The sequence below is a fragment of the Aotus nancymaae genome, unplaced genomic scaffold (genome assembly GCF_030222135.1).
Source record: "Aotus nancymaae isolate 86718 unplaced genomic scaffold, 86718_ANA_hifiasm-v0.15.2.pri h1tg000007l, whole genome shotgun sequence".
In the NCBI taxonomy this organism is placed as follows: domain Eukaryota; kingdom Metazoa; phylum Chordata; class Mammalia; order Primates; family Aotidae; genus Aotus; species Aotus nancymaae.
Window position 1 is genome coordinate 46315740 of NW_026988418.1, and position 144179 is coordinate 46459918.

Below are 144179 nucleotides of genomic sequence, written 5' to 3' on the forward strand. Positions count from 1 at the left end.
ACAGTGGAATCTAGAAGTTCCTGTGATGACACTCGGGCCTGGTTTCTGTCTTTCCTTCTCACAGCTTTGCTCTCTTTCACACAGCTGCATTCTCTGACATCATTCATCTTGCCATGAAAAAAAAATGGGCTTCAGTACCTTAGCATATGTCTCTCCATATTCAATACTAGTGAAAAAAGAAGTCACTGTTTCCTGGAAGCAATTCTCCAAGTCTGAAGAGTTTTTGTGTTTTTGTTTGTTTGGTTTACTTCACAGTTCAGGAAATGTTCCCATTCCTAAACCAATTCCTTTGGTGAAGGTAACATGAAGTGTTAAGTGTCCAGACTTGGATCACACATGCTGACCCCTCAGTGTGGGTATGGAGCTCCCTCTAAGGCAGAAAGATTGAGAGTGGAAAAAGAAATGATTCTCCAAAAGAAAATCAGCATTTTGTTAACAAAAGGTGGGAAAATAGAGACATGGCAGTCAACACTTAGCAAAATCCCACAGCAACAGCAATGCATAAGCTTAAATCTTCTACCCTCCCTTGATAGTGGTGGTGAGGCAGCAACCGGGTAGTGAAAACTCATTAACTATCATGGCAAAGAACATTTTCAACAAAGGTCTTACCTCGTATCCTGGAAATTATACCACATAGAAGTCAGCCTTGTTTAACTCCCCCTGATTTGTCCCACTTATAAGAACAAATTCACTCAACTTTCTGGTGCCCCAATTTTCTCAATGTCTCTCTAAAAGCCAGAGTCAGGATTAGGGCTGGAATTCAAGTTATTGAGAATGTCTAGTAAAAGGAAAAAGCAATTTGAAAATGGAAAGCCACATTCAAATTCTTATTAATAATTGTGTCTCTGCTGAGCACATGTAGAGACAGATAATTAGAATCACATAAAGAGTGATCTCTAATTGGATCCAGATGTGAAGGAGTTGGCAGACATCCACTAAAGGGAAACTGTACAAAATAACAAAGAAACAAATGGAATTGCAATGCGGAAGTTTATGAAGAATGATGGGCTGAATGAGCATAAAGCCTTTCAGGCACCTTTTAGTCACACACTTGAAGAAATTTATTGTTTCATTGAGCATTATTACAGATCAGCATTGTCAAGAACCAATGGTGTTCCCTGAAGAAAGAATACAACATGGGACACAGAACTCTCAGAAAGTTCATTTTAAAGGTTTTAACTAGGCTGGGCGCAGTGGCTCATGCCTGTAATCCCAGCACTTTTTGGAAGGCTGAGGCTGGGGGATCATGAGGTCAAGAGATCGAAACCATCCTGGCCAACATGGTGAAACCCCATCTCTACTAAAAATACAGAAATTAGCTGGGTGTGGTGGCACTTGCCTGTAGTCCTAGCTACTCAGGAGGTTGAGGTAGGAGAATCACTTGAACCCAGGAGATGGAGGTTGCAGTGAGCCAAGATCATGCTATTGCACTCCAACCTGGTGACAGAGTGAGACTCCATGTAGTTTCCCTTTAGTGGATGTCTGCCGACTCCTTCATATCTTGAACCTTGGAGGCAGAAGTCGTGGTGAGCCAAGATTGCACCATTGTACTTGAGTCTGGGTGACAAGAGTGAAACTCTGTCTCAGAAAAAAAAAGAAAAGATTTTAACTGTTCTGGAGATTCCCCCTTTTATTTACCAGCTGTGTTTAATATGAATTCCACGGCATTAAAAACTGAATCCCATCATTTTTGATCTCCAGTTTATGCCTGAATTAAGTGGGGAGATTCTGTAAACACTGCTGAAAGCTTACCTTGTCTCCATTTAATAGAAAAGATCTAACTCAATGTTTGTCTAATATAGTCCCAAACGAGTGCCTTCCATCCATATGTAACCATGGGCATGTTTTAGAAGGAGACAGCAGTCACATCAAACTACCTACATATGGCATTAGAATCAATATATGCAAATACATATACTACTTGAGGCAAAAAGGAATTATATAGATCCTGTGGAGCATTTTAAATCTCAAATCTATCTTTTTCATGGCCATTCAATAGCCATTTTGTGAGTAGGAAAAAGAACATTCTAAGTTGAGGAAAGAGTATATATATGTCAAGTTCCCGGTAAAGACTGAGTTTGAGGAACTAGAAAAACCTAAGATGGTTGGATCGTAAAGACAAAGGAGGGGAGTAAGAGACTGGGAATCAGACAAAAGCATAATTATGGAATTATAAGTTACTTATAGATTTCTGGCTTGAATAAGGGAACTATAGTATAATTTTTTAAGGTAGAGTGAATGGGAGAGAGAGATGGCACAGATTTTAGGAGAGAAAAGGATTCTGTTTTAGACATGCCAGGTGTGAGATATCTGAAAATGTCAAGTAGAGTACGGCGGTCTGGAGATCAGGAAAGAAGTCTCAGCTAAAAACATAGATTTATAAGTCGTCGGTATAATGATGGTCTTAACCTGCGGGGAAGGGGATGAAGTCATCTACTGAGAGAGTGCATAGATAGAACAAGAGACGAGGGGCAATTACAAAGGAGGCTGGAAGGAAGCAGCCTTTGGGGCAGAAAAATGGTGACAGAAGCCAAAAGAGAAGAAACAAAAAAGGAAGTTGAAAAAATGCTATTCCCACGATGACAAAGATGAGGACAAAGAATTGTCCAATGGATTTAGCAATATGTCAATCACTGACTAGAGCAATTATGATGAAAAATAAACCCTACTTCAGTGAGTCAATGAGTAAATTGGATGTGAAGAACAGAGAATAGTGATATTCTAAAATGCAGGCTCCGTAGTAAGAGGGATTGTATGCTTGGTGCTTCTTTTGACTCTCCAGTGTCTATAATGTTACCTGACAAATAAAGTAGGTGCCGAATGAATCACTGTTGATTGCTGAAAAAGAATGTTATTAATGTCAACTAAAATATTCAGTTCAGTTGTGAGAATTTTCCAGCCGAATTAAGCTTCTCATATGTTGGCATTGCGGTAGTTAATGAAAGAGTTCATCTCGTGTTGGATTTTGCCAGGAGAATGACAGAGAAAGAGAAAGGCAAGTGTATGCAAGATATTTTCAATCAGCGACGATAGCAATAGTCTATGAAAACTGGGCAGATCAAAAGGAGAAAGAAAATGGTAGGGGACAATAGATTACAAGTTTCAATGCTGTTGAAGAATCCTGGAATTGAGGGAAGTTATATAAGGGGTATGGAGAATGAAAGGTTTTATTAGAGAGTAGAGTTTGTTTAAAGTCAACATTTCAAAAGTGGTATATTTTTTTCAGGTGTGGTCCTGGGTAGCTGAGGTGAGATCACAAGTGATCAGATCAAAGAATAGAAGATGTGAGGCAGTTTATCTAGATGGATGTTAAAGTAACCCATAATAATCATAGGATCTGGGGAAGAGAAAAATTTTGGGAGTTAAATAAAGTCTTTGATAAATGAAATCAACAAGGGGTCAATAGATGAAAGCACTGGGCCAAGGAAGAGGATGACATAACTAAATGCCATGCATCTCAATGGTGTAATGTGTATGTGTGTGTGTGTGTGTGTTTGTGTGTGTGTGTGTGTGTATGAGAGAGAAAGAGAGAGAGAGAGCATGCAACGGCGATGGAGAGTTCACAACTCACATATCCCAGAGATGTGTGAGTAATAAGAGATAAAATTAGACTAGCCCTGAGGAGGCTACAGAGTCGTGACCTCCAGAGAAATCCAGGCTTCAGTTACAGCAAAGTGATACAGAAAGGATGGTTTCAAGAAAAGGTAGAGGATAGAGAAGAGTTGAGCAAAGAGCAGAGGGCAGAGGTAGAAGGGTTCAGGAAAGAGGGACAAGCCAGGTGGCTGAGGCAGAATGGGATAGGAGTATGATTCTGCTGATGATGGGGGACCAGGGAGAACAGACACCTAGCAGTAACTGGGAGAATCAGGATGCATGGCAATATCAGAATCATCTGTGAAGGGAAGTATGAGCTGTGGTCCCAGTTATTTTCTTTCTAACTATAATATGGCTAAAATGTTGTGTAGGGGCTGGCGGGGTCTTCTGAGAAAGTTATGTGCAGTGACATGATATTTCAGGACAATAAAGTTTTTAAGTGTCTCTTTGATGTAATGTTTTGGCAACACTTTCTGAAGTTTGCTGCACCATCTCTGTAGGTAGAGAATCCAACGTGGTTCTGGATCAGGGCTTCTTCTGAGAATGCAGTCAAGGTGCAGGTCAGGGCTGTATTCTTCTGAAGACCAGATGGGAGGAGGAGCCACTTCGGAGATCTTGCACCTGGTTATTGGCAGGTATCAGTTCCTTGCAGACTGTTGGCCAGCTGCTTCAGTTCCTCACCATGTGGGCCTCTCCACAGGCCACCTGACTGTCCCAATCATGGCAGATGATATCTCTCAGAGAGATCCAAGAAACAGAGACCAAGACAAAAGGCATCATCATTTTATAACCTAATCTCGGAAGTGACATGCCATTACTTCTATCATATTCTTTTGGTCATACAGACCAACCCCAGTACAATGTGGGAGGAGACTACACAAGGGCATGTGTGCCAGGATGCAGAAATTATTGGGGACCTTTCTGGAGGCCGGCTACCCTAGTATATCCTCTCTCTGGTCCTTAAGGATTAACATTTTTCCCATGTGCAAAATATACTCACCAATTTCTAAACCCCCCAAAAGCTCATCTCATTATAATATCAGGTCAATGTCTGGAATTTTTTCATCTAAATCAGATATAGGAAATAATGAGACTTTACAGATTCAGTTCCCTCAAGTTTTCCCCATGTCTATAGATTTTAAACTGAAAAAATTGGAGGTGGGGCATTTCTGCCCCCCCCCAAACACCTATTACATAACAGGAAGACAGGAATAAGATAACTATGGTAGGCCATTCCCATTCAAAAAGGGGGAAAATGAGAGACACACTGAAGTCACAAATCCAGACTTTCTGAAATCAGACAGGCACGTGTTGGAAGTTCCTTCATTAGGATTCAGTACTACCCACCCAGGAATCATTCTCCATGGCTTTTGGTTCTGCTTTCAGGGTGTTTATTTAGCCAGACAATTTCCTGCTGTTTCCCAGGTACAATGAAGCTCACAGCCTAGAACATTAGAGACTGAAGAAAAAAAATCCTCCTGATGAGTTTTCCTCTACTCCTCAGCCACCTCTCTTTCTTTAGTTCCCTTCCCTTCTCCCCTACTATATGTTATTGTAGGACTTAGGTTGTTTGGAGAAAAAAACTAAAATTGATGGAAGGAGCTTTGGAGTATTGTTTTAATATTTTAGCTCCTTAATTTTTGTGAAATCTTGTCTTGGAGTAAGATTTAGTCTAAGACATTGCCTAACTCCCATTGTATAGAAAATACCATAAAGGCAAGAACATCTTCATCTTCTAAGAGTCTAACAACCAATGCTTTCCATCCTAACTTAGAACAATGCAAGAGCTACCACTACACAGTGGGATAATGGGTCCATTTGTCAGCTATAAAAAGAAAAAAAATCCTCATTGGACAGCCTGATTTGAAGCAGTCAAATGACAATACATGAATACACCTCCATGGACTTCCATGGGCTTTCTTAAGATAGTGCTTACCCTACACTACATTTTCACAGTCCCAGGACACATAATCTATTGTAAAAATAAACAAAAGTAACAAACAAAAACAATGTAACAAAAGAGAAAAAAACGGAAGAGATTGTTATATCACCCAAAAGCAGTTGCTACTATCAGGGCCTCAGGCAAAAATCACAGGGTCAATCTTCATTAGATACATCAGAGATCTTTGATACTCAAATAACTGTGATCTTTTCGCCTAAGCCTGGGCTCTTCTCCCCTGCTCATGAACGTAAGTTTTTTTCTTTCCTAGCTCTGGGTGTCCAAAGTCTCCCTCCCCTACGTCATTGCTTCAACCCATCCACTGATCTTTCTTAATTTGTGCCATATTTGTCACCTTCAATAGATTTCTTATAATATTTGTTTAATGTTAATAAACTTTTTTATCTAGTGAACACGATTTTGAACCACATCTTTCTTAAGCATTTAAACAACTATTACAAACTTAGTAAATAATTTATCTTGATTTTAACTGCTGTTATACATGTGGCATGGTTGATTCTTTTCAATATTGCAAATGTCTAAAATAACAAAGCATATACAAATATAACAGTTATAAATTTAATTATTTTAACTGTCAATATCATGGGTCTAACTCATTTCTTTGTGATTTCTTTACTTTTATTATTATACCTTTCTAGAGTAACTATTAATTTTCATTTATTTCCAGGGTTACAGGCCCCAAAATAAAAAGATTATCATCTTTGACCAGTCAAGTTGAGGTACTTTAATTATAGATGAATTTATCATTGGCCAGGACTGGATTTAGATGCTGTTTCCAAAGCAAATCAAACCCAGCAACTGGTCATCCAATTTAGTTTGCTTTTATTAATAAGTCATATTTACTATACATATACTTCACATAGGTTTTAGTTTATTGCAACTTTGACACTACCTAAAATGGTACATTTATAAGCCTTGCCTGGTGAACATTATATAACCTATTTTTTTCTGTTTTAATGAAATATTCATTAAGTTATATCATTATGAAGTAGTGACTTGATCTGTTAGAATAATTCTAAATTTATGTTTACTTTATAATATTTCTTGAAATTAGCATGGCCACATTGAAATTTCATCTCCAAGAAATAAGGGATTGAATCTTTAAGGTAAGATCTTTCCTTGAAAGTATTTGACTAACATATTATCCGGTAACATACTGTTGACCTTCTTCCCTTTCTTTCTCTCTCTCTATATGCTTTTCTTCTGTTTAAATCAATTTTTTAAATTTACAAAGAATATGATTTACTCTTTTCCCTTCTTAGACTTCCAATACCCCCAAATTACTTCATATTGCCCCTTTGTAGCCCAACCTCTTCTCTGACTCCCAAGTCCCAGGAAATTGCTGCTCTATTTTCTGATCCGGTATGCCACATAAACGGACTCACGCAGTATTTAGCTTTTGAATTCTGGCTTTTCCTCACACAGCACAATGCACTAGGGCTCCATGCATGGCACTGCATCTGTCAGCAATGTATTCCTTTTTATCACTCAGCAGCATACAGTCTATGAAAGTACCGTAGCTTGTTTATCCATTCACCAAGTGAAAGACATTTGAGTAGTTTCCAGCTTGGGTGATTTTGAATAAAACCACTATAATTGTTTTCATATGTTTTGTGTAAAATTAAATGTTCATTTTTCTTGGGTAAATACCTGACATTGGTCTTGATGCATTATACGTCAATTGTATGTTTAACTTTAGAAGAAACGGCTAAGCTATTTTCCAAAGTGGCTATACTATCTGCATTCTCACCAGCAATTAATTTATAAGAGCTCCAGTTGCCTCAGAACTTTAGATGAGTAATGGCATACCTTTCTCATATAACTTGCTTTTCCTGATGACTAATCACATTTAGTATCTCTTCATGTGAACCTTCTTTTAAGCTCCATTAAGACAAGTCATCCATGTTAATGCTAAACACTGAATCTTCAGCACTTAGTACCTGGCACTATTAGTGATTTTCAATAAATACTTGTTGAATGCAGGAATGGGAGAAACATTACATTCAAGAAGAAGTTATGGAACCAGTCTTTAGTTCAGGTCTTTCTAGTGAAGACCTCACAAAAATTGCAGAAATAAAAAATATAGGAAACGAAAAGAATGCCTAAATGACAGAAGTTCCTTGCTTCAAGGTAGGTAGAGTAAGGGGGAAAAAGCAGAAACGAAGCCAGGACATGGTCACTGCAACCACAGCAGAAGACTGGGACGGAGATGAGCAATAGTACTCAGCAGTCAAGCAGCCAAAACAAGGAGGTGCACGGTGGCAACCAATCTTGCTTCAGCAATATAAATACAAACTCTTCAAAAGCTAGTCTAGTGCAAGTCTCCCTCCACCTCCTCTTTCATTTCCACCTTCTTGTCTTTTTCACTATCATCCCAAACATTTATTGAACAATATCATTATTGTTCAATGATATACCAGCACTGCCATATAAATACTTTACATAGAGTAAGTCACAGAGTCTTCACAATTCTGAAAGGTATGTGCTATTATTTTAATTGTGCAAATAAGTAATTAAGGCTTACACCATGCTAAATGTCATCTGCTCTGTCAAACACTGAAGGCCATGGTACTCTATATAGCCACCTGCTCAGTGAGCCCTCTCTGCTAGTCTCCATAATCATCTTTCATTCTAAGGTAAATCACTTCTGGTTTTCCCATTTCCTTGCACACAGGGTCCAAGGCCAGCCTACTGCACAGATCAATTAGGTAATGTTATTTCAAGGAGACTGGAAGACCCAGATGTCCTAAATTCTCCGTGATACACACTTCATTCTTTTCACTTAAGATCTGGATCTATGTTTAATTGCAAGGTTGCTAGAAAAAGGTAATATCTTAGGTGCTTATAAAGTTATTATAGGTGAAAAAGTCTGAGAGTAGGTTTTGATTACAGTAAGGCCAAAAGAAACATGAGAGCAGTGAGTACTTGAGAGAAAAAGGATGTAGGAGAAAAGATGCCAAATAGGAAGACTAGTTTCACCAACAACACAGTATCTGATATGCATTTAGTAAATAAATGAATACATAAAAGATAACCTTGATGCACGTCTCAAATTAGGTCACTGGGAAATCTGGCTTTTCTTGTGCTCACACTCTTTCTGGCAAAGTGACAGGCTAAGGAGCCTACCTGCCATCAGTAATCCCCTGCCCTGTAATCAATTAGGGAACACTGACAAATGGTGACTCTCATCCAGTATAAAAGCTAAAAAAGTAATTGCCAGGTGATCCACTATTAATATCATCTTTGATTCCACTGAGTTGAACATAGTGCTGTTCAAAGAGATCATCAAATGATTTTGAGTAGTTTGAGATTCAATGAAGTAATTTTTCCTCCAGCACTTTCCTCTTAGCTTTTGTGATCAAATATGCCAAAGTAAAACTAATTAGTGGAGTTTGTTAAAACAGAGCATCAAAAACACAGAACAACTAGCTGGATCAAGTCCTTCACCTATAACATTCCCAAGCATTTAAGGATCAAATTTAGCTCTTGGGAGGGACAGATACAGTCTATACTGTTGTGGAGACTGTGATGATAGTGGGTCATGGCTGTGGGACCAGAAACTGGACAGCTTGGGAGTGAGCTGGAGCCAAACCAGGCACACCCACATCTCTTACAACTTCTAATTCCTTCAACACTAGAATTTAGAAATCACTCATTCAGACCCTTTTCACAATATTATCCTTTCTGTATAATATTGACAGGAACAAATAGAATAACCAGGGAATAGCAATGCAAGTCAACCAAAAGCAGGAACTAGAGGGTGAAGTTTGAAGAAGAAAATGAGTTTTGCACATGTTTAATATGAATTTTTGGTTGAGTAGTCACATGAAGATGTCTAGTAGAGAAATTGGTGCAGAGATTTTCTTTAAGTGATTGGGCCTTAACACTTAGGAGTTATCAGCATATAAGTTGTAATTAAAACCACTCTAGACCAGTTCTCTTTTACCCAGGAATGAATTACCCCTGCTGAATTCTCCAAACAGTAGACACGCTTATACTCCAGTCCTTGCACTGGATCCTTGATCCATTTATGGTACCTCGGCTCCTCTATTGGTCCCTCATTATCTTATGTATTTGAAGACTGGGTACCTTCTTTTGCTCTTTCTGGTCCCTTCCTAATTTCTGCTAACTCTGCCCTATGTGGGATGAAGACTAGTCTTTATACTTGTTCCTTGTATAGTTGATCATCAGTACAGTGTGGGCGTTGTTTAGTCCTTGCTGCTACAGAAATTTTATTGATTGCCACGCCTCATGTAAGGGTCACGTTGCCCATCTGGGCATCCTTACTAGAGCTTCTTTTGAAGTCATCTCTAGGGCCTATAACTGTCTGATCTCCAATTCTATGTTCACCAAGCTATGACACCAGAAATATATTGGTTATCATATAAATACCTAACTGATAATATCTCAACCAGCTATGATCATCATATAACAAAATACTAAGTTTTTTTGTTTACACAGGCTCAGCCTTTCTCAGTTCATCCAGGCTGCTTTTTTCTCTTTGTGACACTCAGTGTCTTACTCTCTTTGTGACACTCAGTACTTCGTGACACTCAGTACTCTCTTTGTGACACTCAGTGCTTACTCAAATTCCCCTTCTCATTTCTTTTTATCTGACTCTGTCTCCCACTTCTCCTGTAACGGTAAAGCTGCTTCTCCTCCTTGTAGCATCTGATAAGCCCCCTTAGCTCTGTGATAGCCATCTACAACTTTAGGTTGAGATTACCAGGAAAAAACCTCCCAGATGGAGACTTGCATGCTGGGGGTTTATTGGGAGCACTCTGTGGAACAACACTTGTAAGGAGGTAAAGGAAGTAAGACTGGCTGGGCTACTCCAGAGGAAGAAATTGAACTGTGAAGCTCTTATAACAAGGACCTCAGCCAATCATACAGGAGCTCTGAAGTTGGAATGACACTTCCGAGTTATCCCAAACTGGGGCAAAGGGCAAGGCCTGTGAGATGCACATCAACCAGTCTTTGGATATAGGCTACTTCCAGAAAGAGGAAAACACTTTGGCCACAGGAGCTCCTTTCAGCTAACAGCCATTGCAGGGAGAAGAACTCATCCGTGAGCACTGGCAGCTGGGGAATCAATCAGTGCTCACTATTGGAAAGGAATTTGGTGCAACACTGCCTTCACCACATCTGCAGTAACATGATGAACACAGCCTAAGTGCTCCTTTGTTTTGAATAAATTCAGATTCACTTCATATAAAAGCCTTCCATGACCCTCCTTCCTCCTCAAGTACTGCCCTACTCAAATATATATGTGTGTATATTGCAGCCATAATGATCATTGTATGCAGGAATAGGACCTACCAAGTGAAATCAATAAGATTATCACTTATTGATTATCACTTATTATCAATATAGAAATCAATAAGCCATTTAACTGTTATAGCTGTTTCATTCTGAGCCTTTCTAGTCTACTAGGAAAACCCAGCTCCTATTAACAGACTACAACAGATACATCAAATCTATTACAGATAATTTTAGTACACAGTTAATATGCTTTAAGAAAGAAACCTTCATGGACCCCAAAAGTCCACCTAATAAACATGTTGATGCTCATATATTAAAAATTTTAACTAACTTTTTCAACATAAAAATGTTTATGTTCTCTATAAAATGTCCACTTATCCCACTTTTTGAGTGAGAAATAATCTTCCTCAAATTGACATTCTGGTTACCATAAGAAAAAAGTACTAGGATTACTGTCAGGAAACCTAGGTTTGAGACCAAGCTAAACATACTTATTAACTGTGTGATCTCACACAAGTTAAAACCTATTTTGAACCTAAATTTTTTTCATATGTAAAATGGTAATGATAATGAAATCTACTTCATGAAATTAACCAGAAAATTGAGCATCATTAATAACAACAAAAAGTTATATTGATTAATTACAGCTTTCTATTTATTCTGCAAATTGCATTACAAATATTTTCTCATTTTAAGCCTTATAAGGGCCTAAATAGCCATGTACTGTTATTATCTCTACTTTGAAGAAAAAGCAAAATGCAAAGATTAACTAGCTTCCCCAAGACCACAGAGCTAGTAATCATCACTTCTGTGAAACTCCAAAGATCGTAACTTAATTCTCTTCTGCATTCCTTTTGTAAATATACCTGAAAGTGTTTTAAAGCCATGACGCTCCATTTTAAATGTCACTTCATTTTGTCATTTGTTGTTGTTGAACCTTTTATCACTGGTCCTGTCTCTGAATTGAGAAGGTTGTTAGTGCAGATTGTATCTGGTCAATCAAACTATTTGTTTAACTCATCCCTGGAGCTATGTTCTGGTAAGCGGGAGGAGGTAGAGACAGAATTCTCCAGGACCTGAAAAGAGACTATGTAAGTCTAGTTACATTTGCTGGCACTACATGACAGCAAAGTCATTCCGAAAGTTCAATGAATCAACTGCAAACAGAAGTTTTAGCACCTTAGTAATTCTTCTAAGATCGAGGGCACATCATGTGTTTTAAATACTTCTCCCTGATATATTTGTAGATGAGTGAACGTCCAATGATATTAACATCTTAGTACTTTTTGTAAATTTAGACAGGCTCCACTCTCTAAAGATATGTTGTTATTCCAGTGATGTAACAGGGTAGGCTCAGCCTAGTTCCTTTCTTAATTACTCTATTTCACTGTGCCAAAAGAAAAAAAAAATCTGTTTCAAAATATATCAGAACTCAATCCAAAATATAAGCTATTCACCTGTAAAAATAGGGTTGAAAGGATTTTGGAGAAATGTAATTGCATTTTTTAAGACACAAAAAAACTTTAATTGCTCACTTTATTTTTCCAAGGTCTCTGAGAACTCAAAAGAGGGCCTAAACATATTCTGGACTTTATAAAAGAAATTAACTTCCCAGATTAATATATTGTTTGCCAAGTTTCAGTTTAGAGTGAATTTTTACAACCAAGTTATAAAACTCCTGAAAATACCATAGGGACCTAGAATGGAAAAGCTCAGAGAACTCCAATATATCTGATGATAACCTAAGAGCCAAAAACACATGGTGAGATTGCTATCCCAAATGGTGAAAAGGGGACAGAGTCAGTTCATATGGTAAAATAAATGATATATTTTATGGTGTTCATATATTTTGAAAGGCATGCCATAGGGTATTCTGTAAAACTTTATTTGGATCTGTGGGAGACTGAATGACTCATTGCTGTTAATGGGATACAGAGCTCTCTGCTTCAGGGCCACCAATACAAATCTTCCCTGGGAAGAAAGTGATATAAAATTGTTACGATGGATCAACTTTTGTTTAATCCCCCTCTCCGTCTACCCTGCACTCCGCACTCTCCATGACTTCCACAGGCCTTCAGTTTTAGGAATAAAAGATGCATTGATAATTGAAGATAGAGATATTTTTAATTAAGTAAAAAATAATGCTTCTCATTTATTTTCTCTCTAAATCAGTTAATAAATAATTTGGAAACTTTAACAAAGACCTTAAGAAACCAATGTCATATATCACAACCAATTAGCAAATATTCAATGGACCTCCTTAGAGCTTAAAAAAATCAGCATAAAATACAAGGACAGTGTCCATCTAATAAAACCTTATATAAAGAATGAGGTGGAATGTTTGTACATTTGTTTGTGTCTTCTCTGATTTCTTTGAGCAGTGGTTTGTAGTTCTCCTTGAAGAGGTCCTTCACTTCCCTTATTAGCTGTATTTCTAGGTATTTTATTCTTTTTGTAGCAATTGTGAATGGGAATTCATTCATGAATTGGTTCTCTGCTTGCCTGTTGTTGGTATATAGGAATGCTAGTGATTTCTGCACATTGATTTTCTATCCTGAGACTTGGTTGAAGTTGCTTATCAGCTTAAGAAGCTTTTGGCTGAGACAGTGGGTTTTCTAGATATAGGATTGTGTCATCTACAAAAGAAGATAATTTGACTTCCTCTCTTCCTATTTGAATAACCTTTATTTCTTTCTCTTGCCTGAGTTCTCTGGCCAGAACTTCCAATATTATGTTGAATAAGAGTGATAAGAGAGGGCATCCTTGTCTTGTGCCAGTTTTCAAGGGGAATGCTTCCAGCTTTTGCCTATTCTGTGTGATATTGGCTGTGAGTTTTTCATATATGGCTTTTATTATTTTGAGGTATGTTCCTTCAATATCTAGTTACTGAGTTTTTAACATGAAGGGATATTGAATTTTATCTAAGGCATTTTCTGCATCTATTGAAATAATCATGGGTTTTGTCTTTAATTTTGTTTATGTGATAAATTGCATTTATTGATTTGTGTATGTTGAACCAACCTTGCATCCCAAGGATAAAACCAACTTGATCGTAGTAGATAAGTTTTTTGATGGCTGCTGAATTTGGTTTGCCAGTATTTTATTGAGGATTTTTGCATTAATGTTCATCAGGAATATTGGTCTGAAGTTTTCATTTTTGTTGTATCTCTACCAGTATAATACCTGGTATTGGTACTATACTGGCCTCATAAAATGAATTAGGAAGGAGTCCCTCTTTTTCAGTTTTTGAAATGGTTTCAGTAGAAATAGTACCCACTCTTCCACAACCTACAGAATAAGAGAAAAATTTTGCAATCTATTCATTCGACAAAGGTCTAATATCCAGTCTGCAAGAAACTTGAACAAATCTACAAGAAAAAACAACCCCATTAAAACATGGGCAAAGGACATGAACAGACACTTTTCAGAAGAAGACATCCATGTGGCCAATAAACATATGAAAAAAAGCTCAACATCACTGATCATTAGAGAAATGCAAATCAAAACCACAATGAGATACCATCCCACACCAATCAGTATGGCGATTATTTAAAAGTCCAGAAACAACAGATGCTGGCAAGACCGCGGAGATAAAAGAACGCTTTTACACTGTTTGAGAGAGTGGAAATTAGTTCTACCATTGTGGAAAACAGTGTGGTGATTTCTCAAAGACCTAGAAGCAGAAATACCATTTGACTCAGTAATCTCATTGCTGGGTATATACCCAGAAGAATCTAAATCATTCTATTATAAAGATACGTGAACACGTATGTTCATTGCAACACTATTCACAATAGCAAAGACATGGAATCAACCCAAATGCCTATCAATGATAGACTGGATAAAGAAAATGTGATACATATACACCATGGAATACTATGCAGTGATAAAAAGGAACAAAATCATGTCTTTTACAGGGACATGGATGGAGCTGGAAGCCATTTTCCTCAGGAAAATAACACAAGAATGGAAAACCAGGCACTGCATGTTTTCACTTATAACTGGGAGCTGAACAATGAGAACACATGGACACAGTGAGGGAAATACACATACTGGGGCCTGTCAAGGGTAAGGGGGAGCATCAGGAAGAACAGCAAATGGATGCTGGGCTTAATACCCAGGTGATGGGTTGCTCTGCCCAGCGACCATCATGGCACACATTAACCTATGTAACAAACCTGCACATCCTGCACATGTACCCTAGAACTTAAAATAAAAGTTACAGAAAATAAAAAGAACGAGGTAATAACTAAACTGAATTTGTAAAAGTGGTAGGAACAAAGAAAACACATTCATTGGGCAGATTCTATGGATTGAGTACTCCCACTTTCATAACTTTGAATTCTCACCACAACCCTCTGAGATATAGGTATTTTGTTTACATGTTGGGAGATGGGGAAACTGGAACTTAAAGAGGTTAGGTTGCTCAGACTGCACAGATTGTAAGAGATAGGGCTAAGAATCCAACACAGATCTGTATTATTCTCCATCTTGTCTCTATTTTCACCTTCAGCCCTTGAGGGTGTGCTGAAGACATAAAATAATTGCAATATCTTCCCAGCAAACTAAAATAATTATTCTGCCAATGAATGCCCACTGCTAGTTTTTCAAATACAAGTATTCTACCCTTACAGGTCATCTCTCTGCCAAGAATTTGAAGTGCTTTAGAAACTTGATTCTGTAAGTTCAATGGGAGCATACCCCCCTAATGATGAAACCATGCATCCTATTCTAGTAATGGAAATGATATAGCAACAAATATAGCACAAGTGACACCTGAAGAAGATCATTTTTGACACTCCCTCCTCTATATGATCAAATTTTCCTATTGAAAATCAAAAATATATACATCCAGTAACTAATAAGTAAAGTTTAATGAAATGGAAATGTCTGCAAAGTACAATTTAGGTAAGTACTAATTTTTACCACTGATGCATGTTTTATGTTTTTATTTGTTCTTTAGTTTTAAAACAATTGATAGTTTATAATTAAATTTTATAGATAATATTTGATCAGTATTTTTTATTATTTTATCTCAGTATTTTAGTTTGTATATCTCACATTTCATATATGAACTAAAATTTGTACTCACTAACCAAACACTTTGTATTTAATGTTTCAAATTTTAAACTCACAGATTTAAAACTCAAAGTGGTCACATAATATGATAGAATTGAAGTAACTTAGATTCCAATTCTCTGTTACTACATTTTCTCACTGTTTATTTCAAATCTATTGCTTAAAACACAGGAATATGTAGTACCATAGGAATTGGAAACACATATAATGCCTGAAGAAAATTCAACATTCTAATCGCTAACAAACTTCATCTCAAAACATATATAGTTAAGACCATATGTGTTATGGAGCTAGCTGTATAAACTGGGAGTTCTCCTAATTAACTTCCATGTAAAAAACAATGCTCATTAAAGGATAATAAAAATGTGTTAATTTGAAGCTTACATACATATTATTAAAATTTACCATTATGATTGTTTAGAACTTAGACAAACAGAAAGTTTTTGAGGAAGAATTATTCTGTTACTGACTTTGTTTAGAATTGCCAGCACATGGTTATAATGAAAACCACCCTACTTTTAGTAAACTTTATTATTCTTTCCAAGTTCTTTCCAGGCCCCGCACCCAGGACAGATGGTGCTCACTGCCCCCGCCTTTAGTGTGCCACTAGCTCAATCACTTTCAATATCGACCTACCAAAAATACCTGGAATGGGATGACATCTCTTCTAAGGCAGAGGATAATTAACTCATCCCCACAAAGTATGAATAAACTCTTTGTTGAAATCTTTCTTCACAAAATAAAAATGTCTTTCTGACACTATCTGACATTCCAATCCAGTGTGCACTTGAAACTGTATGCTCTTGTTTTTGTTTATGTTGTTGTTGTTGAGACAGTCTCACTCTGTTTTCTGGGCAGGAGTGCAGTGGCGCAATCTCGGCTCACTGCAACCTCTGCCTCTCTGGTTCAAGTGATTCTCACCCCTCAGCCTCCCAAGCCAGCTGGGACTACAGACATAGGCCACCAAGCCCAGCTAATTTTGTGTGTATGTGTGTGTATTTTTTGGTAGAGATGGAGTTTTACCACATTAGCTAGGCTGGTCTCAAACTGCTGACCTCGAGTGATCCACCTGCCTTGGGCTTCCCAAAGTGCTGGGATTATAGCCGGAAACTACATTCTCTTAATCACCACTCCCAAGAACAAATGATGGAAACACATGGCTGCTTTGGGGTTTCTGTCATCTTAGTGACATGCCCAAATTGCAACAGAGACAACATGTCTACATAACAGCATGAGTAGAATAATAAATAGCAGATGACATGCCAGCCATGGAATATAAGGACAGTTCAAGCAATTGTCCATCCAGAAAGGTCTGAGGAAAGTCCAAGCCTTTATGATTATATTAATATTTCACTTTAAGTAAAACTTATGCCTCAGTGTGAACATATTTGCTAGCTATTTTGCTGGAAATCATGCCCAGTACAATAAAAATGTAAGGGATAACATGCAAGGTATGTTATATAACCAGCAAATGAACAAAGATTCTACTACCTGTAAAACATAGCCATGTATCTATCACCAGGGTCAATACAGACCATGACTAGAAGTTATAAAAAGACAAGATGGTATAGAAAACTATAATACCAAATGAAAACCTATGATTAGAAACAGATAGGAAATTAACAATAGTTATTCAGAAAGGAAGATAACCTACATTCGTCCAACACTGACTTTCTCGCAGTTAGCTTTTATACCCCACACGTGAATTGACTCCTGTTCTACAGCACATGAAAAGCACACCTTTGTATCTAACCTTGTCTAAAAAAAGTATCTTACATAGCATACTACCTGCAACACACACACACACACACACACACACACACACACACAAGCAGCAACGAAAACAACAGGACTTAAAAAGTAGCTAGAGTCAGTTTAAAAAAATTATTCTCTATAGTAAATATCTCTGTAGGTGATATTGTGACAATAACTCTTAAATTAAGCAAATAGGCAGGATTTTCTAACTGCTCTTAGCTAAATGACTTAAAAGTTCTTTATTCTGGACGTGGTTTTTTATTTGGTTTCCATATCTTACTGTGTTATCTGAATAGATTCCACTTAATCATTTCTTTGACTGTTACCTTCATATTCACTTTCTTGCGTTAACTGAAATCAGCCACCACCTGAGGATATTATTGCCTCGGCAGTGCATGCAAGAGGTATCTATTTTTTCTACTTCATGCCCCTTACCATTAAGTCTGTTTAAAAGGATCACATATACTTCTTGCTCTTAATTGCTTTTTCCAATGAACTATATTAATTTTTATTTTAAGTTCAGGGACATATGTGCAGGTTTGTTACAGAGGTAAACTTGTGTCATGGGGGTTATACAGCTTATTTCATCACCCAGGTATTAAGCCTAGTATCTATTAGTTATTTTTCCTAATCCCTTCCCTCCTCTCACCCTCTAATAGGCCCCAGTATCTATTATTCCCCTCTATGTGTCCATGTGTTCTCATTATTTAGCTTTCAGTTATAAGTGAGAACATGTAGTATTTGGTTTTCCATTCCTGTGTTAGTTTGCTAAGGATAATGGCCTCCAGCTTCATCCATGTCCCTGCAAAGGACATGATCTCATTATTTTTTAATGGTTGCATAGTATTCCATAGTATACATATACCACATTTTCTTTATCCATTCTATCACTGATGAGCCTTTAGGTTGATTCCATATCTTTGCTATGTGAGTAGTGTTGCAATGAGCATATGTATGCATGTGTCTTTATAATAGAATGATTTCTATTTCTTTGGGGCCAATAAAACATTTTCTATTGCTTTTTCCATTGTTTTTCATCGTTTTCCAGTGAGATTTTTGTCCATTGCTTTTTCTTTTGTTCTTCCACATCCCTAAAAATGCCCTGTTCCATTGAAACATTTGCCATTGGACTCTACTCCCCTGCCATGTTGCAGTCATTTATCATCCTTCCTTAGCTAGTCTCGTTGTGATCTTCTGCTGATTTTCTTGGCACTCTTTCTCCTTCCATGAATACTGGAGCATCTGGCCTACTGAAATCCTCTCCAGTGCCCCTCTTGTCATCTTTGTCCAATAACCACAAACTCAGTGGAAATTCAATTCCTAGAAATTCCTTTACCTCTTCATCTTCAATGACCTTGTCTTCTTCATCTATCAGGCCCAACACTCTGTGTTCATTCCAGTAATAACTACATCTCTTCAAACATGTCAATACTTCATTTATATAATTATTTGACCCCATCACACCTTAAAAATATTGACCAAATCACCAAGAATCTGTATATTATCCTGTCATATTCTCACTTACTTCTTTACCCACTTGTATTCTATTCCACGGACCATCATTATATCTATTCTCTTACATATACCTGAGTTCCTCCATCTGTCTTTTATTCTGTTGTAATTACTTACCAAATTTATATTCCTGGTTAAATAGGACTCTTCATCTACCCTCTGCTTTCATCCAGGTATCTGAAATTGCAGAATGATATCATCATATATTTATGTTCACAAACTCAAAGCTTCAGCAATACTTAGCAATCCAACTGTATTGCTCTAATTAATTTACTCTCCTACTTCTGAAATAACTCCATACCTTCACTTTCATTGTCAAAATGCTAGCATCCTCTATCCCCCTTATCACTCTCAGCTGTTTATCTTGATTCTTAATTCAAGCAGCAACCAGAAAAATGAACCAATTCCTTAAAAGACACAATCTGCCAAAACTCAAGAAGAAATAATCCAAATAGGTCTATATCTATTTTTAAAATTTAATCAATATTTAATAATCTTTTAAAACGGAAAGTACTATTAACTGGTGAGGTTTAAGGAAGGTTTTTTTCATTTTTTATCTTTTGAGATGGAGTCTTGGCTCACTGCAACCTCCACCTCCTAGGTTCAAGCCACTCTCCTATCTCAGCCTCCCGAGTAGCTGTAACTACAGGCACGTGCCACCACACCCGGCTAATTTTTGTATTTTTAGTTTCACCATGTTGGTCAGGCTGGTCTTGAACTCCTGACCTCAGGCGATCCACCCGCCTCAGCCTCCCAAAGTGCTAGGATTACAGGTATGAGCCACGACACCTGGCCTAAGGAAGAAATTATACCAATTTTCTGCAATCTCTTTCAGAAGGCAGAGGAAATACTCCCTAACTCATTCTGTGAGACTAACAATACCCTAATTCCAAAACAATGCAAAAACATTACAAGAAAACTACAGACCAATATCTCTTATGAACAGAAAGGCAAAATTCTCAGTAAAATATTCACAAATTGAATACAACAATATACAAAAGTAATTATTCAGCATGAACAAGTGGGATTTATCCCATGTATGCAAGCCTGGTTCAACATTTAAAAATCAATTAATTTAATCCAACATATCAAGAGGCTAAAGAAGAAATACCATGATTGTATTAATAGATGCAGAAGATAATTTGACAGAATCCAATGCCCACTCTAGATGATTCAACTCTCACTAAACAGGAATAGAAAGGAAATTTCTTAACTGAATAAAGAATATCTACAAAACAAACCTTACTGCTAATATTATACATAATAGTGAGAAATCAAAGCTCTCCCACAAAGATAAGGAACAAGGCAATGGTGTACTGTCTCATCACAGCTTTTCAACATTGAACTGTAAGTCCTAGCTAATAAGACAAGAAAAGGAAATAAAATGCATATAGATTTAAAAAGAAGTAAAAAGTAAGAAAACTTTCTTTGTTCACAGATGATATACTCATTTATGTAGAAATTCCAGAAAAATTACCAAAAAAACTGGAACTAATAAGTGGGACTAATAACTGGAACTATATCAAGATGGCTGGATACAAGATTAATATACAGAGTGAATTGCTTTCCTACAAACCAGCTATAAACAAATGGAATTTGAATTTAAAATCACAATACCATTTAAATTATCACTGGAAAATAAATAGGTAGAAATCTAACAAGTACATATAAGATTTGTAAGAGGAAAACTACAAAACTCTGATGAAAGAGATCAAAGAAAAACTAAATAAATAGAAAAAAATCTGTTTATGGATAGGAAGACTAAATATTGTCAAGATGTCCATTCTTTTCAATTTGATCTACAAATTCAATGCAATGCTAATTAAAGTCTCAGAAAGTTTTTTTGGGGGGGTATCAACAAACTGATTCTAAATTGTATATAGAGAGGCAAAAGACCTGAAATAGCCAACATAATATTGAAGAAGAATAAAGTTGTACTTGACTTCAAGACTTAATATAAATCTACAATAATTGAGACAGTGTGGTATGGCAAAAGAATAAACAAATAGATTAATGGAATGGAATAGAGGGCCCAGAAATAGACCAACAAAACTGTAGTCAATTGATCATTGATGAAGGAACGAAGGCAATAAAAAGAAGAAAAGATAGTCTTTTTAACAAATGGTGCTAGAACAACTGAACATCTATATTCAAAAAAATAAAAAGAATCTAGACACTGTCCTTCACAAAAACTAACTCAAAATGGATTACAAACCTAAGTGTAAAATGCAAGACTACAAAACTCCTAGAAGATAAAATAGGAAAAAACTCTAGCTCACCTTAGGCTTGGTGATGACTTTTTAGAGACAGCAGCAAAGGCGTGATCCATGAACAAAGGAATTGTTAGGCTGGACCTCATTAAAATAAAAAATTTCTGTCCCGTAAAAGACACTATCAAGAGAATGAAAACCCATAGTCTGGGAGAAAATATTTGTAAAATACATATCTGATTAAGAATTATTACACCAAACACACAAAGAACTCTTAAAATTCAGCAATAAGAAAACAATCCAATTTTTACAATAGGCTTTAGCAGACCTTAATAGACACCTCACCGAAGAAGATATGCAGATGACAAATAAGCATATGAAAAGTCGCTCCACATCGTGTGGCACAGAAAAATGCAAATTAAAGCAATGAGATACCACTGACACCTATTAGAGTTGATAAAACCCAAAACACTGACAACACCAAATGTCAATGAGAATGTGGAATAACAGGAACTCTCATTCATTGCTGTGAAAATGCAAAATGGTACCACCACTTTGGAAGACAATTGGCAGTCTCTTACAAAACTACTCCTACCATAAGACCCTGCAATTTCTTTCTGTGGTATTCACCCAAATGAGTTGAAAACTTATGTCCACACAAAAACCTGCACATGAATATTTATAATAGCTTTATTCATTATTGCCAAAAATGGAAAGCAATCAAGATTCCCTTCAGTAGGTAAATGGAAAAATAAACATCCAGACAATGTAGCCACTATTGTAATACTGGAAGCCTTACGATTAGATAAGATTATCTATGAGATGAGCGTAGATATAGAAGAAAAGGGGACAGAAGACTGAGTCTCAGGACACTCTAATATGTAGAAGTCATGAAGGGGAAGAGGCCCCTATATCTCTAGTCTAGATGCTCCCCTGAACATTAAAGTTGCATATTCAACTCAGTGCTAAAAAAAAAAATGAGCTATCAGCCATGAAGAGACACGGAGAAAACTTAAATGCACAGTACTAAGGAAAGAAGCCACTCTGAAAAGGCTACACACTGTGTAACTTCAACTATATGACATTTCAGAAAAGGTATAACTATATAGATGGTAAAAAAAATCAGTAGTTGCCAGGGGTAAGGAGGGAGGAAAGATGAACAGGTGAAGCACAGAGGATTTTCAACCCAGTGGAACTATCCCACGTAATACTATAATGGGTTGGGCACGGGGCTCACACCTGTAATCTCAGCATTTTGGGAAGCCTAGAAGGGTGGATCACTTGAGGTCAGAAGTTCCAGACCAGCCTGGCCAACATGGTGAAACCCCATCTCTACTAAAAATACAAATATTAGCCGAGCATGGTGGCGTGTCCCTGTGATCCCAGCTACTCAGAAGGCTGAGGCACGAAAATCTCTTGAACCCTTAGGCAGAGGTTGCAGTGAGCCAAGACTGTGCCACTGCACTCCAGCCTAGGTGACAAAGCGAGACTCAGTCTCAAAAAAAAAAAAATACTGTAATGATACCTATCCTTATACATTTGTCCTGTCCAAGCCCATAGAATGCACAACACCAACAGTGATTCCTAAAGTAAACTATGAATTCTGGGTGATAATCATGTGTCAATGTAGGTTTATCAGTTGTAACAAATGTACCACTCCGGTGGGGGATGTTGCTAATGGGGAAGCCTGTGCAGGTTTGGGGGACAGGGATATATAGGAAATCTCTGTATCTTCTGCTCAATATTGTTGTGGACCTAAAACTGCTTTTTAAAAATGGTCTATTTTAAAGGCTGGGTAAGGTGGCTCACGCCTGTAATCCCAGCACTTTGGGAGGCCGAGGCAGCAGATTATGAGGTCAGGAGCTTGAGACCAGCCTGACTGACATGGTGAAACCCCTCTGTAGTAAAAAAAAAAAAAAAAAAAATCCAAAAAATTAGCCAGGCATGGTGGTACATGCCTGTAATCCCAGCTACTCAGGAGGCTGAGGCAGGAGAATCGCTTGAACCTGGGAGGCAGACGTCGCAGTGAGCCGAGATTGTGCCATTGCACTACAGCCTGGGCAATAAGAGCGAAACTCCATCTCAAAAAAAAATAGTCTATTTTAAAAAAAGCAACCAGAAAAATACTTCCGTCTCCCACCACTAAATCTATTGGCCTACTTGCATCTTCATTCCTGCACTTTTCTTTCCATCATGGATGAAAGGCAAACCCCTAAGTGATAATACCACATTTTATCCCCACTTGCCTATTCAAGGACTTTGTTCCTAGAATCTTTATTAATTTGTTCTTTATCATTAATTTCCCCCTTTTCCAAATTATTTCTATACTGATAAGATTATGCATATCTGCCAACAGAAAATATAAGACATTCTTTTAATAGAGCATCTCATTCAGCTATTGCTCCATTCACCTGATTCTCTTTAAAGAAAGCCTGTTAAAAATTTAGCGATACGTAACATAGATGATGGGTTGATGGGTTTAGCAACCCACCATAGCACGTGTATACCTATAAAACAAACCTGCACATTCTGCACATGTATCCTGGAAGTTAAAGTATAAAAATAATTTAAAATTTTTTTTTTTTAATCTTAAACTGTTTTCTCAAAGAAGCACCAAGCAGGCTTTTGTCTACACTCGTATATTCCCTTATATTGGTTGCTGATGACTCCATATTGCTAAATCAATGGTGAGAGCACTACCAAAAACTTACCCGACCCCTCAGAAGATTGCGGCACAGGTGACCACATTTTTTTTTCCTGAAACTCTGTCTTTACTAGGCCTTTCCATACCCTACTCTTGGAGTTTTCTCCTACCTCCTTTAACCTTCCTTTCATTCTCCATTGCCTCTTCCTTTTCACGACTTCTAAATGTTAAGAGTACCCTGGAACACGGTCTTCTGTCTCCTTTTCTTCTGTATCTATACTCATCTCATAGATAATCCTATCTAATCACAAGGCTTCCAGTATCACAATAGTGGCTACATTTATATCTCTAGCCTAGACTCTCCCCTGAACATTCAACTTGCATACCTAACTAACTGCGTATATGACCTCTTCAACTGAATATTAAATTAGATCTCAAATGAAACTTACTGTTCCCCTATAGAACCTGCGGGGGAGGGTGCTGGAGGTAGGTCCATACTTTGCTTTCTCAATAGATTTCTTCATTTCAGTAATTGGCACATCTTTCAAGTAGCTGTCTGGTAGATTTTGGAGTCTCACCACTAAACCATCAGCAAGGTCAGTCAACAACTTCTCAACATTTGCATCACAACCACTTTATTACAAAGCATCCTTTTTCTTCAGTATGTCCACTAAAGTAACATTCTCGTTGGTCTCCACACAGAAGTCAGTCATCCTTTAAAAATTTAAGTCACAGCACATTACTTCCTTGCTCAACAATCTCCAATGGCTTTCCAAACACTCATAAGTAAATCCAAAATTCTTACCACCATCTACAATGTGACCTATCTCTACTATCTTGTTAATATAGTCTCCTATCATTTATTCCTCATTCACTCCACTTCCTCTCCATAGCATCTGTGTACTTTCTCAAATAGGCTGAGGCCATGCCCACATTTGGCCTTTGCATTTGCTATTCCATCTGCCTGGAATGCTCTTCCACTTCATCTTTGCAACAGCGTTATTTGTGCCTCATTTAAGTCTCTGCTTACACGTAATCTCATCAATCTCGCCGTTAGTAAGCGTTCTATTTGAAATAACAATCCTGTTATTCTCCACACCCTTATCCCGGTTTGCTTTTTTAAAAAAACATCAGTAGTTTTAAAATACCAACTGATATTATATATCACCAACTGATATATTCAAGTAAGACATTTGAATTTAGAGCTCATCAGAGAGCTTATCTAATTATCTTTATGCAATTACCTATGACCAAATAAGACAATTAGGGGCCAGGAACTAGCATTAAACTAAAAACCCTGGAATTGTAAGGGGAATGTGAAGGGGTGTGGACCTAGTGGGTAATGCTAAAGAATGTAGCATTGCAGCAATAATGGTGCATTAAGGCAAACAGTACTGGGGTGGCCAAAGAAGTTACCAAGCATTGCAAATAACCCAAACACCGAGATGTAACAAAAGTTGTTCTGTACCTCCAACAATAGTCTAAGTTGTTACCCTAATTTTTTTTAATTGTGTCAGGTCCACTTAACATTTGTTTCACTTTCTACTTACAGCACTATTCCTGCTTTTTCATCAGGACTTATATTTGTCTTCACTTACCCAAATCCGGAAGTGGACCTAAGTTAACAGATAAAGTTTCTGTGAACCAGCAAATACAACTAAGTTAAGGAATGATGAGTTTTTCATTATCTGTACAGTTGTCTCTATCATCAGGCTGGCATGCCCTTAAAAATACCTTTCACAGACTCATTTCTTCAGTGATTTTATAGTAAGTTGTTTATATTTTCATCTGCTCCATTAACTTATAACCTCATCATTAGTAATCTCCCAAAGCCTACCACAATGCCTGGCTTGTTTATATCACATTTTTAAAATTTATTATTGTATATGACTTTAGATATTCTGAATATGTGTTTCTCAGGGCTTACAGGGGATTCAGGATTTAAAAACAAATGTACATGGGATTAATGTTAGAGTTTTGCCAACTATATCTACTAAAATTCAGTCAGATTTCACCATACCAATCATTTTAACAGAGAGAATTTAATATAAAGATTGTTAATTCGGCATTGAGGAAGTGAAAGGCAAACAGGATCACTGAGGTATCTCAGAGATAGGAAATGCAGGAAACAACTCTCACTCCCAGGAAAGAAAAGGAAGAGGTTGGAATGATTAAAACGTAGAAGCTTAGAGGAGAAAGCAAACAGAGTGAGGACTCAGTCCTCTAAGAAGAGGCACTGGTACCAGGAGGAGATGAGACTTTTTCTGTGAGTATTGGAAACGCTGCAAATTGGCGTCATCTGTGGCTACTGGAATGAACTGCTACTGCCACTGTCAAGAAGCTTGGTTCATAGTGATAGGACCAGGAACCAGCAGAAAGAAGTAAATCCCTCCGGTCTCCATCTAGAAATTTATTATAATCATAGAATAACTTGTTTACTATGTGTTGTCTTCATAAGTCTTTGAGTTCCATTACTGGTTGGTCCACATTAAATGCCTAAAGTCTGTCACAAAGTAAGGATGAATTCGCAAACAAATGAATGAGACCTATTGAATTAACCAATCTACTTGAAAATGGAAACCGTCAGAAGGCATGTAAAGGCTCCACCCTGAGAAGGTAAGAGATGTAGGATAAATAATCATTGTCTGTTGGTCCATTGATAATTAATAATTGTGTGTGGTAAATTTAGTAATAATTTTGTTATAGTAAATTTACAGATTTCCTTTTTGTTGTTGTTCTGTTTGAAACAGAATTTCACTCTTCATACCCAGAGTGGAGTACAGTGGGCGATCTTGGCTCACTGCAACCTCTGCCTCCCGGGTTTAAGTGATTCTCCTGCCTCAGCTTCCCCAGTAGCTGGGATTACAGGCACCCACCACACGCCCGGCTAATTTTTGTATTTTTAGTAGAGACAGGGTTTCAACATATTGGCCAGGCTGGTCTCGAACTCCTGACCTCTGGTGATCCACCCATGTCAGCCTCCCAAAGTGCTGGATTACAGGTGTGAGCCACCATGCCCAGGCCAGATTTCTTTTCAACCTAGCAGCAAGTGTGTTTCCTTATTTTCTCAATTTTGTTTGATGTCTTCCTGTGAGCAGACAACTGAATTTTTAAACAGGAAAATTCTATGAGCTCCAAAGCACGTTGTTTTGTGCACAACATATTTTGAGTACTTTCCTTCTAAGATTTATACATTTCATGAATGAATTTGTTTTTAGAGGAATCCTTCCCTGTTGTGATGGTCCAAGGGAATGCAAGTTGGACTTCTGGCTTATTTATAACACTCCATCCTAAAATATCATTAAAGCCTTCTAACTGCCTCTCACAAAAATGTCTTATTTTTAGCCTCTTTATCTGACCTTTGCATCTGTATCTTAATCACAACATTCTGAAATCAGATGAGATCCAAAGAGAATAACATTTTTCCCCTATTTGATTGAACGTTATTTCATGCAGAAGGATATGTTGGCATAGATATGAATATAGCACCACGGGCAGATGCCAATTCATGAATCATTCATTTCTACAGGAAAAAGGGGCCCAGCATATACACACATTGTGTCTTATTCTATATCACCTTCTCCTATTGAGTCTAATTACACAAAAGAAACAGGAAATGTTTGAGGCCAAATAACACAATACAATTGGAAAAAGTTGTCTTATTCAAAGTCTATCTAAATATATAATACAGGAAGGCACTGGTGAAATTCATAATAATGAAAGGAAAGGATGATTTAAAAGTAAATGACGCACATTTTTCAGCATATTTGGTCATATTTCCAAATGACCCATTCTCCTGTTTTTTTCCAAATGCTAGCTTCCTTGAATAAATCAATTCCATGTGATAAGCTTTAAAAAAGAGACCTGTGATATGTACGAAAGCATTAAACATAATTTGAAATTTAAATTGTGTTCCAAAGAAATTGTAGTGCATTAGATTGTGTTCAACATTTATTGCTGTTATTTAGTCCATTTACATAGAGCAATAAAAGACAGCTAAACCATTAAATTACATGACTTTCTCAAAATTGTTCTTCAATTATGATAAAATTAAGCTTTTGTGTCCTATTTATAAACATGGATAAATAACCAATACATTGCAGATACAATTTTACTATAACCCAGTTTAATTTTAGTTTTCAATAGTTTCCACAGGGCTTTGATCATTTACTGATATTAGCTAATAAATTGTGTGTGTGTGTGTGTGTATGTGTGCACACAATGTGTCTGTAAGCTTTGTTAAATGAACCCTAAGGAAGAAGGAAACCATATAATTCTTTGAAAATGCAAGTTATAGAATAGGACTTAACAATTGTCTTAAAGACAAATTGGTTTTGAGAAAATGAAAGTTTAAAATTAACTGCAAGGAAAATATAGGATAAAGGAATTATCAGGGAAGAGTACTGATTTTCTCAACTTGAAGGGTGGTTTTTGGAGTATTAATGAATTTGTGATTCATTAAAAATTTCCATTCTCAGTGATTTTCCAAGAAATTTTCAGCCATCTTTAAATCTTGAAAAGCCTAGCGTCCTTGCTCCAGGCGGATGCTATGTGATGAGAAAAGAGAGTTTTGTGCAATTGCCCCCAGATGCCTTCTTGGCTGGTACTCTTGCCTCTTTATGCTATCTGAATCCACTAGACAAACAATGAGGTCTCCACTCCAATTAAGCTACAGTCACATTTGGAGTAATCCCTCTTAACTAAATTTCTTTCTCACTTAAAAACTCAAAAAGTAAATAAGAATTGATAAAAAATAAAATTGAATTATAATCTGTAAAATTTACCAGGATGAGTCCAAGTCCAACAGAAATCCAATAATGCTAATCATGAAAAAATTGTAAATTACTTCTTTCCTTCTCTTGATTTAGCTATTTTCCTTCTACATCTACACAGCACACATCAGAGTAGAGGGCTGGCAACATTCTGGTGAAATTGCAGCTTATATAGCCAAGTGGGAGGTCTCAAGCCAAAAAGATTGCCTCGTGTTTAGCGAGGAATCCTGAGGTAATCCTGGCTAAAGCAAGTTTATGGCTTAGTGTATACAAATAAATGATGTAATGGGGTCTGTGATTATTACCAGTGAGACAAAAGTGCATTTTAATTTATGATTCTCATCTCTGTGATAATTCTCGGCAAGCCTGTGATTTGAATCAAGAGCTCTGGCCCGTGAGGAGATGTGCATCTGCTGCATCCAACACAGGCCTGTTCATTACTCCATGCAAAGGCTGGCAAAGGGAAGAGAAGAACCTCAATTGAAGATTTGGACACCATCATCAACACCTGTTTCCAGTTGAAACCTGCTGAACCAATTTCTGTTTTCAAAACAAATTGAGAAAGTTATGAAGTTTTGCTGCAGATGAAAAAACACAAAATGCCTCTCCTGCCAGAGGAGAAGTTGGGTAATGTACCTCACAAAAATGCCATTTAAAGAGAAAAACGGCCATCTGCCAACATGGCAGCCAAAGATTGCAGCCAAAATTCCAACAGTGCTCCAACTTCCACTCTGTTCCTTGACCAGAAGAAGGATACTACTCATGCTAACAAGATTGGCATCCCTGGAGAAGCTGTCCAATATGGTACAAGAAAGCCAGGATATGGCAAAGAGGAAATACAGGTTCTCAGGAACAGTGCCAGCCTCAGAGGAGGAGCAGAGCTGCTTCTGACTAAGGCTGAAGACACGTAAAGGCACACAGACTTAACAACAGTGTGACAAGATGGCCAGACAGGCAGTTTGATCACAGATCTCATCTGGCAGCTCTCCATTCTCTTCTGGCTTAGATACCAGATAAAGATCTTTGTTTCTCCTTCCTTCTTGTTTGATTTTGGGAAAGGTTTCCCCACTGCTGCCCCTCCATTATTTTGACTGACAATCCAAATTGTGTCTACAGGCACAATCAATGTTACTGTAGTCTCTGGATTAACTAACGACTGCCCTTTTAACCAGCCAATGACAGTTGCTATACTAACTAAGACAAAAACCACCAACTTAGAGTCAAAGGTAATTTGTATTGTATTTTTACACAAATCGAGTTCTAATTCTTGCTACTATGTACAATAAATCACTAAATTTATCTTGTAGTTTAAGAGGCAGTACACTGAATGCAGTGGTTCTCAAACTTGGCTACACTTGGAAACATGGGGGAACTTTAAAAAGTATTGATGCCTCACTCCAAATTCAAACATGCTGATTTAATTGATCTAGGGCATAATCTGGACATTGAGATTTGTAAAAACTCACCAAGTGATTTTATTGTGCAGGTAGGTGTGGGAACCACTGTCATAATGACTAAGCAAATGAGTTCTACAGCCTCCTTAGTTTAAAACTCAGCTTTGCCATTTTCTAAGTATATGACTTTGGAAAGACTAATTCACCAACTAACAGTAATGATTTCAAACAGTTACTGTGAGGATTTAACACAAGAGCATAGAAAAGTGCCTAGTACATAGTAAGTGCTCAATCAATGTGAGTTTTAAAATGAATCATTTATTAAAAACATATATAAGTACCAACCCAAACAGAAGAAGACTATTTAGATGATTTTCTTATTGATTCTGTAAATGAATTCCATTCATTCCATATATATTTACTAAATAATATGCTTTAGTTTTCTATGGTGGCCATACAAATGGCCGAACAATTAATGGTTTAAGAAAACACAAAATGTGTTATCTTTGTTTCATAGTTCAGAAGTCTAATGCAGTCTCACCTGGCTAAAGTCAAGGTACTGTCAGCACTGTGTTCCTTTCCGGAGGCTCCAGGGTAGAATCTGTTTCTGTGCCTTTTTCATCCTCCCACATTCCTTGGCTTGTGATCCCCTTCCCCCTGGCTTTCCTCCGTCTTCACAGCCAGCAGCATTGCATCTCTTGCTGACCAACCCCAGCTAGAAAAGGTTCTCCAACTTTAAAGACCCATGTGATTATATTGGGCCCATCTGGATAACAAAGGCTAGTCTCCCCGCCTCAAGGCCAGTTGTGTCAATCACAGCGGTTAAGTTCCTTGTGCCCTGTACACTAACATTCATAAGTTCCAGGGATTCGGGGTGTGGACATCTTCAGGGAGCCATCATTCTCCTTTTCACAGAATTACTGTGGCCTTCTATCATATTTTAAAAATTTTTCTGTTGGATGAATAAAACTCTTCCACTCCTTAAAACTTTATTATAAACTTCTCGTTTTGCAAAATAACTTTAAGTATTATGGAAATTATAAAATTTGAACAAATCATGTCTATTCATGGCACCCAGTAATTGATAATGTAGTTAGCGATTAACCATATCACTCCCAGCTAGAGAAAATAGCAATTCTGGGTTAAATTTTTTAACTTTTCTATTATTTCTTATGATTTAGATACAAACCTTATTACCCAACTTCCCTTAGAACTTTAGTAGGTTTTTAAAAGTTGCCAGATTCCCTTCCCACTGTAATGGCATTTTACTCCTGAAGATTATAAACACCACCCCAAATTCCCACCAAAAAGCTACTTTAGCAAAAATAAGTAATGAGATCCCACCCGTGTCTATCTTGTTTCCTGACACTATTCATACCTCTCTGGATAATCCATCATTTCTCTACAGTACCAATTGACCCTGAAAACTCTGGGCAAGTTCCCAGAAACCTGTGAGTTAGCCCACACATTATGTAAGAGGGTTTGGGTATTACATCCTGGAAAGGCTTGCTGAGCAAATACCCTCCTTCCAGCCAATGCCTCATCTTGACAATGCGTAGTTGGACATTTCTCCTGGGCATCAACATCTGCCCACAATGCTCAGACAGGCTCTCTTGACCATACCATTGAGTTCAGGCTAGCCGCACAACTACAGCCTCTGCCCTTCTTTATCAAACACAGTTATGGTTCACAACTGTGAACCACAGTGGCTCAGATTCTCCTTCCTCCTCCCTGAATTTCTATCCTCTTCTGCCTGCAAAGCAATTTGTAACAGCCCATCTTCCCCCACTTGTGGAATGGAAGAGATGGGAAGTCGGGGCCCATGTCTTATTGTGGTGGAGGGATAACAGGAAGATAAGACTAGATAGGTACAGCAGGGCCAGATGATGGATGGCTCTGGATGTTGGGCTGAGGCATGATTCGTTAATGATAGGACACCACCATAGGCTCCTGGGTAGAGGAATGACAAGAAGATAGTGGTATTTTCAAAAAGACTATCTGACAGTGCCATGTGTGATGACTTGGAAACAGGGAGAAAACAGAAAATCCAGTTAGGAGACTATCACAAGAACCCAAGTCCAAGGTGATAAGAACCTGTAAGGATGTGACAATGTACATGAAGCAGGAGCAAGGATAAATCCAAGAGACTTCAGGAAGGGAAAACCTATAGAGCTTAGTGACTAATTTTATATGGGTGATAAATTTAAGAGAGACTTCAAAGATGACTCTAAAATGTAAACCTAAGACAGCAGGAAGATGGTGGTACCTTTGGCACAGTAAGGAGACTGGAAAGGTAATTTGATTGGAAAGTTTGAATCAGATGAACAGTAATTAATGGTGCTTGTGTTATTCCCTGATTAAAATCCATCAATAGCTTCTCCTCGCAAGTATTATGACTTCCAAATGCTTAACATCACCCATAAGATTCTGCCTTAAATAACCCCAACATGTCTATGATCTTATCCCTCATAATTTTTCTAATAGTAAATATTTTTCAGTACATTGCATGAGCCAAACAATTGTCTGCCTGTATGATTGGACCCATGTCCAGCCAAATGCAGAGCTCCATACTGTAATTATCCCAAGGAATGTGGGATGTCATACATGGATGCTGATTTTAAAAGAAATAGTGAGAAAGCCCCTCTCTTTTTCTCTGGGACAGGAGCTATAGGATTACATAGGCTTGTGATTGCTAGTGGCCAACCTGATGCCAAATAGAAGAAGTCTCTGAGAATGAGGCCAAGCGAAGGCAAATAGAACCAAGAGATGGACACAGAGACAGAAACCTGAGGCCTCATATACCTCCTGAATCCAGCCAAACCTTACTGTCTCCACCTCTTAGATGTCCCACTTATGTGGACTAAGCAGTTCTCTTTTTCAGCTTAGGATTGGACTCTGTCACTTTCAGCCAACAGCCCTGATTCTTCTATTATCAAGCCTGCTCATCTGCAGGGAATGTTTTCCTTTATGCTCTTTGCCTGACTGACTCTCACTTATCTTTAGGGCTTACTTAAATAATACTTACTGGAAAAGCCATATCACGAAGACCAAAGAGGAACAAATTAGGTCCCTCTTTGCTGTTCTCTCAAATTATCCTACTGTTTTCCTTTATAGGTTATTCCTATAATTTGGAGTGATATGCTTATATGCATTTATTTATTTAAGATCTGTCTTCCTTAATGTTATAATACACATTACCCTTTGTACCCTCCTGAAGTCCCACTAGAATGATAATAATGAGACTTTTTGAAGACATAAATCCAAATTAAAGAACGCATGACAAAACATTAAAAGCAAGGAAGCAGATGGATGAGTAGCAACTGACCTGGTGCACCCAAGCAGACTGAATCCTAAGGCAGAAGGAGGAAAAGATGAGAAGCAGCTTGATCTATACCATGGGAGTCCCCAGAGACTCAGGAATCCTTGGCACCAATTGCATCTGAATGAAGAAAGTAGAGCTAAAACCAATTCGGATTAAGAGTAGCTAGTACTCTAAAGCTATACAAATAAAAATATAAATTATGACTATGATTGTTATTGTTGTTAATCCCAGGAAAAATTAAAAGTTGCACAGGGAAAGATAATAATAAAAGCAAAAATTTCTAACACTTATTTAGTGCTTACTGGAAGATATGCATTGTTCTAATTCTTTATATTTATTAATTTTATATGCATTCAGTTATTAACTATTAATTATCACAACTCATTGTTGTAGATACTATGAGTACCTCATTCTACAGTTGAAGAAACTGAAACAGAGCTAGCTCCAAATAGTAAGTACTGTCTTTGGGATCTGAATCCAAGTAATTAGACTCTAGAAGCTGTTCTCTTAACTATTACTCCATGTTACCTTTTAAAGTAATCATAGGATACTGTCTATCTTTTGCTGTAAGTAATATTTTTATAGTCAAACATAAACGCTGATTATTCATTTAATTCAAATTTTAAAATGATTCTTTAAAAGAATAGGGAGAAGAGAAAATATGTATAGGTATAATGTGGTATATGTAAAAGGAAGCTAAATCTTCTTCAACTACCTTAGAATATACAAAAATAGAAAGAAAGAAATAACAATGTAAGTATCATTTTTAGAGATTTTAAAATAATGCCAAAAATACCAGTTAAAAGAATTGAATGTGGTTCCACACATAGAATACGATAGGATATGAGATTTCCTTCAGGGAATGAATTTTACCAAGACTTAGAAATATTTCCCTCTGTAAACCATGTGCTTAGATAATTTTAATGTTTTAAGCCACTGCTGAAGGTTTCGGGGTCTCTAAGTTGGCATTTAAATGCGTGGGTATGGGTTAACTCTCAGAGTGAGTAGAGAGGAAAGGTCCCTAGGACAGAGTTCTTTGGAGCCCTACATGGCCCACAGATTGGAAGCCAAAGGAACAAGAGGAAGCAAAGAAGAAACAGGAAAAAACCAAAGAGAAAAATCAAAGGCCTCAAAGAAGTTCAATGACCTAGAAAGCAAAGATCAGGAGAGAGCATTGGGAAGGAGGGACCCATCAACAGGAACCAAAAGAAGGGAACAACAATGAGCACAGCAACTGAGCCAAAATCACTCAAAGTTACAAGTGGAAGACCAGAGCATTTCAGCAGTGGGTGGGGAGCAAAGGCCACATCGTGGGGAATTACGGAAGGAGCTGTTGGTAAGACATCAGATGGAGTGAGGACAAGTTACAGCTGTCAGTGTAGCAATGAATCCTAAAGAGGTCGTTCCTCTGGCATAGAACTCTCCACCTCAAGAGATGCCCAGCTGATGTGATTATTTCCTGAAGTATGCTGCCAATGGAGAAGCTGCCCCTTTTAAAATAGGGAAGGAATGACAGGAAATCATTGGTAAGAACTTGTTGACAGGAGGAAAATGACATGGTTAGTTTCTGATGGTGGCAGGGTGCCATCATCAGCCATGCCAAAGCAAAGAAATCGTTATATCTAGAAAATATTTCCATGCCCACTGCATAAATTGTAGCCAGATGTTGCCCTGAGGAACGTGAGCTCCTTTGGCTTTGATGACGAGTACAGAGGAGCGAAGATCTCCTTTTCACTATTGATGATCCCCGGTTGTGGGTTGCATGAATCAGGAGACAAGCTTTGGGTAGGATCACAGCCAGCCTGGTGTTAGACCTGAAGGTGAGTAAGAGGTCACTGTTTAATTTCAAGAAGAGCACCAAGCACATGCTGAAAAGGAGAGAAGCTACCTGGTAGCATTAAAGTAGAGCCTCTGGAATGCAATTGTGTTCTGGGGACTGACTGATGAGACTATGCTCAGTGCTCCAACCAACAAAGTAGGTGTGTGATGTGGGGAGCAGCAGATAAAAGTACCCCCACCCCAGGAGTCAGTTATCTGTAGGGGGTATCTGCAGATTATGCCCCTTTGAAATGTTATAGACACGTGTCAGAGTGCTGGCTTCTTGAAGTAGAGGAAGTCAGAAGACTGTAAGTTGGCTTCCAGTTGTACCTTGGTATGTAAGTTTCAATTATTTATTAAAGCTGCTGTTTCCTTCCTTTCACTGAGCTACAGTTTGAGAGAACAATCGTTTTTTAAATATATATAGGATTTATGTAAAATTAGCCTAATTTCTGAGAGCTGCACAGCAAGTGAAAGAGCATTTTGGATGGGTCATGCTTCCCCTCTTCCTATATATTCAGAGCACTCAGAGACAAAGCCAAAATATGCAAGCACATGCATGTGCGCGCACACACACACAACATTTATATGGGATTGAGACTAGAATTAAATTCACAAACTCAGTTGTAGTCTCTCCCCACTATATTCTCACTACCTCAAGGGGGATAGTAGATAAGTGGAAGGAAGGAGGAGTGATCTGGGGAAACAGTTGAACTCCCCATGATATCCTGGAGAAAAGATCAAGGAGCACTTGCCCGCTCACCTCTCACACCCTTGTCCTCCTTCCATATTGCACCAGAAGTAGAGAAAATCAGGGCACATCTATCTATTCCAATGCATCCTAGATCGCAGATGACTTCAAGGAAACAACACTGCAGCAATGCAGAAAGAGATGCCAGGCTATGGGGTGGATGCTCTGGGGCCTGTCTCCGTCAACGTCCCACTCACCTGTACTTCTGACAAATAAAAGCTACTAGTAGACAAAAAAATATCTATCTTTTGGAAAGTGATGTCTGAGTGATACCAACTCTGGGCTTGAGTTCACTCTAGATGAGACAGAAAGACTCTGCTTTTAGGATTAGAAGAAGCACAGCGCAGGAATGAAGCGCTTTGGCAGTGGAGCCAGGGTGCTTAAATTAAATTGCAAGTGTGCATTTACTAGCTGTGTGGCTTTAGGCAAGTTATTTAACCTCTCTGTGCCTCTGTTTCTTCAACTTGGAAAGGACGTGAATGATCTTATTTACCTCATAGGGTGCTTTTGTCAAAATTAAATGAGCTAATTAATTTAACACAAGCTCCATAAATGTTAGCTATTATTATGTATGCTAATAAAATTTCTGGACTTTATTATGCTCCTTTGAGGCAGCATTGTTTACAGCATGGTCAGAAGAATATTGAAGCAAAATTATTCAGGAACTCTTAAAAATCCAGGGAAAATACATTTCAGACAAGAATCTATCAGGGATGATGCTTCCATTCATTACGTTGTGAGAACCAGGATCCCCTTTGGGGTCACAGATAAGGCTTCAGGCAGAGGAACTAGGAAAATCAGAGGAAGTGATAAAAGCAATGGATGTGCAACAATACATTCTTGAAATTTCAAATTTGAAACTTACTTTAAGTAAATTAGAATACTAATCAACCACTAAAAATAACATTATAAAGTATATTTTTAATATGGTATGTTTATGCAAGAAAAAAATGCATACATTGTAAAAGTATATAGGTACATACCTACACACACACACACACACACACACACACAATCTCATTTTATAAAAAAGTAAACTTTTGTATATATGTATGGAGAAAATTCCTTGAAGAATAAACCTCATAATGTTAGTGGTAGTTATCACTAGGCAGTGAGAATTTGTGTAATTTGAAGGGCCAGGATTCTGATTTTCCTAAATGAACACATATTTTATGTGTAATTTTTAAAAAGCACCACAACTTCCTTTTCTTTAAGGCAAATAGCCAAAACCGAACTGGAATTCTAATTCAGTGACCTGAAGCCCTGAGAACAGAAGGGTTTGACCCCAGGGCAGGAGGTGATGACACAGCCCAGAGCTCTTTGCAGGGTGCCAGACCTCGGTCTGGGTGAACATCTAATGGTGAGGCCACCAGGGGAGAGCAGGAACTGAGGCTAAGTCTTCCCTAGCCCAGGCATCATTCGGCTAGGAAATCACAGACCCAGCTGTGAGAACCTGGAAGCACAGAGAAGAGGAAATGAAGCTGAAGCAGGCAGCTCTCACAAGAGGTCTGGCCAGGGTGAGATCCAGAGGCTGCCCTTTAACTGTCAGAGTCCTGGTCAGATGCCACTCTCCTCTCCTCAGGGCTTGGAAGATTCGAGAAAGCAGAGGTTAGATCAGGGCCCCCACAATTCAAGTGGAGACCCAGGGTCCCGTGTTATAGAAAAGATTCCTAAAGCATGTATTAACTACCCTAAAGAGAGCCCAAATCATTCCCAAACCTGAGATCCTTCCATTTTTCATATTCTATTTGTGAAATAATGACATGCTGTCTCACAACTGTGAGATTTTTTTTCCCACTTTGTGCTTCTAAAGTTGATATAATTGAAGGAGTTGTCTCAGACCCAGTGTTTGGAATGTGTGTTCCATATTCTATTCCCCAGACTACACTATCATCCTGTGCCATGCAGTTGTTTGGTAAATGTCATTATGAATAAATAATGATATATGGGATGCTACTCTTTTACATAAAATTATATGTATAATGCAGCTGATATGGGGGATGGAAAAAGTTTTCTCTGGTCCTATATCATAGTCTGTAAACCATGAGCATTGAATTAACCCAATAAAAGTGACAATTCTGACCCTGAGCTATACCCATTACTCTAAGGTTACAGCTTGCAAGCCAACTCAAATTGTTCTCAATGTAGTACTTTACTGAAATACTTATCATCTGGAAACCGTATGTAGTGCATATTCTTAATAAATAATAACACATTTTATTTTGGTTTACTGAAAATTAACAGGGCATTTGGGAAATTGCTGTTATTGTGGGAGCCTGTTTCACATTTGCCTTGGCAGTATAATAGCTATCTAAGTGGAAAACAGGAGAGCCAATGGCTGTTGAGTGTGGATATTTTTTCCTCCGCTGTTGATATTCAGAGAAAGTCATGCAGCTGGTAACGTTAATGACGCCCCATATACTCAGAAGAGATGAAAGAAGTAAACCAAAGTTGTAATGGGCATAACCATATGAAATCGTCATTCTGAGTTGATTAGTTTTGCATTCAGACACAGTAAATCTACTTCTTTGCACCTATATTCCAATCTGTAGTCCAAATGGTCTGCAAAGTTTTGAGGCTTTTTAATAAATGCCTAAGACAGATTTGTGAACAGGCTGATCTAGAAGGCAAACAGCAGAGAGCTTTGAGGGACCATTCTTATGGCAAGAGCCACTCTTGAGTTATAATTGTGTACTTTTCTCTGATAATCCTGATTTCTCACCACCCCACGTTTTAGAAAAATTCACTGTAAAGTTCTCCCACCTCCTAATGTAACACTTAAGAGATCAGCATCAAATGGACTAGTTTTAACTGGAGAAAAATACGGTGGTACAATTGGAGAAAGAAGGATAATGATGGGATCCAGGGAAGAAGAGAGGGCTGAAACAGAAGACAGACAATTGCGGACATTTTTAGTGGTTTTGTTTAGTGCTTTTTCTTCTCTTCCATGTGATTCCTGCAGTGTCATCAGTGGGAGGTAACGAGGGCCATATTCCAAGCGAGCAATGCTTTCACTCGCTGTCAGGCCTGCTTCAGCTCTGCCAACCTTCTTGTCCCTTGCCCACCCCGTTTGCCAGCCCTCCTTTCTATGCTGAAATGCTACAAATGGTTTCATTTTCAGAGTAAGCGAAAAATATTCCAAACAAGTTTCCCTGTGTTTTTTTGACCTGTGTTTTTTGTTTTAGTTTTAAATATGCATTCTCATTCATTCCTTCCTATCAACTCTGTGGGTGTTTCGAGGTTCAAACTGATAAACTGAGAAGCCATAGAATTATTCTTATCTAATGATGCATTTTATATTTCCTGGATTTAGGAGAATTTGTTTTTCTTATTTAACTCCTCTTTTACCACATGGCTGATTCCTGAACATTAATGGTTCTACCATCTACTCAAGCACACAACCTGGAAACCAAAGTGACCTTTACTTTCTCTCATCTTCCTCACCTCCCTGCCACCCCACTATCATGCCTTCAAACTGACCCTCAAAGTTATCACCCACCGTGACTGCCCTGGTCCTTATCATTTTCTTCCTGGACCATTATTTCCTCCTAACCAATCTCTCTGCCTTTAGTCTCCCTGCTCCAACCCACCCGACCTTGCCACCAAAATAATCTTTCTAAAGTTCAAGAGAAAATCATATCCAAAGCCTGCCTATGATCAATGAGTATATTTCCATTTTCTGCAGGGTTAGATTCATGCTTGTAAAGCAGGCAAGCAGGGCAGCTAAAGCAAGGGCTCCAGAGCCAACCTGAGTGCAAATCCCAGCTGTGCCAATTATAAGCAGAGTTACTAGGAGCTGCACCTTAGTTTCTCCATCTGCAAAACAGGTTACTTACATTGCAGGCTTATTATGAGGATTAAGTGAGTTAATACTGGTAAATGCCATAGAACAGTGACTTATACATAGCACTACATGCCTTTTCCTGTGTAAATGAAATAACTCCCCCATGTATGGCATTGAGCCCCCTCCCTGCCTACTCTTCTACTCTTCTGCCTCAACTTCCATCCCTTCTGACCGAACTTCTCACTCCCTTCACCACATCTGGCCATCCGCCACGTATTTTTGTACATGCTGTTTCTTCCACCCCAAATATCCTTGTTGTTTCTCCACCTTGGAATATGCTACTCAACCAGTTGTTTATCACACATATCTTTACAATAATATATATCTCATTATTACATAATTTATTGTCTGCACTAAGCTTAAGAACTTTGAGTTTCAAGAACTCCCTTGTGCTCATATCTGCTAACTCTATCTAGACTAGTGCACAAGCATTTATTAAGTATTCAAGAAATGATTAGTGTTGGAAAGAAAGAAGGGAGGGAGGGAGGCACAGAAATAAAATAAGAGTTGCTAACAATTTTCTCTGTCCCAGACAAGGTACTAAATAATTTACATGGCTTAATTCATTTCTAACCACAGCCCTATGAAGTTGATAGCATTATTATCCCCATTTTACAGATTAAAAAATGCTGAGGCACAGAGTTCACATTGGTGACTCTTCAAATATCAACCTGACCCTAGCATCTGTGCATACAGACATCTCACAAAGCTGTCTCCCACTGGTCCCAAACACAGCACTCCATCTCCTTCTCCCCAACCAGCAGCCAACACAGACTCAAGGAGAGCCAGGGAGGCAGAGTGGAAAGAGCACAAACTGCCACGCATGAGTTTGAATCCCAACTCTAAGTCCCAATAACAGATTTCCCTTGAGCAAATTATTTAATATCTCTGATGCTGTCTTCCTTAACTGTGAAATATGCAAATGGTGCTCACCTCCCACCTTCTAGAATTATCATGAGGACACAGGTACATAAATGATGTAAAGCAAGTTGCAGGACCATGTAAAATGGAGAAGTTATGATTTAGACTCGCTAGCCCTCCTAGTTTCTTGGCTTGGGAAAGTAAGCTAATTCATTATAATTTCCATTCCTGGTGGTTTTAAAGCACAGCCTCAATACTCTTTTGTAATACACCACTTTGGTTTGGCTAAGTAAGACACTTCAAAGAATATGTTTTACACATGTTTGAAACAAAAGCATTAAAGAATTTTGCGGGGAGATAGGAATCTCCTAAAGTGTAAGGAGCAAAGAAAGTCTAATTAATTCACCATTAAAGAAAGCGCAGAACACTTCCATTCATATTGCACAAATAAAATAAAACTCCTTCCAGAATCAAGGCATCAATGACATAGTGATCCTAATTTCGGCTTAGGATTTGAGATCAGGTGACTTGAACAAGCTGAACAATTCTTTGACATGCATAGGTATAGAAAACCTAAAGGAAACCTTGAAATCCAGAGGAAGAGTTGGAAGAGGTTCCTGTCAATCTTAATTTAATCTAAGAAAACCAATCACGTTTGTAACTGAAGAAGCCACGAACACACAAAATATGAAATTTTCTAAAATGGAACCTTTGTTTGACAGGCTTTAACCTTGTCTATTTTTCTTGTGGTCTTCTGACATTTTTGCAGTACATGATCAAAGACCAGCCCAAAACTTTTATCCCCCAAATTTAGAAACAATTATAAGAAGCAACTTAATTTATGGCTGCAAAGACCAAGTACATTTTTCCTATGGCATAATTAAAACTAGGTTAATGGGAGAAAAGAATGAGAGGCAGAGAGATTGTCTAAATATTATTGTGAAAAATGACAATCTACCTTGAACCAATTCTTCTACCATTTCTTTATTTAACCATGTCCTCCATGTTTGCATTTAAAGAATATTCAGTGTCCAAGATACCAGGTTTTTCAGCCATCTCCTAGGTTAGCGTGCCAATGCTACAGACGGAGATAAGTAGATCTGTGGTAATTTACTATTCTCTACAGTCAAAGGGCAAACGTATCTCCTGCCTTTACTGTAGGACTCTGGAGCCTGCTCTGCACTTATTCTCTGGGCAGAGTTCCCACTGATAACCAGGGAGGCCTCACTGGTAGGATGCATGTGCAGAAAACTCCAGGCTACAGATTAGCAAGGAGAATTCAGTCCAGGCCCAGATGGGCATTCCAAACTGGGGGGTGGGGTGAGCAAAAACAATATCAACAATTGGGAGAAATGCCCTGATTCTGCAAGTTCAGGGTTTTCAAATCTTCCAGGAATTACATACTTATCTCTGATGTGTTCTGTGGTAGATGAGGCAAAGTAGCAACTAAGGGAATAGGGGCCACAAGAAAAAGAAAAATAACTGAAGGAAATCATAGAAACGTCTGATTCTGTTCCAGAAAGTCACTCTTGTGAAGCTCATGGGGCATTAAGAAGAATGGTTTGTGTGCTTAGCTTGAGTTGGCTCAGCTGCATGGGGGAAAGAGGAACTAATTGCATAAACTCTACCAAGTGTCTGGTAGCCTGACATGTTTTTCCCCTTGTCCTTCCCACACTCACCCCTTCCTACAGCCACAGTTTCAAACCCCACCTCCTCTAATCTCCTTTTAGCTCCTTCCTGGAGTGGAGAGTGACATTCATGCTGAGTGTGTGACTACTTGGCAACTACATCGAAGCTGCCCCATAATTGATCGTCTTCCAGTCAACACTTTGAGCCTTGGGCAAAGCTTGCCTGAGATGTGGCCCTGAACCCTGTCAGAGCAGTGTAACTGCTAACACCTCGGACAGACACACCCCCAGCACACCGAATTCTCCAGCAGGCCATTTATCAGTTCCAACCGTTTCTATAGCCGACAAGCAAAGAAAGACATTTCTAAGTAAATGATTCAGTTATGCACGTCTTTCAACACTTTCTGTTTTGAATGGTGTTTTGGTAGGGTTTGTGGCATTTGATGGCCTTAAAACCACAAATGCCTGAAGTACTTTTCTTTGAAATAATTTAGGCATTTTTTTTCCTAGCAAGCTGCAGAAAGTGCAATTACAAAACATGTCTAAGGGATAGATCCTTCTAGGCATATAAAAATAACAATTTCTCCACAAAAAAAATCATCTTTCCCACACACTCCATCCAACTTTGGGAACAGTGCTTCAGGCTGTTGTGATCATGAGGGTCTGAGGGGCCTTATTCTTCCCAACTTGCTTATCCACCCTGAGAGTCCCCCCCATAATACCTCAATTTGCTTCCTTCCCCCCATTTAGAATCCTTCCTGAGCTCTTAGGATGAAGTACACATTTCTGATGCGGCCTCAGGAATCCGTGTGATGTACCCTAGGCCCGTCTCTCTCCATTGCCAGTAAGCTCTCCATGTAGCATTATCCCGGGGTCTTAAACTAGCCATGGCCTCTCCTGCCACGGAACCTTCTCACAGGTTGTCACCACTGCCTGGGCTGAACTTCCCTCCTCCCAACCGCTCCCATCGTTGAACTTACCTTGGAGATCAAATAATCACTTTTAGCAGGCCTTTCCTGTCTCCTAAAATAAAGCAGACTCCTCCCTGAATTCTCCACTGGTAACCCTCTTTCTGCTCCAGTAGCTTTCATCACACTTTACCTTCTTCCTCCAGAAAGGAACCCCTGGAGTACACAAACTGTGTCTGTTGTGTTCAGTGCTGTACTTAGCATTTAGCTCAGTACATGGCACCAAATAGGCCCTGTATTAGTCTCCTACAGCTTCCATAACAAAATACCATAGGCTGGTGGCTTCAACAACAAGAACATATTTTCTCACAGTTCTGGAGGTGGGAAGTCCAAGATCAAGATGCCATCAGGGTTGGTTTCTGGCGAGGCCTCTCTTCCTGCCTTGTGAATAGCCTTCTTCCTGAGTCCTCCTGTGACCTTACCTCTCAGCATGCATGCGGGCGGAAGCAAGAGAGAGAGAGAGCTCTGCTGTCTCTTCTTCTTAAGTGCTCAACCCTATCAGAATAGGACCCCACTCTTATGATCTCTTTTAACCTTGATTACCTCCCAAAAGGCTCTACCGCAAAATATACTCACATCGGGGTTAGAGCTTTAACATACGAATTTGGGCAGGGAGTGGGGAAAGACACAATTCAGTCCATAACAGGCCTGGGAGACATAACCGCTGAGTAAATGGCTAAATGAATGAATGGTTTCTCATTCTGAGTTTTTTTCATACTAAGGAGATTGTTGGCTTGTGAAGGCAGAAACCCTGTCTTTCTTCCCCCCAGCATCCTCACAGAACCTGTTACATAGTACATATTTAATACATATTTGCTGCATTGAGTGTGGGTTCAAACATCAAGGCAAAGGTGCCCTGTGAGAATGCAAATATGTGCGAGTCTGTGTGTATATTTGTATTTGTGGGTATTTCCATTACAAATAAAATATAACTTAATGATTTCCTTATGATCATACAGGAAACTAATTCTAAACTTCTAGGACAGCAAGTAAGCTCCAGCTTAAAGATCAGTTAAAGAACAGAAGCAAATGAGCTGCTTGCAAATTCTGTGCTGCTTAATTCCTTTCCCCCTTATAGTGACAGTGCTTTCTCTGTGAAGTAATTCTCTTTTGATAAAAGGAGATCAGGTTCCCTGACCCCAGAAAGAAATGAATTAGTGATTTCTCTGCCTGAGAGTTGACAAACAGCCCTTACATCTCTCTTCCCTGGTCTCCAGCAGTGAAACAAATAGACTCTAAAAATAATCTTCTTTTTTTTTTTTTTTTTTCAAAGAGGTTGGGGAACGAGAGAATTCCTGTAGAGTCAGACTTCTGGAAAAGTCTTCATTTTGTTTTTCTTCATGAGGACATCAGTGCCCTGTTGTCCACACATACCTCATATGCAGAACCTCCAATGTGATTTCCCCAGCCAGCAGTGCTAGACTGGCAGCAAAGTGAGTGCCTCGTCTCCAGAGGCCCACACACCGGGCACCTCTCCGCCATCACCTACAGTTGTCATCCACACTCAGGGCTCTCCAGGCCTCTGAGAGCTCTGCTCAAATTTGCTGCTTCCAACTCTAATCTGGCAGGTAGCTAGGCATGGTGAGAGGATATTTCCCTTTACCTAATCTGAATGTGCTTCTTTCTACCTTTATAGAAGAAGAGAGCAAGTGAAGGGTGAACCCACAGGCTTCTAGTAAACCAGCTGAATCCAAAGACGCTGTTAGGTTCTGCCTTCCCTCTACCTCATCCCCTTCTTCAATGGGCCCTCTTCATAAGATCAGGTTTCATGGATGGCATTAATCCAGACTTCTATGTGGTTCCTGCCAGTCTCAGAACTTTTAGATTCTTTCCGGCGGGTGCCTGTGTAGATTGACCCTTGCTTTGTTTGTAACTGATTTTTCTCAAGAAAAAGTGCATTAAAGAATAGGAATTAGCATACATTTGTAGAATATCTGGCTGAATCAATTAAAAATATAAATTGTAATAATAACAATAAGAAATAAATAAAAGGTCACAGATGTGATCATTTTAATACAGTAGCTCCTAAGACTGTTTATGAAAAGCACTGGGATCTACACAGATTTGCAAAAGTTTCATTCCACACACCACAAACTCCTGAAATATGACCCTTGACAAAAAACCTGGAGCACAAATCAGAAGCTTATTAGGTCACACTTCACGTCTCCCAGTCTTACCTCCGATTCCCACTGTAGCTGCGGCAGTTTGTGAGAATTCCTGAGATAAGGCGTCATATCAAGTCCCTGCTGAGTGCCTGTAGCTTTCTGCCATGGAATTTTCCATCTCTAAGAATGTTCCAGTGTCATTGTATAGAACACTGGTATTGTTCAGGCGTCTACTTGCCACATATCCATCTGCCACCCGAAAGAATAAGGCACTTAACATCCCCATCAGGTGACCCTCAACAGGGAATTGAGACCAGTGAAGAAATTATTTCCCCTATCAGTTCTTAGGTGGACAATTCTAAGAGGCATTCTATTTGCTCCTCCAAAGGATCTACCAGAATCAAACCCGTGGTGCCCATGGACATAACCAACTGATACTATTCCCTCATATTGGCTTTCCTCTTTCCCTCTTTCCCACTCCCCTGTACCTCACTCCTATTCCTGAACCAGGTTCTACTACTTATTAGGCAGGCATGTGACTTTGGTCAAACTACTTAACTTCTGTGTCCCTCAGTTGCATGAAAAGTAAATAAGGATAATACCAGCACCTACTACATTGGATTTAATGAGTTGATGGCTGCAAAGCATTTGTAAGTGTCAAGTACAATAATAAGAGCTCAACAAATATCAGCTAAAATAAGAGGACATTCAAGCGAAAACAAGGAACTATGAAGAAATACAGCAGGTAGGAACCTGTCAGTTACTTCCTGTGGATAGAACCTAGGGCCTTGGTGGAAAATGGGGGACATGTGACTGGCAATACAGCCCGGAGTTCATCAGGAACAGATCACAGAGGCTCTTGTAGGGTCTTATGCTAAGACCCTTTCTCCTGAAGGCAATATAAAAGTGAAACTCACCCTTTCTCCTGAAGGCAATATAAAAGTGTTGACAATTTTGAGCAGGAAAATGGTGTGATCAGATTTCTGGTTTCAAAAGATCATTCTGGAGGGTGTAAGGTGATGACTGGGAAGAAGTGAAATATATCATGATGGATAAAATCGAGCCAAATTATACCCCCACACTAGATGATGGAGCAGGGCTGTAAGGGTCAGTTCATTTTCACCAGCTCTATTCTCCCAGTTGGTAGATTACCTCTAAAGGAAAAGCTGATGAAATTTGTTTTTTTTCACCCCAGTGCCATTTTCAGATGATGAAATAATGGCCTTGAGATATGTATTAGTATCCTCTCAGTACTGTGACTAATTACTACAAAGTCAGTGGCTTAAAACCACACCATTTATTATTGTCTTGCAGTTGTGAAAGTCTGAAATGGGTTTCGCAGAGCTAAATCAAGGTGTTGGCAAGGCTTGCTCCTCCTGGAGACTCCACAGGAGATTCCACTCTTTGCCTTTTCCACCTTCTGTAGGCCACGTCCACTCCATGGCTTGTGGCTCCTTCCTGCACCTACCAAGCCAATAGCCTGACATCTTCAGATCTCTCTTTAACTTCTACTCTGACACCCACTCTCCTGCCTCCCTCTTCACTTCTGAGGACCTTTGTGGGTGCACCTGGATAACCCAGGATAATCTCCTCATCTCAAGAGTCTTGACTTACTCACATCTGCAATGTCCCTTTAGCCATGGAAGGTAACCATATTTACAGATTCCAGGAATGAGGATGTAGACATTTGGGGAGGGCGATGTTGTTCTGCCTACCACAGGATGTGAACAATAGGTAAATGTTTCTGCTACTTTTCTTTCAAGTGCCCCTGACGTTCACATTTACCATCAGCTAATCCCACCCAAACAGACCCCACTGCGTGTAAGGCTTGTAGAAGGGAAAGCAGGAGCCCCAGAGTCAGTTCAAGGGAGTATATAAAGACAGACCACTGGTCAGGGTGGGAGATAGAGTGTGGAGAGAGACATTACCTAGCCTGATTGCTCCCAAAGCCTCTCTTCTAAGACTTTTACTGTTTAGGCATTTCCCATAAGATACTGACAACAACCCTTTCCATTTTGCAGATGGTAAAACTAATGCTGAGGGAATCCAAAGAACTTACCCATGGTCGCAGCAATTCCCTGGCTAAGCGGGTCCATCAGCGGCCCCACTGGTAACATCTCTAAAGCACATTTGCTCCTGTCAGGGCTTAGTTCTTAAGTGTTTGAATTTATTCAGACCCTATAATGATGCATTTAGAATACAGTCCCATATCAAAAAAAAAATACAATTTTTACTTTAATTTAAGATGAGCTTAAAGTAACCACTGTAATTTTCTCCCTGGTATTTATGAGTCATTTAATAAAAACTTGTTAGACTCTCAATGGTCCTATGCCTCGCTCCAGGCCCCTCGCTCCCCTAGTCCATCATTTCATGGCTGGCAAAGATCTCAAAACAGATCATTATAGCTAAAATATCTGGGGAGTTTAAAAAACACTTTTGCATATCTGTATTGTTGCCAGAATATATTAATATACAAAATATGCAAGTTTTCTGAGACCTTAGACGGAGGCAGCTTGTCTCCTCACTTTATTTCCTTTAGCCATTTTCTTCCCCTTGCTCTCATCTCTAGCATAGAACATGAAGCTTTCTCAGCTATTATAAGCTAAGAGAGCTACTGAATTTACGTTCCCCTTATTGTGACATTCACAAATCCATTTTAATAAAACTGGACACACCCCTGCCCCTGTTGCTGCTTCTTTGATATCTGAGTAGGAGTTTTGCTGTGAAGCAAAATGTCTCAGTGTGAATCACCCCCTGAGGTGAAGCCAGTATTTGGAAGAATGACAGGGGCCATGGCAGAGGCCGTTCTGTACATTTTGAGAGAAATCATATCACTGCCACATCAATTAGGCTCTTGTTTCCATCATGCGGAAAACCAGGAGGTAGAGCAAATCAGCCAGCTTTCCAGAGTACGTTGTTCTTCTGAGAAGCTGTTCAAAGTTATACTTCTTTGCTTTTTAGTTTGTTATAATGTTTGTCCAACTAGAAGGTAAGCTATAAGAACTCAGCTGAGTTGGAACAAATAAAATGTCCTTTGTGGTCCTCTCCTGGCTCTCTGTGGGGAGCTGGGACAGCAACGAGTTGATCAAATGTACTCAGTGCCAGAGAAAGGACATGCTTAAGACTGAAAGGCATCTGTTGACAAAAGAGAAAAACCACGTCAACCAATTTTTCTTTATAAAAAGAAGAGATAATTGATCTTTTTCCCACAACCCTTAGGGACCATAGAGAAATAGGACAAAAATCGTCATATCAGGAATGGAAAAAAAAGACTACTTGCATTTGCCAGAAGTCAGGGTCTGAGCATTATTCTTCCAGGAACTCTGGGTGCCTCAGAGGTTGCCAATGATCCATAAATGTTGGTTTAATAGGATTGAATTAAATTGTATTGAATTACAGATATTGAAAAAAGAGCCAGTTCTACATGACAATGGCATTACTGAGATATAATCTGTTTGAGGATAATCTTGCATGGCTGTTCCATATTGCATTCAAATGTTCAATTCTACCAGTGTTGAACTCTAAGAGAATATAGATTCTGAGAACCAGAAACCACACCCAGAGAACAAGAAAGCAACCGCTTACTCCAATTTAAAAAAAACTGACCAGGAGCACCACCACCACCACAATATGCCTTCTACCTCTCCTGCCTGCACCGTGGGGATTTATCTCCCACCAGCCTTCAGGGGTCTTTCAACCAAATATTTTTTAAATGCTTTAAGCCAGTGAACAAATCAGAGAGATAGAGAACAATACAAACACAGACATACACACACCGGCACCACTGTACCATGCAAAGGTGAAAGGGCCAAATTTAAATTTTGTTTTTCTCCCATGATCCAAGTTTTATGATGCGCCAGTTTGACGGCATGACATTTTTCAGACAGAACTCATCCTTGGGCCAAATATACTTGGGCCAATAAAATCAAATGGACCAACCACTTTTGATGTCACCTATTTTTAAGTCAGAACATCAGGCAATAGCAAATTCATCAAGAAGATGACCTTAGTCTACTGAGTGCTTACTGTGTAGAAGTGTTATTCTCTGCACTGTGGAAAAGTTATCAAAGAACTAGAGGAGAAATTCTCTCCCCTGTAGTATCACGGGGTAAATGGAGCCCTGGAATTGGAGCAAGAACACGTGGGTCACCCTCCCTCATTATCAGATAGATCATCTTAATCTATTTTATTTAACATTAATTCTACTCAACTAAAATTTCACTTAAAAGTCTGATAAAGATCAAATTACACAAGAAATAAAGTTTGAAAGCACGCTGAAAACTGTAGCATACACGTGAATGACAGTGTTTTAATATTTTTAAAACCCAGGTTGGGAGACAATCCAAATGTCCCACACTGTGAACATCTGGAGGGCTGAGACTGTGTCATATTCCCTGATGTGTCCCCAGTGCATAACACAGTTTCTGTAACTTATAACTATTTGATCGAAAAAATGGATGAGTATTTAATTAATAAGTGGTGTGACAATAGTTACAAATAAAGTATTACACGTACAATGGCACAAATAGTACAAATAAGTTGTGAGGCCACGATCTTGAAGATAGTTCCTGAAGGGGACAATGAAAACGGAAAGGAAGAATGTGATGGGGTGAAGGAAGAAAGGGATGTGCAGACGGGAAAATGGAGCTGAGTGGATTTTAGAATGAATACAACGTGTGTGGAGGTGGAAGAGGGACAGGCTTGCCTGGAGCAGAAAGGCTGACTTAAGGGTAATGAAAGATGAAGTTTTCAAAATCATAGAAATGGGAAAGAGGATAGTGTAGGGTTAGGTGATGGAGAGCCATAAATCCCCAAGTGAAGCATTCTCTGTTGTTGGTTGGATTAGGCACATAGAGAAATCAACAGTGTATAATAAATATTTAATGAACCTCACAATCTAGCAGTGCAATTGTTCAAATAACTTACTAGTGATGAGGAGCTGGATACAAGCCCTAAGGAGGCAATTGAAACTAACTTAGTGTCATCCTCTCAAGAAGGAGGTGGTTGGCCAGGTGCGGTGGCTCACGCCTGTAATCCCAGCACTTTGGGAGGCCAAGGCGGGCGGATCACCTGAGGTCAGGAGTTCAAGAAGGAGGTGGCTCCTGAGCCGTGTTTGAGCCTTAATGCCACAGATTGAAGTTGGCACAGGGAGTGTGGATAGTATGAAGTCAGGGAAATCATGACGAGTTTGGTTTTAAAAAGAAATATGGCTCTTGAGTGGGACAATTGTCCAACTTCTCCTTCATTCATCAAGCTCCTACAAATTCAGTCCACGTTAAATTCTTCCTCTGGGCTCCTACGTCATATGGTAATACACTCACTTAGATGCTCCTTCCCTCTTTCACTGCTTGCTTAAATGTGTTTTAGTCTTATCTTCTGTAAGCAGAAAATAAATGTTTAAGAGCCCTTTCCTTGCACTCTAAAGCCATGTCTGCCAAAAACCTGTGCTTTTAAGTCAGCAAGAAGAACTCACACATAACTCTCCAGCATCCCAGACAGTGGGTCTCTCACTCCCATCTCTTTGCAGCAATGTCCCTAAACGCTCTGCTGTCATTCTGAACCTGCTGCCACTTAGAGCCATCCCCTTCTGGCCCTATCTCTTATCTCCGACACACCTCCCCATCCTTTTCTTGTCCTTTGGAGATCACACTTAGATGTGGACTCTTAGCTGCTGACATTTGGCTTCTGGCCCAGGACTCTTATTATAATCCCCCTCCCCCCAAATACCCTGACTCTGGCTATCCTGGGTGATTATCCACTCCCATCCACCAGCCTCACATGGCCCATCTTCTAGCCCTGATCTCCCAACGATCTAATTCCAGAGGGAAAGCATATTAGCTAGGACCTAACATAGCACTAGGACATAGAGTGGATTCTTAGTAAGTATTTTACATAATTTAATGAATTAATTTAAAAAGATGTTTGGCAATATTTTTTTCTTCTGGCAGCTGTGTAGGTTTCTATAGATTGAGGATATAATGCATGCCCACCACCATTCTTGGGCATTGACAATGCCCCCCTTTAGTGAGACCCACCCTCCAAATTCAAAGAACATTTTGTTTGACCTCTGCAAAGACAGCTTACTTTGAGGGCCCATGTACCACAGGCAGAACTATAGACACATGAACTGCATCTTAAGCACAGCACATGGTGAGAACTCTGTGTAACTTCCCTGTAAGTTAGACAAGTACTTATAATGAAAGGTTTGTGAGTTCAGAAAGCCCCGGGGTATTCGAAAAGACAGTTCAGCTTCCTGTGTGTGAAGAAAATGACAGTTCTCCTCACTGGGATTAAGCTTCAGATATTCAAGTGCAAAAAGAGAAAACTTCTGAGTAATGTATTGGACCCACGCAGGAAATTTGGTGCCTCGTGAGCATTACCCTGCGGAATCAGATGCCTAATGTATTGACAGTGCACAGAGGTGTTAAGTATCATTTCAGGAAAGGACGGGGACTTTCTCGCTCCAGGCATCACCACAGAGGCTGTACCTACACCCGCTCATACAGAGATGACAGCACAGCCAATCCACTCACCCTCCACAGACAAGTGTTTTTCCTAAAGATTTTCCAAGCCGCTCCCTTTCTTTCCAGTTCTACCTTCACCTGAGTCTCAGTCACCCTTACACTTTCACTGGATGGTAGCAGCCACTTTCAAACTGGTTTCCCTACCCCAGAATTCACTCCCTTCAAACATGTTCTCCTTGTACCCCAGAAAGTGATCTAAAACTCAAATGTACTTGGTGCTCTGCTAAGAATCTTTCAGTGGTTCCCTGTTGCCTGTAGAATAAAAACCAGGCTCCTTATCACGACATGAAGACTTTTCTCGTTGCTGGCTTCTGCGTACTTCCGGAGCCCTGTCTCCCCACCCACACCCTACCCCAATTTCTGCCTTCTCCTTTTCATTTTAATGATAATGACCTATGTGTAATTCCAAACACACCACGGTATTTAGAACCACCAAACTTGTGCTTACATTATTTCCTCTGCCTGCAACACTTTTCTACTCCTTTTTCACTTGAGTAACTCCACTTTTTCCTTCAAGATTTAGCTCAGGTCCTCCAGAAAAAGCCCACTGACCCTGATCAGGCTTGGCTAGATGTCCTATTTCTCTGTGCCCGCTTCTGCCCTGCAGTCCCTAGCATCTGAGCACTCCCCTGTTTCCATGCTTGTTTTCCCCCATTTCACAAGTAATTTCTATGCCATACCCTGCTTTGAATCTCAGGAAGAACATTTAAATCAGAGCATAGCCTCATGAGTATAGGCAACTCCAAATAAGTGACATGATTTCCAAGCTATTTGGCACCATAGTGGCCCCTCAATAAACATTTCTTGAATAAATGAATGTGAGTTCATTTGCCAAGCATTTGCAGGTGACAAATAAAAAGACCCGAAGCCTGGACAGAGAAAGTGGAGTTAATAACTAATACAAACAGGTGAATAAGGACAACTAGGTTTCTAAAATAAAAGGAACCAGGAGAAAAACTAGGGCAATATTTTGTAAGGGAGGATTTAGTGTTTTCAAATGAGAAAGAACTACAAATCAAAACTCTTGAAAATAACAGTATAATCTTTAGGTTTTTGAAGAATAACTTCAGTGTCTTCTGCAGACTTCCAAAGTATCAATTTATTGTATTATTGACTGCTGAAGCAAGAACTGGCCTGGGGAATCATTTAATGATAGTCTCCAAGGAGTCACAGAAGTGTCACTTGTTCAGGAAAATGGGAATTTGAAAAAGAAGAAGCTGTAGATATAAATTATGTAGTATTTTGGTGCTTTTAATACTATGCTTCACAAAAGACTAAGGTAAAGTAAGAAGAGAACAGAGAAGGTTTTGATTAAATAACAAAGCTGGATTAAAATTTAAGGGACTCTGTATTTATGAGTGTGGGCATCTAAAAGGGAGAAAGAGGACTAGAAAAATTTAAGGCTCAGCATTAACAAGGGTTTAGTTTATTTTGTTCTGTTAAGGTCGGAGGTAAGAAAGACATGCAAGATAGCCTCTCCTTCCCCGACAATGAAGCCACTCCTGAGTTCTAAATTGTCACTTCCGAGATCTGCATTAATTATCACAATAGACTTCCTGCCTCAGTCTGTTTTGTTGTAACGAAATTCCTAAGATTGGATAACTTATAAAGAATAGAAATTTATTTCTCGCAGTTCTAGAGTCCGGAAGTCTAAGATCAAGGCATCAGTGGCTTTGGTGTCTGATGAAAGCCCCTGGCTTCCAAGATGGTGACTTGTTGCTGCTCCTCCACAGTGCGGGGAATGCTGTGTCTTTACGTGGCAGAAGGGCAGGAGGTAAAAGGAATGAACTCCCTCTGTCAAGCTTTTTTATAAGGGCACCAATTCTCATTCATGAGGGTGGAGCTCTCATAACTCAATCACCTCCTACAGGCCACACCTCTTAATGCTGTCACACTGGGGATTAAGTTTCAAGATGAATTTTGGTGAGCACAAAAACATTTACACCATGACAACCACTTGTTTAGAATCACCCTTTACTAGGATGAATTGTAACACCAGGCACTGAAAGGGATATAAATAAATATGTAATTTACAGATTGGAAGATGCTTTGTCACCAGAAGAAGCCCATTTCATGAAACAGATATAATAGTCCAGAAACATTCAGGACCATGGCACTCGCTCTTCATCTATGCTACACAGCTCCTGATAATCCCAGCAAAGCACAGACAATAGTAGAAGCCAATTTGAGCAAAAAGTCACTTTCCAGTATACTTTTTTTACTTCAAATCCATTCTTGGTCTAATAGAAGAAATCTCCCAGGTACTGGCCACTTTGCCAGCTCAGAAGCATTTATGAAAGGTCAAAGGTTACTCCATGATGACACAGCTGGCTTTGTTCCATGGTAAAATTCACAATGTAAAGAGGTTAAATCATATGTAAGGTAAAACTATTACCCTCTTCAGTAGTAGGTTCATTACCTCTAGTGTTGTTCAAAGTTGCTATGAAGAACTTAAAACTTGAGCTTATCCGTGCTTTTAATTCAGATTTACTTTTCAACTCAGTAACTTGGAACAGAGTTACACATCCTGGAGCCATGACTGAACTTTAGCATCCAGGTTAGTTTCATCTAAGATGTAACAGTAAAGAAGACATGGAAGAGACCGTGGGCCATGGGGCCCATCAGCACACCTCTAGAATTTAGAGTAAGTCTGTAGACCACTAAGGTAAACTAAAGGTGTATCTTTATTTAAAACCTCAGATTTTTCATCAGTAAAAGCATTGCTGAGATTGCTGTGACGTTGTTCCTCTCCACACTGAAATCCTATCAATATATAGAAACTGCCCCAGAAAGAAAGTGAAAAGTAGAAAAATGAATCAAAATATTTATTAAACTTTAAGATACAAACAGACTGAACATACCATCAGTATGGAATCGAATAGTAGGCAGTAAATAAAATCTGGGTGTTGTTATACAAGTTTCACACTGGGCCCTCTGCAATCTCTCACTTTTTATCAATTTGCAAACCCTGGAAGTTATATAGGAACTGGGAGTCCCAAACTCGAATGTCCTCAGCAGACAAGCATGTAGCTTAAATGAATGAAGCATAGATTCCAGACAATATGGAGAAGGGGGAGCTTTGCAGGAGTAGAGAGCAAATGACCTATCTAATATTAATTTTCAACTTTAATTTTAAAGAAAAATACTGACTATGTGAAACCAAATACATCTGGAATCCAAATCATCTTGCAAAACACTAGTATATGACCTCCGTAACAGATAATTCCTAAAGTTTCTTCCAACATCACGTCTCTCTTCACAGATTTATACCAATATTATAGAATGGTAACATCTAAAATGCTTCCAGGGTATAGGACCTAGGCTGACTGCAGATATCACTTATATCTGCTCGATCAATCCCACCAAAGGAAAAAAAGAGAGAGAGGTGACATTTTGTGCTCAACAATAAATGCAAGACAAATTCAACAACAAAAACATCCCTAAAGTGGAAAATCTGGTAACAGTATTCAGTACTTGCTATGGTGACACTCAGTCAGTCAAGAGAAATACTTTGGGTACACCTCCTAGTCTTCACTTGGAACTACCAGAAAACAGAAAGGTTTTAGAGACTGAACACCTTCTTGGAAAAAAAATGCATCAGAAAAACCCCAAAGCCAAAGCAGCATGACTGAAAATATGAACTCTTATATTCGTTTAATAAGCACGTCAATCACCTATTTGGTACTATATATAAGGTGTTCTGAGATCATAGACAAAGAACAAATAATTGTGAGAAAGTCTAGGGAAGCTTCACAGTGGAAATAATCTTCAAAATGATGCTTAAAGGATGAATGGATGTTTGATGGTCAGATAAGCAAGGCAAAATATCCCAAGTAGAGTGAACAACATCATACTAATGCAAAGAAGTAAAGAAACACAAGATATGTTTGGGAAACATAAATATGAATGGACAGAGGCAGTAGTTTAACTGGAGGAAAAAAACATGTGATGTGAATCAAATATGAGCGGTCTGACCTTGGGCAATTCATTTCTTCTCTCTGAAAAATACGTTTCAAGAAAAATTATAATGGGATATCTATTTTACAAGATTGTTGTGAGGCTTTTTAATTTTTTAAATATTTTATCATTTTATTAGTAATAAAAATAATTCTAAATGGGTTATGAAGAACATTTATTCATTGAATTTGATGAGATCTCTAAAAACTCTTAATGAAGATATGTTCATGCAATAAACAATAAGACATCAGCAGAACTATCACATACTGAGCAAAAAATCAGGCTGATACAAAAAGTAACATGCAACATTAAAAAGACACAATATAGAGGAAAACAATCTGCTGAGTGTTAAAAACCATCTGAATATGAACTCTGTGCAGTCAGCACAGAACTATCAAATCCAAACCACACCAAGATAAATTTGACTGATGTAGTCCAGGAGTCAATATGGAGGAAAAATAAGTTCCGAAGTGGAAGAGAGCTGAATAGTGTTTCGGAGCATTTCCCTGGCTGATACAAGCAGTATTAGAATATCTTTTCGGCAAGGGTGAGAAATAAATACAAATGAAATGTAACATTTTTAAGTTAGCAGACTGTCTCAAAAATGATAATGGTATCAATAAAGTAGCAAAGGAATAACTTTAAAACATTATTTGCTGTGGGTTCAAAAGACATTCAAGATGGATTCAGTTAAAGGTTTCACAATAGCTATGTCCAGGCATTTAGGCTTATATAAAGAAAGCAAAAAGAGGACACTTTTTTCCCAAGGAGAATTTCTTTATAACCAAGCATATTGCTAAACAGCAACATTACACTTGAGGAACAATAATTAGCCAAAAAAAAATAAGCTTAATGTTCTGCCCAAACCAGCCCTAGATGTTATTTAATAACCAAGATACAAACTAATTTTGTTGTAACAAGCCTAGACCAATTCTATCAAACATGTTCTTAGTTAGATATCTAGTTTCATTTAATATTTTGAAAGTTTGAAAGCTCATTTGACAGCCAGTCAAGCCCCACTGTGAGGATTTTTTTTAAAAACCTATAGTGTAGGATAGTGGACAGAGTATAGTAGTTTATAAATTAATAAATCCTGATAAATTTATTTTTGTTATCGGTATAAATAGTTGATGAATTTCAAAACAAAATAAAACTTTACAGTTGTCACTATCAACTATATCCTAATCTTGTCCTATGTTATTAATCATTTAGAGCAGTGATATCCAAACTTTTTGGCACCTAGAGACCAGTTTCATGGCAGACAGTTTTTCCACGGAATGGTATTGGCTTTGGGGTACGAAACTGTTCTACCTCAGATTATAAAGCATTAGATTCTCATAAGGGGCATGCAACTTAAATCCCTCTCAAGAGGAGTTCAACAATAGGGTTCACACTCATGAAAATCTAATGACCCACTGATCTGACAGGAGGCAATAATGCTCACTTGGCAGTCACTCACTCCCTGCTGTGCAGCCTCGTTCCTAACAGGCCACAGACCAGTATGAGTTGATGGCCTGGGAGTTGGGCATCCCTGATGTAGAGGATGTGGCAGTGTGTGACCGAGATGTCCCCTTCAGGACTGAGGCACTTTTTCCCTCAGCTGCCAAGTACACTGCCTGTTGAGGGCTGTCTTCTGCACCCCAATCCAAGAGTTGCCCTCTGCCAAAGGAAGCCCCTTCTACAAGGTTACACTCTCTCTCCAAAGACAGGCTGCGTCCAGTAACTGGCTGATGGGAAGGTACAAAGCCCCAGACATCTTGCCTCAATTTGGAATAACTCTGTAGGACACCCCAGATCCACAGCTCCCTGTGAGATGGACTGAGTTCTTTGTTACAACGGTACCAGAGTTCAACTACTCTCTCCACCCATTTCTGCTTCCTCACTTCCCTACAGGTGCAGTTCCTGAGAGTGCTCCCCATTAAAGTTCTTGTATGCAAATCTCCACCTTAGCGTGTGGTTCTAAGTGTAAATGTATGCCCTGGCCCACAGACAAGATGGACTCCCCATGGCTTATTGAGATCTCAGGCTACCATGGCTGGATGAGGGGGCTGTGGCATACTCTGTTCTCATAAAGATGTTGGAAAAGCACCACTGGACCTCCTTTTCTGCAATCAAGCCAAACCAGTTCCTGTTGTCAGTGCCAAGATAGACTACAGCTGGAAATTCCTCAAATGACCAACAGACCACCCTGGTGCCAACTGACCACCAGGAAGAGAGACTGGTGACTCTGGGCTTAAAAGTCATCTAATCCACACTGTTTCTCACTCCCCTGACTACCCTCCTCTGCCCTGAGGTTTTTGCCTTTATAATCTCCTATCCACTGAGCCCTCCTAGGATCATGATTTCTTTTTACACCAGGGGCTGCATCTCCCCAGTCTGCAGATTGTTTCCTATGGAAAATGAAGCTTTCTCTTTTTCTTCCACAGATCTCATGCTCTTTTGTTACAAAGAACCTGTCTCAAGGCAATCATGCTCTGTTAATTCACTACAATACTAAGAACCTCAATGGAATTCAGGGCTATGAGAATGATTCATTCATAATATCTATCACCTTAAAACTTATTGACTAGGGCCTAAGGCACAACTGCCTTGCCCTGGGCTGAATTCTACCCTAGAGTAGAGCTTTCTGTGGCCTCAATGTACTCTTACTAGTATTTCTACTAAAAAGCCAATATAGAGGGCATAGACTCCAAGCCTTAGAGACTCAAACACGAAACAACATTTGACCATTCCATGCCCTCCAAATCTATTAAATGCCACCAAACAAAAGCCAAAAGAAAGGCTTTATAACACAGAAAACAATATATTCTCTACCCTTTCAGCATTGTGAGGGAAGTTGTTTGGTCCTGAATCATTTCTCAGTATAATGCACACCCCAAAACAGGTTAACACTGTGGTAAGCCTAGATGAAAGCACTCATGTCAATTACATGGAACTGTTCTTTCACCAGGACTGAAAGCCACATTTGGGACATTCAGTCCTCTAAACAAAATGTATTCGAAATGGAAACTGAGAAAGCAAAGAGAAGCACTTGTTCCCTTCCAGGTGAGAGGCAAGAGAAAGTCTTGAGCAAGATAGCTGCTAGAAATTCAGGCTGGTCTCTTCAGAGCCCTTGTTCTCAGATTTGCTAGGGTCTTTCTTTGGTGGAAAGAGCTGATTGCACTTCTAAGCGCAGCTTGACCTTGGCCCCGTCCCATCAGCTGAGTGAAACCAATAAAGACTGTTTGAATGCTTACACCACCAAGCGGATTTGTCTTTATAAAGTAGCCAAAGCTGTACTTGGCAATGTTTCTTGATTTCACAAACAGAGAGAGACAAATTCACAGGAGTGAGAATAACTCTCTCACATACTTTACCATACTTTACACTTTGTTGGGAAGTCAGCAGAGAACTTTGCACTTCATTGAAAATCCATTAAAACAATTACCAGGTCATTAGCACAGACTTTCAAGTACTAGCTTTCAAATTCCCTTACTAAAGAAAGCTCTTTGCTAGACCTTCAGCTGCCTTTGCAAGCATAGTCCTAAGGAGTTTCAACAGATAACCGCAACAAAGACAAATTTTTTTTAAAAAAATGTACTCAGTGAAAAATAAAACAAAGTGTTATGCATGGATCATTTAATCAGTTACATAACAGCGTATGTTATGTAATACTGTATATGTATCACCATCTCTTACTTGTATCTGGATAAGTACAGTAGATGATCAGTAAATGTTGGTTGATTCAGGAATGGGTTTCCCTAGGCAATCACAAATAGCCACTGAGTGACTACCAAGGCTTTAAATACTGTTTATGTGCTAACGACTCCCACTTTTATCACTAGCCCAGATCTCTTGCTTGAACTCCAAACTAGCATTGTCTACTGTTGACTTGGTATCTCATTTGGATGTCTACTAAAACTCTCGAATATTATATGCTCAAAACTGAACTCGATCATTACCCAAATCTGCTCTCCACCTCAGGTACTGGAAATTCCATTCTTCCAATAGCTAAAATCAATGTTATTTTTTTCTTTTGATCTTTATTGAAGTATAAAAGACAGACAATAAACTGCACAAATCTAAAATATACAATTTGATGAGTTTTGATATATGTGCAGACACACGTGAAACTATTTTCGCAGTCAAGATAGTAAACATATCCATTATCTGCAAACATGTCCTGAGTCCCTTTGTAATCTCTCCTTCCTCTACCTCAACACTTTCTCCCACTCCTCTTACCAGGCAACCACTGATCTCCTTTTTCTCACTATAGGTTAGTTTGCATTTTCTTGAGTTTTATATAAATACAGTATGTACCTTTTCTTCTCTGGCTTCTTTCAATCAGTATTAATTTGAGATTTGTGTATTTGCATTTATCATGTTCATAATTTTTCACAGTTAGTTAATATTCCATTCTATGGATATGCACAGATTTATCTATTCATTCACTATTAATGGACATTTAAGTTGCTTTCTGGTTTTAGCCATAAAATAACTTCTATAAGTTTCTAAGAGGCTAGTAATCAGGTGTGTGTTTAAATTTCCAGGAGACAGCCAAACTGCTTACCAAATGGATTGTGCCTTTTATATTACCACTAAGAATATTTGAGAGTTCTAGTTTCTCCACAACCTCGCAAACACTTGGTGTTGTCAATTTTTTTAATTTTGGCTATGCTAGTAAGTGTGCAGTGGTATTCGTTGTGGATTCAATTTGCATTTCCCTAATGAACAATGGTGTTGAGCACCTTTTCATATGCTTGCTTGTAATTTTTATATCCTTTGTGTGATGTTTAAATCTTTTGCCCATTTTGTAATTTTGTTGTTTGATTTTTTTATTATTAAGCTTTGAGACTTTTTATATATATTAGGGATTCGAGTCTTTATCAGATATGTGAGTTGGAAATATTTTCTTCCAGTATGTGGCTTGCTTTCTTCTTTTCTTCATATTGTTTTTTAAGAGCAGAATTTTTTCACGTTGATGAAGTTCAACTTATCAATTTATTCTTTCATAAATCAAGCCTTTGGTGCTGTATCTAAGAACTCTACCTATTCCAAGGTCACAGAGGCTTCAGAGATTTTTCTCCTAAGTTTCAAGTTTTACATTTAGGTCCAGAATCTATTTTGAGTTAATATTTACATTTGGTACAAAGTATGCAAGGTATGAATCAAAGTCATTTTTTTTCTTTTTCATTCTTTATTTGGCATATGGCTAGCCAATTTTTCTATACATTATTTGTTGAAAATACTTTTCTCCACTGAAATGCTCTTGTGCCTTCATCAAAAATCACTTGTTCATATATTTGTGAGTCTATTTCTGAGCTCTCTATTCTGATCTGTTTTCCTATATTTATGCAATATAATACTGTCTTGATTACTACAGTTTTATAATAATTTGAAACCAAGCAGTGTTAGTTCATCATCTTCATTCTTGTTTTCAACTTTGGTTTTGTTTTGGCTCTTCTGGGTCCTTTGCATTTCCATATGAATTTTAAAGTCAGGTGGTCAGTTTTTAACAAAATAATCTACTGGAATTTTTACTTGAATTCCACTGAATTTTGGACAACTGACATCTTAGAAATATTAAGTCTTCCAACACATGAACAAGACATGTATTTCTACTTATTTAAGTCTTTTTACATTTCTCTCAGGAATGGTTTGTAGGGTGGGGGAAAAGAAACAGCTTTTCCTCACCCATCACTAGGTTCATGGCTGAGGACCTTAAGATAAAAGACACATTAAGAAGGTAAAAGCATACAAATTTACTTAATACAAATTTTTATATGACATAGGCGCTTTCAGAAATGAAGAATCAAAGAAATAGGATTTTATGATAAGTTTGATGAAGAAATGGGTAGCAGAGGAGAAATATGATTGGACAAAGCGTGTATGATCTAATAGTAATAAACTCGGGGAACTTAGAAAGGCGTATTTGTTCGGTCTTCTCTGTGCCTCCGTGTCTTCACAGTAAGGATATTTCTTTCTTCTAAGTAAAGTGATGGCACATCTTGAATGAAGACCTTATGACTTGCTTCAGGGCAGAAGAGCTAGAGAAGGTCAGAGAGTCATCCTCCTAGGTTTTATTATTTTCTGAAGTGACAAGATGCAATATTTGGGGGTAGCATTTCCTGGACCCCATTAGTAGTTTTCATTGTACAGATTTTGCATAGTTTTGTCAGGTTTATTACCCAAGGTTTCATATTTTTATCCTATTATAAACTGGACCTTTTTGTTTTAGTCTCTGTTTCTACTACACAGAAGCAAAATTAATTTTGTATACTGAGATTGTATCTTGTAAACTAGCCAACAGGTTCTTAGTTATAGTAGTGTTTTTATAAATTCATCTGATTTTCTAGATAAATAATTATGTTGCCTTTGAAGTAAGTCAGTTTTACTTCTTCTCTTTCAATATAGCTGCCTTTTATTCCTCTCTCTTACCTTAAATCACTGGCCAGAACCTCTAGCACAATGCTGAATAGAAGTAGTAACTGCAGTCATCCTTGCCTTCTTCCTGATTTTAAGGGAAAACATTCAGTCTTAAACTATTATGTATGATGCAACTGTAAATTTTGGGTAACTGTCCTTTAATCGGGTTGTGGAATTTCTCTCCTATTCCTAGTTTGCTAAGAGTCTTTTAAAATCAAGAATTGAAATTGGAATTTGTCAATGCTTTTTCTACATCTACAGAGATGATTATGATTTCCTTTTTAGTTTGTTAATATAAGGAATTGCATTGATTAATTTTCTAATGTTAAATCAATGCTGCATGCCTCAAAACAAACTCCACTTAGTAATGATGTGTTATCCTTTACATATTGTTAAACTGAATTTGCTAAAATCTGCTCAGAATTTTTGTACTTATATTCATCAAGAATATTAGTTTGCAATTTTTCTTTCTGAAATGTCTTTATCTGGTTTTGGTATCAAGATAATACTGGCCTCATAAAATAAATTGAAAAGCTATCTCTCCTTTTCAATTTTCTGAAAGAGTTTGAGTAAAATTGATACTATTTCTTTTTTTAAATGGTTTGTAGCATTCAGTAGTGAAGCATATGTCCTTGAACTTCTCTTTGTAGAAAGATTTTAAACTATGAAACCTATTTTTAAGTAAATTCAGTTCATCTCTTTTTCCTGAGCAAGTTTCATTGTTTGTGTCCCTCAGGAATTTTGTCACTTTCATCTCAATTGTGGTGTTTATTATCATATAATTGGTCATGACATTTCTTTATTATATTTTTAATATCTGTGGAATCTGTAGTGATGTCACTTCTGTCATTTGTACATTGTAATTTGAGACCTTTCTTTTCTCTCTTGTTAGTGGAGAGGGTTATTAATTTTTTTTTTTTTTTTTTTTTTTTTTTTTGAGATGGAGTCTCATTCTGTCACCCTGGCTGGAGTACAGTGGTGTAATCTTGGCTCACTGCAACCTCCCACTCCTGGGTTCAAGCAATTCTCCTGCCTCGGCCTCTTGAATAGCTGGGACTACAGGTATGCACCACCATGTCCAGTTAATTTTTTTTACAGTTTTAGTAGAGACAGGATTTCACCATGTTGGCCAGGCTGGTCTTAAACTCCTGATCTATGGTGATCCATCCACCACCACCTCTCAAAGTGATTACAGGTGTGAGCCACAGCACCCAGCTAGGTAGAGGTTTATTAATTTTATTGATTTCCTCTGAGTAACTACTTTTGGTTTCAGTGAATGTTTCTATTTCTTTGGTTTCTGCTTTGATAATTATTTTCTTTAATCTGCTTATATTGAGTTTTATTTTTCTTTTCTAACTCTTAAGTGAGGGCTGAGGTCATTGATTTGATACCATTCTTACTGCCTAATATAGGCATTTAGTGCTAATAATTTCTATCAAAGTACCCTTTAGTGGCACCCCAGAAATTCTGATATGTTGTGCTTTTATTTCATTTAGTTCAAACATTTTCTAATTTCTCTTTTGGTTTATTCTCTGGCCATAGATTATTTAGAAGTGTATTATTAGTTTCCAAATATTTGTGGATTTCCACAGATACTTTTGCTGTTAATTTCTAATTTAACTCAATTTTTGTCAGAAAAAATACTTTCTGTGACTTGATTCATTTTAAATTTAGGGAACCTTGTTTTATAGAAGGTTCGTGTAAAAGGTTTATCTTGGTAAAAATTCTTTGTGCAGTTAAAAAGGATGTGTGATCTGCTATTGTTGGAGAGGGTGATCTGTCAATGTCGACTAGGTGAAGTTGGTTAATAGTGTTGCTCAAACCTTCCACATTCTTAGTGATTTTCTGTCTAATTTTTTAATGATTTCATAAGAGACCATTGTCAAAATAATTGATGATTTATCTATTTCTTCTTGAAGTTCTATCAGTTGTTTTTTCATGTATTTTGAATCACTGTTATTAGGGGCATAAATTTTTAGGATGATTATATTTTCTTGATAGATTGACACCTTTTTCATTATGAAATGAACTTCATAATGTCTGGTAATATTCCTTACACTGAAGTCTACATTTTCTGAAATTACTATAGCTCCTCCAACTTTCTTTTGACTAGTGTTATTAAAGTATATCTTTTTTCCATTTTTTTACTTTCAATTTACTTGCATCTTTATCCTTAAAATTCATTTATTGTAGGCAAAACAAAGTTATGTCTCACATTTTTATGCAATCTGAAATTCTCTTCCTTTTACCTGGGGGTTGTAGACTATTTATGCTTAATATAATTATTGATATGACTAGATTTACATCTATCATCTTGGAATTTTTTTGTCCCCATTGTCTGCCTAATTTGCCTTCATCTGCGTTAATTACTTTTATGATTTTTTTTCTACTTGTTTTTGGTTAACTATAATTGTCAACTTTAGTGGTTTCTTCAGCATTTTTAGTATATATATTAACTCATCACTGTCTACCTTCAAGTGATATTATACAACTTTACATATAGTATAAAACTTTTCGTGAAAACAAAAATATAATAAATAAAACTTATAGTAGCACACTTGTATGTCTATCCTCTTGGTATTTATGCTATTGTCATATATTTTGTTTACTCAGATGTTATAAATTCCACAATACATTGTTATGATTGTTGTTTAAATTAATCCTTCATAAGTGTATACTTTAGTAGTGTTAATTATATTCATATTCTTGTGCAACATATCTATCTATAGCAATTTTTTATGTTACAAAAGTAAAACTCTATATCAGTTGAAAAACAATTCTTCATTTCCTCTTTTTCTTAGCCTCTAAAAACACCATTTTACTTTCTAAGAGTTTAACTACTTTAGATACCTCATAAGTTAAATCTTAAAGTATTTGTCTTTTCAAATTACTTTATTTAACATAATGCCCTCAAGTTTCATTCATAATGTAGCATATGAGAGGATTCTTTTATTTTTAAGGTTAAATAATATTCTATTGTACCTGTATAACATATTTATTCATCTGTGTGTCACAGGATCCTTAGGATGTCATTTTGCCAACCAGAAACCTTTTGCCTGAGTTTTGCTCAGGCCTGCTGGGCTTGTTTCACCCACTCAGCCTGGCAGGCTGTGCTCAGCTCATGCTACTGGACTGGATCCCGTGTTTGCCAAAGGCGAGCCAGTTGCAGAGCAGCGAGGAGTGCATGAGCAAGCGAGCATGGGGTCCAGGCACTACACACAGCCAGGCATGCTGGCTGCTGTGGCAGAGCAGCCAGCTCCAAGTGCCAGCATAGGCACTGGCTCCATGCAAGCCTGCAGCTGGATCAGATGCACCACAAGCAGCTCCCACTGTAGGCACCTGTGTCTGGACAAGAGGAAGAATGTGGTGGTGCCCAGAAGATTGGAGACACCAGAAACTGCAGAGCCCTAAAGAGGGTGTCACAGCCCTGTCTTGGGGATCCCCTAGGTTTGGGGTCCTCAATGGTCACAGCTCTTCTCTCCTTCTTGATGCCCACAATGTGGCAAGTTGTGGGGAGAGGGGAGGCATGTTTAGCCTGTTTGTATTACAACTCTTTCAATCCTGCCATTTGGTGGGTCACAAGTTCTTGTCCCACATCCAGGAGGAATTAGGTAGATGAACAGCGGGAGGGCAAGCAAGGCAGAGGTGCTTTACTGAGCAACAATACAGCTCTCAGGAGACCCAAAGTGGATAGCTTCTTTCCACAAGTAGGTCATCCCAATGAATACAGTGCTCAGTGATGAGGAGACCCAGAGTGGGTAGCTTTTATCTAAAGGCAAGTCATCCCGTCCAGTGTGCAGCCCTTAGTGGAGAGGAGACCCAGAGTGGGTAGCTCCTATCTGCGTGCAGGTCATCCCAACATCTGTGCAGCCCTCAGCAGAGAGAAGACCTGGCATGGGTAAGTTATGTCCATAGGCAGGTCATCCTGACATCTCTCTGTGAGTCTGGCTGAGTCTGGAGTTTTTATGGGCTTCAAAGGGAGGGAGAGCCTTCTAATTGGTCCATGGGTGACCATGGGCGGGCCTGGAGAGAGCACCAAGAGCCATAAGTTCTCATTCCCAGCAGGGTACTTTGCCTGGACCTGACAGCCCCACCCCCATGCTTCAGGCTGTACTGGCTTGAAGGCAGGTTGATGTGGCTTGGCAGTGTCCCCACCCAAATCTTAACTTGAACTATATCTCCCAGAATTGTGGGAGGGACCCAGGAAAGGTAATTGAATCATGGGAGTTGGAAAAGACCCATGCTATTCTTGTGATAGTGAATAAGTCTCACAAGATCTGATGGGTTTATCAGGGGTTTCTGCTTTTACTTCTTCCTCATTTTTCTCTTGCTGTTGCCATGTAAGAAGTGCCTTGCACCTCTCACCATGATTTTGAGACTGCCCTAGTCATGTGGAACTTTAAGTCCAATTAAACCTCTTTTTCTTCTCAGTTTCAGATATGTCTTTATCAGCAGCATGGAAACAAACTAATAAATGGGGCTTCACTGGGGACCTACCCCTTTCCACCCAGGAGTCATTCTGCCTCCTGCTGACAGGCCTCCCTTCCATGCTTGTCAGCACCCAAAGTCTGGATGAGGCTAGGGCAGCAGGGGGCTGGTGTATCAGCACAACCCTGAGTGCACGCACACCCCTGAGTACACACCCACTCATCTGGGTCATGACAAAGCCCAGGCTCAGCCTCAACTTTGTTCCAAATCAGATCGCATGAGGAATGGGAAGAGAACAGGCAGTGGGAGCAGGCACTTCCCAGCTTGCAGGGACAGGGCAGGTTCCCCACCCTAAGAACACAGGAATGCCTCAGTCCACAGCTGTAGCTGGGCAGTTGTGACTGCAGCTGCACCTGGAACAGCAGGGCTCCCACCCTGCCAACTCATTAGGAGGTGGCATTCCCAACTGATCCTGGCCCCCAAGAGTGGAGGGATGCTGGAATCCAGAGCTGCAGCTGGGTGGCTGCAGCTGCCCCCGGGGAGCATGGGGCTCCTACCCTGCCAACTGAGAAAAGGGTAGAGCTCCCACATGTTTCCAGCTCCTGCTGGCTCCATGAAGTGGGCAGCCCCAGCCATGCCTCCTCTGCTGCCACTGGCATCTTCACAGTGGCTGCTACTGATGTCTATCCACCACCGCCATCATGTGGCTAGACATTTGGATTGCTTCAGCCTCTTGGCTATTGTGAATAATGCTGCAATAAACATGGGTATGTAAATCTCTCTCTGAGATCCTGCTTTCAATTCTTCTGGAAATATTCCAAAATGTGGATGTCTTAGTTCAGGCTGCTGTAACAAAATATTATATACTGGGGGCTTAAACAACAAACATTTATTTCCCACAGTTCTATAGACTGAGAAGTCCAAGATCAAGGTGTTGGCCAATTTGGTATCTGGTGAGGGCCCTTTTTCTGATTTGCAGATGGCCACCTTCTTGCTGTATTCTCACATGGTGGAGAGAGAGGGCTCTTGTTTCTTCCTCTAATAAGACCAACAATCCCATCACAGAGGCTCCATGCTCATGACCTCCTCTAAACTAACCTAATTAGCTCCCAAGGGTCCCACCTCCAAATAACTATCGCATTAGGAATTAAGGCTTCAATATTTAAATTTTGGAGGAACGCAAACATTCAGTTCATACCAGTGGAATTGCTATATATCATAATTCTTATTTTTTAATCTAATTCTAATCTTTATATCACAATTCTATTTTTAACTTGTTGAGATACTTTCATACTGTTTTTCCTAGTAGCTGCACTATTTTACATTCCAATGAAGAGTGCACAAGTGTATCAGTTTCTTCACATTCTGGCCAACACTTGCTATTCCCAATTTTTTGATAGTGGCTCTCCTAATGGATATGAGGTGATATCTTATTATGGTTTTAATTTGCATTCCCCTGATGATTAATAATATTAAGCATCTTTTTATTTGCCTGTGGAGCATGTACTTATCTTTTTTAGAGGAATATCTACTCAAGTCTTTTGCCTAATTTTTTATAAGTTCAGTAGAAGATGTTGAGTACAAAGAATCAATAACTATGATAAAAAGTAACTATACCATATAAGGAACATCTCTGCAAAGCACCCTAGAGCCGAGAGGAAGAACCCAGGAACAGACAAACTTGAGAGGTCTCTTAGGAAAACATGTGGTTCACCCATTGAATAGCAAAGAACTTGGATACTTTGGCCATGCTGGAGCCACCTGAAATTTCTTGGAACTGCAAGAATAAAGGCAAACCTCTAGAGTGCATATAGATAGAGCAATCAGCAACTGGTGTGAGGAGGTTGGGGGACCTGGGAGCAGGCAGTGGCTGCAGCCCTTGGGAACCTGTGACTATAGAGGGCTACAGAATAAGTAGCAACTCAATGCACGACTTTTCATGCCAAGAGCAGCTGTACAGGCTGTGCAGAAGCTTGCAAAAGAAGGGAGGCTGGCCTCCACCTGAGTGCAGGTGTGAGAACAGGCAATTGACAACCAGGTTTTTGCTCACTTTTTAATCAGATTATTTGGGGTTTTGTTGTTGTAGAAGTTGCTTCTATATTCGGAATATTTACCTCCTTTCAGATAGATTATTTGCAAATATTTTCTTCAATTCTGTAGGCTGCATTTTCACTTTGCTGATTGTTTCCTTTGATGTGCAGAGGTTTTTAAGTTTTAAGTGGTCCCCTTTATCTATTTTTGCTTCTTTTGACTATATGTTTAATGTCATATCCTAAAAATCACTGCCCAATTCAATGGCATGAATTTTGTTCCCTATGTTTTATAGTTTCAGCCTTACATTGAGATGGTTAATCCATTTGGGGTTAATTTTTATATATGATTTCAGGTATGTGTTATGGCCTAAATTATGTCTCCCCAAAATTCACATGTTAAAGCCCTAGCCCCAGTGTGACTGCATTTGAGTGTATCACTTTCAGGAAGGTAATTAAGGTTAAATGAGATGATAAGAGTGGGCTTTAACCCAGTAGGACTAGTGCTCTTATTATGAGAGACAGAGAGAGAGAGAGAGAGAGAGAGAGAGAGAGAGAGAGAGAGAGAGAGAGAGAGAGACCAGGGACGTGAATGCACAGAGAAAAGGCCATATGAGTGAGGATATGGTGAAAAAGTGGCTGTCTGCAAGCCAAAGATAGAGGCCTGAGGAGAAAACAAACCTGACAACACCTTGATCTTGGACTTCCACCTCCAGAACTGTGAGAAAATTAACTTCTATTGTTTAAGCTACCCAGTCTGTGGTATTTCGCTTTGGCAGCCATAGCAAGCTAATACAGTAAGGGCGAAACGTCACTCTTTGCATGTGAAAATCCAGTTTTCCCAGCACCATTTGTTAAAGAGACTCTTTAGTTTCTATATATCTAACAAAAAACCAAAATCTTCATTTCGCTTTCTTTTTTAAATGACATTTTCATTGGCTACATTAACTTAAATGCATAAATTTTCCTTCAGTAATTTAAAATGTTGTCCTATTGCCTTCCTATTTATATTGTTCCTTTATTTTTCTGAGATGGGGTCTCTCTGTCACTCAGGCTGGAGTGCAGTGGCATGATCTCAACACCCTGAAGCCTTGACTTCCTGGACTCAAGCATTACTCCCGTCTCAGCCTCCCAGGTAGCTGGGACTACAGGTGCATGCCACCACACTCAGCTAATTTTTTATTTTTTGAAGAGATGGGTTTCACCATGTTGCCCAGGCTTGTCTCAAACTCCTGACCTAAAGTGATCTGTCTGCCTTGGCCTCCCAAAGTCCAGGGAATAGAGACATGCACCACTGTGTCCAGTCCTTGTATTGTTTCAATGAGCAACTCACTATCATCCCTATCTTTGCTACTCTGTTCTTACCATGTCTTTTTTCTCCTTTGCATGCATTCTCTTATCTATTATTTTGAGCAATTTGATTATGATATCTCTTGTTAAAGTTTATCTCATGTTTCTTGTACTTGGAATTTAATAAGTTTATCTTTGGGTTTATAGTTTTTATTATATATGGAAACTTTTTAGCCATTTTCTTCCAACCTTTTTTCTGTCTCTCCTTTTCTCTTATATACTTTGAAAATTCCAATTACATTTGTAACATGCCACATAAAGTTGTCCTATACATAGCTGTATTAGTCCATTTTCACACTGCTATAAGGAGTGCCACCTGAGACAGGGTAATTTATAAATGAGATGTTTACTTGACTCACATTTCCACATGGCCAGGGAGGCCTCAAAAAACCTTACAGTCATGGTGGAAGGTGAAGGGGAAGCAGGCACCTTTGTCAAGACAGCAGGAGAGAGAAAAAGGAGAGGTGCCAGACACTTGGAATTCATCAGATTTTGTGAGAACTTATTCACTAAGAAGTCTGCTTCATGATTCCAGGGTTCAAGCACTTCCCACCAGGCCTCTCTGTCGACATGTAAAGATTACAATTCAACATGAAATTTGGGTGGGGACGCAGGGTCAAACCGTGTCATTCACTGACGTTCTTTACATTTTTTACCGTTCTTTTTTTCTGCGTATTTTATTTTGAATAGTTCCTTTGCTATGGCTTCAACTTCAGTCATCTTTCCATCTATAATATATAATTCATACATTTTCAATAGAGGAAATTCTCTCCTTAAGAAAGCAAAAATTAGTTCTTGAGAGAAAAAATCAAAACATTATATGGTATGTGTGTGGTTATAAATTTTATAAGGAATGGAGGAGATTAGAAAACAAACATCCAAACAGGCTCCTTGGAGGTAATAATAAAAAAGGTTGAAAACTTGGTATAATCTGCTGTTAATATCACACGGTATATTTTTCTTTTTTATATTACTTTTTAATTTTTATTTTTGTGGGCACATAGTAGGTGCATATATTTATGGGATATAGGGAACATTTTGACATAGGAATACAATGCATAATAATCACATCAGGATAAACAGAATACCTATCACCTCAAGCATCTGTCCTTTCTTTGTGTTAAGACAATCTAATTATACTCTTATTTTTAAATGGACAAAAAATTATTGTTGATGGTAGTCACCCTGTTGTGCTATCAAATACTAGATCTTATTCATTCTAATTGTATTTTTGTATCCATTAACCATTCCCACATCCCCATCACCCCCACTGCCACTACCCTTCCCAGCCTCTGGTAACCGTCATTCTACTATCTGTCTCTCCATGAGTTCAGTTGTTTCCATTTTTAGCTCCTACAAATAAGTGAGAACATGTGGTTTGTCTTTCTGTGCGTAGCTTATTTTATTTAACAGAAGGTACTCCTGTTCCACCCATGTTGTTGCAAATGACAGGCTCTTATTCTTTTTTATGGCTGAGTAGTACTCCTCTGTGCATATATACCACATTTTCTTTATCCATTCTTCTGTTGATGGACACTTAGATGGCTTCCAAATTTTGGCTATTATGAACAATGCTGCAATATACATGGGAGTGCAGATATCTCTTCAAAATACTTATTTCTTTGCTTTTGATATACCTAGGAGTTGAATTACTGGGTCATATTACCAGTAATGGTCATAATTACTGTCTTATTTTTCATTTTAGAGGGAAACTTCAAACTATTTCTATAACAGCTCTATTAATTTACACTCCCACCAACAGTGTATGAGGGTTCCCTGTCCAGAGTTTGTTATTGTCTGCCTTTTGGATAAAAGCCATTTTAACTAGGATGAGATTATATTCCAATTGATGATGCAAAGATAGTTTTGATTTGAATTTCTCTGATGACCTATGTTGTTTAGCTCCTTTTCATATCTGTTTGCCATGTGTGTGTCTTCTTTTGAAAAATGTCTATTCAGATGTGTTCCCCATTTTTAAATTGGATTATTTGACTTTCTTCTATTGAGTTGTTTGAGCTCTTTATATATTCTGGTTTTTAACCCCTTGATCAATGTATAATTTGCAAATATTTCCCCCATTCTGTAGGTTGTCTCTTCATTTTTTTGTTTTCTTTGCTGTACAGAAGTGCTTTAACTTGATGTGATCCCATTTGTCCATTTTTGCTTGGGTTGACTGTGCTTTTATGGTATTACTCAAGAAATCTTCACCCAGGCCAATATCCTGAAGTTTCCCTAATGTTTTATTTCAGTAATTTTATAGTTTGAGATCTTAGATTTAACTCTTTAATCCATTTTGATTTGATTTTTGTACATGGTGAGAGATACGAGTCTAGTTTCATTTTTCTTGTATGGATATCCAGTTTTCCCAGAACCCTTTACTGAAGATACTGTCCTTTACCCAAAGTATGTTCTTGGCATTTTTGTCAAAAATGAGTTAACTGTAGATGTATGAATACATTTCTTGGTTCTTTAGTCTGTTCCATTGGTCTATATGTCCATTTTTATGCCAGTGCCATGCTGTTTTGATTATCATAGCTCTGTAGTATAATTTAAAGTCAGGTAATGTGATTCCTTCCATTTTGTTCTTTTTTTGTTAAGGATAGCGTTGACTATTTAAGGTCTTTTGTGGTTCCACATAAATTTTAGGATTATTTTTTCTATCTCTATGAAGAATGTCATTGATATTTGGTAGAGATTGCATTGAATCTATAGATTGCTTTGCATAGTATAGATATTTCAACAATATTGATTTTTCAAAACTTTGAACATGGAATATCATTCAATTTTTTGTGTCTTCTTCAATTTCTTGGCATCAGTGTTTTATAATTTTCATTGTAGAGATTTTCACTTCTTTGGCTAATTTCTATGTATTTTATTTTACCTGTAGCCATTCTAAATGGTATTTCTTTCTTGATTTCTTTTTCAGATTGCTTACTGTTGGCATGCTACTGATTTGTGTATGTTGCTTTTGTATCCTGAAACTTTACTGAATTTGATTATCAGTTCAAATATTTTTTGGTGGAGTCTTTACGTTTTTCCAAATATAAGGTTATATCATCTGCACACAAGGCTAATTTGGCTTCTTCCTTTCAAATTTGGATGCCCTTTCTTTCTCTTGTCTGATCACTCTGGCTAGGCCTTCCAGTCCTACATTAAATTACAGTGGTGACAGTAGGCATCCTTATCTTCTTCCACATCTTACAAGAAAGGCTTTACGTCTTTCATTGTTCAGTACAATACTAGGTGTGAGTCTATCATATATGGTTTTTATTGTGTTGAGGTATATTTCTTCTATACCCAGTTTTTTGAGGGTTTTTATCATGAAGGGATGTAGAATTTTATCAAATGTCTTTTCAACATCAGTTAAAATGATCATATGGTTTTTTCCCTTTATTCTATTGATATAGTGTATCATATTGATTGATGTACATATGTTAAATCATCATTGCACCCCTGGGATAAATCCCACTTGGTCATGATAATCTTTTTAGTGTTATATTTTATTTATATTTATATATATTATATTTATATATATTATATTTATTTTAGTGAATAAAATAAATACATTCAGTTTACTAGTATCTTGTTGAGGATTTCTGCATTAAGGTTCATCAGGGATATTGGCCTGTAGTTTTCTTTTTTTGATGTGTCTTCGTCTGGTTTTGCTATCAGGGCAATACCAGCCCCATAGAATGAATTTGGATGGAGTCCCTTCACCTCTATTTTTTCAGAACAGTTTGAATAGGATTGGTATTAGTTTTTCTTTAAATGTTTGGTAAAATTCAGTAGTGAAGCCATCAGGTCCTGAAATTTTCTTTGCTGGAAGACATTTTATTATGGCTTCAATCTCATTACTTGTTATTGACCTGTTTAGGTTTTGAATTTTTCATAGTTCAATCTTGGTAGGTTGGATATGTCTAGGAATTTGTCCATTTCTTCTAGGTTTTCCAATTCACTGGAATATAGCTGCTCATAGTAACCTTTAATGATTCTTTGAATTTCTGTGGTATCAGTTGTAACGTCTCCTTTTTCATGCTTTTATTTATTTGAGTCTTCTCCCTTTTGTTCTTAATCCAGTTTAAGGTTTATCATTTTATCTTTTCAAAAAGCCATCTTTTCATTTCATTAATCTTTTGTATTTTTTTTGTTTCTATTTCATTAATTTCTGCTCTGATTTTTAATATTTCTTTTCTTCTACTAATTTTGGATTTGATTTGCTCTTAATTTTCTAGTTCTTTAAGATGTATCATTAGGTTTTTTATTTGAAGGTTTTTTTTTTCTTTTGTGATGTAGGCACTTATTTATATAAACTTTCCTGTTAGTACTGCTTTTGCTATATCCCATAGATTTTAATATGTTGTATTTCGATTTTCATTTGTTTCAAGGAATTTTTAAATTTCCTTCTTAATTTCTGTTTTGACCCACTGGTCAATCAGGAGCATATTGTTTAATTTCCACGTGTTTGTATAGTTTCCAAAATTCCTCTTGCTGTTGATTTTTAGCTTTATTTCACTGTAGTCAGAGAAGTTACTTAATATAATTTTAATTTTAAAAAATGTGTAAAGACTTGTTTTGTGGCCTAACACGTGATCTATCCTTCAGAATGATCCATATGCTGAGGAAAAGAATGTGTGTTCTACAACCATTGGATACAATGTTTTGTAAATATCTATTAGGTCCATTTGGTCTATAGTGCAGAGTAAGTCTGATATTTCTTTGTTTATTTTCTGTCTGGATGATCTGTCCATTGCTGAAAGTGGGGTATTGAATTCTCCAGCTATTATTGTACTGGGATCTAGCTCTCTCTTTAGCTCTAATATTTTTTTTTTATATACCTGGGTGTTTCATTGTTGGGTGCATATATATTCATAATTGTTATATCCCCTTACTGAATTAACCACTTTATCACTATATAATAAACTTCTTTGTCTTTTTTCAGTTTTTGTCTTGAAATTTGTTTTGTGTGATATAAGTATAGCTACTCCTGTACCTTTTATGCCTTTCATTTGCATAAAGTATATTTTTTCAACTTTTTATTTTCATTCTGTGAGGGTTTTATAGGTAAAGTGTGCTTCTTGTAGGTAAGAAATCATTGGGTCTTGTTTTTTTTCTTTTCTTAAATTCCATTTAGCCACTCTATGTGTTGTTATTGGAGAGTTTCATCCATTTACATTCAATGTTATTATTGATGAGTAAGGACTTACTACTGTCATTTTGTTATTTGTTTTCTGGTTGTTTTGTGGTCATCTTTTCCTTTTTTTCCTTTCTTCCTGTCTTCCTTTTGGTGAAGGTGATTTTCTCCATGTTTAAATGTTTTCATTTTTATTTTATGTGTATCTGTTTTTTGATTCAAGGTTACCATGAGGCTTGCAAATAAGATTTTATAACCTATTACTTTAAGCTGATTGCAACTTAACCTTGATTGCATAAATAAACAAAAAACAAACCAGCAAAGAGGAAACTAATAAAAACTCTACACATTAACTTTATCCCTGTTTTTTAGCTTTCTATCGCTTTTATTTACATTTTATTATGTTGTCTTTATCTTGAAAAGTTGTTGTAGTTATTATTTTTGGAAGGTTAATCATTTAGTCTTTCTTCTCAAGACATGAGGAGTTTACACACAATTACAATGTTATAATATTCTGTTTTTCTGTGTATTTACTATTACCAGTGAGGTTTTTTTACATTCATTTTTATTTTATCTGTATAGATAATTATTGTTATTGTTCATTAATGTTCTTGAGTTTCAGATTGAAGAGTTTCCTTTAGCATTTCTTGTAGGACAGCTCTGGTGTTGATGAAATCCTTCAGCTTTTGTCTGTCTAGGAAAGTCTTTGTTTTGTTTCTCCTTCATGTTTGAAGGATATTTTCACTGGGTATACTATTATAGAATAGTAGTTTTTTCTTTTAGCACTTTAAACATGTTATGCCATTCTCTCCTGGCCTGTAAAGTTTCTGCTATGAAGTCTGAAGCCAGAGGTATTGGAGCTCTTTTGCGTATTATTTGTTACTTTTCTCGTGCGGCTTTTATGATCATTTCTTTTTCCTTGACCTTTGGGAGTTTGATTATTAAATGTTTTGAGATAGTCTTATTTGGGTTAAATCTGCTTGGTGTTTTATGATCTTCTTGTACTTGAATATTGATATCTTTCTCTAGCCTTAAAAGTTATCTGTTATTATCCTCTTAAATAAATTTGTATCCTTCTCTCTCTCTCTCTCTCTCTCTCTCTCTCTCTCTCTCTCTCTCTCTCTCTCTCTCTGCTTCTTCTTTAAGGCCAATAATTCTTAGATTTGCCCTTCTGAGGCATTTCCTAGATCTTATAGGCATGCTTCATTCTTTTTTATTATTTTTCCTTTTGCCTCCTCTAACTTTGTATTTTCAAATACCTGTCTTCAAGTGCATTAATTCTTTCTTCTGCTTGGTCAATTCTGCTGTTAAGGCACTTTAGTATGTCAATTGCATCTTTCAGCTCCAGAATTTCCACTTGATTCTTTTTAATTATCTTAGTCTCCTCATTAAATTTATCTGATGGGATTCTGAAGTCCTTCTCTGTGTTATACTGAATTTTGCTGGGCTTTCTCAAAACAGTTATTTTGAATTTTCTGTCTGAAAAGTCACATATCTCTGTCTCTCTGGGATTGGCCACTGGTGCCTTATTTAGTTTGTTTGGTGAGGTCACATTTTCCTCGATGGTCTTGATGCTTAAATGTTTATCTATGTCTGCACATTGAAGCATTAGGAATTTATTGTAGTATTTGCAAATCTGGGCTTATTTGTACCCATCCTTCTTGGGAGACTTTCAAGTTTTCAAAGGAACTCAGGTGTTGGGATGTAAACCTTTGGTGACTGCAGCTATATCTGCATTACAGGGCACCATAAGCCTAGTAATGCTGTGGCTCTTCCAGCGTAATAGAGGTACTGCCTTGGTGGTCTTGGGCGAGATCCAGAACTCCTTGGGAATACCATGAAGAAATGTGTGTTCTCGTCCTCTACGTTCACCCAAACAAATGGAGTCTCTCTTTCTGTGCTGAGCTGCCTGGGAGGGATGACACAAGCACTGCTATGGCCACCACCACTGGAACTGCACTGAATCAGCCCCAGAGCTAAAGACAGCACTAGGGCTCACCTAAGCCCCGCAGTGACCACTGCCTGTCTATCATCAATGTTCACTCAAGGCCCAAGGACTATTCAGTTAACTTGTGGTATATGCTGCCAGGTCTGGGTCTCTCCTTTCAGGGCAATGTCCCAGCTGCCCCACCAGGTCCAGGAGCCAAGAACTGGAATCAAGGACCCCTGGGAGCTTGGTACTCTACCCCACTGAGGCCATGCTGGCACCCAAGCTGTAAAGTCCCCTTTACTCTTCCCTCTCCTTTCCTCAAGAAAAAGGAGGCTTTCCCCATAGTCACCACAGCTAGGAAGATGCTAGGAATATGCTAGGTCACATCTGAAGCCAGCCCAGCTCTGAGTCTCACCCAAGGTCCACAATGAGTACAACCTGGCTACCACTGCTGATTATCAAGGACCTAAGGGCCCATTAGTCAGCAAATGATAAATTCTTCTGGGACTAGACCCTTCCCTTCAAAGAAGCAGGTTCCCTTCTGGCTCAGGATGTGTCTAGAAATGACATCCAGGAGCAAGGTCCTAGAATGGGGGCCTCAGGACTCTCACTGGTGCCTTATTCTACCATGGTTTAGCTTGTATACAAGTTACAAGGCAAAAATCATCTTTACTCTCCTCTCTCCTCTTCCCAAGCAGAATGAAGGAGTCTCTCCCAGGGCTGTGAGCTGCACCACCTGGGGTCAGGGGAGGGGTGAAGCAAGCACTCCCTTGGCCACCCATGCTGGTGTGTCACTAAGTCACATGCACCCCAAGTCTACTGGCTCCAAGCCCAGCATGGAAACAAGACTTGCCCAGAAATTGCAGTCCTTTTGCTTTAGACTGCCTTTCAAGTTAATTTAGGACCCCAGAGTTCTTTTTAGCCCACAGTGATGGGGCTGGCTAGAACTCAGGTTCCAACCTCTAGGATGGGCAATTTACCTCTCATTGAGGCTGGTCTAAATGCTTCTTCCACGGACCCTGGCTGAGTTCTGCTCCATGTTGCTTTCCATGGTGACAGGGCAGCACTGAGTTCCAATGCAAAGTCATACAATTACTGAATTTTCCCACCCCTAAACACATACATTCTCTCTCTGTGCTATGCAGCTGCTGTCAGGCGGGAAGAAGGGTATAGGCAATTGAAGACTGTCTTTCCTATCTTCATGAGTGCCTCTTGCCTTAATATGATGTTAAAACCAGGTACTGTGATTGCTCGCCTTACTTTTGGTTCTTATGAAGGCACTTTTTTTGTGTGGATAGTTATTCAATTTGGTATTCCTGTTGGAGTTACAATCACTGGAGGCTCCAATTCAGCCATCTTGCTCTGATTCCTCCAGTCCCAAATATGTTCCATTTCTACATCAGATAGAGTTTTTTCTCTTGAACTTAGATTTGAGTCCATCTTATGACTTCTATGTGCTATTTTGCCTTTTGAATAAATGAAACACAATTATAATAGACGTTTAAATGTCCTTGTCTGCAATCCTAATACCAGTGTCAGTTCCAGATGAGTTTTGATTGAGTTTTCTTATTCAAAGTCATATTTTTCTGCCTCTTTTATGCTGATCTTTGAGTAATGCTAGATATTATGATTTTACCGTTTTCAGTGCTAGACTTTTTATATTCTATAAATATTCTTATACTTGGTTCTGCAATGTAGTTAATTTATTTGAAATAATTTTTTTCAGGTCTTTCTTTTAAGATCTGTTACGTGGGACAAGAGCAGCATTTTGTTGAGAGCTAATTATTTTCTACTACTAAGTTAAGGCCCTGATAAGGGCTCTAACAAATGTTCCATAAAATAGGAAGTTTTCCAGTCTGGCTATTTCTAGTTTTTTGTGAGCACTGGGTACTATTCCTTCTATTCCCTTGACAAGTCCCTTCCCTGGCCTCAGTTAGTTTCCTCACGTTTACTCTGATCAGTACTCTGATGGGTAATCAAGGGAACCCTCTGTCATTATCCACGGCTCTCCCTCTCTCTTTACTACTCTTTTCTCTACAGAGCTCTCTTAATTACTTTCTCCTGCGAACAACCCACTTTAGTCTTCCTAGACTCTCAGCTGTATTTCAGCAAGGAGGCCAGCATATCTGGATAAAAACTGACTGGAGATCAAAGAGAAAGCATAAGGAAGGGATAGGGAGAAGGCCATGTAGGATCTTGGAAACCATAAGACTTTAGCATTGAGTGGTATAAAAAGCTCTTACCAGGTATTGAGGAGAAGAGTAACTTCATCTGCCTTGAGATATGATTTGACAAAAAGACTGAAGGGAATCAGAATTAGATTCAGGGAGACCAACTGGGAACTGATTTTAAGAGCTAATGGTGGCTCAGATAAAAATGGCATCAGTGAGGGTAGTGAGAAGCAGTCTAATTCTGGGTTTATTCTGAAGGTTGAGCTAACAGTATTGGCTGATGGATCAATGTCAGGGATTTGCATGTTCAATGTAGAGTTTCACCTTGAGAGACATTAAAATCCATTCTTAACATGAACGTCATGGCCATGCTTAACATGAGGAGCTATGAGCAAGTTCTAAGGTTAGAAACACATCTTTCCAGAAAAATAAAAAATTTAAATCACTATTTTAAAAAGTGCTTATATATTCTTTTCCTAATAGCTAAAGATACAGTGAGCCCGAAGTTTAACAATATCAATCTTTACAGGCTTCCAGTAAAATATTCCAATTTAATCTCAATAATAAGGTATCCTTTTACCTAAAGCATAATACAGTAATTGAAACACTAAATACATTTTTGTTGTTGTTTTTGTTGTTGTTTAGGGTGGGAGTGATTAAAAAAAGAACTCAAGGTCTGGCTTACACACTTCTTCCTTTCTCCTCTTTAACATCACTATCACAAATCTTCAATTTTATAAAATCCCTGCTCCTTCTGGTGAAGGTGTCCCTTGGCTCTCATACCAGCTTTGCTATAAAAATCAAGTGCATGTGTGGGAGGTCCAAATTCCACGCTGCAGCTCTCCCTGAGTCCTGGAAATGAAGGAGCAATGCAATCCTTTCACTCCAGCTTCAGCTCACTTTCAATTTCTTGCAGCTGTTCCATTTGTAAGCAGTTTGGAAACCAAATATGCCTCAGCTAGGAGTGGAGAGTGAGATTCCTGCCTTTTTCCTTCCTGAATATGCACCTTATCTTTGTCTCAATTTTGAGGAAATCAAATATCATAAGGTTTCCAAAAATATTTATCTTGGAGCTTTGGGAGAATTCCTAGTTAGTGAGAAAGTGCTATTTCAAAGAAGGCAGGGAATAAATCTCCTGATGATGTAGACGTCCCAAGCAATTGCATTACTCTAGTTGCCAAAGGCAGACCCAGACCTTCCCTGGCCTCCCTGTTTAGTTGAGGCCTTTGGGAGAAGATCTTACTTGGCAGTATTCCAAGAGGAAGCCAATTAAAGTTCAGTGGGAGCTTCAAGGCCTTATTTCAATAACCAATCAAATCAACACTCACGTGTAGCCACACGTGAGAACTGGAGAAGTGCTGAATTAATATTTATTCCCATGAAATATATAAAGATGTTCTCACTCTTGAAGGAAAATATGAACCCTGGTGATCGATAGATGTGGGGGCCCAAACTTTTAGCTTAATTCCCCTGCCACTACCCCGTGCTTGGTGGCTATCCAGAGAATAAGCAATTATGAGGTAGTTGGGACTGGAAACATCCAAACTCCAGGTCTCCAGCTCCTAAGCTGAAAATGTCAAATGAGATTTCTCTGACCTAGAGAGGTGTTGAGATATTTTTCTATTTTCTTCTCCTTTGTCTGCTTATACTGCAGTGGGCTTTTTTCTGAATTGGCTGTTATGAGAAATTTAACGGCCTTTCCACATATGACAGATTTTGGAAGCAAAATCCACAGGTCATATATAACACCAACCCTGGTTGCTACAGCCTGAACCTGAGCAATATGAATTGTTAAGTACTGGAGCTCCAAGTGTTTAGTTATGGTTAATTTATAACTAAACACACTAGTATTTAGTGGAACAAAAAGGTCATTAGTGTCTTACTAGGAAGCAATTAAATTAACAGCTCAAAGCCATTCATCAAATCACAAAACAGATGCTGAACTTTTCTGTAGGAAATCAGATTCTACAATGCAGGAATAAAACTAAATTCAAAACATAGCAAAGCACATCCACCTCCCTCCCTCAGCTTCTTTCAAAACAAAAATCCACCTCTTCCAACTGCATCCAGAGTCCCAGAGTTCTTTACATTTCAGAGACGCCAAGTCTGAGAAGAAAAAACTCACACACAAATTCAAAGTGTTTTATCTGTGTTCTCTCTCAACAACAATTAACACAGAAAATTTCTGTGGCCACATGTATGTATGTGTATAGGGGGGATACTCCTTACCACCAAGCAAGCAATCAACTTTGCAGCAGATACCAAATGGGTGTCTTCCAATTCAATTCTGACACTGTCTTCCCAGAAAAAGTATCAACTCCCACAGGTTGAAGGCTCAGTCCCAAAGACTTCTCCCCCTTCCAGTGTCAATCACAAGCCCCACATTATTTTGCCTATGCTTCTGACCAACCAGCTATAAACTGGAGTTCCCACATCCTCCTCCTCAAGTTTGATTAATTTGTTGGAGTGGCTCACAGAATTTAGGGAAGTCCTGATGTGTACCAGTTTATTACAAAAAAATATTTTTAAAAATACAAATAAACAGCCAGATGAAGAGATATATGGGAAGAGGTCTGGAAGGGTCCTGAGTACAGCAGCCTCTGTCCCCATGGAGCTGGGATGCTCCTCCCTTCCGGCATGTGGATGAGTTCTTGTTTACCTTCCTACAAGGCTCCATGTGTTCAGCTACTTGGAAGCTCTTCAAAGCCAGTCCTTTTGGGTATTTATGTAGGCATGATTGATTAAACCATTGTCCATTGGCAATTGACATGGTTTGGAGCTGTGTTCCCACTCAAATCTCATAGTCAATTGTAATCCCCGATGTTGAAGGTGATTGGATTATGAGGGCAGTTTCTCACAAATGGTTTAACACCATCCTCTTGAGACCATCCTTAGGATACTGAGAGAGTTCTCATGAGATTTTGGTTGCTTAAAAGTGTAGTGCCTAGGCCCTCTCTTGCTCCTGGTCCTGCCATGTGAGACACCTCCCTTCCCCTTTGCCTTCTGGCGTAACTGAAAGCTTCTTGAGGTCTCCCAAGAGGCAGAAGCCACTATGCTTCCTGAATAGCCTGCAGACTCATGAACCAATTAAAACTCTTTTCTTTATAAATTACTCAGTCTCAGGCATTTCTTTATAGTAATGCAAGAATGGCATGATCAAGTTAACCTTCAGTCCCTCTCCCCTTCCTAGAGGATTGGGGTGTGGATGAAAGTCCCAACCGTCTAATCATGTCTTGATCCTTCTTGTGATCAGCTTCAGAATGAAGCTACCTAAGGGCTTCCAGCCATCAGTCATACAAAAATACAACACTTCGGAGATTCTAAGGATTTTAAGAGTTGTATGTCCGAAAATGGGGTCAAAGACCAAATATATATATCTCACAATATCAAACTATACATCCTTTGAAACCTAGGCAGAGCTTCCCTAACTTCATTCATACCTTCTGCACACCCACAGGCCCAACAGATGTGGAACTTGCCAAGGCTTGGGGCTTGCACCCTCTGAAGCCATGGCCCAAGCTGTACCTTGGCCCCTGTTAGCCACAGCTGGAACTGGAGTGGCTGGGATGCAGGGCGCCATGTTCTCAGACTGCACAGAGCAGCAGGAGTCCAGATCCCAGCACTTGAAATCATTTATCCCTCCTAGGCCTCTGGGCCTGTGATGGGAGAGGCTGCCACAAAGGTCTCTGACTTGCTTTGGAGACATTTTCCCCACCATCTTGCCTATTGACATTCAGCTCCTGATTGCTTATGCAAATTTCTGCCTCCCCAGATAATTGGTTTTTGTTTTCTACTGCATGGTCAAGTTGCAAATTTTCCAAACTTTTATGCTCTGCTTTTCTTTTAAACATAAATTTGATTTTCAGATCATCTCTTTGTCAACATATATGACTGTATGCTTTTAGCAGAAGTCAGGTCACATTCTGAATGCTTTGCTGCTTAGAAATTTCTTCTGCCATATACCCTAGGTTGTCTCTCTCAAGTTTAAAGTTCCACAGATCTCTAAGGTGGGACAAAATACTGCCAGTCTCTTTGCTAAAGCATAGCAAGGGTTCCCTTTACTCTAGTTCCCAATAAGTTCCTCATCTCCATCCAAGACCACCTCGGCCTAGACTTCATTGTCCATATCACTATCAGGATTTTGGTCAAAATCATTCAACAAGTTTCTAAGAAATTTCAAATTTTCCAATGTCTTCCTGTCTTCTTCTGAGCCCTCCAAATCATTCCAAGCTCTGCCCATTACCCAGTTCCAAAATCAATTTTGCATTTTCAGGTATCTTTATAGCAATGCCCCACTTTTTTTGGTACCAATTTTCTGTATTAGTCAATTTTTACACTGCTATAAAGAATTAGCTGAGACTGGGTAATTTATAAGGAAAATAGATTTAATTGACTCACAGTTCTGCATGGCTGGGGAGGCCTCAGGACACTTATAATCATGGCAGATGGCAAAGGAAAAGCAAGCACCTGCTTCACAAGGTGGCAGGAGAGAAAGAGAGGGGCAGGGAAAGTGCCACACTTCTAAACCATAGGATCTCATGAGAACTCACTCACTCTATCACGAGAGCAGCATGGGGGAAACGACACCTATGATCCAATCACCTCCCACCAGTTCCCTCCCTTGACAGGTTGGGATTACAACTTGAGATAAGATCTGGGTGGGAACACAGAGCCAAACCATGTCACCCAGTTTCAACAATGGACAAATCAACCAGACAGAAAGTTAATAAGTAAAACTGAAATTGAGCTTTACTTTAGACAAAATGAACCTAACAGATATACACAAAACTTTTCATCCAACAGAAGCAGAATATATATTTTTCTCTAGCACACATGGAACATTCTCCAGGATAGCCCATATGGTAAGCCACACAAAAAGCCTCAACAAATTTTAAGATTAAAATCATATCAAGTATTGTTTCCAACCACAATGGTATGAAACTAGAAATCAACAACAGAAGGAATTTTGGAAAATACACAAATATGTGGAAATTAAGCAACAGGCTCTGAACAACAAATGAATCAAAGAAGAAGTGAAAGGGAAATTTTAAAATATCTTGAGACAAACAACAATGGAAACACAATATGCCAAAACCCATGGGATGCAGCTTAAAAGCAGTTATAAGAACAAAGTTTATGGCAATAAATGCCTATATTGAAAAAGAAGAAAGATCCCAAATAAATACCCTGATATTGTGCCTCAAGAAACTAGAAAAAAGCACAAGTTAAACCCAAAGAGCAGAAGGAAGAAAATAATAAAGATCAGAACAGAAATAAATCAAATAGAGAAAAGAAAAAAATTTAAAAATCAATACAACTAACAGTTACTTTTTTTGAAAAAGTAAACAAAATCAAGAGATCCTTAGCCAGGAGAAAGAGAGAGACAAGATTCAAATACAAAAAATTAGAAATGGAAGTGGAAACATTACAACAGATGCCTAAGAAATGAAAGGATACTAAAGAATTATTATGAACAATTACATGTCAAAAAATCTGATAACCTAAAGGAGGTGGATAAATTTCTAGTAAAATACAACCCGGCAAAGTTGAATCAGGAAGAAATAGAAAGCCTGAATGTACCAATAACACACAAAAGATTAAAGCAGTAAAACCTCCCACAAAGAAAAGCCCAGGAACACATGACAGATGAATTCTACCAAACTTTCAACAAATAATTAATATTAACATTTCTTAAACTCTTCCAAAAGAATAGAGCTAGAGGGAATACTTCCTAACACATTTACAAGACCACTGTCATCATGAACCTATGGCAGAAACACCACAAAGCAATAAAACTACAGGCCAATATCACTGATGAATATTGATGCAAAAAATCCTCAACAAAATATTAGCAAAATTGAATTCAACTGCATATCAAAAAAGCATACATTATCATCAAATGGGATTTATCTCTGGAAGGCAAGGCTGGTTTTACACGTGTAAATCAATTAATGTGATACATCACATTAACAGACTAGAAGACAATAACCACATAATCACATCAATCGATGCAGAAAAAGCATTGAATAAAGTTCAGCATCCTTTCTTTAGAAAAACTCTTAATAGTTTTGGTACAGAAGGAAAGTTTCTCAATATAATAAAAGTCATTTATAAAAAACCATGAGCTAACATCATAATCAGTGGAAAGAAATTGAAAGTTTTTCCTGTATGACCTGGTATAAGGCAAGTATGCCTGCTCTCATCACTTCTAGTCAACATAGTACAGAAATACTATCAAAAGAAATTATACAAGAGAAATAAATAAAATTTATCCAGATCAGAAAGAAGTAGCATTATTGCTATTTGTGGATGACATAATCATGTATGTAACAAATTTCAAAGACTCAAACCAAAAAACTGTTAGATATAATTAATGAATTCAGTAAAGTTACAGAATATAAAATCAACATACAGGCCAGGTGCAGTGGCTCATGCCTATAATCCCAGCACTTTGGGAGGCTGAGGTGGGTGGATCACTTCAGGTCAGGAGTTCGAGACCAGCCTGGCCAACATAGTAAAATCTTGTCTCTACTAAAAACACAAAAATTAGCTTGGCATGGTGGCTCCTGCCTGTAGTCCTAGCTTCTTGGGAGACTGAGGCATGCGAATGGCTTGAGCCTGGGAGGCAGGGGTTGCAGTGAGCTGAAATTGCACCACTGCACTCCAGCCTGGGGAAAGAAGCAAGACTCCATCTTAAAATAAATAAATAAATAAATAAATAAATAAAAGCAACATATAAATATCTGTGGCATTTCTAGACACAAAAAAATAACCTAGCCAAAAGAGAAATTGAGAAAACAACCCCATTACAATAGCATCAAAAAAAGATACTAAGGAATAAATTTAACCAAGAAGGTGAAAGACCTATATACTAAAAACTACAAAACATTGAGGACAAAATTGAAAAGGACACAAATAAACAAAAAGATAGTCCATGTTTATGCATCAAAAGGATTAATATTGTTAAAATGTCCATACTGCCTAAACCAATATATACATTCAATGTAATCCTTATCAAAATATCAATGTCATTTTTCACAGAAATGGGAAAAAAAACCCTGAAATTTGTGTGGAACTACAAGTGACCCCAAATAGTCAAAGCAATTCTGGGGGAAAAAATGAGGGACATCAAACTTACTGATTCAAAATTATATTACAAAACTATAGTAATCAAAACAGTATAGTATGGGAGGAAAAACAGATGCATTGAGCTGTGGAACATATAGAGGTTCTGGAAACACATTCAAACATATATGGCCAATGAATTTTTGACATGAATGCCAAAAAGACATGATGACAAAAGGATAGTCTTTTCCATAAATGGTGCTGGGAAAGAATAAAAGTGGACTCTTATCTTAACAACATACACAAAAATTAACGCAAAATGGATAAAATATCTAAATATCAGACCTGAAACCGTGAAATTCCTGAAAGGAAACATAGAGGGAAAGCTCTTTTACATTGGCCTTGGCAATAATTTGTTGGCTGTCACACCAAAACCTCAGGCTACAAAAGCAAAAATAAATAAATGGGACTACATCAAGCTAAAAAGTTTTTGCACAGCAAAGGAAATAATAAACAAAATGAAATGACATCCTACAGGCTGGTAAAAAATATTTCCAAATGATATATGAGTTAAAGGGTTAATATCCAAGATTTATAAAGAACTCATATAAGTCAACAGTAAGAAAATCTATAACCCTCTTAAAAATGAGCAAAGGACTTGAAGAGCAATTTCTCTAAAGATGACATAAAATGGTCAGAGGTATATGAAAATGTGCTCAACATCACTAGTCATCAGGGAAATGCAAATCAGACTCACTATGAGATACCCCCTCATACCTGTTAGGATAATTATTATAGAAAAGACAACAGATAACAAGTGTTGGCAAAGGTGGAAGAAAGGAAACTCTCATATATTGTTGGTGGGAATATAGATTGGTGCAGCCATTATGGAAGACAATATGGAGGTTCCTAAAAAATTAAAAATAGAACTACCACATAATCCAGCTATTCCTCTTTTGTGTACACATCCAAAGGCAATAAAATCACCTCCTAGTATAGCCTCTGTACTCTATTCCTGTGTTCATCGTAGCATTATTTACAATAGTCAAGATATAGAAAAAAATCCAGGTGTCTGTCTATGAACAAATGGATAAAAAAGCAGTAGTGTGCATGTGTATATATAGACATGTGTGCATAGATATATGTTATTCTACCTTAACAAAGGGGGTAGATCTTGCCATTTGCCTCAAAGTGGATGGACCTGGAGGCATTATGCTAAGTGAAATAAGCCAGACACAAAAAGAAAAATATTGCACGATCTCACATACATGGAGAATCTTAAAAAAAAAAAAAAAAAAAAAAAAAAGGATCCAACATATAGAGACAGAGAATAAAAACAGTGCTTACCAGGATCAGGGTTGGGGAAAGAAAATGGAGACATGTAGGTCAAAGAATATAGAGTAGCAAAGATATAGGATGGAAGAGTTGAAATATCGAATGTATTTAATATACAACATGAGAACTATAGTTAATAATACTGTATTGTATTCAGAATTTCTGCTAAATGCATGGACTATAACTGCGCATGCCACAGGGCAAAAAAAAAAAAAAAAACGAAACTGAGTAACTATGTGAGATGATGAATTTGTCCCACTGTAGTAACTATTTTAATATATATGCATATGCGTGTGTATATATGTATCTTACAATGTCATGTTGTTTACTTTAAATATATTCAATAAAATTTATTTTTTAAAGAGAAATCAGCAGAATAATTCTCCAGACTTACTCATGAAGTCATCCTCCTCTTTCCCCTGCAACCCACCAACAGCGTTTCCTCGTGAACAGTGTGTTGTTCTTTGGCAGCCAATGCTTAAGTAGTACGATTATTGTCAGACCATAAAACAGTATGTTCAAATTATGTGACATGAAATGCAATATTGCTGAAGTGGTATTTGTGCCTTTCTAAAAATAACCTTCAAATTTAAATTACATTTGCTAGAGAGTTTTAAAAATATTTACTGAATAGCTGCCATGTACTTGGAATGTAACATGACTAGATACTAAGAGTAATAAAACAGTCTTACCATTGACTATAATCTAGGGAATGTGCTAGAAGGACATAAACATGGCATATTAAAATGGTCATGGGTGGCCAGGTGCGGTGGCTCACGCCTGTAATCCCAGCACTTTGGGAGGCTGAGGTGGGCGGATCACGAGGTCAGGAGATCGAGACCATACTGGCTAACATGGTGAAACCCTGTATCTACTAAAAAAAAAACCAAAATATTAGCCAGGCGTGAAGGCACATGCTTGTAATCCCAGCTAGTCACAAGGCTGAGGCAGAAGAATCACTTGAACCCAGGAGGCGGAGGTTGCAGTAAGCTAAGATCACACCACTGTACTCCAGCCTCGGTGACAGAGCGAGACTCCATCTCAAAAAAAAAAAAAAAATGGTCATGGGCTTTGGAACTGGATTCTGGTCTTGACATGGTCATTTATTAGTCAATTGTCTTTGGAAATTAGTTTAATTCACCTAAACCTCAGCAGCTTCATACATTCAATGAAAATTATACGTAACACATGCAGTTATTTTAAAGCTCAAATGGGAAAATGATGCATCAGCAAGAATTGGAGAGCACATTCAGATTAAGATAATTTGAGAAGAGTGGAATAAAAAGACTCTTCATAAAAGTGGGAGGAAGGCTTAAGGAGACCACACAGGGCAATGGAATGCCCCATGACCAGTATTAGTGGGTCTCACTATTGGTGGTAGGCAAGGAGGTGGAGGCTGTTACCAGAACTTCGAAGTACAGAGGACAATGTGAAAAGGATAGCCTAACAGAAGCTAAGAATGTTTATGGATTTCACAGTGAGCTTATAGTGGTCCTTTCCTCCCTTTCTCAATCCCCTACCAGGGTTCCCCAGGCTGAACTCAAAGTCACCCACTGAAGGAACAAAAATGGTTTATTTCTCTGAGTGCAGAGAACAAGTCAGAGAAGGCTAGGGAAAGGATCTAGAAGGACCAGTAGATGACATTCACCCTAAATCTAGGGTATATAATTGTATAAATGATCCCAATAATATTAAGTGTTGGCTATGTATGAACTTTGCTAAGCAGTATGTATGCATTTTACCATCTAATCCTATAATAAAGATAGAACTATTACGTCTAAACTATATATGATCTGAGGCAACGCACTGTTAAATAACTTTGAAAAGCTAAATCAAGTAGGAATTCACACCCAAATCTGACTCGAGTTTACACCTACTATGATGTACTGTTTCCCACTCAATAGTTAAGTATTGATTAATTGACGCTGTTAAGACTTCCCATAGTTTTAATATGTATTCTTAACCTCATGCAGCCACTGGCTTTCCTTGCAATTCATCTCAACTTCGTCGACTTCAGGCCTGGGCCGTCCCTCACTCTCCTGGATAAGTACAGAGGCAATTAAATCAAACCAGTTATACTGAGAATCTCTTTAAAAATTCAGTGTGAGAAGATAAGACTCAGGTTATTGTTACAAGCACACTACTACATCATGACTATCACATTCCCCACTTTGCTATTATCTCAATATGACAGTGGACAAGTGACCTAGTCCCTCAACTCACTTCCTCACAGTAAACTGGCAAAACTGGGGTCTTGACAGTCTCCACTGTAAAATTACATGAATTTATTTTGTTTTACAAGATATATAATGCTCATGATATATCTATATTCATTTAGTGATTTGTTGTAATGGGCTTCCTTTCTCAATGTGTTCAGAATAGAGTTCAACTTTGATTAGATCACAACTGATATTTTTTCTCGTGTAACACTTTCACCAAGATAAACCTACCCCAATATTCATAGCACACATTTTCAGAAATAAAGCAGAAACTCAAAGATGCAAAGGCAATATGTCAAATGAGAATATTTGACTTTCAGAAAAGTAGGAAAGAAGATCGAGGCTTAGGTTTCTACCATAGATAAAACTGCCGAAAATTAAAGATGATATTTGAAAAATGAAATTATGGGAGTGTTATATTAAGAGTTAGGAATAGCACCCACAGTTTTAATAACTGACAAATGTTGGAAGACAATTCCCCATGGAGTCCTAGCAGTTCTTCATGTCTTGTGAGCAGTGGTGCAATCTACTCTAATCTTTCCAAGTATGTTTTATAATTTTGGATGATAGCAATGGTGACTGTTCTGGAACAGAGGTCAGGTTTGCTTACTACTCATTAAAATATTCAAATTCTTTAAGCTCAGAGTTCCTCAGCTGTGACACAAATTTACTTTCTGTACATATAACATCAATTTGGGCAACCCCACATCCCTTCCATGAGGCCGATGGATTGAGGGAGAGTACAAAGGAAACTAATATAAACTTGATGCTCGTTCTGCTGGCTATGCCATGAAAATAAAGTCCTTTGTTTCTGATCCAAGAGTCTCATGTCGTCTGTCAGCATGTATGAAACTATGGCCAGCTAACTTAGCTTGCAAGTAGGGTAAATGACCCTCCACAATTATTGACAGCAATGTGACCTTGAACAATTCATTTTACTCCTGGTTATTTATTCCTGAATTTTAAAAATACTTTAAATGTACATTTCTTAAAGCGTCTGTATATAAGCAACTGAAAGAAACAAACAAAGTGTGTATTTGAAATGAAAGCAGGAGATGGGGGCAGAGTAAGAATAGAAAATATGTATTGGACACCCATTCTGTACCAAATCCTGGTCTAGGGTAGGAGGGAGAGATATAATAAACAAACAATTAACAAATAAACACATAATATAAAATGAAGTACTGATAAATGTCAAGAAGATAAAACAAGCAGAGATAGAGTAGCAGGGCTTGCTACTTTTGATAGGATTGTCCAAAAGCACTCTCTTTCAGATTTCACATATAAGACTGTGCACTTCCATGGCCATGCTACCTGAACGCACCAGATCTCATCTGAGATTACACAGTATTTGTCTTTCTGTGCCTGGATTATTTCACTTAGCATGATGTCCTTCAGATACATCCATGTTATTGCGAATAACAGATTTTTCCCTCCTTTAAAGACTAAATTGTATTTAATTGTGTATATATACCATATTTTTGGCATCCATCCATTTGAAGATGATGGACACCTAGGTTGCTTCCATATCTTTTGTAAATAATACTTTAATGAACGGAGGGGTGCAGATATCTCTTCACCATACCAATTTTAATTCCTTTGGATATATACCCTGAAGTGGGATTATTAGATCATATCATAATTCTATTTTTAGTTTTCTGAGAAGCCTCCATGCTGTGCACGATGGCTATACTAATTTACATTTCCACCATGAAAGTAGAAAGTAGAATGATAGTTACCAGAGGCTGGAGGAGAGGGTAAGATGGGGAAAGGGGAAATATTGATAGAAAGGTATAAAACTTCAGTTAGGCTAGAAATACACTTTAATGATCAATTGCACAGAATGCTAACTGTAATAAATAATAATGCATTGTATATTTAAAAATTGCTAAAAGAGTAGATTTTAAACGTTTTCACAAAATGAAAAATATGTGAGGTGATAGATTTGTCAATTTGCCCAATTTAATCATTCCACAGTACAAATTATATCAAAACATCACATTGAACCTCACAAATTATATAATTTGTCAATTAAAACATTTAAATAAAGTTCAAATTTTAAGATGAAGGAGAGACTCTTCGAGGAGATTGGATATGAGCAGAAACCTGAAGGAAGGATAGGGCCATATGACTATCCGAGACAAGATTATTCTAGGCTAGGGAATGGGAGGAGGTTCTAGCATCCTAAGATGAGAATAAGCTTAGCTACTATAATATTGACTTGAGGATTTATGTAATCATCAATGGCAGGCAGCCAGCACTCCTGAAAAGTTCAAATATTACCTTTCCACTACACACATGTATGTCCCAAATTTCCTAATATTTAACTTGTTTTTCTCTGTGCCTGCAATATATTCAGGAAATAGATATAACACTCCCATAATTTCATTTTTCAAATATCATCTTTAATTTTCGGCAGTTTTATCTATGGTAGAAACCTAAGCCTCGATCTTCTTTCCTACTTTTCTTTAGGATTAATCCAAATGACAGTTCTCTAACAAAGTGGCAGAAAGTGAAAAATGAAAGAAAGGGTCTTGCTTTAAGTTTATTATTTGTACCTTGGCAACTGGCTTTTGCCTCATCTTCTAGAAACTTAAATGACAATGTGATTTTTATGTTAAGTCAGTTTAGAAGACTTAAGAATTTAGTTTTAATAAGTTGGGAATCTATTTAAGCTCATACATCTAAATGTATTTATTTGTGGAAGAAAAAAACACAATAGTGGCTTTTAGTGTCTAATAGCAAATCTTTGGCATACCTAAAAAAATCAACAAAGCCATTTGGAAATAAGATATCTATACATAGATGTTTTTGATTGACTGAGGACAAATGATTAAAATATGTACCAATTAGTGTTCTTAAAAAACATGTGGCTGGACAGGCACAGTGGCCATGCTTGTAATCCCAGCACTTTGGGAGGCCAAGGTGGGCCGATCACGAGGTCAGCAGTTCAAGACCAGCCTGCCCAATATGGTGAAATCCTGTCTCTACTAAAAATACAAAAGATAGCTAGGCATGGTGGCACAAGCCTGTAATCCCAGCTACTCGGGAGGCTGAGGCAGGAGAATCACTTGAACCTGGGAGGCAGAGGTTGTAGTGAGCTGAGATTGTGCCACTGCACTCCAACCCGGGCAAAAGAGCGACACTCTGTCTTAAAAGAAAACAAAAGCAACAACAACAACAAAAATATGGGCTAAAAGACTGAAAGGAGGAAACTCTCAGCAAAGCATGTAGAGAATATTTAGAAAAATCACTGGAGACATATTAAAATCACTGGAGGTCATATTAAATGTGGTCGGATTCATCCCTCCATGTGCAACGTTAGGGTTCTTAATAACATAATAAATTAGATATTGTTGGATTTAGACCAAAATAGCAAACACAATGATATATGTAGCTAACATGCCTCTTTTGGAGAGCAGATCAGAAGCTAAGCTTAAAAATCTCAGCATTCTAGTCATTAAGAAAATGTGTGTGTTTAAAGAAACACATTCGTCTTTTAAATGACTGGTACAAACTAACCTAACCATCATTATCACTGAGACTTTGTTTCCTATTATATTGTGCATATCAAGACTCCTTGGCTGCAGCTTGCTGCAGAGAGCAAGAACACAAACCATCAAACACTCATCAGACTTTCTTAGTCATTTTGAGGAGAAGAAGCCTTGGAAAACAGAAATGTCCTAGACTGAAAAGTCATGCTGAGAATTTGGTTACTGGACTATCACCCAGTAGTATGTTCATTAATCCCACTCCAATAGTTTTGAAACAATTGGTGACAGCATCCTAGATATTCTTTTTTGCCATTCTCCGAAATTATCAGGAGCTCATTATATATTTCTGAGTACAAGAAGCTAACTGCATAATGGTATTAAAAGCTCACCATTAAAAGTCCCACAGTCAGAGGCCATGGTTTCCATCTAAATTTCTGTTGATTCGTTAAGCAATGCTGAGAAGCAGTACAGTGCAGTAATGAAGACAGACTCTGGAGCCAAATCCTGCCTCTACTAGATGGACAGGTTTTTTAACTTCTCTTTGTCTTAGCTTCCTCACAAAGTGAGGATAATGACTGAAACAACATCAAGGGCTATTTTGAGATATAAATGAGTTAATACATGGAAAGGCTTAGATTAGTGTCTTATATACTGTAAGCCTTTTATGAACATTACTACTATCCGTGGTAGGTTGAAAAATATCCTCCAAAGACATCAGATCCTAATCCCTGGAACCTTTGAACATTACTTTATATGAGAAAGATAGGATTAAGTGTTTTGAGATGAAGAGAATATCTTGGATTATCAAGATAGGATCTAAATTCAATCAAATGTGTCCTTAGAAAGGGAGGTGGAAGGAGAGTTCATATAGATGAGAAGAAGTCAAACATAGAAGAAGAGAAGAGAAGGCAATGTGACCACTAAGGCAGAGACTGGAGAGAGAGGGCAACAACTCAAGGTATACCAGCAGCGACCAGAAGGTGGCAGAGGGAAGGAATGCACTTTCTTCAGATCCTCCAGAAGGAGCTTCACTCTGCAAATCTCCATTTCAGCTTAGTGTAACTGATTTCAGAATTCTGGCCTCTATAAAGGCAAGAGAACACATTTCTGTTGTTTTAAGCCACCAAGTTTGTGATAATTTGTTACAGCAGCCATAGAAAATTACTCATAATTATGGTGATCATTAAAAAATCAGGAGACAGCAGATGCTGGAGAGGATGTGCAGAAATAGAACACTTTTACACTGTTGGTGGGAGTGTAAATTAATTCAACCATTGTAGAAGACAGTGTGGTGATTCCTCAAGGATCTAGAAATAGAAATACCATTTGACCCAGTAATCCCATTACTGGGTATATGCCCAAAGGATTACAAATCATTCTATTATAAAAACACATGCACACGTATATTCATTGTGGCACTGTTTGTAATAGCAAAGACTTGGAACCAACTCAAATGCCCATCGATGATAGACTGGACAGGGAAAATGTGGCCCATATACACCATAGAATACTATGCAGCCATAAAAAAGGATGAGTTCATGTCCTTTGCAGGACGTGGATGAAACTGGAAACCATAATTCTCAGCAAACTGACACAAGAACAGAAAACCAAACACTGCATGTTCTCACTCGTAAGTGGGTGTTGAACAATGAGAACACATGGACACAGGGAGGGGAACATCACACACCAGGGCCTGGGGGTTGGGGCATTAGGGGAGGAACAGCAGGGGGGTGGGGGATTGGGGAGGGACAGCATTAGGAGAAATACCTAATGTAGATGACGGGGCAATGGATGCAGCAAACCACCACCATGGCATATTAACAGACCTGCACGATCTGCACATGTACCCCAGAACTTAAAGCATAATTTTTAAAAAAGCATTTTGCAAAAATAAAAAACAGTTATTCATAAGTAAGAATGTAATACAGTGGCTCACGCCTAGAATCCCAGCACTTTGGGAGGCCGAGGTGGGTGGATGATGAGGCCAGGAGTTCGAGACCAGCCTGGCCTGACCAACATGGTAAAACCCCGTCTCTACTAAAAATACAAAAATTAGCTGGGCATGGTGGTAAGTGCCTTAATCCCAGCTACTCAGAAGGCTGAGGCAGGATAATGGCTTGAACCAGGGAGTCAGAGGTTGCAGTGAGTGAGATGGTGCCATTGCACTCCAGCCTGAGATAGAGCGAGACTCTGTGTAAAAAAAAAAAAAAAAAAAAAAGAACATAATACATTAAATTATTTGTACAACTCTTCACCTCTCCCTGTATCCGTGCTTTTTGCCTTGTGACTTTGCAGTTTTCCCCACTTGAGGAAGAATATACATTTCCACCCTATTGACATGACTTATATTGCCAATAAAATGCTGAGGCTGGAGAATCACTTGAGCCCAGGAGTTCAAGGTTGCAGTGAGCTAAGATTGCACCGTTGTACTCTAGTCTGGATGACAGAGCAAGACCCTGTCTCTAACAAACAAACGATTAAAAAAAAGTAGAGGTGACAGTACATCAGTCAGCTCCAGGCCTAGAGAAGCATCCCATTTTTTCACTTTCCTTCCTTGCTCTTCTGCTATAACTGTGAGATAAACACGTCTCAGATAGCCCATGTATTAGTCGGTTTTCACACTGTTACAAAGAACTGCCCAAGACTGGGTAATTTATAAAGAGATTTAATTGACTCATAGTTCAGAATGGCTGGGGAGGCCTCAGGAAACTTACAATCATGGCAGAACATGAAGAGGAAGCAAGGAACCTTTTTTGCAAGGCAGCAGGAAGGGGAATGAATACAGGAGAAACTACCAAACACTTATAAAACTATCAGATCTTGTGAGAATTCACTAACATGAGAACAGCATGGGGGAAACCACACCCATGATCCAATTACCTCTATCTGCTCTCTCCCTTGACATGTGGGGCTGATGGGGCTTATAATTCAAGATGAGATTTGGGTGGAGCCACAAAGCCTAACAATATAGTCCACTAGTAGCAGAAGTATGTAGAAACACAGAGCAGATGTGAAGTGATCCAGGACCTATAGCCAAAGTTAGGCAAGACACACATGAGTGAAAATAGTGATTTCAAAATTGTTATGTGGCAATAACAAGCTATTGCTATTAATATTGTGGTATTAATGTAACATATTACAGACACAAAGATAGTGAAGTTTTGCTAATATCTACCACCCCTAGGCAGCTTACAGAGGGTTACAGTGGGGTTATGCCACTCAGATAAAAATGTTATGCATAATCTAAGCCATCAATGTCACACACACACACACACACACACACACACACAATAGGATGAATAGGAACAAATCCATCCATAGCTATGACTTGGAAAGTGGTGCAAATGGTTTATCAATTGCCAACTTTATTTACCAAAGCCAACCCTGGACAAAATTATGGAGGCTTTGCATGTTTTCTTGGTACTCTGTTTACATTCATTCCACCTCCATTAAATACCAGCTTTTGTTGTATTCCTTTCCAGGATAAAAGCACGACAAAATTTCATGAGAAAGAAAATATGACAACTTTAGGTTTTCTGGCCAGAAAGATATTAGCATCGTGGCTGTGATGGTTAGTTTTATGTTAGCTTGGCTAGGCTACAGTACCTAGTTATTTCATCAAGCAATAATGTTAGTGTTGCTGTGATAGCATTTTGTAGATGTGGTTAACATTTACAATCAGTTGACTTTAAATAAATAAAAGAGATTTCCCTGTTAAATGTTAAAAAAAATGCTACAATTCTGCATTTTCTATATAGTATATTATCTAACTATAAGAAAATTCAGTCATCTCTACCTTGAAAATAGCACATATGTAGACTCTCAGAATCAGAATGAATCTTAAAGGTTTGCCTGTCCACCTCCCCATCTCACTCTTGGATCCCTTCATAACAGCATTAAACAGTGTTTAACAAGAGTCTCCTTGAATGAAGTTAGTAAGAAGAAACTCTCAGCACAGGCCAGTAATACTGCTCTCAGGTCAATTATATTTTAAAATTCCAAGGTACCTTTTTACAATTTCCCCCCATTATTTAGTTCTACCTCTGGTAGTTAAAAAAGCAAGTTAAATCACTGTTTCCACATGACTGTCATTACAATATTTATGATACCAAACCTTCCCATCTCTCTGCTACTTGTCTGTCTTTCTCTAGGCTTAAGATCTCTAATTTATTTAAGTTATCTTCCATTTATTTCATATATGTATGTTCTCTTCTCAATAAGACTCTTTTCATCTTGAAGGATGGTTCATATTCTATACTTTTATGTATTTATAACAAATGCCTAACCTGATTAAGAGAATAGACATTTCACTATTTACATGCTAATTGTATAAGGCACCATAACAAGTCAGAAAAAGGTCACTGAGGGGCAAATGTGGATGGTAGGCAGAGGTAGTGGGGGGCAAATAAGAGTTTAGCTCTGCTTTAAAACAAATGCAGATATTTGGTGTTCGTTTTCATTCTAAATGAAGGCAAGCAGCAGAACAGCACGTTCAGCTCTTGAAGCATACTAAAACTCATCCTAAAACATCTGAAGTCGTACTCCTCCAGAAAATAAGTTACTGTCTTCCTCTTGTCCTCAAACTTTCAGAGATGTATTCTCATTTGACCCGACTTATGAAAGGTCAATAAGACAAAAGCATCTTGAAAGCTGTCCTTCCCTAATCTTCAACCAAAGCAGAGTAAAACATCCCATAATTACATGATATGAAGCCCTTTCTTCATAGAGCACAGAAGAATCCCCCAATCCTTAAAAGATAATGCTCTATTTCATTTCTGACAAATTTTTCCAGAAGATGGATGCAAATCTGTTTGAAAGGAACAGACAAATACAGGTAAGTATATTCCTTCTAGAATTTTTTTTCAAATCAAGTATTTTGAGTATCATGAACATTAATATACAGTGAAGAGTTCACTGACTCCAGCCTAACTCACCTGGACCCTCGATCCACTAGCATATTTCCAAATCCCCCTTTTATTAGAAAGGAGAAATAAAAGAACAGTTAAATAATGTCTGGTATTTTCATATTATGGAATTTTGCAACCATTAAATACAATGTATATGGATTCTGGTTCCAGTGGTACAAACCTCTAATGGTACTATACGAACATATCTGAAAAGATTTCAGAAAAGAAAGGGGTTTAAAATCCAAAACACTTAAAAAATTAATAGTAATTCTATTGCCAAAATCTGGCATAAATTTTACTAATTGTGAGGAAAACAAGACTAGATTTTAAAAAATAGTCACTGGACCACATATGCTCTGATACTGATTAGCTTACCTTCGTGAAAGTAAATAAAAAGATTCTTCATCTTCATTTCCGTAACACACTCACAAGCACACACACATACTCTCACTTTTGGTTGAACAAATAAATGAAGCATATTTGCTGGGAATAATGGCATATTCGTTTTAGATAAATACAGGGTTTGAGATGTCCAGTAGCCAATTGCATATTTTGAGATCCTTTCAGTCTAGAGGTGGAGACTTGAGCTTTTTCAGTACATGGAAGGTATTTCAAATAATGGGAAACAAACTTGGCCAGGGAAAGCTAGAAGAAAAGATATTCTAGGGCAGAGCCACAAAGTGAAGAAAGAGGCTCACTCACAGAAGAACTAGGAAGGGGTGGTCAGAGAGGCAGAAGTAAAGCCAAGTACTAGAAGCCAAAGGAAGAGGATGTTTAAAGAGGGAAAAAACAATCAGCAGGTCAAGTGCTCTGAGAGGTCAAGTAAGGTACAAACTAAAAATAACCTTGGAGTTCACCGGTGAGAAGAGGGTCACTAACAGCCTTAGACAGATACTTTCAATGGGTTTATAAGGACTGAAGCATCTATCAGTAGTTTAAGAAGTAAGTGGGAGGTGAGGAAGTATAAACACAAAGTAAGGACATCTCTTTCCAGAAGATACCATGAATAATGCAATGAATAATCCTTATACATGAATCTTTCACAGCTTAAAATGTCATTAGAATTCATCCTTACAGTTTCTGGGTTGAAGGATACACATGTTTACAAAACTTTTGATAAAAATTCCAAAATGTTCTCACTTTTGTTAACTTCTAAGACAATTTGCAAGTCTGCCCTGCAACCATCAATTTAACCCCGTCTTATCCACTTGTTACATCTGTATCACAACCTTATCACCGCAGTATTCAGAAAGGATGACAAGAGCATAAATCATTGAAGAAAATTTAAGGTACTTCATTTATTCCTTCAGTAAGTATTTACTGAGAACCTAATTCATACTAGATAGTGAGAGAATATTTTGGTAAACACAAAGAACTAGCTCTTCTGGTGGATGAGAAAAATATTTGACCCATAATTATTGATATAGTCCTACTATTTCATTTGTGCTTAGTGTTATAGAGAAAACATTATGACAGGAGTATAATCTTGTCTAGAAGCCAGGAAATGCTCAGTGAAAACAAAAGATGTGTAGGAGTTGGCCACGGTGCTGGGTTATCTGCAGTCAATTCAATCTAGTTACCTTCTCTTTCATTGCATCTCTTCAGTCTATCAGAAGAAGAACTGGGAACTACATTCCCAGAATCCTTTTCTCTTTTCTCTTGTTTAGAGTCTGAAACTAAGTAAAAGACAGAAAGGAAGAGAAGAAGAAAGCGTTATTATCCAGGGACAGTTGCAGACTTCTGGTTAGACTGCAGAGGGAAGGTTTACAGAGGATTTGGGGTGAGGGCCTGCAAATCATTTTGCTTCAGTGCTACAGCCAGCTTGCAAGGGATGGTATCAACTTTGTAGACCTTAATGCTAAAGGCTGAGCTCAGTCAGACTGAATCCCCAGACCTCCCAGCAGGTGCATAAGCCTCCGATGCCCTACCGGGGAGGAAATGTTTCAGGAAGAAAGAATAAATTGTTAGAAGGCTCTAAAGTGGGAAGACACTTGGCTATGTTTGGAAGAGCCACTATGTCTGGGGCACAGTGAGAAGGAAGGAGGAAGCCCAGTGAGATTGCCCAGAAAACAATGGAAACCTTAGCGTGCCATCCAAAAAGAATGATAGTAACTTGAAAAAATACAACTTTGAAAAATTCATCATAATAATAATGAGTTTAGGCTAGCTTTTCTTTAACCAGAAAATTGTATAAAGCAGAAAAACCTATTTTCCGAATGTTGGGTTTGTAATGGATGCTTTACTGCCTAATTCATATTAGTTTTTTCACCATTTAATAATTTTTAGATTTTGAAGATCACATTAAGAGGTACTAAAGACAGTTAATAACTCCTTGAAGGTATTTTATGACTTCTTTCAGTTCATGTTCAGCCTTCCTCTCTCTAATCAATCCATTAACAAATATTTATTGAGCAGTTTCTTTCACCAAAGCACGAGTTAGACACTGTGGGATTACATCTGATACAGAATGAGGCAAAAATCATTAAATAGTTTAAAACCAACATAGCAGGGTGTTCACTTCATAACTCTAGTTTAAAGAATGCCTTGTTCAATAATTTATATGTCCATTAAATTTGAATTAATAAGAACATGCAAGTGTTGGGTGATTACCACATGCTAGGTCCTCAGCCTGACGTTTCCCCCACACCCTTTGCTTATAGAGAGCTCCTAAGCATTCTTCAAGTTGCAACTCAACTGTCACATGTGAAATCTTCCCTTATATCCCCACCCCAGGCTGTTGAATCTCCCTCCTCTATACCCACAAAGCCATCTGTACTTACCTGAACTATAGTGCTTAGCACATTTTCTTGTAATTACATGTTTACACTATATGTTTCTATCCAATAGAAGCAGAACAATATTCCTCACTGTGTCATCACTGCTGATAATTTTGCCTAAGAGAAGCTTAATAAATGTTTTCATCAATTAATTAATTTGGTGAACAAATTCCAGACATACTTGGCAGGAATATACTCCCTTAACAAAGATAACATGTCTTTTTGTTTGACCATGGACTTTTCTTACCAAGAAGGCTTATCTGATTTCTTTTCTCCTGAGGATTTTAGCATTTTCTGTTTCAAACAGATCTCCTGAATTATTTTGTTGTCTTCATGGGAGCTCAGTCCTTTTGCTTATTAACTGCCATCTTGTATTTCTGGTCCTTGATTGACAGAGCAACTGGCATCTATGAGCAGAAAATCAATAATGCAAGGCCTTCAGACAGTCCATGGATGCTCTTGAAGAAACTGGTTTCTTGGTCTCAGTGGCAGTAACTGATCAGAAAATGTAAAACTAGCGAGCCATGAATAGAAACAATGTAAAGTCAGCCGCACTGTTTCTTTGCATGAGAGGGTTTTTATATTGGTTTCCTGTGTTTAAATTCTGTGATGTCTCTCAAACCCTGGAGGGGGATGGAAAAAATGGGCATATAGAAAAGAAAGAAGGAAGGGGAGCACTGAGTGAAAATTGTGAAGTGTGCAGATTTGTATTCATTTGTTTTCTCATTGTCACACTAACCTTCACCAGTCCTTAAGCTTTAGGGATCCTAAATGTAAATTTGTTTTTTAACATAACATTTTCCTTGTTCAAGTATAAGTGACACTCGAGTAGACATGAAAGATTCGAGACTTATTACTTGCAAGTTAGCATTTTACTGCTAATGCAGTCTACCACCCTTTACCTCCTAGTTTTATGGTTGTCTAATTATAGCCTGCAGGCCTATGGTGGTCCTTTGCTACTTCAACTGGAATGTAGTTCCAGCGAATTCTCCCCATTAGGACCTCCCACTGAGTTATTGATTATTAAGGTAATGTAGTTTTAGAGTGCGTATCTTTAACATAGAAATGTAAAAAAAAAAAAATGAATGGCTTGCAATTGGATGATTTTAAAAAAGAAGAAAGAAGAAACTTCCTTAATGGAGAGTCCTCTATGCTATTTAGGTTACTGTTAATTTAAAATATTTTAAGACAAAGCACAGTTTCCCTGTCAAGCGATTCTGTGAACGGCATTATTATTATTATTATTATTACTATTTTAAATCTTTAAATAAATACAGTTGATGTAGAAAAAAGCTGACAATTTACATCTAAGAAATAAGGAAGAAGAGAGGACTGAAAGAATAAAGGAAGGAAGGAGGAGGGGAGGGGAATGGAGAGAGGAAGAGACGGAGGGAAAAGAAAGGAGCCACACTTGTCAAATTCAACCGATCTTTTTTAAGTAGGAAAGTACAGAGAGCCCTTTCATAAGCAGAAACAAACAAAAACTAAAACAGGTAGCAACTGTCATATTAATAAAGCATTCTGATTTTGGACATAGGATCTAGGCAGTAGGAAACAAAAGAGAAAGGCAGCTGAAGCCTCTTCATTATTTAGATGGAAAAAATATGACTCTGGGTTATAACAGAACAATCCTTCATGGCAAGCCTCCATGGGAGCCCACACACAAGATAAATATCAGCAAATGGCATGCAGGAAATGGAGTTTGTTAGATAAATTGTCTGTAGGTGAGGCTTCCGTGATAGAGCACTCTCTTTTCTCCGCTCATGGAAGACACTTCCATTTGTAGAGCCGCTCTTCAGTGCTGATGCCCACCATTAAAGCCACAGGAGCAGCAACGACAAGAAAGCACTGGTAGGTGAGTAATAAGGAAAGGAGGGTGAATTGGGTGGGTGCCCCCCAAATCTGAGCTTGAATGCCCAGACCAGGCACCTTATTTTAGGTGAATTCACGAATCAGAGGCTGATAAATTCACTTGACTCTCGGAGAGGAAATAGAATCATCGATCACATCTTTAACCACAAAATCTATGGAAAATAGACCCAACAGCGGGTCTCGGAGGTGATCATGATTAGTTTTTGAGGATTCAGGAATCCTGCTGCCTTCAAATTCCTGAGAAAAATAAATGCTGTTTGCTTGAGAGTTACATAATGTATTATCTGAAAGCATGCTGAAAAATACAAAATGCTATTTAATGCTAGGTTATATCAATTCATTGTTGTATTTTCTTTTTTGATGAAAGCAGTGCCGATTTGCAAATTTAAAAGCAAAAGCTAAATCTAACCCTCAGAGGCTGTCTGCCATTTATGTAATGATTTGGGTGGAGGTATTTGAATCCTAAATGATCCAAAGAGGGCCAATCATCATTCGATGGGTATCATAAGCATTACTATTATTCATTAGCCAGGTTCACCTGCAGATCTTAGAAATCTTTGCCAAACAAGTACCATTAACCAGACCCCTCTGGATTGGATCTCCAGAGAAGATCTCAAGGCATAGAAAGGTTAAGAGAGGCAGGTTCAGATTTAGAATTAAGCTGGGGATCAGGGATGTGCATCAAACAAAGCCACTGACCAAATAGATTCTGCTTTGTCTCAGAAGCCCAGTACCCAAGAGACCCTTGAAAGCAAATAATGTATTAACAACCATTAATTAATGTAAGGGTGGGTCCTAGTTTAATGGGAAGGTGTTGACTTTTTTATTAGGAGAAGGAATGTTTTTAATTGGATTTGATAATAACACCCCCTGAGCCATATAAACACCAGAACAGTTCTTAGACTATAAATTTAAAATTCCAGACTTGAGTTGCCAAGGAGAAAGGACATTAATAATGCTCTCTTCCCTAAAGGGAAAGGCTAGGCTAAAATAAAAGGGAATCTGGAAGAGGATAGCCTTGGAGGAGGTGGGAACAGAGTAGGGACCTGGGGATGGGAGTAATTTCCTTGGTGGTTCCCTGAGTCACAGCCAGTACCATCCCCTCCCCCATCTGCTGCAGGTCAGACTCACACTTCTGATGAGTTGCAAATGTTTTATAAAGATTTTGTAATCCTTTTAGCATAAGTTTCCTGTACCATTAAAAAAAAAAATCCCCACAAACTTTCAGCTCTCTTTTAAGCAAACTGCTGTCTGTATGCTGTAATTACATTTCATTTTTTTGCATTGACTCCACCGGATGGAGGGTGCCATAAATCATATGAACAAATGTTCAAGCTAAAATCCTCTCCGTGAGCACCATAATTTGAGTGAATTCATTCTCGGTTCATCTCTTGGAGACATGATCTCATAGCATCTGTTCTGCACAAAGATAGCCATCTTCATTACCTGGGAAAATAGCAATGAGTTTATCCCAGATCACTTTGGATAAGCTTTTCCTTAACTCATTCATTGAAATATTTATTGTTTTCATATTATGTAAAAGGCATATATATGTGTGTACATATGTATGTATACATACATACATATGTACATGTCATGAAGGAATTTTTTTTAATGTGCATTAGTTGTAATTGTTTTGTTTTCTGAGAAACCACTCCACTTCATGTGTTGAACACTTAGTTGGTGATGCATAAGCAAATTTCTCTGCACCTTCTCCAGCCTGCATTTACCACTTAGCAGTGCCAAGAGGAATTTTGGCAATGGCCTCAAAGCAGGGGCTCTTCCTTGCAATTCCTTTGCTGGGTAGAATTTCATGAGAGCAACAGCAGATGTGTGACCCGGTTTACAAGGAGATTCATTTGACAGTTTTCTTGTGCCCTGTTTTGATTGGTTTGCATCTTGAGCACTATCTTAAGATGAAAAATAGACTGCATATTGATGCAGCTTGAAATGTCAAAAGCAGCAGGGCTTATTTAGTCTTAGACAGCTTAAACATACTTGAACACCACTGCAGTATGATACCACCCTGGTAACACAACTGTTTCTACCTACTACCTGCCAAGACTCAGTTTGTACTATTTGATTAGCATGCTGTTGTTATTAATTATTTTAACTAATGCGAACTAAAACACCATAACATATTTTAGTTCACCACAGGCCCCACTACTCCCTATTTATTATCCTACCTCCTCTCCTTTTCACCCTCATAACCTAGACTGAGGCAGTCTCCTTTTGTTAAAATTGTAGGACAGTGACAGGAGCATTTTACCAAGTACAAGAGTGGTATACAGATCAAATCTTCTTTCACGAGGACAAGTTCATAGACTGAAACACTAAATAAGGATCACCAAAGGCTGGAATGAGAAGCTGGAGAGGCTGTAACACTGGGCTGACTAACAAGATACATTTTAATAGGGATAAATGTGAAGTCCTAAACAAGACCCAAAACTATACAACTGCTAGAAGCAAACATAAGGGAAACACTTCAGGACATTGGTCTAGACAAAGATTTTATGGATAAGACCTGAAAAGCATAGGTGACAAAAACAGAAATAGATAAATGAGACTATATTAAACTAAAAAGCTTCTGTGCAACAAAAGACACAACAGAGTTAAGAGCTGTGAATGGAAGAAAACATTTGCAAACTACTTATCTGACAAGGGACTCATATTCAGAAAATACAAGGGACTCAACTCGATAGCAAAAAAAAAACAACAAGTAATCCATTAAAAAGTGGGCAAAGGACATGAATAGACATTTCTCAAAAGAACACATACAAATGGCTCACAGGTATATGAAAAAATGCTCAACATCACTCATCATCAGAGAAATACAAATTAAAAGTACAATGAGACATTATCTTACCCTAGTTAAAAAAGCTATTATTAAAAAGGCAAAAAAATGTTGGCAAGGATGCAGAAGAAAGGAAACCCTTCTACACTGTCATGTTTATTTCAGCACTGTTCACATTAGCAAACATATGAAATCAACCTGTTTCCATCAGTGGACAAATTGATTAAAAATGTGTTATATATGCACAATGGAATATTATTCAGCCATGAAAAGGAACGAAATCATCATTTGCAGCAACATGGATGGAACTGGAGGTCATTCTAGTAAGTGAAATAAGCTAGGCACAGAAAGAAATATCACATGCTGTTATTCATATGTGGGAGCTAAAAATGTTGACCTCATAGAGTGAGAGAGTAGAATGATGGTTACCAGAGGCTGGGAAGGGTGTGTTGGGGGCAGGGAGGGAAGGGATAAAGAAAGATTGGTTAATGAGTACAAGCATGCAGTTAGGTAGAAGGAATGAGTTCTAATATTTGATAGCAGAGTAGGGTGACTATGGTTAACAACAGTATATCATATATTTCAGAACAGCTTACAGAGAGGACTGGAAATGTCCCCAACATATGGAAATGATAAATACTAGAGGTGATGAATATCCTAAATACCTCAACTTAATCATTACACATTCTGTGCATGTAACAAAATATCACATGTATCTCATAAATATGTAGAAAATTATGTATCAATAAAAAAAAGTAAAAACATGAAGTCCTTCTTTTATGCTCAGTAGACCAGCTGCATAAATATAGAATGGAGGGATGGGAGGAAGGTTTAATAATAATCATGCATGGATTTTGAAAGACATAGGCTTTTTAGTTGACACTAAGCTCAACATGAATCAGTAGCATAAGATGTGGCTACACAATTTTTTTAAATAATTTGAAGTGACAACTTAAAGTGTGGAATCCAGATCAAGAGAATGATGAGTCTGTATGCTGTACTATTTAAACTTTGAGACATTAACCAACTGGATCTCATCTGAGAAGTGATCTGACTGAGAGAGAGGATTTTAAACCATTTCTTGTAACAGCTGAAAAACCAAGAACTACTATCCTAAGAAGGAAAAGATTTAATCTATGATTGATTTTCTTGAATATTTCAAAGACTCCTTTTAGAAAGAATCATTTTATTCTCTACTGATCAAGAAAGAGAAGTCATATTCAGTCTATCAGATCCATGAAGAAACTCATGCTTAGATTTTTCTTTGTCTTTATTTAACTCAAAAGTCAGTGTGGAAATTTATGATAACCTGTTTTCTTTATAGATGATCTGTTTGTTGTTCAAGTTGACAAATACTACAACTAAGTCCTCCTGCTTTCGGCTCAGGACAGTCATAAAATGTGGGATGTAACCGATCCGGAGTGCTACATATGTAGGAAAGTTGTGTAAAAAGTTGGAAAGGTAGGTAGGACTAAGAGATCACAGTGCCTGAAATATGGATCTCTCAGGTTGAATTTTATTTTGTAGACAATGCACACAACTAAGGAGAAACATGACACACATTGCAAGAGTCAGAAGCAGAAGGAACTTTATTAGGCAACATGGATGGAGAATGTGAGCTCAGCACACCAAAGGACTGATGCAGGAGGCATTTTCAGGCAGACTAAACCGATATTTCACTCTGGGTACACACACACACACACACACACACACACACACACACCATCCAAACCTCAACCCAGCATTCCCATGTCACACTGTGAAGGGGGTAAACAAATAACAATAATGATACAGAGCCTAAGATGGTAAATAAAATACTCAGTGTGAGTCAACTGCTGCTTACTAACATTCTCATGCTGCCAGAGTACCACTTAGGCTGAGACCTTAACGAGTTCATTTGCCTTTACCCATACCAGAACCATTACCTTAACTGCTCAACAAACCTATTGTTAGATGGGCACATGGCTAGGGAGCAGAGAAGCAGTCCACAAAATGGAATCACTAGGTCTCCACAGCCCAAAACTCTAACTGGGTTAAATTTCTTGTGCATAGACTGAAATATATGCTTTTATATTTGAGATCATGTAGCCATAGAATGAACCAATGTGGATGGTGGAACTGGCACTGTTACCAAAACTTGCTCTACCTTGACCTTGGGCATGTATGTAAAACATATTTGCTTAGAACATTTTCTCCCTTTATTAAGGTGAGAACAGTTTGCATGTCCATTATTATTTCCTCAGCAAAAATATGAAATGCTATAGATCATAGGTGGGTTACTTTTGCTCTTTTGTGCTTTCCAGACTTGATGAATGAGGAAGGCCCTCTCATCCGTCCATGTTTCTTAATAACCAGTGTTGTGCATGTTGTGCTGTGTGTCACCCTAAAGCTGCTCTGCGTGGTGGTGGCAGTGGTGAAATTTAAGACATTCATAGCAAATACTTAAACAACATAGGTTATTATGGCTACAATTGCTATGATTTTTATGATTCCTGATCCTACAGTAATCCAGGGGGTAGTTAATCACTCCCTTGGTGAAAACTGTTTACCCATAAACACTTTCATGAAGGCTGAGTAGCAATTAAGGTAATGGTTCTGGTATAGGTAAAGGCAAATGACCTCGTTAAGGCCTCGGCCTAAATGGTACCCTGGTGGCCTGAGAATGTCAGTAAGCAGCAGTTTACTTGCACTGAGTATTTTATTTACCATTTCTCAAGCCCTCTATCATTACTGTTGTTTGCTTACCACCCTTCACAGTGTGACATGGGAATGCTGGGTTATGGTTGGGATGGGGTGTGTGTGTGTGTGTGTGTGTGTGTGTGTGCGCGCGCGCGCGCGCGCGCGCGCGCACGCCCAGAGGTTTTCAGCTGCTGGCTAGGAGCCTGAACATCTTGAACTGCAAGTTCCAGTACTCGGGTGACAGTCATCTCCTTCATTCTCAGGAATTAGTGGCGTTAATCTTGGCTTAACCACACTCAAATCCTGTAATCACTCATCCACTGATTTGTTTCAGCCAATGTCATAAATCCATCTAAATCCTTTACCTATGGAGAGAGACAGAGCAAACCCTGAAAAGAATTACTCACTTGACTAGCCTGCTGGTGCTGTCATAAAACGCTACTTAATTATTACTAACACTGCAACATTTAATGGATTTCCATTATAGGACTTCTAATCCTTTACTCTCTGTGGGTGGTAGACTCTTTGAAGAGAGCACAGCATCTTCTAAGATGCCCAAGGTTGTTATCATTCATGGCCAACAAAGTGGCCACTACCACACGGGGTCCAGCCTATAAGGCCTTTGCTTCAGATTGTTCAGCACTGCCCAGAGCCAAGTCCAAGCCAAGATTTACTTAGTGGAGTACACAATCTACCCGATTCTTTAAAGAGTGGAATAGGTCATTCTCATAGCCTTATAACAATTGACAAAGAGGGAGAATGAGAAGAATGAAAAACCACAACATTTTACACATAGGTATGCCTTTAAAAGTGAAAGGGCCAGGATGTTGGCCAAGCACCCTGCGACTATGCACCGGGTCCTTCCCTTCCTATTTTGGGAGTTTTCTAGAGGATGGCCTTCTGATTTTTGTTTTATTCTTGCTCATTTCCTAGTTCACAGGTGTAATGAAGAAAGGTTCTTTTTCCTCTATAGGGCTGGAATGTTAAATGATAGAATATGGACTCACCAGAAATTAGTTATTCAACCAATTCTAGTCTACATGATGGTTCAACCCACATAGCTGTACAACCCACTGAATGTAAAACACAAGCCGGTTTTTCATGCTGCCTTTTCTACCTCTAGCTTCAGCTCTAGGCTACCTGTAGGCCCAGGTTATGCTTCTCACTACTCCACAGAAGGTAGAACTTAGCCTGGCAGAGGAAGATGGGTGGAAAGGAGTTCTGGGTTGACCTAATTCGGTCAGAGGAAGGACAGTGATTCTGCAGGTGTAACAACAATGGCATGGACCACAGTGTGTGTGCATGCACAGATGCGTACATGTATATTTCATCAATTTACCCAAAGTGAAAGCCAGTGAGCTCAGTCTATTACAGGGCTGGCTGGGTCTGGTCATGGTTCTTACTGGTAATGGTCAGACTGTCTTGGGCTGGAGTGTGGGTGCCTAAGCAGCCCACCAGTTTTCTCAGTCTTTCCCTAAAACCAATATCACTCTTACAGTTCAATCATAGCATCTACTCCAAAGCCATATTCCAGTATTCTAACAGCTTGTTTCATCTTTGCTATGACTGAGAACTTACAAAGGCTTCAACTAATTTAGGAAACAATCTGGTGACCAAAAAGAATTTTCTCAGGGACTCCACCAGCACAACTTCACAATGCCATAAATCTTCAAAGAGCCAAGAAATGTAAATGAAAAATGCTCATGTTTTCAATTAAGATTCAGATTTTGTTTTATGTCACTATTTAGGCATCAAAATAGGAATAGCTGACCAAAAACATCTCAACATCATACAAAAGAGGACAGAGGCAGCAAAGACTCCAGAAGCACTGTGTCTGGTCCAGATGGCACACTGCGAGTCTAGAAATTAAGTAACAAATCTGCAGGGTTGTTGGTGTGAATGTGTTGCTTCATTTTTAATATTCCACACAGGTGACTTGATTTGTCTATCCACAGAAGGATTACAACCAGCAAGTCAGGAAGGGAATTGGCCTCCAGTGCAACTTTCATGCCACCTGCCTGGCAGCTTCTAGAACTAGAGAGGGGCAGGTCATAGATTCAGAGAAACTTGAGATTTGCAGGGGCCATAGGAGGAGAGAAATGGAGCTCCTGTTCCCTCCTCTAACCCTGAATGTTCTCAGCTAGATTAGGCACTCCCAACACACAGGAGGCCCTACTGGCCTTTCCTATTTTCTGACGCTGTTGTTTGCTTAATTGTCCCCTTGGGCTAGCTGATCCTCACTTAACCGCAAGTTAAGGACATTGCCCCCACTTGGAATGCAGAGGAAACCAAGGCACAGAGCACTTGATACAGTGCAGGGTAGTCAGCGACCAATCGAAGGCATTTAAATAGGATCACTTTATAGCAGAAAAAAAGACCACAGAAGGAAAGGATGGAAAGGAAGTCCATGAATAAGCTTATGTATATATATTTTTTTCTTTAGAAAACAGAATTAGGAAGCAGGAAGATTTTCTTTTTAACTTTGGGAGTCAAGAAGAAAAAAATATACACCCTTGCAGCCTGACCAGTATGAATTGTGCTATTGAGGAAAGAGTACTCAGAGGTGTTTTCTGAATGGCTCACTTCACAAGACACAGCACACTCAGGTAACAGCTGATGTCCTGGCATCAAGCACCGGGGCCAGAACATGGCGGGAAGCAGATGGTGTCATATTTCCTGGGTCTCACTGTCCAGTTGAGTTCAGCACCTGCCAAGTACAAAATGAAATGTCTCTTCTTTCACAGAGCATTGCACACATGGCAAGCTGGGGTGGCAGCCATGGCAGGAACGGGAGTTCAGGAGAAAGAAGCTTCTGAGGCACTGGGGCATTCTGACTGAAGACAAGGAGGGCACAGGGCGGAACTGGCAGCAGGAGGTCATTCTCTCTTTTCATCCATTTAACAGACAGAGCGGAGTGTTTAGCAAGACAGATGCTGAGAGGGCCAGTGGAAATTCAGGCACAGCAAAAAAAAAAGGTAAACAGCTAAGCAAATTCTTGAGTGACCAGATGGACAGTCAGGTCACAGGTCATCAAATCAGTCACGCAGTGCCACATAAAGCAGCAGGCTGGCACTAACAGGGAAGATCCACCTGGCAGGCTGGCAGACAGGCCTGCAGGGCATGGCACAGCAACCTAAGAAGAGGCTGAGAATAGAGACGATGAGAAATGGGGCTCCCCTCCAAGCCAAACCCTCTTAACCTGGTCAAGCTCCCCACATTAGCATCGCTCCTTTGGGTTAAGTTAATATCTTCAAAGCAAAAAATGTTCAACCTCCTAAGTTACATCATGAACATTTATTTACTGAACAGTAGCTCAGTAAATACAGATACTATGTGTGAGTTTGCTCATCAGCATGCTTTACACAGAGAATTAGTTAGCCATCCTCAGCTGTGAACAAGATCCTGGGGAACTATCCAGAGACCCCTATATGTTGATGAGTATAGAGAAAGGGGAAGGAATAAAGCTCTCAGAGCTACTGGCAGGAAGGTGGAAAAGAAGCCTAGGGGTGCAGAGGACAATAAAAGACCTTTAAGGGAGCTGGAGATGCGGTGGGGGCTTCAGGGAGTACTTGGGAATAAATATTACCAGCTAGGAACAACATGGTAGAGAAGAAAATGTCCGAACATCAGAGTCAGACAAATCAGGTTTTCAAATTTACTAGGTTTGTAGCCTTTGGCAAGAGATTCCACTTTTCTGGGTATCAGTGTTTCCATTTGTAAAATGAGAACTGTCTCTACCTTGAGGAGTTGTGTGACATGTACTCGCAGGTGAAAGGTACTCAGAGGATGCCAGCAATTATTACTTAAAATTTAGCTCAAGGCAAGCCCTGTCCTACAGAGCCCAAACTAGCTAGGTCAGGACACTTTCTGTTGCAAATGCTGGAAAGTCAACTGAAGTCCCTGAAGCAGAACAAGAGAATGAATTGGCTCATTTGTGAGGAGGTCCAGGGGCACAGATGGCTTTAGATGAGGCCAGGTCCATAGGCTCCACTGATCACCAGGGCTGTCCCTTTTCTGCATTTTTGGCTCTACCTCTCTTTAGGTGTCAATATTTTCCTGTTCCAAAACTATTGGCTTCTTTAATGTGACCAAAGAAGATGGTGGCAAGAGGCCCCAGCTTGCTTTGTCCTTACCACCTAGTGTGTGGGCCATTTCTGACCAGTTCATCTTTAACCTTCAGACCACCTTGCCACTAGAGACCCATGGATAGGTCTGGGCATGTGCAGGCCCTGCAAGTAAAGCTGTAGCTTTTCTCCACTCACCCCTTTCCTGACTTTCTTTTTAGCATGTTAACCCAGTCAATGTGGATGTCAGGGAACTGATGGTTCTGAACACTTGCCCCAAATTTGTGCCATGTAGACAAAGCACTCATACCTTGGAGAATGTGTCAGCCCCAGCCTGGGACGGTGGTTCACAGGGGCTGTGCTCTTGCTCACTGGTACCTCCAGACATAGAGCTGCAACTCTTTATTCCAGAACACGAGGTCTTTGGCCTACTCGCTTTCCGCCTCTCTCTTTTTCCTACATGCTCTCCTTTCCTTCTGCCCAAAGACTCCCAGTTGCTGGAAATCTAGAATCTGTGTTACTGTCTCCTTTATTTGTGCCACATTTCCTTTACCAAAGCCTTATTCTCCTCCCCTCTTTTCCTGGAGTATGGTCATTATATCTATGGGTACCCACAGCCTCATATGTCCAGTGTCCACTGCCTTGAAAGCTTTAGAATCCAAGACATCTGTGCCCTATCATCTGCGGTAGAAGCATTAGGGAGCCATGTTATTTGTATGTCAAAGATCATCTGCTTGTTAGTACAAAAAAAAAGAAAACATTGGCCCCACTCTAAAAACTCTCCTCAATGATCCCCTGGAGTGATTAAGAGATACCAAAGCAATTTTTAGGACCTTAGAGTAAAAGAAGCACACCTAGTAAAGACTGGGTAACTTCCTCAAACTCTAGTTGCTCTTCTTTCCCCTTTATCTTGCACTAGGCAGATGAGAGGCATGAGAGGAATTAATGCTTAACAACTTGAATAACTAATTGTCTGCTAATGAGTCCCCCTTAGGCTCTTACTGAAGTGGGTGTCATCTGTAAATGCAGTGTTTTGTGGAGGCTTGAAGGCCTCTAATGGTACATCATAAATATTCTTTGAGAAATTAAAAGACAAAGTAGCACTGATCTCTTTTTGGCTTCCTGAGGACTCTCCAGTCACTCTAGGTCCCCAATGCTTAGAAGGTCTTCCTGAATAAAAAATAGCAGGTGTCTGGACTTCAGACTACCCACCAAGTCTATACTCTGCTTCAGTTTTAGTGCCAGATATACACCAACTGAGATGACAATTAAAGGGAGAATTCACATGATGTAATACAAAGAACCATGGATTGTGAGAGAAAACACATAAACCTTAAGTTTCTGCTCACCCAACAAGAGTTGGAGGGAATTGGGCAAATCACACACCTTCCCTGCACCACAGGTTTCTTATCTACGTAATTAGAACATTAGAACAAATCATGGCCTTGGTGAGCTAATTTTGTGGTGGTGGAAATGGACACATACACAAATATTAGAGTGCACTGGGGGTTTACACAAGGTGCTATGTCAGCCCAAAATGGGGCTACAAGTTTCTGGGACAAAAAACCATGTCTTCTTTATGTCTTTTCCCAATACAAACAACCCAGCACATAGCATGGGCTTAAAAATACAAACTGGATGTATGACGGACAGTTGGACGTGTGAACGGAAAAATGAATAGCTAGGTGAGGTAATAGATGGAGGTGTGTGGATGGACAGCGATATGGTTTGGCTGTGTCCCCACCCAAATCTCATCTTGAACTGGAACTCCCATAATCTCCAAGTGTCATGGGAGTCACCCAGTGGGAGGTTACTGAATCACGGTGGGAGAGGGCATTTCCCATGCTGTTCTCCTAATAGTGAATAAGTCTCAAGAGAGCTGAAAAAGGGCAGCTCCCCTGCACATGCTCTCTTGCCTGCTGCCATGTAAGACGTGCCTTTGATCCTCCTACGCCTTCCACCATGATAGTGAGGCCTCCAGCCATGTGGAACTGTTAGTCCATTAAACCTTTCTTTCTTTATAAATTATCCAGTCTTGGGTATTTCTTCATAGCAGTATGAAAATTGACTAATACTGATAGGTAGAAAGAAGAATGGCTGGGCGAATAGATGTGAATGACTAAGGAAAAACATCTGGATAACTGAGTACAACTAAGTATTATGTGGACCAGAACACTGAAGTATTATGTGGATCCACTCATTCCTCTTTGAAGGTAAGACTGAAGCCAATGAGGGTGAATTGTGTGCATAAATAGCAAAATGTTGCCACAGTAAATACACTGGTGTAACAAGCTTTACAGTGAAAATCTTGGTATAAATGTTGACCTGTTATATTAAGTCCAGGAGCAGGTTCATATTTTTTCTTTTGCCTCATGGCCACATTCCTCTTTGAATGTTCAAAAATATGAGAGGAGTGCATTCAAGACCATCCTGTCAAACACAATGTAACTTTGAATAGGACCCAGTTAAATATGTTCTCTTTACGCAGTTCATTTAAAAATAAGAATTCATCAGGTAGGCTTTGAAAAATTGAGTCAAGGTACCTAACCTACACTGCATTCATTTATTCACTCATTTGTTAACTTTCAACAAGTAAGAAGCATTTGCCCTGCTGCTTGCCAGACACTGTGTTAGAGAATGTTGGGGCAAGAGAGAAAATAATGACGAGCAAGACACACTCAGATCCTGCCTCTGTCCCTTCTCTGCTGTCAGTCCACAGTGTACATTTACACCCCCATTTTCCTATCCCTGGCTTTTCCCAGAGAGATAGAAAGTAGACAGAAATGTGATTAACCACCTCAATTCTCTTTCCGTTCCAGTCCCTATTACCTCTCCGCCCCTCGCACAGTCAGGAGAGTTCATGTGCCTTAATTATGTAGCCCCCTGGCAGATACTAGCTCAGCACCACGCTGAGCAAGTTAATGTTCCTGGGCATCGCTACCCTCCCACTTCTTGCCCAATGACTTCTCTTCCAGGTGAACTGAAGGGATTGATTGGCTCTTAACGCGCAGTTTCCCTGAAATCACACTGCAATACAGGCCCTCATTGGAGACACTGTAGCTGCAGTAACTAGCTCGAAATGCAAGTTTTGTGGATCCTGAATCTAACAATGAACTAGACTATACAGTCTTTCAGAATTTACCAGAGACTCGACTCTAACAAAAGTAGAGCAGAAGTTAAGAATATCTTAATATCCGAAAGCTCAGAGGATTTCTTCTAAAGCTGTGCTGTTTACCCTCTTAATGCTGTTGGTGATTCAAAATCAATGTAATACAAGAATTCACCAGAAACATACCAAATGCCCAACAGGATAGAAGTCGGGTCTGTGACACCTTCACTAATAAGGGATGACAGTGAACAAGCAATAAAACAGACTCCACAATTTTCAGACACTCGCTCCACTAATGTGCATGGTATTCCCTGCTTGGAGATGGTGCTACCTTATTAGCATGGGAGAATCAAAAGACAGTAAAGATCATTCTAGGGCATTCTTCCAGGCGAATAACCTAGAATAACACCACTCATCTGAGAATTAAAACAGAGTTCCCGAAGTCTTACAGGGATATTTCAACCAGGATTTTAATCACTGATACGTGCTGGCAAGATTAGCCTTAGGAATAGTGGGAAGTAGCCATCCTTGGTGTGAGATCCAAAATATCCACTCATTTGCTTGTGGCCCTCTCTGACTTTCTTCCTGGCTTTGAATGAACAAGGTTCACATTCAAAACCAAACACTTCACAACTTGAGCCTTTGCAGTGGCATTCCCTCTGCCTGAAATGCTTTTCCTCCAGAAATCCCATGGCCAGCCCATCCTCTGTTCAAATCTCACATCCTCACTGAGGCCTTCCCCTGTTACCCTTTATAAAAAAGGCTGTCCCCAGTCACAGCCTGTCACCCTTCCTCTGTTTTCCTTGTCTTCATAGGACTTACCAGTCTCCTCTTAGCTAGTGATTTATTTTCTGTCTTCCCAACTGAAGGACAGTTTCAAGAAGGCAGGTATTATTTTATACTGTTCATCACTATTCCCAGAGAACAGACAGGAGTTGGCACATGGTGCGTGTTCAATAAATATTTGTGGAATGAATGAATAGGCGTCTTAGCAGGAATTAGCTCATTGGTTCACTTTCCTCTGTAAAAGAATATTAAAGTAGGAGATGAGAAATCTAATACCAATGCTGCCATTAATTAGCTGTGTGATTCTGACAAAGTAGGTAAATTTTTCTTGGTCTCATTGTTCCTCTCTAAATGAAGACAGTGAGTGATGAGGAAGAAACCCATCTTTTCCACTCATCCAGTTTCCATGAGGAGGAATCTTTCCTCTAATGCTCTCAATCTCCTGCTGCGCCCCTCAGGTGGCAGATTTACTTGGGTGATCAGTGAGGTGGGCAGGACAGCTCAGCACCTTCTCCCTCACTGTGTTCAGGTCTTGGCTGCTCTGTTGAAAGCATCAGTAACCTTTGTGATTATGTCTATGGCCCTCCTGGGGAGAAGCAAGGGTTGGAGCAGCCCAGCTTCCTGTGGCTGGTGGCTGAGTCAGTTTCATTTTGGGTTCAGCATTAGCAAACCTACTGTGCCTCATGCCTATACTGGTTTCCCCAACCCGTCCTTTATCAGAAATAAAATGATATTCTGATTTCCACCTGACTACTCTTTTAAAAAAATCTTTTAACCAGCTCTAAACTGGTTCAAAACGCTGGTGAGGAAAAGAGACATTATGTATTGACCCACTTACATCACAAAAAAGGGATATGGCCAAAATCTCTTGCATGGTACCAGGTATAAATAAATATATACATCCTGATTTTGTTCTGTGTTATAAGTATATTGATATATGTTTCTCATTGTGAGCATATATATGAGTTTCTATATATGAGTTCTCTCTCTCTCTTCCAAGAAGTATAAATGTACAGTGTAAAGCATATATGGACCCAGAGGCAATTTCATGTTCTCCACCCTCTGAACAGCAGAGAATAGGGCATGGTGCAAAGAAGGGGAGAAGACAGAGAGTGTTGAAGAGTGTGTGCCTGACGGGTTAATAAAGGCTCAGGAGGAATCCCAGGAGACGTTCCTGTCAGAAGAGAGTGAGACAGAGAGATTTTAAGTCCAAACAAATGATAGACGATAAGAAATCGGAAAAAACTTCATGCAAAACAAATAGATAATACAGGGTTCCTGGAATTCATCTGTGGAAATTAATTCTATAAGGAAAAAGAGTATTTTTCTCAGTGCAGCTGTAAGAAGTGAAACTAGAAAAGCCAAGGCAATGCTACCGTGGCAGAACTGTCCACAAGCAACCTGATTGAACTAACATATGATACTTCCAAAAAGGTGCTTCAGAAATTAAGGCAGAATGAATTGTTAATTACAATTTAGTCAAAAGTTTCTGCCATTTTCCAACTCTGCCTCTTTCATAAACGGTTTGCAAATGTGTCTTTTATTGCTTCTTCCGTACTGTGATTGCCAATGACTGAGCCAAACCCAGAACAGGTAAATCAGGATCCCCAGGGGTAGGTCCTCCACTGCCGTCTTTCTTAAAAGCCCCTCAGGTGACTCTAATGTGTTGCCAAGGTTGCAGAACACTGACCTAGATTACCCAATACTACAAAATAAGCAGGAGAAGAACGAAATACCATAAATACAACGTAAACATAACTCTACCATGCATACACAAGTTTAGTCTTGATCGAAGAAAGCAAGAAAAACAAGAATTTGGATACCAAATTTATATACTACTTTTACATACATTTTTCCATGTAAAGCTCAACACAACCCTATGAAGAAAGTAGATTTTTCTTGTTTCTGTGTTCTTTTTTAGAAAAATTATATTTTCCATTTAGAGATCAGTAACTGAGGCTCCGAATTATTCAAGGACTTGCTCAAGGTCACATGGCTAGGAAGCAGCAGAGTGTTCCCAGCTCTGAACCCATGCTTTTTCAGTCATGTGTGGACCATGGAAAATGTTAACTTTTCGTGACCCAGTTCACCATCCCAAAGATGCTCAGTACCTCTTCAATTGTGGCCTCTTTCTATAAGTCTCTGTAAGCAAGGTTGGTGGTCAACATTTTTTAGCATTCACTGTTAAGTCTCAATACAAATGAGCAATGATGTGTTGAGAAATTGAAAATCAATGCCACTGATTAAGAAACTGTCCTCTAATTTGCCTGCTCGACATTCAGCTTTAAAAGATACACGAGGGAACAATCTGTATCTGGCTTGATTGCTCATGAAGAAAATCCCTTTAAGTGTGGACATTTCTTTGAAGCTGTCGATAAAATAATAATGTCAGTATTTACTACATTTCCATTGTACTAAGCATGCAAACTCTTAATAGTAACTCTACATGAGATAGGTACTGTTCTTATACTGATTTTAAAGGTAAGGAAATGACACATAGAGAGGCGAGGTAACTAGTTACCATAGTACTCTTATTTACTAATATTTAGCATCAAGTCAAGGAGACAGCCAGTCAGCTATGCTTTCCTCCAACTCTTTCCAAAGGTATCTTGTAAACCAATGCCTATCAAATATCTCCAAACTCCTAGCAAAAGGAAACACCCATTTCTATCAGTATTCAAGTATTTTTTTAATGTTTCATAACTTTGAAAATTGGTGAAGGTCATGCCAATTGCCCACAGTTGCCCCTTGTGCTGGCTGAGAGCCTTCGCTGATCTCATTGAAGCCTTGAATGATGCCACACTTCCTGCAGGTCCTGCTGCTTCACTGTGGCTCCACCTCCCAGCTGACCATTAGCATATTCCACTGTACTGGGCAAGTCTCTTCCCCCACTACTCTGTAAACTTCATGAGGGAGGCAACATGCTTCTCATCTCTTCACTCTAAAGACTCTTTTTATGCCTTTACAGAGATAGGAAAGAAATACATTCCACATCAAAATATGAATGTAGAACCTATATAACAAGGCACTAAGTTGAGGATTTTGAAACTACTTCTGCAACTGAATTCTTTTCATGACAAGACAGTCTACTGTATAAAAATATATCCCTACAGTCATTAAATAAATTTTGGTTGGAGAACTTTGTAATTAATCAGGGACAACGTCTAAACATGAAAAAAAATGAAGGGTCATACAAAATAATTCTACTAATAATTTCAGGGTTTTTAAGTAATAATCTAGAGAGGAAACAGAAAATCACAGAAATCAAAGAAAATCAAACTAATCAACTTTTAAAGTATTTCCTTCCAATGTTAATTCAAATTTAGTTTCCCCAACCTCAAACCCAACTCCTTCTTATGGCTTAAAAAAGTAAACAATTTGGGGCCGTATAAATATTTCCATTGCTTTAAAAATTAAGAACTAAAAACATACCTTTATAGGCAATAAACCCCCCAAAGTAATATAGACAGATGGAAAGAAAGTGGAGGAAGAAAAAGCTAGGAGAGGGAAAAAGAAATTGAGAGGGAACTAGAAAACAGAAGAGAAAAAACAATGTAAGGGTATTTCTGGAGAGATCCGTACCAGAGCAAGGGGATGGAGCAAGGAGAGAAAAGGTCACCTATCTTAACCCCTTAAGAATCCCCACTCTTGGCAACCTCTTCTACAGAATTCTAAACTCAGTGCCATTTCTTCTGCTATCCAGCCTGATGGATGATCATTTCCCTTCTCATCACATAAGAATATATCCTATCCTTTCCAGTTTTCTGAGCTTTTCAGCCCCCAACCTCAGGAGTCTGTCTGGAACTCACTCATTACTATCTACAGTTGATTCTTTCCCTAACCCACCATATTTAATAGAGAATTTTCTTGTAGAACAGGGACCTGAGTTGTACTGTGAGAACTTTAAGATAGCTGCATAAGTGATTTTTCTTAAAGCAGATGTAGCCTTAAGTGTCTGTATTTCAGAAAGCTTTTGGAGCTTCATGTAAAATTTGGTCAAATCTGGTGCCCTGGATAGATGTCTGCATCCCCACCAAATTGGTGAAGGGAACGAGAATGTAAACCTCTATGTATGCCACAGTGAGTTTGGTTGGAGATCAAGTTCGGCTACATAATTTGTGAGGCCTAAGACACAATGAAAATGCAGGAACCCTTGTCCAAAAATTAATAAGAATTTCTTGTTGGTGTTGGCGAGCATTAAACACAGCATGGGCTCTTCTAAGTATGATATCCTGAACAACAAACTGCACAGGTCACATGCCCTTGAAGCTGATCTGTAGAAAGCTTTATCTGGTAGGGGCAACTGGGAGTGCAAGAGGGAAGAACGCAGAGGTAGTCAGTGTGGTCTGGTAATGAGCAACTGGCTCAAAGTGTAGACAAGTCACGAGCTGCTGATGTGACTGAGATGAAGTGTTATTAAAGATAGAAGAGTGTAGACGTGAAAGATCAAGAGAAGAAATAAGATTAACAACGTGACTTTATACTTTATCTGCCAACATTCAGTCATGAGTCATGCCCAGAGCCATGAGTGTCAATTCTTATTTATTAACATCTCTTTCTTTTAATCAAAATTGGTAACAGCCACAATTGCTGAGCTCACTCAGCGATAATAGCTTCTTCCCTAAATACTAGTAGGTGTACTGCATGAATGATGGTGTGAAAGAGACTTAGTGACTCAAAAGCAAAGTAAAATCTCACGGATATCTGAAGGTTTCTTTGTCTTTCAATTAAGCATAATTCTCTTCTAGTTTAGTCTATTAATCGTTTGAGAAAAAGAAACACCATGCCTTATAATGCCTGCCTTGCCTACCTTAGAGGGCCATTGTAAGGATATCTCAAAAATAAAGAATACACTAGAATGTGATACACTGTAACCTTCACTGCAACAAGAGGCAGTGCTGTCCAGCGGGGGAAGACCTGAAGCCAGAATGCACAGACCTGAAGATACTACCAACTCAATGATTTACAACCTGCAACCTTGAAGCAACTCTGATCTCCTCTGAGCCTCACTTTCCTCTCCTGTAAAATAGAGATAATACCCTCCTATTTAACTCAAAGTAGGATAATGTGTATTAAGATTTTATTAAACTGCAAAGTGTTGCACAAATTTAAGGCATTATAATAAAAAGAACTTGGCACTACCAAGGTCACCTTGGAAGCTAAAGAATTAAAGCTCTGAAGGCTTAAAACTACAATGTCTCAGAGATTAACAACAGGTGATGAAGTTATATTTCACACTTATTTAAGGAAAGGTCATGGTTGCAGAGGTAAATAGTGATGCATTTCCTTGAGTGTTTGTGCTAATCTCTTTGTTTTTGATCAGATGGTCATCTGCATTCTGTCAGCCCTAGCACCTGCAAAAGAAGTAAACCATACTTCTGGTTTCATGTGAAAGTCAGCCAACCAGGATTTTCTCCCATGGTGCCTCATAAAGCCTAGTCTTTCTCAAGCAGAGCAAGCAAAATTTTCCTGCTCCCTGGGAAATAAATTGGGTTGCAATCATGTTTTTAGACATGACATTTACCCTCAAGAAAGCCTTAAGGCTTTTCTACACCTCCCCACCTTCTTCCTACCACCCATCCCCTTTTCACTTAATTTCCCATTAATCTTCCCGCCACATCCACACACTACCATTCATGAACAAGGAACAGCTATGATATGGACTAAGAACAAAATAGACCACCATGTAAAGGGTTGAAAATTTAATGGGAAGAATGAAGAAAATGAAAATCAGTAGAAGTGATATGGTAAGATATGTAAAGAACTGGTTTCTACTTTCTATGAAGAGCCCACTAAAGGAATGATGAGGTTATCTGTTTATCTCTAGTTGTAGCCTTAGGTAAGAAAGGTCGGAGAGTTATTAACAGCCACCCAATTTACTGGGTAAAACCAGGACAAAATTTGGTGACAAAGTCTTTGCTACAAATTTAATGTGTCCGTTTTCCCCAAAGTGGCATCTGGTTGTATACCTTTAAGGGCATGGTTAAATGTGTGGATTTAAATCCTGGCTATCATCTTTTGGAGAAATAGACTAATGGTCACTGGCAGGATGCTGGTTCCACCCGAAAAGGTTATTTCAAGTATAAGTTCTAGGCCTTTTAAGTAACAAAATGATACCAACTACCAGATCTGTGTTTGTTGCCTTTGGAAATCCAGACTGTTAGGATTGCTGGTCAAATGTCAGTGAAGGTGGAGTTGAAATTTGAGAATCACTGATGAGGCAGCCCTGAAATTTTGTAAACAATCAACAAAGCCTGTCATTCCACAGCTGCAGAGAAAATGTGTTCTTACATTTGAAAAGCTACTATTGGTAGGAAAGACCTGGGTTGGCAGCAATCAATCAAACTCCTGTTCAGTACTTCTTCCTCAGCAACTCCACACGGAGGTAATCACTGTTACCTCTGCACTCCTATACCTTACACATATGGTTATCTTTGTGTCTTCACTCCACATTGTAATTATTTGTTTACATGACTAGATGGTGATTACAGATTCTTCAAGAGCGAAGACTGGATCTTGTTCATTATTGTATCTCCAATGCCATGCCTGACACATAGTAGATCTCAAAAACATTAAGCAAGAGAAAGCCGAGGAGTTCAGCAGACCGCTTTAGAAGAAGTGTAGATATCAAATGATACCTCACTTGCCATCCCCATGCCAATTAAAGAACTTAGGTATGTCATGGTTAGTCCTGGATACCATATTTTAAAGCATTTCAGAAATTAGAGTGTGTTCACCGCTGGAGATAGGACGGGTGGCAGTAGAGAGGGAGAAATGCTTGGCAGACTCTGGAAACCATGTCAAATGAGGAACAAATGAAAGAACTGGGAGTGATTAACTTGACTTAAAGAAAAAAGGAAGGACATGGTTACTCTCCTCAGATATTTGAAAAACTCTCAAGTGGAAAAGGTAGTTAGATTGTTCTGTATTATCCCAGAGGGCAAATTAAGGTCAATGATTAAAAAGTAAAGGGAAGATTTTAGCACAGCAAAAGAAAGAGCATTCTAAAAAACCAACACACGACCACAGCAACAAAACAAACAAACAAAAAACTCCACCAGAATGCAACAATAGTGGGAAAAGAGTGACCTCTGTCTTTGAAGTGATGAAAGCAAACGGCATAGGCTTCTAGAATCCCTTCCAATGTAGAGTTTCTAATTCTCTACATAGTAAATGCAGATACCCCTGGAATCATAGATATGGAGGTACACCAGCAATATGAGCTTTTTTCCTAGACACTGTCTTCAATAGATAGAAGGTCAGAGGAGACAGCATGGAGCTCCTTAAGATGGAAGAGAGAAGGAGAGGAGAAAGTCCCTCAAAGGCAAGAGGAGATGGGTAGTTCTGAAGACACATTTTCATGCTACAGTTTTGACTAATGCCTCTTCTAGTCACAGAAAGCAGCCAACTGAAATAAGTAGGGTAATGTTTTAAAAAATTAATAATAAGCAAAATTATTTGGAATGTGGGGGAAAGGCACGTCTTTTTGGAAGTTGTTACAGGACTTAAAAGATCTGCAATCACACATCTGTTTTCTTGTTTGATTTACAATTGAGGGAATAGGAACAGAGAACTCCATGAAATTGAATGACACTTCACATTGATAAGCATTTCTGAAACAATATGGTAGCAATTTGAGGAACGCATTACATTCTTAAGCTGCGTAAAAAAGAACAAAAATATACCCTTTAATGCTTAATTTTAATAAATGATCTTACTTGTTACAAATACAGCATTTCACAATGAAAGCCTGTGTTTCAGTTCAGTAATACGATAAGACACAGCTTGTAAAAATGAGAATTGAGTTTAACTATGCTTATAGTGTTTTATTTTTCATTTATCATGTGAATTGCTTCTAAATAAGATTGTCTTACTTTATTAATTTGCATAATTACTGAAAAATACCATGTGATTCCAAATAACAAGCTTCTGAGAATATCATTTCAGATTTACTGTGACATTATTTTGAAAGTGACAAAACTTGATACACAATTAAGAGTAAAAGTATATAAGCTCATTTTGTTGCCTTTGAGTCTTCAAAATATAAAGAGGTTATACGGATTATACAATGAATTTTTGTGCTCAGATGCTGAACAGCCTGAAAGCCAAAAACAACTGGCAAGTACCGTAATATTTTAAAGTAACAATAAGCCTGGTTTTGACAGAAGAAGAACCAGGTGGAGTTTTTTGTTTTTGTTTTTTTAATTGAATCAAGACTCTTGAAGAAAGATGAGACAAGTCTCCAACGATAATCTAAAAATACTTGTTCAAATGTATTTGTATTTTTTTGAATAGCACCCTATCAAATTAGCTTGACAGTCTCTGGTCCCAGTCAGAAAATCCTGATGCCCTGTTTGAGTTTACCCAGTCAGCAAGTACAAACATTTCACTCAGCCAGATCTTCAAAACTGTGGGCGAGGTGGAAAACGTGAATATGGATAAAAAGCTGCAAGCCATACATTAACTATCAGACGTTGTTTAAAGAGCCAAGTAGTAAATGCTCCTCTTTAGATGGAGGCTGCTCAAACACAACAAGACTCACTGACAAAATAAATCACGTGTCTGTCTTGGGCAAGCTGACAAACAGGCCCCTGACTGATTGTCTTCCCTGACATCCCAGGGACGGCAGCAGAACAATACCAGAGACAAAAGCTACACCTCTTTCTCCTGCCTCCCACATCCTCTTCTTAATCATTTGAAACTGAAAGCTTGGTAACAGCAGTCCTGCCTAAAATATTGCTTGTTTACTTAAGATGACACTCTAGAAGCTGAAAAGTGGTGATTCCAGTCCTGCTCTCCTTTCTCTCTAGTCATGATTTCAGTAAAACTGTGACTTTCATGAGGAAGGAACATCATGGCTGAGCAATGATACGTAAAATGAAAACCTTTGTATCTTATGTAGAAGCTTGGTAGGAAAACTGTATTTTTTCAAGTAATTAACTGGGTGACATTGATTCTCTTAAAAGATCTCAGTATTGTTTCACACACCCCAGCCTTCAGTTTCCAACCAGATGAAGAATCTTATTTGTCTGTTGTTGGGTCAAAAGACGTTCCCCACAGCTGTTGGGAATCTTATTGCCGGGGTAAAATAACAGAGCCTATTTCACAGAAGCTGTTCATATGGGCTGTGAGCTTGTTGTGAGGCACCAGGCCAACAGCTGGATGGAAATGGCAGGTTCTGAGCCAGCTGAAACTGTCTGCTTTCAAGTTTTGTGTGTTGTGTGCACATACACATAAACACACATGCACGTGCACGCACACACACACACTTACACAACCAGCCTGGGAATGTTAAACAACTCCAGATTTATTTTTTAATATGAACGAAAATGTCTAGTGTGGCCTAGAGATTTGGCAGAACCAGGCAAGCCTACTCTTTCTCACCACAGGCTGGAGGCATCTGGCCCAGACCTACGAAGTAGCTGCAGACCACAGAGATGAAGGCTTTGGGAGGCCAGGCTCATCTCCTCAGCGGGTGATACAGAGAGGAAGGGGGAAAAAACGCAAAGAAACTTAGCCATCATAGCATCTGAATGATGATCTAGCCAAACTCAGACTTTTTAAGAAATGGAAACTGAAGCCCAAAGTACACAGTGAACCAAACAAAACCATTCCCTAATTGGGTCCAGGTTAAGGCCTTCAGAGAGTCTAGTAAACTCTAAAAGGATTGTAGTATCCACTACATGTTATTCAATAGAAAACATTAAGCAAAGTCTAATGAGGCACTACAACATTCTGATTTTTCCCACTAGGACTAACTTAAAATGTCTTTTTGGAAATATTCATGTCAAATGCTTTCAGAAATATTTTCTCCTATCGTTAGATACCCTCTACCTTGCTGGTGCTCCAAGTCTATGCTTATCTTGCCTATTGAGAATCCAGCTTTGTTTTGACCCCAGGGCTGAGCAATTTCCACACCCTTGTAACCTTTCTCATCCTCTGTCCTTGAGTCAGGGACCATATGGGCTGTCAGGTTCTGGCAGGTTCCCCTTTCCAGTTTGCATCCAGGAGCAGGAGGAGAAAGAGGGAGAACACCTTCACATTAGCCATGCCAGGCAGCTCCTCAGCCTTTCCTAGAAAGTGCCAGTGAAGACAATATGTTTTCTCCTAGGATGGTCTGTTCCATTTCTGGACAATAGCTCTTATTCTTCGAGAGTTCTTTCCTGGGTTAATTTGGAGTCTGACTCGCTATAGCCTCCACCTTATAACATTCAGCTTTGAGGCCCGTGGACAGAACTTTATGATCATCTTATTGAATTGTGTTTGTTATTAAAACCACAAAGATATTTGTAGATCTTTTCTACCATATTACTGTCCCTCCCAATTTTTTTAATTAATTAATTTATTTATTTCAGACAGGGTTTTGCTCTGTTGTCCAAGCTGAAATGCAGTGGTGTGGTCATAGCTCACTGCCTTCTTGAGGCTCAAGTGATCCTCCCACCTCAGCCTCCTGAGTAGCTAGAACTACAGGCATGCACCTCCACCCCTGGCTCATTTTTAAAAAAATTTTTTGGAGATGAGATTCCGCTATGTTGCCCAGACTGGTCTCTGGCCTCAAGTGATCCTACAACCTCAGCCTCCCAAAGTGCTAGGTTTATAGGTGTGAGCCACTGTGCCCTCACAACTTTAATTCAGCACTAATATAATAACCATCTTTTCATAATCATCATGTATATCAGTGACAAAAAGGCAGGAAAAGATAAAACAATAAGAAATACTCATGCTTGTTGCTTTAAACATCTTTAAGTAAACACTGATCTATTAATCACCCACCTTAGAGAAGTTTTTCTGTGAATACATCTATCACAGTACTTTATTCAGAGGCTAAGGTGGCTGTCCCACTAGATGTAAGTTCAGTGTCTAGTACAGCGCCTGGCCCATGGAATATGTTTCATAAATAGTATTCTCTTGTTTCAACGAGTATTCTCTTAGGGATCCTGTGCTGGTTACTAGTGAGCATTATTTCTTTGTCTAATACATAAAATCTAATATCTTAAGAGTCCATTCTAAAAGTGTCCCATAACACCCACTTATCTATCATTTGGGACTATTAATACCTTTTTCTCATTCAGTAACTGCAAATGTATTTGCCCCCATTTGCTGGTTCTTACTGTACACAAGGTGTCTTAGTTAACTACTAATAATACTTCAGCTAATTAATGTGTAGGCTGTCTTAGGATACCAAAATTTAATTTATAAAGTTAAGGGAATGTAAACTCATTTAGAACAGTCAATTCTGCTCATTTAAACAAATATTTCTGAAGCCTATTCTGGCTCTGTATTGACACTAGTGATATAAAAGCCAATTTGGTATAATCCCTGCCTTCACAAGGCTTCCAGTCCAGGGAGGAAAAATCAGGTGAGTTCAACACAATGTATGAAAGATATCTGAGACATCCAGAGAGGATAAGGGTGACAGCCAAATATTAAGAGGAAATAATACGTGACGTAAGCTTGAGGGATAAACAGGAATTCATGGCACCAAAAAGCAAGAGGAATGCATTTTGAGGGGAAAAACAGAATGAACAAAAATCACAGAGGTATGAATTTGCATGAAATGTGCAGGGGCTAGAATGTTCTAGAGTAAAACGTGTTTTGAAACACAGCCATGGGAGATGATGCTGGAGAGCCAGAGCCTTGGCCACAGAAGGCCTTGCTCACCATGGGAAATAGTATGGACTTATCAGAGATAAATGGAGAGATGTTAGAAGCAGAACCATTGTGCACTACATGATGATGGATGATGGCTTTGTTATAAAAAGTAGAGCCTATAAAATTGTAGGAGTCACTGGGTAAGTGAGCATCCAGGCAGAAGTAGGAGGATCAGAAAGATGATCCACCAAGCAGAGTCATCCAAAGTGAAATTTCAAGGGGGAGACTTAAGGGGTTATCTAAGGAAGCAAGGCTTCTGTGACATGACTGCCTCAAGGAGTCACCCCCAGATGATTGGTGGTGGTCCTAGGGCTGCTGTTGGTCCAGGTGTCAGTTGGGAAGAGGAGCTGAAGGGGAAGGGTAGGGAGAGTGAGGACAACCTAGAACCTGTCGGCACCTTTAATTCTGTCTGCCTCTGCATCTAAACATAAAGCCACTCAAGGAATAATGGCTGCTGCTTCACTTATGCCTTCCAAGTCCACAGTCTTGTGTACATTCCTCTCTTGCCAATTCTAACTCATTACGTACAGAGAAGAAGACTCTAAATAAATGTAGGTTAGTCTAACGGTATAAACTTCCACAGTCAAGAACAGGGGAAACAGAGAAGCATCCAAAACATTCCAAAAGAAAGGCCCAGGTAGAAAGATACTGTGGGTGCAGCACCACTCACAACTCTCTAGCTAAGCCAGGAATGCCGCAGGATTCTTGCTGCTTTCTGCACCACGAAAACCCTCTGACAACTCACTCAAGACTCAACAGGATAAAGTTGTCTGATTGGCCAAGCCATGGTCACCTGCCAGTGCTAGCTGCTTAAGAGGGGAAGAGAGGAAACACCTGTTTTATTTTGTCTTCCATAGAAGGAGCCAGAGGTCTTCATTCCATCTCTTTAGGAATTTTGCCTTCAAATAGGAAGGTTGTTTGGATGCTGCAGAAGAATGACAGTGAAGACAAATATCCACAGTCCCCTGTCAGGTTTAAATACTAGGAAAAAAACAATCTCACAAGTGCATAGAGAATAGATTTTGGTAAGGCTCTCTCTCCCAATATGTAGGGAGAGGGTAGGTTGAAATAATGAACACATCTTAACATTTCAACAGCTTAAAAAACAAGAATGTTCTTTCTTTTTTATGAAATAGTCTTGAGTATTAGGGATGACAGTGAAGCTCAGGGACCCAGTCTGTTTCATCTTCAACATGTAGCTTCTAAGGTCATGGTGGATGTTCAAATCTCAGAAAGCCAAAAGAGAAATTAAAAGAACAGTATATGTGAAGGAATTTGATAGGCCAGTCTAAAAAACAGCACATACCACTTTTACAGATGTTCCACTGGAGAGAGCTTGATCACATGGCCTCACTTAATAGCAAAGGGGGCTGGAAAATGTGGCCTGGCTGTGTGCTCCCAAGAGAAGAGAATGGATTTTTGTGGTCAGTTATTGGGTTCTGCCATGTAGTCTATCCATGCAGTTGAGCATTCAAATCCATCTGAGCAGACTCATCTAATCAGGGTCACCAAATTTTATGTAATGGAACAAATAAATATTTTAGGCTTCAAAGCCATATAGTCTTGGCAACAACTATTCACTTTTGCTCTTGTACTGCAAAGGCAGCCATAGACAATGTGTTTTTTAAAAAAAAAAAAAAACGCAGGGGCTTTATTTATAAAACTAAGAGGTGGATCGCTTGAGCCTAGGAGCTGGAGACCAGCCTGGGCAACATGGCAAAACCCTGTCTCTACAAAAAATACAAAAATTAGCTTGGCATGTTGGCACACCCCTGTGATCCCAGCTACTCAGGAGGCTGGGGCAAGAGGATCCATTGAGCCTAGGAGGTGAAGGCTACAGTGAGCTGTGATTGTGCCTCTGCATTCCAGCCTGGGCAACAGAGCAAGAGCCTGTCTCAAAAAATAAAACAAAAACAAAAAATAGCAGAATAAATGACTTGGCCTTCAAGTCATAGTTTCCTGCCCCCGATATCAGTTCTACTGTGAATATTGCTCTCCTTAAAAGAGATGGAGGCAAAGTAAAAGCTGATGAGTTTTGCTTTCCCTTTGTTATTCATCAACACTTTACCTTTTGCCCAGTCTCTTCCTCCTCTTTGCATTTTCTCATTTCTCTTCCTTTTTTTTTTTTTTTTTTTTTTTGGTCTCTAGGTAGGTTATTCCACCATTCCTTTTCCCTAATCATATTTATTCTACCTGGACCATGGTTTTGTTAATTTCAATGATCAAACAATCCTTTATGTATTGCAATTAATTCACATTTGCCTTTCTTTTGCCTCCTTAGCTAAGCAAGGTATCACGTGTCTCTTTCCCTTCAGTTGCAAAGATGAAGCCAGAGGCCCTTTCTTACCATGGTCACAACATTTTCCGGAAAGGCCAACTGTACTCATTACAATGACTCTGATCCATGGACAAGAGCCATATATTTGGTACAAGTTCACAATGAACTGTTAGGAGACAATTCTCCATGGTTCTCTTCTGTTTCTTTGTGTGTTATGAATAGAAGTATTGGGCAGTCTTTTGTTTCGGGCTAACTTTCCAAGGATATTTTTGTAGTGATGTCTCCCTTGAGGACAAAGGTTGGGTAGGTTTGCTTGCAACCCACTATTAGGATTAAGGTTTCCTAAGCTCAGTGTGCTTCTCCTGTAACACAGTCCACAGCATAGACAGGCATCTGTCTCTTGGCCCTGTCACATGGCATTGTGGAAAATGGAACTTGGGAACTGGCATAAATGATAATTATTTGGTTACTGCTCTTGCTGTAAGTAATAAACTGGTTTTTAGCATCTTCATTCTTCTTTCAGCATCCATGAATTGGTGACAAGCTAACTTGATAGCTTGTGGGCACGGAGAAATCTCACTGTTCTTGACACACTGTATCTCCCCCAAAATAAAAAACTTTTTTAGTGAGTAATAAGTCATCTCTAGAAATTAAGCTATGGCATAGTGGAACATGAAACCCTGCAGAGATACACAATGTTTTCTTTAAAGGGAGTGGTAAATTTAAGATTGTGACTCCATTCCTTTCTAGCCTCTCAAGAATGTAATTATTAAGGGTGATCTAATAGAGATAACTTTCAATTGCCTCTACTTTAAATAAAAAGTAAATTACTTCCAAATTTTATGCTTTATTATAAGTATCAATTTACTTACAGTATCCCTCTCAATCACAACTCCAAAGCCAAGAACTATTACAGAATATGTTTGGCCTATTGCAGTCAGCTTTGAACAGGCATTGCACTAACAGAAAATTCTGTTTGTCCTAAAAGTAATAAGATGTAGACCAGGTGAAGCAACTCAGACCCCCTTCAGGTGTTCTGCTGATGGATACTAAACTGCTATCCATGTAAAGAACCACCGTGTTTAGCCCTAGGATAGAAAGTAGGGGGAAATGATGGGGGGAATTCTATCAAGGAACTCATGACTAGAGAAACAAAAAGCACCTAATATCAGGAAGTAGAATAAACCCAAAGTCCTATAGGGTTGACTTGAATTCGCTCATGAGTATGTGAAGGAGAGAGGACTGGTGGGATTTGGGGAGGTATTTTGACATTGATAAAGACAGATTAGAGCCACCTGGGGTTTAAGGCCAAGCATTCTGAAGGAGCTGAGTTTTGAAGCAGTGTTCACAGGGTAATGGAAAGACGTACATTTTAAAAGGAAAGCTGATGGCATTTCAGGCAATTCCATCCTTGATCGGTGGAAAATGAAAAGAAGCAGCAGCACAGTCTAAGAGAAAGACAAGTAGGTGGAGGGAAAGGTGACCTAGCCTAAGCCCAGCTCTGTCAGAAACTAGCCATGGGGCCCAGCCTATCCCAACCTGTCTTTAAATGAAAATAAGGGGTGAATGAGATGAGCTTTCAAAAATGGTGGGGGGGCTATAATTATGTATTTGCTTCTTGGGGAAGTAAGAAGCAAGTTAACATGACAAACCAGAGTGTGAATGTAGAGTTATAATGACAATTAGACTGGGAAGATGGGCTGAGAAAGTGGCAGTAGGTGAAGACACTTGTATCTAATTTAAGGATCAATAGGAAGTCACTGCTGGTCCTTGAGCAAAAATGACAAGATTAAAATATCTGTGAAACAATTTTTGTTAAATTGCTCAAGAGAACTTTTGAAATAACTATATTCAATCCCAAATTGTTTTTTCAAGGGACTTGTCAAAGTGACATTTTCATCTACCCAAATAAGGGTGATGATAATTAGAATAGCAATGAAATTGTTTCTCTGCTAACTGTTGAACGACTGAGAGTATTAATTGCCTGGATGGTAAAAAGGAAATGTTTGAGACATGAAGTTATTAACAGATTCATCTTTTGTATTATTTAGGGTGTTTTTTTTAAATCTGTGAGAGTGTTGTTGTGTGCTACAGATTTCTTTACAAGAACTGGTTGGCATTGCGCTGATTATGGTTCACAAGCCAAAATTTAGCCTTATATTAAAGTTTACATGTGCATAGCCACATCGAGAACTAACTGCATTTTCTTCTTCTATTCTGTTGTCTCATTTTCAGCCTCGTATCCTACCACAGATGAGTACCTCCAGGAGGATATCAGTAACTTCAGTAGACATCCTAGTTTCTCTTCCAGTCACAAGCCAGTTTGTCAGTGGGTCTAGAAGCACAATGTGGCATGGTACCCTTTGGCAGCTTATCTAATGCCTTCGATAGAACCAGAAAGGGACAATAGGGGCCCTTTGTTTTACCCCCAGTCAAACAGCATCTTACTTGTCCCATTAAACCTCATTTCTTATCCTATTTTCGAGATGATAAAAATCAAGATATGCTTTTCTATTCAGAAAAATATCTGAATAGTGACTTGAGGATATGGGAAAAGGTTAAAGACAAGATTTAAAAAAGGGTTTCCCTGTGCAGGTGAGTGAGGATTGTTCCAGTAGCAAAGATATTTGTAAGTCTCCTATCAAAAGAAACTTCCTCCAGTCTCCCAAAGCTCATATTCAAATTGTTTACTTAAAAGAAAATATAAATTGCTCTAATTTCAGAGTGCCTGTATGTTCTTTCCAAGGATATAGAGCTCAATTTAATGTAAATTATAGATTAACTGTAGCTTCAAAGTTGCTCATATCTGGTGGGATATTCTGGACTAGAGATTCAAAAGTTAGGATTTATCCTTAACAATGATTATTTGTTAAATCAAAATGGTGATCGGATTTTCCTCCAGCCTAAGTTGTTTAGATAGTTTGGAAGACTAAGAGGAGATGGTGAGTATGATCAAAGGAAGGGAGGAAAACAAAGCAACAGGTATCATTGTCAACATTTTCTCTCCAAAAACAGGTAAGATTTTTCTTCATTTTCCTCAGCCCCAAATCATCCCCTAAAGTGAGCCATTTGAAAACGTACAGCTGGAGCTAATATTCCCCTCAAGGTAACGTTCTGAGTAACAGATTTTTCTATTGGCACAACACATTTTACTTTTTACCAATCTGAATACTTGGTCTGATACAAGAAGTGGGTGGGTTTAGTTTTCTATTTTTGCCTTCATAAGGTTTTCTGGTTAGGTCATCCTTCTGGTCTTTTCAATTCTTCTTTACAGAGCAATGCAATTTTTGTTTTACTATCCTATAGATAAAACATAAAGTCACAACTAGAAACAAAAATAGCTTTTGAAAATGGAAGACAGGTAAGCCTGAGTGGTTTAGATTCAGAATGACACACAGATTCTTCCTTTTAACGGCCCTTAGTGTCTGGCAAGTGATCAGCCCTGGTGAATAGAATTAACTCAATAGGATAATAAAGTCTCAAAACCATTTCTTCCAAAAAAATTTATTAAGTCACTATTAAGAGCATAGCACTTTATACACATTCTCTATTACCTGCCCCCAAGAGAAGGTAGGGTTATGCTCTCATTTTATAGTTGTAGAAGTCTCAGAGAAGTTAAATAATTTGCATCAGAGTTTTCATCCATTCTTGTAGCAAACATTAATTGAGGACATACTATATATTGAAGACTATAATAGCTTCAGGTATGCAACAATGAACAAAGAGTTAAAACCTATGACCTCATGGAATGTGCATTCTGGAGAGGGAGACAGATAATAAAGAAATATAATGAGACTGAAAAAGACTATAAAGGAAGAGAAAACAGGAAAGGGATCTGGGAAGTAATGGGATTATACAATTACAGACACATGGTCACTGAAAGCCTCTTTGAGAAGTTGCCATATTGCAGAGAACAAAATACATATATATATATATATATATATATATATATATATATATATATATATACACACACACATATATATATACAGCATCCTGACATCTGTGGGAAAAGGTAGAAAAACAATGGAAAGGCTCTGAGTCAGAATCATTGGCTTGTTTGAGGAATAGCAAGAGGCCACGTGACAGAGAGGAATGAGGGAATGAGGAAGGAGGAGGATAATTACAGATGTAGCATTGTAGCCAGAGACTTGATGATGTGGGACTTTGAATGCCATGGAGAGAACTCAGGATTTTATTTTGTGTGGCATGAAGCCTTTGGAGGGTTTTGAACAAAATTATTATTATGGTCTGAATGAGTTACACAAAATTGATATGTTGAAATGTAATCCCTAATGCAACAGTATTAAGCTGGGTGGCTTTGGGAGGTGATTAGGTCATGAGGGCTCCAACCTCATGAATGGATTAATGCTCTTTTAAAAGAGGTGGAGGAAGCCGGGCACAGTGGCTCACGCCTGTAATTCTAGCACTTTGGGAGGCCGAGGTGGGTGGATCACCTGAGGTCAGGAGTTCAAGACCAGCCTGGCCATCATGGTGAAATCCCATCTTAAAAAAAAAAAAAGAGGTGGAGGGAACTAGCTAGGCCCCCTTTTGTCCTCTGTCCTTGATGCCATGTGAGGACACAGTGTTCATCCCCTGTGGAGGATGAAGCAACAAGGCACCACCTTGGAAGCAGAGACTGGTCCTTACCAGACACCAAATGCTGGCACTTTGATTTTGGGCTTCCAGCCTCCAAAACTACAAGAAATAAATTTCTGTTTTTGATAAATTACCCAGTCTCAGGTATTTTGTTACAGCAGCACAAATGAACTAAGACAATGATACAATATTTACATAATTTTAAAAAATCATCATGACTCCCATGTGGAAAATAGACTGACAAGAGAGGGATTTGGAGGTAGTGTCTAAGCAGAGAGTGCTGCAGTATTGCATGTAAGAAATGCTGACCACTCTGATGAGGGTAGCTCTGGTAGACACAGTGAGACAGCATTGAGTTCTGGACATGGGTTGAATTAGATCTTATAGTATTTCATGACGGACTTGATAATGATTGTAGGTGGAACTGAGAGAAAGAGGTAATGTAATGATAAAAACTAGGTTTCTAGATTATCTGGATGTGTAAACGTACACTTTACAGCTATTGGTTCATTGGAGGTAAGGGTTTAAGAATCTTCTGTGAGGACTTGTTAAATTTAAGTTTTCCATTAAATATATCAGTAAAAATGTCAACCAAGGAGTTGGTGTTCAGCAAAGAAGTCTGGGCTAGAGACAGAAATCTGGGAGAGCTCTATGAGATTGGGTGTGAGGGTAGAGCAAGGAAAGAAAAGAAGAGAAAGCCTGAAGAATAGAAAAGGAGGACCACTTCCTGGGACGCTCTAAAATCTAGAGCTAAGGAAGAAGATGTGGAACCAGCAAATGAGACTGAGCAGAAGCAGTTTGGAGGTAGGATGAAAATGGAGAGAATATATAGGCTCTAAAAACTAAGTAAAGTGTTCCCAGAACAGGGGTAACCAACTCTGTTAATGAATACTGACAAGTGTGATGAGTACTGGAAACTGGCCATTAGATTTGGCACCAAGGAAGTCAATGTAGCCATGATCTAGAATTGACAAGATTGGTTTCCCATAGAGTGTTAGGAATGAGAACTGATTGGAAAGGGTTCGAGAAAAAGTGAGATGCCTGAATTCAGACAACCATTTTGAATCCAGACAACCATTCTGAGTGTCTGAATCTGGACAACCATTTTGAATTTTGCCATAAAGGGGAAGGGAATGAGAGAGAAAAGGGGTCAGAACCAGAAGGGATGACAAAGTCAAGGGAGAGTTGACTCGTTTCCAGGATTATAGATCTATGCAAACAGGGGATCCCAGTGTTAATGAGAGTCTATGTTGGTGTTAAGCCACAACTTTTCAGTGCAAATCCACCCTTCTCACTCTGCTTTTTAAATTTTGGGGACTAAGACTCTACAAACCCTATTTTTCTGTTTCTGATCAGCTCTTTGTAAGTTCTGCCATTAGGAGACTCTAGAAAGAGTCTGGGAGACTGGAATAGGGAAAAATGTTCATGCTGCATCCTATTTCCACAGTTCCCATCAGTACCCCCTAGCAATGTTCCTCACTCCAGTAGTAGTGGCTCCTGCGAGCAGCAGTTGTTTCCAATTTCCATGGTTATTTCTTTCCTCCATCAGCACTGTGCCGCCTTACCAATATCCAAACCATCAAGGTGTCACTCTCTTCTCTGTGTTCTGCGTCCTGGCTTTTGCTCCTCCTCTGAGCCCCTGAGCCACTAGCATCAGCACAGCACAGTAGTCCCCATCTTCAGAAGTCTCCATGAGGGCCCCTCTTTCAAGCTTCTAGGTTCGAAAACCCCGAACCTCTTCCCTGGGTTCTCCTAGCCCTTGGGGTTACAGCTGTTTTCTGCAGTTTTGTTTTTTCAGTGTTCCCTTTTAGTCTTTCCATCTTTCAATAATTATTAAACAGCTTTCCTAAAATAAATTCTTTCCATCACAATAACTTAGTGGTCCTGTTTTCTTGACTGATCACTGACATGGAGTCAGAATCAAGATTTCAAGTCAGGACAGCTAAGGGTCAAAGCCCACACCTTCCTTGAGAAGCCATGCTGTCTATCCTGTAAAACTGTCTAACTTTGAGCCTTTCAAAAATGTTTTAACAAAAGTATAAATGAGGACTTACTCTCCATAAAACTAAAGAGTCTTTTTGATACATGTGCTGATAGTATTTCAGTTTCTTTTCTTGCTTCTGTGTTCCTCCACCTCCCCTTACCCTCACTTGAACTTTCTTGATCTCCAGACATTCTGTTAAAATGTCATTTCCTCCTAGTGTTTGCTTTTTCAGGCCACACTTCTCTTACTCTCCCCATCGTTCTTTGCAATTCAGGTTCTTGATTCTATACCCTAGGCTCCATGATTGGCCTGTTGGGTGGAGAGGGTTGGTTTCCTTACCAATTTAGGAAATCCACACCCTGATCTGCAAATCACATTGTTGGCAACGAGCACAAAACTGGGTGTTGGAAGCTTACAATCAAATCCTGCTTTGTAGTAGATTCAGTCACATGTAGCATTAACACCATTCTTCTGGCCTCAGTTTCCTCAGCTGTAAAGTGAGGAGGTCATGGGAGATGATCTCTAAGACCCTTCTAGCATCAACATGTTGCTAGATCAAAATCCTTAAGTATATGAGGCTTTCAGAATTTTTCCTGTGTTTCAGCTCTCTTCTTGATGCTGGGCTTTACAGCTAAGGGACTGTTAGTCAATCTCCTACAATAATATAAAATTCCATTGAATTGGTAACAGTCCTTTGATTTATCCTAAAGCTCTTGCAGCCCTTAGAAACCTTGCAATCTAATTATTTTTCATTCCTACCTTGGCTCCTTTCTGAGAAGTCTTTAAATCGTATCTTTAGCTGACTGAACTCTAATTACTTTCCTTCTTTTCTTCATCGTCACTTAACCTTCTTCATTCTTGGTTTCTCTTTTTAACTCATCCAGTGCTCTCCTTTAAAGAATCACTCTTTTTCTTCCTTGATTTTATACTCACACCCACACACATTACAGAGGTCTCTTCAAAGACCTAGAGAATGTGGTTGTTAATTCATGTAGTGCTACTGAGATTTCCTTTAAAATAAAAAAAATAAAAAAAGCCTAACAAGAACTTCTGCAAATGCATGTGAGGCAGCTGAAAAGTGCCCAGACCAAAAGCCAGAAGCAAGGAATTAAAATTCCAGCTCCTTCACTTACTAAGTAGCTGCAAGGCTCTGGGAAAATGGCTTACCATTCTTGAACCAGAGTTTTATGAAGATACAATATCACCATTGTCATTTGTTCAAGCAACATGTGTGAGATAATGTTATACGAAAAGGCATTCAGTAGGCCCTCAGTAATATTAGTTAAAATCTTCATCCTCCCCTTAACATGTTACTTTGCATGTGCTCTTGTATGTCATGTAATCTCTGACCCCCATTTCTTTGTAAACCATGTTCCTTTCTATTTCATTTCATCTTGTGTTGTGTCTTTTCCCCCTCCTTAGTTCTCCCTCCTCTTCCCCTTCTTCCACAATTTTCCACCCCAATACTCATTCCTTTTTTTTTTTTTCTCTTGAGACAGTCTTGCTCTGTCACCCAGGCTGGAGTGCAGTGGAGCAATCATGGCTCGCTGCAGCCTCGAACCCCCAGGTTCAAACCATCCTCCCACTTCAGCCTTTTGAGTAGCTAGGACCACAGGCACATGCCACTACACCTAGATAATTTTTTTTTTAACTTTCAGTAGAGCCGCGGTTCTCACTGTGTTGTCTAGGCTGGTCTCAAACTCCTAGCCTCAAGCAATCCTCTGACCTCAGCCTCCCAAAGTGCTGGGATTACAGGCATGAGCCACCACGTTCAGCCTCAATTCTGCTCTTTAAGAATCAACTCAGCATATCTCTAAAACTGTATTCCTTTTGTCCTCCCATCCTCAGCAGTCCAAGTGGCTCCCCTCTGATTCTCCCCCAGCTCATAAGAGATGCCTGTTCTTCCTATCTGTGTGTCTGACACTACTCGCACAGTATTGCAACTGCTGGTTTACTCATTAGTCTTCAGCACACACAACTCATTTCCTTGTGGGCATACACTGATTTATCTCTATGTCTTCAAAACTCTAGCATAGCATATAGTACACCAGCAATAAATGCTAAATAAAGAAAATAAATATTTCTCCCGAGTTCATAATTTCAGCCTCAGTATTTTGTTTCCTTCTTCTTTAAGGATTCTTTTTCAGCACTCAGGACCAAAACTGTAGGGGCCTTCTTGAGACATTCAGCCAAAAAAGAAACAGCAAGGAAGAATATGTATCACTGCATCTCATTAAGTAGAAAATATCCTAAGGGGAATATAAGAAAGAAATAACTGTGTTATAAAAGCAAAGAGGAGACCCCAAAAGAAGCTTTTCTTATTATTGTTATTATAATTAATGGAAACAAATTTGGCAGGATCCACCAATGTTAAGGGACAAGGAATGTCGTGGGACTACTCGTAGCAGTGGAGCTTCACCTCTGTTTCCATCCTACTGTTCAGCCAGTCTGTAAAAGCACATCAAATATACATAGGCATCATGGAGATGGGAAGCCAACTTGCAGTTAATGAATTCTGAAGGAAAACTGGACAGTGTGATAAAAGGGTAGTGGATTTAATCTTGAAATCCAGAGAGGGAGCAGTGTGTCTTTCTTTTTCTCTTTTACATAGAAGATAAAACATTGCCAAATCTCTGAATTTTTAGTTATTCTACTTTACTGATTAAAAAACAATGACTTTATTCAGAAGGCATTTTCAACTATGTGCACACACAGATGTACCAGATACTCTCAGAATCACTGTGTAACTTGAGGTCTCCTTGCTGGGTGGTGGGCCAGAAACAGAAACAAATAAACTACAAGAACCCAGGAGGATTCACACACACCACAAAACTATCACATGTGGTCAGCAGACTTGTTGACTGCCCTGAGAAGTTCTGCAGCATATGAAAGCCATCCATGTCCCAGATGAAGGATGCCAAGTCTCGCCCAATATGGCCAGGTTACACAAAATAGACCCAGTGAAAGGAAAATGTCATTGAAATCTACTTGAGGCATAAATTGAAATGCTTGTATCTTGATGGGTCAGAAGGTCAAAGTGAGACCTTTGAGAGGTCTCACACCAGCCTTTGCAGCCTCCCCACACCACCCTATGTTCTAGCCCCTACTGACTTCGTGTCATTCTCTCAACACACCTGACCCATCCAGGATTCTGATTCGCTGGCCTGGTTTATCTTTTCCCACTTTCTTTCTCTACCTCCAATATCAGTTTCTGCTGATTCCCTCAGGCTCTCATAAAATTATCAACGCAATCACCATGGTGTTTACCATATTTATGGAAATTACATGTTTACGAGCTTGCCTCACCTACTAGGCGTAGACATCTTAAAATAGTAATCATGTTGTTTCATTTTGGTAACTCGGCACTTAGGACCATGTCTGAAACATAGTAGGATCTCATTAAAAGTTTACTGAATAAATGACTTTAACTTAATTATACTTTGTTTCTTTAAATACAAAATGTAGAGCTGAAACTGCATTGTCTATAAGCAGTGTAGCCCTGATGTTCTAGGATTCTGCAAAAATATTTCAATAGTCATGGAGACAAAGAATTTAGGGTTTATAGACCAAAAACACACAAATATTTACTGAATACAAGCTGTTTAACTGATAAAATAAGGACCATTGTTTGCCTCTGTTCCACAGTTCTGCTTCTTGAGACATTTGATGAGGGAATTTTTTCTGGGAACTCCTGACTTCGCTCAAGATTGCATCTCTCTCACAGGATATCCCAACCAAAAACTAACCTGCAGCTGGCTGATCCTTAGAAAATAGTAGACACAAGTGGGTCCTGGAATGTGAAATTTGGCCTGGTTAGGTATGTGGCCCAGACCCCTAAGCTATGCCAGCATCATGGTATCACAGTGCTATGGATGGGCAGTACAGACAGAATCGAGGGCCAGATCAGAAAAGGACTTTGGTGTCAAACAAGTCTGGATATAATTTAAGCCCACCAACTTTTTACAGTGTGGCTTTGGTAAAACTATATAATCTCTCCAAGTCTCATCAGTAAAATGAGGACAATAATTATATTTCTCTCATTAGGATGTTTTTGTGAAGAGTGAAGCAAATAATGGAAGCCAAGTTCTTAGTCCAGTTTTGATATTCTCAGAACACTGTGGGCATTCAATAAATGGTATCTATATTTTAGCATGTTTTCTTCTTGCCCAATTCGCTTGTCTTAAACATTAGCAATCTGAGGAGTGGAAAGTCAGAGAAATTTGCCTAAGCTCACACAACTCATAATTCATAATGACATAGCTGGAGCTAGATCATCAGCCCAGGCTTTCTCCTGGACTTTATATCACAGGAAAGTCCTACACTTCCATCAGCAAGTCAACTCCAAGAACCAATTTTTATGTGCTTTGGAAGCACATAACCCAATGACACACAGAGAGGAAAAGAGATGGGCCACACAACATCTGTCCTCCATGCCCCCCTGAGGAAACACTGCAGTATAAAGGGAATTTCATTGCACTTCTAGCTCCTTGTCTGCCACTGCGACAGGTTCATAATCTCGTACAAGCCACTTAAATTCTCTGAACCTCAACTGTGAAATGAAAATGATGATGCATGCCAGCTCTCGCCAACCCCAAAGATTTACTAAATATTGTGGTGGGCTGCTAATGACCCAAAAATATCCCTAGAAGTTGTAAATGTTACTGTATTCATCCATTTTCATACTGCAAAAAGAACTGCCTGAGACTGGGTAATTTATAAAGGAAAGAGTTTTAATTGACTCACAGTTCAGCATGGCTGGGGAGACCTCAGGAAACTTACAGTCACGGCGGAAGGTGAAAAGGAAGCAAGGCACCTTCTTCATGAGGCAGAAGGAAGGAGAAGTGAAATTTAGTTGGAACATAAAACCTATCTACATCAGTTATCTTACATGAAAAAAATGTTTTTTAAAGATGTGATTAAATTAAGAATCTTGAGATATGATGATATGAAGATTATTCTAGATTACCTGGGTGGGCCCTGAATGCAATCACTTGTATCTTTTTTTTTTTTCTTTTTTTTATTATACTTGATGTAAACAGGAAGGAATAAGGGAAGAAAATAACAAACAAGCAGCCAACCAATATTTCATTTAAACCTATGAAATACTATGCGATTACTGAGGAGTGATTTACTTCCAATTATATAGTCACTATGGAATAGGTGTGAGGTGGTAATGTATGTTTTATGTATTTGAAGTGGAGAGTTCTATAAATATTTATTAAGTTTACTTGTTCCGGGTCTGAGTTCAAGTCCTGGATGTCCTTGTTAATTTTCTGTCTCTCTGGTCTATAAAATTGTTAGCTCTTCTTGTTACATTGATCCTTTTGCCATTATGTAATGTCCTTCTTTGCCTCTTTTGCTCTTTGTTGCGTTAAAGTCTACTTTATCAGAGGTGAGAATTGCATCTCCTGCTGTTTATTTATTTGTTTATTTTTACTCTCTGATTTGTTGATAAATCTTTCTCCTTCTCTTTGTTTTGAGTCTTTGTGTATCGTTGCATGTGAGATGGGTCTGGATGCAGCATACCAATGGGTTTTGGCTTTTTATCTGATTAGAATATATATAACTTTAATACTGGCATTTGATGCTAGCTGGCTGTTTTGCCCATTAGTTAGTGTAAATTTTTCGTTGTGTTAATGTTCTTTTCTTTTTGATATATTTTTGGAAAGGCTGATATTGGTTGTTCCTTTATATGTATAGTGCTTCTTTCAGAAGCTCTTGTAAAGCAGGCCTGGTGGTGGTGAACTCTCTAAGTACTTGTTTGTTCGCAAAAGATTTAAGTTTTCCTTCGATTATAAAGCTTAGTTTGGCTGGATGGGAAATTCTGGGTTGAAAGTTCTTTTCTTTAAGGATGTTAAATATTGGTCCCCACTCTTTTCTGGCTTGTAGGGTTTCTGCTGAGAGATCTGCTGTAAGTCTGATAGGTTTCCCTTTATGGGTAACCTGACCTTTCTCTCTGGCTGCCCTTAGTATTTTCTCCTTCATTTCAACCCTAATAAATCTGGCAATTATGTGCCTTGGGGTTGGTCTTCTTGAAGAATATCTTTGTGGTGTTCTCTGTATTACCTGGAGTTGAATATTACCCTGCCTTGCCAGGTTGGGAAAGTTTTCCTGAATGATATCCTGAAGAGTATTTTCCAACTTGGATTCATTCTCTTCATCACATTCAGGTACACCTATCAAACGTAAATTAGGTCTTTTCACATAGTCCCATATTTCCTGGAGACTTTGCTCATTCATTTTCATCCTTTTTTCTCCAATCTTGTCTTCTCATTTCATTTCACTGAGCTGGTTCTCGACTTCTGATATCCTTTCTTCTGCTTGATCAATTCGACTGTTTAAACTTGTGCATGCTTCGCGAAGTTCTCGTGTTGTGTTTTTCAGCTCCATCAATTCACTTATATTCCTCTCTAAATTGTCCATTCTCGTTAACATTTCGTCAAACCTTTTTTCAAGGTTCTTAGTTTCTTTGCATTGGGTTAGAACAAGTTCTTTTAATTCACAGAAGTTTCTTATCACCCACGTTTTGAAACCTGCTTCTGTTATTGGAACACACTCGTAATCTATTAAGCCTTGTTCCGTTACTGATGAGGAATTGCGATCCCCTGTAGAGGGAGAGGCATTCTGATTTTGAGTATTCTCTGCCTTTTTACACTGATTTCTTCCCTTCATTATATATTTATCCGTCTGTTGTCTTTGTAATTACCGACTTTCTAACTAGGTCTCTGAGCGGACGTCCAACTTGTTGATTCCCAGCGCCGAAATCTGAGCAATCCACTGCGCCGGCCAAAACAGCGGCATTAAGATTAATGGTGCTTTTCTGCCCAGGAATCTCCGGACTCTGCGCCAAAAACTGGCGCGCTAAGGCACCAGCAAAACCACTGTGCTGGCCACAAGAGTTGCCCTGGCGACCCGTGGGGCTCCCCCGCTGGGAATCTCCTGGTCCGTGAGCAACAAATATTCGTCTGAAAGTGTGGCATCTTCTCATTCTCTGCGCTTTCACTGGCAACTACAAGCCCGAGCTGCTAGTGATCAGCCATCTTGGATCTCTCTCCCCACTTGTATCTTTTATAAGCAGAAGGCACTGGGAAATTAGACATACACGGAGAAAAGTGGGTGATGTTAACAGGAAGGGCAGAGAGGTTTGAAGATGCTGGCCT